Source organism: Psammomys obesus, unplaced genomic scaffold (genome assembly GCF_907164565.1).
Source record: "Psammomys obesus unplaced genomic scaffold, mPsaObe1.curated_primary_1811, whole genome shotgun sequence".
NCBI lineage: Eukaryota > Metazoa > Chordata > Mammalia > Rodentia > Muridae > Psammomys > Psammomys obesus.
In genome coordinates this window covers 54,599,340-54,715,636 of record NW_026585895.1, presented here as the reverse complement: position 1 = coordinate 54,715,636, position 116,297 = coordinate 54,599,340, and the positions used below count along the sequence as shown (strand labels likewise).

Sequence of the window (116,297 nt, the reverse complement as noted above, 5' to 3'; positions counted from 1 at the left end):
AAAAAAAAAAAAAAAAAAAAAAAAAAAAAAAAAAAAAAGGAAAGACTCAAGAAAAAAGTCCAGGAACATGAAAAGTATGACAATGAACCTGGACCAACAGACCAGAGATGAGGAGAATAGTAATTTCTAAGCTTTAGCTGTGATCCCCTTGAGCTAGAAGATTCTGGAAAGTTCTGTGCATAGCATCAGCAGCAGAAGCCTAACAAGATACCTAGGACATGATTTCACCTGCTATAAACCTTTTGCAGGTGAAGACAGAGAGGATAGTGTTGCAGAGTAGCAGTCCTGTGGTGCTTCACCTGGGTTGGGGAAGAGACCTCCAGAGGCAGCATACAGCTGCAGTGAAGCCTGGTGGCCTCCCAAGCCCCTTGAACAGAAGGAAAGGATGAAGGTGGCAGAAGCTCACAGATATGGAGGACAGGAGAGAAAACATAACCAGCAGAGGCCAGCAGCACTCAGCAAGTTCAGAAGGTACAGGAAGGCACACAAAGGCAGGCCAGGGCCACAGCTAAAGCCAAGAGCCCACAGGGGAGAACCTACCAAGAGCAAGACCATACCAATCTACCGAGGGCAGTGACATACTGGGGCCAGAGAGGGCAGGCCTAGGATCCAAGAGTCAGAATGGCACTTCTTCCTCCCAGCCTTGGCCAACAGCAGTTTGGTGAAACCTGAGAGCCTACAGTGGGAGGCTGCACGCCAGCGAGGGAAGGAGAAAAGGGAAAGGAGGAACCTTCCTGTACTCAGCTACTGTTTTGCTTCTTATTCACCCCAGCTACTCATAATCAGGAAGCCAACCAGAAAAGGTGAGACAGGAACAGGACAAGAAGGTCTCTGCCCCAGGGAGCTTAACAGTTAACACAAGCCACCTAGGCAAAAAGTACTAACAAGCCTCCAGGGCTCTCAGAGGCTAGAGGTATAAGGAACATTTCCAAGACCAAGAAGAGAAAAAATAAAAGTACTGAGGAGGAGGAAGAAGAGGAACAAGTAAGGGGGGTAGGCACCTCAGCATCAGCAACCCAAAGCCACACCCACCCAGCATGTGCATACCAGGGTGCCACTGGCCAGAGCCAAAGCAGCCACATAAAAGGGCTACAGAACGGCTAGAAGATATGGTCAAGGAAATCCACAGGATGGCCCACCAGGCCACCCAACAACAGCTGCAGAGAAAGAAAGCAAGAAGAAATGATCAAGAACATCAGAAAAAATACATAAGTAATACCAGTACTTGAAGGCTAGGGAAGGAAGATCTCTGATAGCTCAAAGCCAGCCTAATCTACATAGAAGTACAAACTAGCACAACAAGGCCCTATCTGAAAAACACAAGAATTACCAAGGATAACAGCTGAAAGAATTAGAGGTAGGCTGCGGTAGGTTTCAGTGGAATGCAAAAAAGCAGCCGGGATCTGTCCCCAACACTGATAAACAGTTATGAGTGACTTCCTTTAAGAAGCATGATTGTAGTGTGACTTTTTAATTAAATTTGTAGTACTCTTTGACTCTTAAGAACTACATCATTTTTATATAGAATTTTAAGTAATGCCATGACATTTCACTTTGCAGTTATGTACTGTATCAAAGCAGCTCTAGCAAGCTACTAGCTAGGTACCCTAAGTAAGTACCCTAAGCAAATATCCTAAACAAGCAGCAGTCCACACCATTTGTGGTCAGAACTATGTTCTTAATGGTTACAGTTAGAACTGTAATCTGAGTTCTGCCATCAGCTCAGGACAGCACTGGGAGGCCCAGGATCTGTCTAGTAAAGACGGATAAAGCAGCCTGCCCGTGTGCTGCCTGACTGTACCCACAGCCACACCCACACCACCACCATGGCCAGGTGGCCAAAGATAAAGTGGGTGTGAAGCCCAGGCACTCTCCTATATCCTTGGCCCCAGCAGACACCCCAAAATAGCTCAACTCTATCAGGCCATGGGTCCAGCCAAAGAGTTGGCCTGACCCTTCCTGAACCAACCTGGCTTGTCTTAGAAGGGACCCTAATGAGAGACCAACACTCTCTCTGGCATTTCAAAGCATGGGTAACAAACTCCAAAGCCCTGAGACAGGAAATGGTATTAAACAAAGGTAACTGCCCTTTAAAAGAGCACATCCTAAGACTGGAAAGACGGCTCAGCAGTTAGGAGTACTTGCTACTCTTTCACAGGACATAAATTCAGCTCCTAGCACCCACTTCAAGAGGCTCACAACCATCTATAACTCTGATCAGATTGTTTCTTCTGGCCTCTGCAGGCATGAACACACAGACTTACACAAATAAAAATAAAACAATTCATCTTTAAAATATCATTTCCCTCCACCAGGCACAGACATGTGATCTGGTGTTAGAATAGACAGGCTCCTCACAAGATGAATCTTGCATTGCATTAGAGAAACCTTGCTGAAGGGTGGGCTCTGGTACAGCCATTGCACAAGTGACAAAGTGGGTGGTTTTCCTAAAGACCCTGGATAAAGGGGAGGTGCAAGCCACAGAGAACCCTCTAACAGATTCCAAGACATCAAACTTGGCATAATTGCAAAACCTGCAGGAACACACACAAGCCACACTGGCACACAGCTGCTTGTCACCTCTCTGCATGGTGCTAGATGCAGGCCACTCTTTATGTACAGGGCTCTAGCTACAGCATTCTACAGGAGTCACACCAAATAGCAGCACAGGAAGAATCACCCACTAAGGATAATGTCCTCCTTCTCCCTTGCTTCCAGATGAACGGCAGCTCTTCTGTCATTGGACAACAGAGCAGACAGACACTCAGAGTAGACAGGCTGAGCCATGATGAAGACCCCTTATAATATATAATGTATAATGTATAATGTATAATGTATAATGTATAATGTATAATGTATAATGTATAATGTGGAGGGACTACACAGGCCAGGGGAATAGCTCAAGCACTTCTTTGAAGTCTGAAGCACAAGAGACACCTACCAGTGAAGAATGCTAGTTCCAAACTTTGAAACTTACCTTTTCTTCCGCTGAGACATCAGCCATCTTAGGAAGTGGGGAAGGAGCACGCTTTTTTATCAATAACAAGACATCTAGAAAAAAAAAATAACAGTTATATACATGAAGTCAGTTAACCATTCCATAGGCATAAATGACATAAAAGGTACCAGATGGAGGTTAGGGAGATGGTTCAGAGATTTAAGGATTTGCTATACAAAAGTAAGGATTGGAGTTCAGATCCACAGAATCACATAAATGACAAGTGGACATGGCAGCCTGCTCATAATTGTAGCAGTTGGAAGGCAAAGACTGGAAATCCCCAAAGTAAGCTGGCTAGTGGAGTGGCTATATGGACAAACTCTGGGTTCAGCAAGAGACTCTGCCTCAATGAATAAAGTGATATCAACCCCAGAATTTCACATGCATATTCACATATGTATACATATGTGCGCTCACACACTCACTCAGTCACACACACACACAAACATATGCACATGACACACAAGAATGGTGCTAGATGCTTGAAGTCAGAAAGCAGGACCCCTGGATCTGTCCTAAGCCAAGCCAGCACCCCCTCTTCAGCCTTGAAGTGGTCACTGGGTCACCCCAGATGACTTGTGGCTTCAGAGGTGGGCACAACATATCCCTGACAACCATACAGAGCACTGGTATGTTCTTGCATAATGTCCTTCTTTTCTTTTTTTTTTAATAATTTATTTTTATTTTATGTACATTGATATTTTGTCTGCATGTATGTCTGTGTGAGGGTATCAGATTTTGGAGTTATAGACAGTTGTGAGCTGCTATATGGGTGCTGGGTATTGAACCCGGGTCCTTTGGAAGAACAGTCAGTGCTCTTAACCACTGAGCCATCTCTCCAGTCCCTAATGTCCTTATTTTCAAAGGCTCAGTTCTAAAAATCTGTGAGGCTAGAGACTGATCTAAAGCATGAACAACCTGAACTGTAGCCAGTTCACCATGGTGGTGGGAGTGGGGAATGGGGGATTTCGCCTTCCACTTCATTTTAAGTTTGGTCATAGCTCATCATACAGGATTACAGCCTGAAGTCCTTATCTGAACGACATACAGAGAACAAGTTTTCTCCCAGAGCCAAGCGTAAATGAAGAAGTGGGTGTGCAGAACAGAAGTGTCTCACTCCGACCCTGAAGCAGCCACTGTGATGAGCACTTCCAACATAAAAATAAAACCACAGAAGCTCCAGAATCTGGCTGTGCTTTAAAACAAGACGAAACATAACACTCACGTTCAGCTTCTCAGATGTCTCCTTCTTGTTTGGTTCAGGTTTCTGCTATTTTTCATAAGTACACCAAAATACATACTTCTTTTAACAAAAGAAAAACCAAACCAAAGTCAATCTGGTTCCCCTGCTCTTGTCTAAATTCAGAAAAGCACCATGGGAGTGACAATGGAATGCAGGCTCCATGCTCTATGGACAGATACTGCCTCTCACAGCCTCCTTACCTTGGTCTTGGATGTTTTCTTCCAAGATAGTTTTGGTGTCACTCAGTACCCTCTGTGAAGCAGCATGTATTAACTTATGGTGGATCACACTCTTGGGGTCTTCTAAGTTCCCATGAGTACCCTGGGGGAAGAATCAAGCCACAGATATCTAAATAGAAAAGTAAATTATGACAGAAGTAACACAGAGCCTGCTACCTCCAGCCACACCTGGAATTATTAAGGCTTCTTTATCCCTCTCTCTCTCTCTCTCATGTACATGTGTATAGTGCACATCTTTTCATGTGGGTATGTATATGTGTGTTCATATACACATGACAGCCAGAGGTTAATTTTGAGGGTCTTCATCAACTACCCACTTTATTTTTTGAGACAATATCTCTCTCATTGAACCTGGCTTATCAATTCAACTATGTGGCCTGGGCAACAAGCTTTAGAGATCCTCTAGTCTTTGCCCCCATCCTCCTACCCCTACCCCTCCTACCCCCTACCTCTCCTCAGTGCTGGAACAACAGATGTGCTGGGGCTACTGGCTTTCACATGGGTGCTGGGCATCCAAACCCAAGTCCTCATGCTTGTATGGTGGATACTTTACCAACTTAGCCATCGCCCCAACCCAAATTATTGCATTTTCTTACTAGCCAAGACAGTAAAGCATAAATGACAGTGAAGAATCTCCACACATGATAAAAGCTGAGTGAAATGTCAGCAAGCAAAAAAAAAAAAAAAAAAAAAGAAAAGAAAAGAAAAAAGAAATGTCAGCAAGCATCAATTCCCCAAACTTTCAAACTTATCACCAGCCCAGCCCACAGGAGACTCTTGGGATGGCTCAGAGCTTGGGAACACAAGGTCCTATTGATAAGCACTTGCAACCCTAATCACTTTAGTTTGTAAAGATCTGGAAAATGCCTTTTAGATGAATATATGTCTGTGGTCTCCTGAGAATCTGAAGATCCAGTTGTTCTATGCATTTGCTTTTCCTTCTTCAGCAGACACAAAAGGCAGAGGAACTGCACAGAAAGAGGACTGACTGCTTTCCAGGAGCAAGGAAGCGACACCTGCCCACTGACCACCACAGAGTCCTCAGCGGAACACGGTATACACCTGGTCTCAGCTTAGCCTTGAGCCCAAGCAATAACCATATTACAGATGTACCCTACAGGAGATCATCAAGGGGCACACAGTCTCCAGGGCCCTAGAAACTCAGTAAGAGCTTCAGGCAGAGGAGGTAAAAAGGAACTAGGAAAGCAAACCATCAGTAGTACTAAGGAAGATAGCACCCCCAGAAGGACCCTACTGTGAACCCTGCAGGCACCCACCTCATGACAAGTGACTTCACATACTGAGTAGAAGATTATGCAATCCCTTCAGTCTTCCACCACACACTGTAAGCAGAGGCCTGGCAAATGTAGCTCATGATCTCCCTAGGCTCCAGCACTCACCCATACAAAATGCAAACAAACCACCTCCAACAAAATAGTCCTGCTTGCCTTTGGGCTGCACCTATCATCTATCTGATTGCCAAGCAGACAAAGACCAAGAACACATTGCCCATGCCACATGTCAAAGACGGGACTCACTGTGCGTGTGTGTTCACCACCAGGTATATTAACCTGAGTTTGTACAAGTTTCCACAAGTTCACCACTGCCCACCACTGTTCACACAGTTTTCCTGGGCCGGTACCACACATAATACCGAGTCAGCTGCAGTCCCTCCTCAAACTCAGAACAAGGCAAAGAGCTCCGTTTCTTGCTGCTATGGGACCCTGGTGCCAGATTAAGAAACGAAGAAGCCCAGGAAACCCAGTGAGATGGCTCACTAGCACTTTCTAAAACCTGAAAGGGACTGAGACACAGATTTGGAAGAGGAAGTTTTGGTCCATCCCAGAATGGGCCACCTAGCACATTTGGGACACAGGGTTCTTCCAGCCTTCCTGGATGTTCTGGAAGGCATCTTGGTACCACAATGCACACATTCAACAAAAGGCCTCTGTATATATGGCTGATAGCCAAAAGAGAAGAAAAGCTAAAGCATGTGTTTCCCTTTAGACCCTGGAATTTCAGAATACCAGAATCCTTCATCAGTCTCAGACTGAAAACAGTTTTGAAAAGTGGACGATTACACACAAACAAGGCTGTCAAGACTAAGGGGTATATAAGATGAAATCTACTTTACAGCAACCTACATACTCACCACTGTGAAAAAACCACAGACCCCAACTTTCCTTGAATCTAGAAATGGCCATTTGACAATGTCAATTTGTTTGAATTAAGAAAACACCTAGGGACCAGGCAATGGTGGTGCATGCTTTTAATCCCAGTACTTGGGAGGCAGAGGCAGGCATATCTCTGTAAGTTGGAGGCCAGACTGGTCTACAAAGTAAGTCCAGGACAGCCAAGGCTACCTTGTCTCAAAAAACAAACAAACAACTGTATCCCTTCAAACCATGAACCAAAATAAACATCCCTTAAGTTGCTTTTATGTAGTAGCTGGTCACAGCAACCAAAAGAATATAATACCCATTCATACTAAGTGGGCTGCTTTGAAATTCTAAAATCTGTAGCAATCGCAGCAGATTTGTCAAGTTCAGAATTCAGTCTGAAGCACAGTAATAATAACAACTGTATTCTGAAGCATGTCAACAGCTCACCAAAGAAGGAGACATGAGCGCAAGTTGTCTCATTCGCAGCACCACAACCTATGTCCACACATCCTGAGGTGTCTGGCATTAGTTTCTGCTCATGCTGACGACAGGGTTGAATCATCACAGGACTGGGACAGTTTAGCCTTTGGAGAAGTCCTGTGCTTCATGCAGATGCTTTACACCACAGGAAAGCTCCTCCACACCACAGCTCCATCACACCACTCCACAACTAACCCCTTCAGAAAAGATGGTTTACTGTGTCCTGTTCCCACACTTAGGTGATGGAAGCTGAGGGATACCACGGTGCAGTCACTTTGGATAAAACAAAAGGGATGGCAAAAAATAAATCCATTTCCTTAAGAATTATAATAACAAGTACCTCCTTGATACAGCAGTAGACTCCCAGGAATGCTGTGGGAGAAGCATTTTAAAAGACTATATCATACCCTTATGATATAGGTAGAGAGGAAAGAAGGAAAAATAATAGTAATAACAACCCCAGTACTAGTGTGCACAGAAGAGTAAGGAGAAAGAAAGTCAAGTAAGGGGGCCTGGAGAGATGGCTCAGTGGTTAAAAGTACCAACTGCTCTTTCAGAGGACCCGGGTTCAATTCCCAGCACCTACATGGCAGCTCACAACTGTCTGTAACTCCAAGATCTGACACCTGCACACAGACATACAGTCTGTACAGTCAAGTCAGTAATATGATGTGCACAACAGGTTTCCAGGAAGCCAGTCAGGTACAACTAGAAAATCCTCTTTCTTAATGAACTCACTGTAACTCCTAGAGACAATGGGACTTGGAGGTGGGTTAGTTCTGATGTCTCAGCTCCCTAGTCCTGTAATTTACAACAGCTCTTATGCTGTGAAATTTCCCTACTGCTTCAGTCCTCACACCTGGAGAATGCAGAGTAGAATAAAATATCAATTTAAAGAAGGATAATGACAAAAAACAAATTCAAAATTATACAACTGCAATACCAACTGGAATATTAAATATCACAAATAAATAGCATCATATCAAAACCAGCTGCTTAACCTACCCCACTGCTCCTGAAATTTATTAGTAAGCATCTGTGAATCATTTCCCATTCCCTTCATAAAATATTGCCATGCTGATTTTGTAAATCCACACCATTAGTGAGTTAAGGAAAATGCCATACCAATGAAGGTGACATCCCATGTTGGTGTGGCTTACTCCCTCAATCCTTATACTGGCTTTGGGGTTACTCCAAACTTAGTCCTGAGGAACCCACCCAGGTAGGGGATGACACAGCACAGTCCTAGACAAGTATACATGCTAGTGAACAGCCTAGATCTTCCCAAGGAGTCCCAACCTTTGTGCTGAGCCTGTGGGTTTTCTAGATAGCAAGACCATGGGGGCTTGTTCAGAAGAAAAACAAGAGAACAGTCTAAACACATTTTGCCCTTGAGCATATGAGCCTCCTTGAGGTGAACCACAGAAGCCAAGACCCACGGTTACCCAACATCTAGTGTGTTCAGAAGGAGCTTGAAACATCTCCTGGCGCCTGCCTGGCATTACAGACGGCATTACAGAGCCTGTCTGCTCTACACAGGAGGCACTCCTAAACCACCCTTTGCAAGCAGCTGCTATAATAACTTGAAGATTGCCTTTAGAGGCAACACAATGCTGCACTTTAATACAACCTACCGCTGTAGACCCCTCACTTTCCACGGAGTCCCCTCAAAAAAGGTGTGGCCACCTTTAACATAAATTCTGGCACTAATCATGCCTGGTATGATGCTTCCATAGGCCACCAGGCATCTATCTCACCTTTAGCTGAGAGCAGTTTAGAGACCGGAAGGCTTCAAGAACTAGTCCCAAGACTTTAACTACCTAAAACTAAAAAGTTCACTATAATACAAAGCTCACTGGATGTAAGTAAACTTAACAAATGTCACTTGCTGGCAAGGATACCCTTGTCCTGGACCTTCCACTCACATCAACTGTTGACCCAGCAGAAAGCAGAAGCCCAGGGACTTATCCCACAGTGGCACTATTTTAAGTGACTACAACTAAGAGCCAAGCCCAGGTCAGGGGCTCCTAACAGCTGGCTCTTCAGGCAAGGGGGGGCCCTCTTATTAAAACGATCTAGTTACTTCTCAGCTTCAGAGAAAAACTAATACCTCAAAAGCAGGCAAGTCTCACACTAGAAAACATGAGCTCTTGCTTTCGCCTCTCCCAGTCTCTGTTAATTGTCGCCTTCGCTTCCCCAGGATGTTGCAGAAATTAAATAAAGCACGCCCATCAGTCGGGCTGTACGCTCTTCTCTGAGCCGCTAGGGTTCTGGTTCACGAAGGTGTAGAGGAAAGCAGCGGAAGGCACTGCCTTGGCCCGGAGGAGCGACGGCTGGGAGCAGCGGGCTGCACGGTGGGACCCGGGATCTGGTCCCAGGCAGAAGCGACGAGATGGGAGTTTGGGAACGGATGGGAGTCTGGGGTTTGGGGAGGAGTCCGAGACAGAAGTCTAGGTTTCTGGTTTCCAGAAAGGAGGCAGAGGTGGAACTGGGTCATAAGAGGCTCGGCCTTACCTGCTTGAGGCAACGCTCCTTGAGCTTCTCCACCGACGTGTCCTCGGTCGCCTCCTCAAGCCATTCGGCGCCGTCGGCTGCGCAGATGTGCAGCCGAAGCACCTTGCCCGCGAAAATCTTCTCCTCCTGCACGAACATCGCACCGCCGTCCGGGCCTGCACCGGCCGCCCGAACCCGTGAAGGTCACTGGGGCTAGCGGGCGGACCAGGGGCGGGGCCGGGCCGCCGCGCGCTCTTTCGCTGGCCGCCGCCGCCCCGCCCCGGCTCCTGTCAGGTAGGCCGCTCGTCAATAAAGGAGCCGGAGCAGTACCCTCGCTGCTACTGCCGCCGTCGCCGTAGCTGCTGGGGGCGCGCTGTAGCAGCCGCGCCGGAAGTGCGTAATGGGCGCCGATGGGTATGCCGGGAGATGTGGTTTCTTTGATATGCATTCCGCTCCTGCCGTCGCTGCCACACAGGAAATATGTAAGTGCACCGAGGCACGCCGGGAGTTGTCGTTCCCGGGCAGGCGACCTGCCCCCTTAAAAGTGAGTGAAGTGGGTCAGGTGCATACCGGGAGTTGTAGTTCTCTATACACCTCTTTCCTTCAGCACCAACCAGCCTTGATACCTGTTGTGCTGGCCTATTGAAACTGATTGTGCTCTAGAGCCGGCCATAATCCCAGCACACAAGGAGGCAGAGGTAGGCAGATTGTGTGGTATGCACAAAGGCCTGGGTTTGATCCCCAGCACAGCATAAGCCTGGTACAGGTTTATAATCCTAGCACTTAGGTGGAACCAGAAGGATCAGACAGGTCATTCTTAACTCTATAGAGTTCAGGGCCACCCTGGAATACATAAAAGCCTACATAAAACACACACAAATGAGCACACCACTGGAGAAATGGCTCTGTGGTTAGGATCACTTGCTATTCTTGCAGAGGATTCTGGTTTGGTTTCCAGAACCCACATGTTGGCTCACAACCATCCTGCGCAGATGGTTGTGATTTCTGATTTCCAAAGGCATACCTGTAATGTTAATACATATATGTAAGCCACATATTCACAAAATAAATTATTCTAAATTAAGAAAACAAACAAACAATAAGCAACTATCATTGAGCCAGCAATGGTGGTGTAGAAGTAGGAATAAAAGGAAAATGAGGTTAAGTTATCTTTGAGTCATGAGATCCTGTCATGCCTCTGTTGACCTAAGATGGGCCCAGAAGGGTTCATGGGACCTATTTTTAACCAAGTACAATTAATGGTGTGTTGCACCAACCTGGGGTCTCGTGTCCAAAAGGCCATTGGGTAAAGTTTCCTGCCACAGATCTGAGTCTTGGCAGATGGTCCCAGAACTAAGTGATAAGGGTTATGAGGAGTGGGTCTGAGGCCCCTCCAGCTGGTCTTCAAGTCCTCCAGGCCTCTTCCCAACAAACCCCCTGCTCTTTGTCCAAAGACCAGGCAACTCAGCCCATTCTTTAGGCCTTAGGGCCTTTTTTTCCTGGAAGCCTGTCATGGCTGCCTCCCCCAGGCTACCAGTTTTCTCACTGGAGTATTTTCAAAGTATTTCCACATAGCCAAAAGTCAGAACTCTACCACTGGATACACTGGAGGGAGTGCCCAGAGGACATGGGACAAGTCTCTTCCAAGTCCTAGATCTATGTTCCTAGGGTGGGTCAGAGAAGGCTCTAAAGACTTTTTGGTTTTTTTGAGACAGGGTTTCTCTGTGCAGCCTTGGCTTGTACTGGAATCGCTTTGTAGACCAGGCTGGCCTTCAACTCACAGAGATCCACCTGCCTCTGCCTCCCCTAAGTCCTGGGATTACAGGTGTGTGCCGCCATACCTGGCTAGCTCCTAAGACTCTTAATTAAAGCAACTGAAATAAGCTTTAACCACTCCCAGAGAGAAAAGAAATCTACAGAGGGGTTCCTGGGGTTCTCTCAAAACCTCTATTGGCAGAGAGAACCAGGCTAAAGTGCCAAGGCCACACTGCATGGGGCCCTCTAGGCACACCCATTACTACCTTCACACTGGACCCCTCACCCAGACCCCAGACCACAAAGCTTGGTAAGTAAGGTCTAAGCAATCTGTAGCTTGCAACACTACTTACCCCATTAGGGACACTCTCCTCCCCATATGGTTTTCCCAGAGAGAACAAGCCATATGGGTGCTCCCAGAGCTAGTCCCACTTCCAGTTGGTCTAAGCATGGCAGGGCTCAGGGATCAGCCAGGAGCCAGAGAGGCCTGTGATCAGGAAAGAGCCAGCCCTGGCCAGAGACCTGTGGTGAGATGGTTGCCACAACCAGGTACTGGTTTCTGGCCGAGCACCAACAGTTCACTGGAAAAGGCTGGTATCACTGAATGGTGGCTGACCGGAACATGGCCATAGCCTCCTTGTCCCTTGCCCTGGCAAGAACCCCAAGGAAAGCTGCCCCAAGCCACTGAGCCCTGTGTGGTGTCAGTGTACATATTATGTTGCCAGTATTTATGCTGGGCAAACTGGGAAGGGTTTCCGTGCAAAAGGGCATCAAATCTGACCCAGATACTCCAGCAGGTCATGAACAGGGCAGAGTCCCCATGCTGCAAATTGTATGAAAGGAGGATATTGCAGTACCTGGAGAAGGCCACTAGACGGCGTGAGTAAGCTGCTGTCCAGCTCAAAGCAGGTATTTGTGAGTTGATGGGGTGTGTGGCCTGAGTGTGCATACTGTGCAAGCATGTGTATGGATGTATACATATGTATGTGTTTGCATTTCATAGGAATATGCCTGTGTGCGTTTGTGTCTGTTGGCATACCAGTCATGCACATAAATGCATGAGCAGGTGTGCAGGTGTGGGTGTGACCTGAGACTCCAAGGTTTGGCATGGCCACTTCCTAATCGACTGATTCTCTGCAGGGCCTAGAGCTGGAGCTGTCTGGAAACAAGGCCAGTCTGCAGGACAGGGTGAGCAGAGCACTGAGGAGCAGCACCACCAGAGGAGGGTGCTGGGAATAGGCTATGAAGGCTGACTGTGCTTTCTAGGCAACAACTGAAAGAAATAGAAGGGTGGACTATTTGGCTTCCAGTGCTCCTCTTGGGTGCACTGAGAGGATCCAGTCTGAGAAATGTATCTCTGGTCCAACACTTTACAATGGGCCTGGCTTTTGGTCACTTGTTCTGCTCACTTCAAAAGCCTGGTCCTCTGGTCCAGCTCCTAAAGAGCTCCCATTCTTCGAAAGGCCTCCCTGAGCTGCCTCAACACCAGCCACCATGGTCAACTGAAGTTCGAGTGTCCCAGAATAGGTACTGCTCAGTGAGGGAATCTGTGGCTCAAAACAATAGACATGCCACCTCACCTGTGCTGGAAGTCAGTGGTCAGCATCAAGTTCCCAGTGGGACTGGCCATCCCAGGCTCCTCCCAGCTCCCAGTGGCTCTCTCAGATGTGCACATCCTTAACCTTGGCTCAAATCACTGGCCTTTTCCCTCTGACCCTTCATGTTCTCTTCCTCTTGTAAGGACACCCACTGTTGGATTTAGTTAGAGGCTGGCCTCAAACTCAGAGAGGTCTCCCTGCCTTTGCTTTCTGAGTGCTTGAGTGCTGGGATCAAAGGCACACATGACCATGCCTGACACTAGTTAAACTCTAGACTAAACCCTCTGAGATCCTAAACCAACAGACCTTCAAAGAACTTCTCCAGCAAAGCCACAGCCTCAGGTTCCAAGTGGACATGAGTTCGGGAACCCTCAACTTGCAGCACTGATGGAGAGGCCATGGGCATTTACTAGTAGCCCAGGACTGTGTTACTGTACCCTGTCCTGCCTATGCCACACCATCCTGCACACACAAGTCCCTGTTTCAGTGGGATTTGGGCTCAGTTTTGACTCAGTTCTTCCGGAGGTCAGTCCCAAGGATCCAGTACCCAGGGTGGGCAGAAACAGGACATAAAGAGGCTGCCTTCACCCCTCCCCCCACCCAGCCCTGGAGCCACAGCGTCAGGAGCTGTGAAATGTGAGTGATCCCCAAGGTTAATTAATTATTACATTAAAATGCACCCGTTAAGGGGCCGCAAACAGGAAGTATTAATCACCATCTCCTCAGACTGACAGGCACATTTCCCTAAATTCTGCTGCTGCTGACTTAACCAAATAATAATCTCCCGGCGGCTGCCATTTCCCATGAAGTCACAGCTCATGAATATTCCAACATCGCAATTTGCTTTTTAAAAGGACAGACTTATTATTTCATTTTTAAGTTTACTGTCATGAATAGTAATTTCCCAGCTCCCAAAATAATGAGACAGCAGCCACCATTCCAGTCATCTGGGAGCTGGGCCCTCAACTGTGTAGCCCTCAAGGGACCAAGGGGACACCAGGTCATCTTGCTACTCTGTCAGCTTAGAGGAATATCACTTATGGAGCCCAGAGAAGACCACCCACCCCTGCCCTCAGCACAGGGGATACTGTCTACTCTTTGGTTCCTCGACCTTGGCAGCTATTCTGTCTTGTTTCTATGACTGGAGTGATAGGATGGGAAGCTTGACCCCAACCAGCTCAGACCCTGAAATCAAGTCCTAACTCTGGTGCAAGCTAGGGCTCTCTAACCTTAACTTCCACAGGCTTTTCTGTCTGATAGTATGAACCGGGACTAAACATCTAGGTGGACTTTCTGCATCACCTCTGAGTCTCTGGAATGAAAAGACAACAACGGAGGGTCTGGCCTGATATCAGTCTTCTGTTTTGTGCTGGTAGAAGTGGTGGTACCAAAACTGGATGAAGTAATAGAGCTTACTGCAGCCTTTCTGGAGCAGCTTCCCAGGGCTATTGCTACTGTTTAAGGCAATTATAGGTTGGCCCAAGTGCCCAATAAACCATAGCAATTCACTAAATTCACAGTAAGTGAAAAATCAGATTTCATCATGTCCTTCCCTGATAGTTCATGTGAGAAGGGATGCTTTCCAAGACGCCTTCTTTCAAAGCAGGTGACAGAACACAGGAGGGTAACCCAGACCTTGCCCGTCCTGGCACTATCTTCATGGCTGCTGCTTCTTCCCAGTATGTCGAAGAAAACCTCTTTTCTAACCGTTAGAGGTTCCGTTTGCTGTCATCTGTGTAGGGCTCCCTCACCCTCTGCAAGCAGACTGTTCTCCCTTGCCTTGCCCTGTGACTCACCCAGGGCAGTAACTCTAATAGAGCCCACAGGCTTAGAGTTAGGCCCCCTCACCTCCCCAGACTGCACCTCCACAGTCCTCTGGGATCCCATGGGGCCTGACCCCTGCAGGTCCATCCCCAGTATGCCTGTGTGCCAGTGGATGCTCACCACATTTGCCCTTGGCTGTTTAGAAAGAGTAGATGAGGAGCTGGAGATTTAGCACAGAGGTAAAAAGCTTGCTTAGCAAGCTCAAGACCCTGAGTTTAGTCCTCAACTAAAAAAAGAAAGAATATAAGAGTTCTAGGGAAGGGCAACTCAGCACATGAAGGGGCCCAAGAAAACAGCTCCCTGTGGAATGTGTCAGGACAATAGCCCAGAGGTTGTATAAAGAACAAAGTTCTTACCTAAGCATGCTGACAAGTCTGTAATCCCAACACTTGGGAGTAAGAAACAGGAAGACTACTGCAATTCCCAGGGAGTCAGAGACATGAGGATTACTGCAATTTCCAGGCCAGCCTGGACCATATAGTAAATTCCAGGCCAACCAGGCCTACGTAGCAAGACCCTGTCTCAAAAAGAAAGAAAGAAATAGAGGAGAAGAAAAAATGAAGAGAGAGGAAGGGAGCCCTATAGACCCACAGTGCCCCTTTGCTGGTAATCAGAGTTTGGTCCAACAGGCCTGAGATGCCAAGTATCTGGTCAGCCTTAGGACACCAAACAGTAGGCAGCTCTGTCTGTGCACACGAGTGGTCTGTACCCATGGAAATTATTGAATTGGGACTAAATTCAACCAGTGTCTTTAGCCATCCCTGGAACCATGCCCCTGGGCCTCAAGAAAGCTTGGGCCTGCAGAGGCTTGCTTTGCTGAAAGACTTCATGCTCTGAAATGGGCTTCGTGGGATGTGTGAGGGTGCGTCCAGCAGCACTGTGGGGAGAGGACCCTGGTCAGGTGAGGCTAGCACACATGTGGTGGGACACTGTCAGGAGTGGGCACTATCCTTCAGTAGACGTGGCCCCTTTGACAGGACGACACACTCTCCTCGGGGATATCCCACCGCTCCCATGGGAAGGCTTGGGCCAGGTATACATAATCAAAGGAACAGGAGCCAGAGTTTCCCCACTTCCAACCACAGCATCATCTCGACCTTCCTGCTCTGGCCATGTTCTGAAGGCCCAAGTCTCAGGAAACTACTGAGAGCATGGAGAGAGTCAAGAAGTCCGAAGATTAGAACAGCCTTCTCCAGGACATTGTGGTACACCAGAAGATGAGACTCAGGCTTCATGGGGCCACTGGGAAATACCTGTTCTGCAGGGCCACCCAGCAGATCCCTTCCTCTACTGGGCTGAGGTTCTTGCTGGTTATAGCTCCAAGAGACTATCCCCTTCATCAAGGGAACCTTGTGAGTACCCATTTGGAGGGACAAAATCCTAAGGAATCTGGGAAGTTTCACCAAACATCTGCCCTGCTTTTGCCACAGACAAGAACAGGCAGAGCACAGAAAGAACTTGACCTCCATTTCCCAGGCAGTTTCCACCCAATTCCTTCCAGATCCATCCCTACTCCCTCACACCTTCCTCCCTTCTTTTGTTGTTGTTATTGTTTGTTTGCTTGTTTTGAGACAGGATTTCTCTGTGTAGCCCTGGATGTGTAGCCCTGGAAGTCCTGGACTCCTTTTGTAGACCAGGCTGGCCTCAAACTCACAGAGGTCTGTCTGCCTCTGCCTCCCTAGTTCTAGGATTACAGGCATGTGCTATCACCTCTGGAAAGTTTTTTGAGACTGGGTTTCTTTGTGTACCCTGGAATTAGCTTTGTAGACCAAGCTGGCCTCCAACTCACAAAGACCAAGCTCTGCCTCCTGCCCCTCTGCCTCGGCCTCTGCCAGGATTAAAGGTGTGTGCCACCACCATCCAGCCTCATGCCCTCTTTTTAAAAGGCATATATTTTTCTGTGTTTGTGTGTGTGGTGTACACCTACTACGTAGGTCTGGTATGCTCCTACTATATATGCCCATGGAGGCCAGATGAGCGTGTTTATAAGCAGCCATGTGTATGCTGGGAACTGAACCCAAGGTCCTCTGAAAGAGCAGCAACTGCTATTAGTTGATATTCACCTCTCCAGCCCAGCAGCTGCCTTTCTTGACATTCTCATTATAGATGATTGTCAGCCACCATGCTGGGAATTGAACTCAGGGCCTCTGGAAGAGTAGCCAGTGCTCTTAAGTTCTGAGCCATCTCTCCAGCCCCTTTCCTGCCATTCTCAGGCAGGGCTGTGTGTTGATGGACTGATCCAGGGGCTTTCTGGTGAGATGATTGCTCCTTTTAGTGACACGTAAAGGAAAATTATTATCATGGCCCCCACAACATTTTCCCATCCCTGTTAGGTATGCCAGGGCACAGGGGCCACTGCCTGTGGTATGAGCATTGGCTTCCAGTTCAGCACTAATGCATAGGAAGATGTTCAGTAGCTGGTATTCCGCGCCCGGATGCAGGAAGAACTCAGCGCCACTTCTGGGAACACAAGACATTTAAGTGACTTCCTTGATGAATATTTCATGATTTACATTAATGGCTTTCTGGTGTTTTTCATAACAAAACTCTCCACATTATGATAGGTTAAATGTTATTTCAGCCTGCACCTCCTCTCCCTCTCTCTGAAGTCCTTTCCAGAGCAAGCAACAGTGCTCCTCAGCCCTCTGTCAGGTTCTCCCCCAGACTCCACTTCTATGGGGAATGGTACTATCAGTTTGTACATCACAGATGTGACATTAGATGGAGACAGCTGTAACAACTCTGTGCCCCATAGATGACCCAGGCCAGGGATATGCCTTGGGCCATCTTACAAAGTAGTCTAGGGGATGGGGCTGGAGGAACCCAGCAGGATCTGGTCTGCAGTCCCTGCTATGAAATGTGTTATTTACCCAAAGTCAAATTACACCTCAGAACTGTCTGGTATGGCAGTCCCAGGAATCTAATCTTTTTCAATAACTGAAGCTTCATCCAGGTTTGCTGTTGTCACTTGATGTCCCGTCCTGTCCCAGAACACCACCTATTGCATCCAGCGTTCCCTTGTGCTCCACTTGACTATAAGAGCATCTCACACATTCTTTCCTTTGGTGGCCTTGAGAGCTCCGAGGTCTATCTGGGCAGGAGTTTTGTCTCCCTTTGGCTGGGTTCTGCCTTCCATGACTATGGTGTTGACCTGTAGAGGCCGCCCTCATCCCACCTGCCAGTGCAGACTGTCATGTCACTGCTGTTGTCGGGCTTGATTGCCTGCTGGGAGCCTGTGCTAGGAAACTCGGTGATAAGCTCCCAGCCCCTTCCTGCCCCTAGGAGAACCAGTCACTGTGTCCCTCTCATGGGAGAAGTAGTCAATCAAGTGCCCAAGTGACTTGGAATTCTCTTCTGTATGAGAGATTTGTCTCTGATCTTCTGTTCACCTCCTCATTCACTCATTTAGCACAGACCCAAGGTGCTAATGCACTCCAGTCATAACCCAGGTCTTCAGTTACTCTGGCTCTACCCGCTTCCACTGTGGGCCTTTCCAATGGGCTCCTGTGCCCCTTTGAGACAGACATAACTGTTTCCCCCTGCGACTTTCCTAAATACATAATTTTGTAAGTTTTAACTACAGCTATACAGCTCGTGTGTGTGTGTGTGTGTGTGTGTGTGTGTGTGTGTGCGCACGCACACACACAAGGTATTTGTTCTGCAAATGTTCTTAGGCTGCAAAATGTCCTTAGGGTTCATCTATGTTGTAATAAACACCAGAACTCCTTCCTTTACAAGGCTCACAATCCCCCAAACTATAACAAGATAAGTGTATTTTGGCCTTTGTTCCTGGTTCCAGACACAAGTTCCTCAAATACTAGCAATAGCACAGAGGTAAGAATGACTTTGGGAAGCTTAAGGAGGTGGCAGGGATTCGGGGACCCTCCGTATCTTCAGAGTGAGTGTTCCAGGAGGAACAGCTGGTTAGCGTAGGATTGGTACTCTCATCTGCTTGACTTCAGGGGAAGACAGGGCAGGAGGCTGAACCAGAGGACTGTGCCTCTGTGGTGGAACCTCTGTGAAGCCTCTTATTGGGTTGGTTGATCTTTGTGAAGCGTGAGTGAGACGGTGCTGGAATTTTCTCCCCACTAAACGGAGCTCTCATTTCCCTCTGTCCTGAACATCGTACAGGATCTCACTGAGCTGGATCATAGAAAGTAATGAACTGTGACTAGTGAAGTGTTGCACTGACTCCCACAAATCATCTTAGCAAATTAGCCAAACTGAATAAGTGGTGTGGTGTGCAGCAAGTCAGACAAGAGTACAGGAGGGGACAACAAGATAGCTCAGCAGGTAAAGAAGTGTGCCCACAAACCTGAATACCTGAGTTCAATCCCCAGGACCCTTCTAGTGGAAGAAAATAAGCAATTCCCACAACTTGTCCACAACTCCACATGTGCGCCATGGCTTGGCATGAATGTACTATACATACATATCAGGGCACCTGGTGAGCAAAGCGCTGCAAACACAGTAGACATAGCCAAGGCCTTTCTTGATGACTCTACTTATAGCTGCCCAGGAATGGTTAGGGGTGGCTTATTGCCTAGGTGAGACTCTGACAAGCCTCCATCTTTGCCCCTGGACAGGGTTCTTTCCTTTCTTCCACCAAGAGGCTTGCAGAAGTTACAAGTGGTACAAGGACAGCACTCAGACACTGGAATGAGCACAAATGGCCACTGTGCATGACTTCAGGTTTGAATTGAGCTTCAGGGCTAGACAGAAGCTCAGATTCCTCATTAGTGAACCATGGAGGATGGCAGGGACCTGCCTCCAGAATAGGTGGCAGTAACCTATTCTAGCCAAGAGGCCACATGAACATACCTGCTGTCTCCCTGGGACACCAGAGGCTTAGCTTCTAGAAATGTTTCTGCTAGGACAGAGGTTGGGCCCTCGCACTGGAGCACTTGGGGATTCACCACCTTCCTGGGGTCCAGACTGCCCTGTCCTGGGCCAAAAATTCTGCTGGAGACAAGATGTCACCATATTACCATCCTAACAGTCTTTGTGCCAAGGTGGATATGACAGGAGGCATGGGGAGGGAAAGATTTATATCTTTTCGTGACTACACATGCCTCCTACACCCCAGGTGTTCTTAGAGAGCTCACAGGGCAACTGAAGTGAGTGTGTGGGCACTGCCAGTGCAGCCCAGCACCCAGGATCTTAGATCCCACAGTGGCCACAGCAGGCAACCTGGTCTCTGTGAGACAGGGTAGCAGAAGTGTGTTTGTCTCATAGGAATGGAAAAGGAAAGAGAAAGGGAGGTTTGCCTGGTAGTCCCAGATATTCATTCCTTTCCCGACCCCAGCTACCTTATCCTTCCAGCAAAACCAGAAGTTTTGTTCAGCTGACCCTGCCCAGTTGACCCTCCTGGCCTCAGACAGGATGGCCTAACCTCGAGGCCAAGCTGGCATCACCAGCTCCTTGGGCAGGCCGGGGCACATGAGCTGCATCCAGGCTCGCTGTTGAGGAAGTAGCAGGGAATTCAGTGTTCTCCTGGTGTTCAGCCAGACAACATTCCTGTCCCTCCCCAACTTGGGGGTCGAGTCCCAGGCACTGCTCATTCCCAAGATACACACAGCTTACAGCCCAAGCCCAGGTACACCCTTGACCTGAAAGCAGGGGACCTCCAAGCTTGAAGGAGATCAGGAACCCTATGTGGCAGAGCCAGGCCACCACTGACCCCTGACCTAGATAGTGGAAAATAGGGAGATGAGCACTCTCCAGGTTGTCATAGAGACACTCAGCACTGAACTCTTGACACTGAGCACAGATGCAAGGCTATAACCAAGGGTTCTCTGAAAGTGTCCTCTGGAAATCCTTTACTTCAGACCTACAGTCATGCACCTTCTTTCTGATGAGTCACCCTGGGTGATCCTGCCAGCTCCTCTTCCAGTATCTTCCATCGACTCTTCATTGCCCCATCCCCTCCCATTCTCCTACCCAACCCTGGCCTGGCCTGGCCTGACCTGGTGGTCTCCTTGATGGTCACGTCACTTAATGGGACAGAGGTCTAGCCTCCGCCATCACCTTGGGGGAAACTTGCTTAGGGTGTCCTTCTGGTTCAGATACACAGACAGAGGAAATGAGGCTAGAATATGGGTGTGGATGTTCTGCTTTTGAGTTGGAAACTGTGTTTTAGACATGGGGCAGGGCTTGGCTAGATCACCAGATCCAGGATGGCACAGTCAGAGCTGACACAAGTTTGGACAGCTATCCACTGTGGAGTCAGCAGCCATGCCTTCTGTTCAAGAAGAGAGAATAACATACCCCAAAGTGAGTAGATTTGTCATTCAAAAGGCAGGCTAGGACCGGACAGATGTCAAGGCCACAGGACCACATGACTAATGGGATTTCAGAGGTCACAAAGTCTTAGCACCAACACACACACACATCATTCTAGCTTTTGAAGATCATTTGGCTCCACATCATGCCCAACTGAAGCCAGGGGACCCTTGGAACTCTTCTTAATGCCCCAGCCATGTGCCTGGATACTGAGGATACCCTACCTCATATTTGTCAGATTCCCCCACCCAAGAATAGATACAATCAGACACCCTAGGCAGTAATGACCCCAACAGCCAGGAGGAGGTAACCCCAGTGATTCCTCTGTGGGCAGCCATCTCAGAGCTTAGTGGTACCAACCAGCTTCCCCAAGGAGCAAGACAGCCAGGGAAAAAGGAGAGAATAAATGCTAATGAAAGAGACCCCAAGCCTATAAACCGTGACAAGCTCTGGAATGGATCTATAGCAGAGGCTGCAAAGAGAATGTTCCAGCAAGAAACCGTGCCCTCTAACAATCCTAGCCCATTTCTCTCAATTCATGTCTCCACCATGAAAAGGAAAAACAAACAGGCAGGTGTGGGGGAGGAAGGCAGTCATCCAGGACTCATCATCATCCCTGCCCACTCTCAGCTGTCTCTGACCCTTCCCTGTCAAGACCAGGACCACCACTACAGTCTGTCCCTGGGCATAATCCCCACATGCACCTAGGCCCTGCCCAGTGGCTGTCTCTGGGGTACAGGAGGACCCCTCCTTACCTAGCCCTCCTTGGGCAGGGCATTTCCCAAGCTAGCACAGAGAGTGAAACCAACAGTAATTCCTAATTAAATAGAGCATGAACCAGAGGATTATAGAGTAATTTCCCAAACCAGTTGGATCTGAAGAACAAACATCCCATTACTGTCACTTCTACCAAGTATGCATGTCTGCGAAGCAGGGCAGACAAGGGCCAGTGATGAAGCTGGGCCTTTCCGGGCACTGTGCTTTGCCGAAGCCACTTTATGAGCTCCTACCAGCAAAGGGAAATGACTGCTGCCAGCCTGATTTATTTGTCCCGACGCTTTGCAGCACTTCAGATTAATAAAAATATTTAATAAAGAATCAAGGTGGTTTATCTGTAATGCAAAAAGAATCGCATTGCCTATATTTTTATTACTAAAAAATTGGAAGCAGGAAGAAATAAGCTACTGTGTAAATGACAAAAACACCCATTTTAGTGGTGTGCTTGGTGCAGCAGCCTTGCTCTGCCCTGTAAACATAATGTATGGGTCGTCTCTTTCCATGGATTCTGCAGTCTGCTCACTGTGGAGTTAATATTGCCCCGCTCTCCATGGCTCGGGGAAGTGATTAAATAAGAAATAAATTTGGCTGTCATTGCATTTAAAATCAAATCAAGGATCATTTGTTACCCCAAATGAAGCTGTTCTCCTTCCCTGCCCGTGAGTAGGCTGCTGTTTGCCGAACCATTTAGAAATGTGTGTACAGTAAACTGGCGCGTAATGGCTTCTACTATAACATGATCTTTATGGGGCTGCCATGCCAGGCTACAGCTGGAGCCCAGAACAGCACATGGCTTTTTTAATTTAAAGTTATAGGTGTGAGACCCAGCAGGCTCTTCACTGATACATCTGAGTCTTGTTGGCAGAAGTCCCAGGCAAGATAGAAAAGGGGCTACTGTCCCCATACCCCTGTCCTTCCCTCTTCATCAGCTCTGCTTCAGCTAACCCACCTGCTCTCAGATCCCCAGTGCTAACTGAGATCCTAACTGGCCCTACAAGGTGGGAGGAAGGTTCTCCTCCCAGGGAAAGAGCCAGGGTGGCAATAGAGGGGTAATAGAGTAGCAGAGGGGTCCCAGGATTCAAGTATCTACCTGGTGCCTGGGGATGAGTAAGTAGCCTAGCACTCCAGAGTTCGGAGGTTCTAATAGCCAGGCCTCTCCAGGCTCTCACACAGTGCGCAAGGTAGCTTCCATCCTTTTTTCCTCAGCTGAGTTCTTTTTAAGAGTTTCTAATGAGAAGAGTTGGACTGGCTTTAGCATATCAAAGGTCAAGCCTGAAGAACTGTGCTCAGCCTATCTATACCTTGGGCTTGCCTGTCTCCAGCTGATAGTGCTGGCTGAGAGCCAGTGGGAGCAGACTCCAACACAGGTCCAAGTCCTGACCCCCAGGTCCTCAGAAAGTGCTTTATCTGTGTTGGGTTGTTGGGAATGTAATCAATTAGTTGAGGTCTGGCCACACTGAGTATAAAGGACCTTAACTCTGCTGTGACCAATGTTCTCAGGATACAGCCACACAGAGGCAGGGAGGCCACTTCTGGGCAACAGCGGCAGGTAGGAGGATGAGAGCGCAGGGGTTCCCAACACCACAGGGAGCTGAATGAGGAGAAAGGATCTTTAGCACCTTCTGCAGCTGCAGGTCTGTTCACAAAGAGACTTGGAGCACCTGAATTTGAGGTGTTCTTGGCACTGAAGTTTGACCTGAGTAGCACAGACTCTCCATACAGGCCAGATACCCATGCTGCTAGCCAGGCCTGGCTCAAGCCTTGATAAACACCACCACTGAGGGAGCAAGTGACCAGTGTAAGTGAATGAAGGAGTGAATTAGTGAGTGAATGAATTAGTGAGTAAATCTTCTTTTTCCAGCCCTCTGCCCTCATCTTCTCTGTGAAGCCACCTACATTCCTGCCTAGCCATGAGATATGAAGCTACAGGTTTCTGCCTGGGTCAGGCAACAGGGACAATGGACAGGACTAAGCTGAACTGGAAGCCTTTTTGGCACTTAAGGTCTGCTGGGGAGTGCCCAGTGGGTGTCCTTGCTGTGGCCTCTGCTGCTTTCTTAAGAAGTAGGGAACACCTCTTGTGGCCCTGAGACCTCACGGTGGGCCCATCTTTGCTGTGCTCTGCCCACATACGTTCAGCCACACAGCTTTTGTCCCCACAGCCACACAAACTGGGAGGGGACGCTTTTGCCACAGTCCCATCCTGGATGCTCTTTCCATGTTCCTTTTCCCAATTGTCTAGCCTCCCAAGGAGGGCCTCTGCTAGTGTAGGGCCTGCAGAAGGCACACTGAGGGTAAGGAGTGGCCAATGGCAACAGCAGGGGCATACAGGGCCTGGAGGAAGGGTGGGCTCACTGGCTCTGAAATCAAAGCAGGCAGGATGCACCTTACCTGGAGCAGCACTGACCAAAACAGATCCTGCTGCACTGGACGCTTTCCTAGAAAGTGGGAGCTCCATGGTGCCCGCTCCGAGGAGCTCGTGGGAGGAAATTCTCAGGCCATGAAAAGACACATCTCTACCCTCTGACCCTAGCACCAGACTGAGCTCTGATCCCAACCCACAGAGCCTCACATCCCACTGGACCCTCATCAGCATCCATGGAGATGTTAGCCCCTTTAGTCTGAGATAGACCCTTTCTAACATGGCCTGGACCAGGATACTTTTACCTTCCCCCCTTGGGTGAACAGCATCCACCAGCCTGGAGAACTTGGATAGTGGCCTTTCTGCTGGCTGGGGACAGGGAGGGGGGAGGGGTTGAAGCCCCTCAGCCCTGGCCTGCTGGATAGCCTGTGTCTGGGCAGCTCAGGAGCCTGTCCAGCTTCTGTCCACAGCTGTCTCTGCCAAGTACATTAAGGTTAATGTTGCCATCTTGTTAATGGCCTGCTGCGTTATAATGTGTAACATAAACTTAAAAATTAATTGCCTCACCTTCTAAAGTGACTCTAACTGCTCCTGAAAGGAAATATGGCTAATAACTGTAATTTTAACATGGATTCTAATAGTGAGGTTATGTTTGACCAAATACCTTTGTTAATTCATGATTTCACATTTTCTCTTCCCTCCGGATGGGGGTGCAGTGAAGTCTTACTATCTATGTTTTAGCCCTAACTTGAAAAAAGTTCCAAGTGAAATAAATCAGTGGTTGTGTTCTCATTGTGAATTATGATTACGGGTATCACGTATGGTTACAGGGTACCTGAATCACCCTGAGACATGGCTGTTTCTAGTGTCCAGCCAAGTACTAACACTGCACTGTCCCCCACAAGCACAGCTAACTGTATGTTCCACCTGGGCGGGTGTTGTCCTTAATCACAGGGAGAGCATGAGATTCAGAACTGATCACCTGCTTGCATTGTTGGCACCTATCAGGTAGAGTCGAGTCTGTGGGGATGGAAAAGAGTGGCCACCAGGTGACCTCTGTGGACAGCGACCCCAACTCAGCTTGTTGAGCAGAGGCAGCTGCTCTTCTCTTGCCACCTTCCAGATGCAGGTGGACACAGAATCTTAAGTCAGGTGAGGCTCCTGGATCTGCAGGATCTGAGCCACTGGGGCTGCTCCCAGTGACCTGTCTCCTAAACACCTGCATGCTGTGACAGAGCGTGGCCCAGACAACTACCTCAGGGCCCACTGACTGGGGGAGGGGCACACACTGGAGACTTCCGGTGCTTTGCACCTTTCAGTACAGCCCCACTTCTCAGAAGTAGAGGAAGACAGGGATCTGCCCCATTTTATGATGGAGACAATGAAACAGGAGAGAGAAGAGGCCAAAGACCCAGTCCTGGAGAGAAGCAGGTGTATAGTGTGTGTGTGTGTGTGTGTGTGTGTGTGTGTGTGTGTGTGTGTACAAGTTGAGGACCCAGCACCTCTAGGGTCATCCCCTAGGTTGTCAAGTAGAGTATGCTAGACCACAAGCCCAGGACCAGGCCAGCTCTAGCTTCAGGCAGATCCTGAGCGTAGCAAGGAATCCAGGGTTAACTGTAAGTCACAACACATTTGGAAAGCTGAGACAGAGGAGCTCTGGTCCCAGAGGTGGGCATTCTATTCCTTCTTTCTGGCAGCCTCCTGCAGGTGAGGGTGCCAGCCTCCTTCAGTAGTTCTAGCAGAGCTGACTGCAGGCCCCTGCCTCAGCGAGTGGACTTTTATTACCCAGAGAACAACAAATCATTCTGATGATAATGGGGATGAACAAGCACTTAATTATGGGGCCATGACGCAGCACGATTATTAATCTTAAAAGATGCAGCCAAGTCCTAGGGCCAGGCTTGGTGTTTCCTGGCCTCAGGGAGCCCTGGGCCTGTGGCGCTGGTCTCAGTGAACCAGGCAAGACAGAGGTGGCTGAGCTCAGAGATGGAGTAGGGGGCACAGTGCACTGAAACTGGGGTTGCTGAGAGTGCCAGAACTGGGAAGTTGCTGGGGACTCTAACATCTTTATCCCTTTTAGGGTGACAGGAAGCCAGGGAGGCCAGAGTTCTGAGATCTCAAGAGGCAGCATGCAACAGAGCTGACTGGGGTGTGACCCTTGCAATTCCAAAAGGATGAACTTGGACCAAGGATTAAAGCAAACAGGAACTCATCGACTTCTTTCAGTGATGAGGGTCCACCAACCCATGCTAGGACATTCAGGCTGAGGAGAGTCTAGGTCTATGGCTCTCTTCTAGCTGCTGTGAGTGCTGGAATCCAGGGTCTGCAGGGTTAGGAAGGAGGTAACTCGGTGCTGCTGAATGAACTTGTTACTGATTGGCCATCAGAGTCTGATAAGGAGCCCTGAGGACAATCAGGTCCCCAGCCCCAGGTGACCCACAGAGCCAATTTAGAGAATACCACCTTTTGCCTGGACAGGAGGTACTATGTAGGTGACCATACCCAAGTCTCAGCGGTAGTGTATATCCCTTAGTAGGGTCCTGAGGGATTCCATGTAACCTCTCCAGAGTCACTCCTGAAGTGTCACTGAACCACTGAATCCCCCATTTCCTCCTGGGTCTAGGGGTGCCCAGGGGCTGCAGCAAAGGTGTCTGGAGAGAAGCTGCCCTTGGCAGATGAGGACACTAAGGGATGACACCGTGGCATGCTGCCAGCTCCTGGGGGAGGCCGGCTAACAGCCTGGTGCCAGGCTGGGCAGCTTGTGTAAACCGCCTGCGAAGCAAGCTGGCGGCTGGCGGCACTTGGCAGGCAGCGTCGGGGGCTGTTTGCAGACTGCCGCTGACAGCTTCGCGGCTGAAACCACCCTGGGAAAACACAGGAGTGCATCGTGCCCACAGAAACTAGGGGCAGGGAATCGGAGATGGAGAGGGCTGTTCCACGGTGGGTGGAGCCTTCTGGCCCCCCTCCCCTTGCCCCTTAGCATCTACTGGTCCTTTCTGAACCTGGCTTGGTCTCTGGGTCCTGGGTCTAAGACTGATACCCAGAAACCCAGTTTCCCATCTCAAAGTTGTGAGCCCAGGAAGGCTGCTGGGGCTAGGTGACCCATCATCGTCCCCTCTGCGTTTTAGAGGAATCACTCTCCTGTCCATCACACTTTGAAGGAGCCTTTGGCCTTGTCACAGGGACCAGAGGGAACCTATCACCCTGTCTCCCCAGGGGAGGGATCTGAGTGCTTTGGTACCCATATGTTTGAGCTGAGATGTATGCGTTCTTCTTGTTATCACCCACTGAATTAAGTGGTTCTGACATGCTCTGCCCCTAGAGCCCAGGAAGCCCATTTTGGGAGCTCTGCAAGAGAGAACATACAGAGGAGAGGAACAGAGAAAGCGAAAAGAAGAACCCTGAAGCAAGGGACAATCGTGAGGAGAGAATGGAGACATCGTGGCCTTCTGTACGAGCCTTGGGGTTCTGTTTGCCAACTACCCTCCTGGGCAGCCTCCTACCTAGAACCCTGCCTTTATTCCCATAGGGACTGCCTGCAGGGTCTCAGCTTCCCTGACCTGGCCCAACACCTCAGGCTGCCTATAAACTACTTTAAGACAATAGGTAGAAATCTTTGGAAGCAAGCTCCCAGAGGAGCCCTGGGCCTCCTGGGGTCATGTAAGTACAAGCAGGGCACATTACTGATGATGACAGTTATCATCATTGCAGCTATAATTTTCTTGCAGTGTTAGGAATCAAATCCAGGATGCCAGGCAAGTGTTCTACCATTGAGTATTTTCCTCTATTTAAATACAGCAGAAATGCAATGAAGAATCTGAGAACCACGCTTTGCACATGTGAGCCTTGGCCCTCACAGCCTCTCCAAGTGCTTAGGGTCATACTATCCTATCCCATCCTGCCCATCTGATGCCAGCAACTCAGGATGCTGCATTCAAATAGAGGCCTCACCTTAGCTGGTGGAGCTCCCATCTAGGCCAGAGATGTGTGTGGCTGCTTTGCCGGCCATGCTAAGAGAGACCACTAACTCTCAGGGCCACTAACCCCCAGTACCACAGATCTACAGGGCCCAGCCACCTGCCAACCCCTGGAGAGGCCTCTGAGTTCCCCAGAAAGAGGTGATAAATGTCAGCCAGATTTATTATTAATAGCACAGATGACTGTTACAGGAAGTATGGTGTGGTGGAAATATAGCTGCCCTGTGGGGAGAGCTGATGACTGTCCAGCCTAGAGACGGAGGCTCCTCCTTTTCCTGGAGGGACAGAATGATTAGATTTATTGCGGGCATAAGATCGCCCAAGCACTTAGCGGCCTCCTGGTCTGGTGTGAGGGGAAGTGGAGGGGAGGCTGAGGTGGGCCGGCCAGTGGGGCAGTGGAGGCAGCTTCAGGAATCATTCTTACCACACAGGGTGCATAGGTCTGCGGGGAGGAAGAGGACAGCACAAGAGCACAGGAAAGGTAGAGACCCAGAAGCACCCCTACACCAAATCAAAAACCAGGGAAGATTTTTGACCCTCCCCAAGTTCTAGTATCTAGGGGGTCCCTAGGCTCCTCCTCCTAGCCAGATGCTCCCTGTCAGCAGGTCTTCTTCTTCTAGTCAGAGCTACCCAGACGGGCCCCACCCTGAGCCCTACCTGGGAGTAAAGAGCAGCTTCAGGAGGATCCATGATGTGTTCCAGGCCAGCAGGACCCAACCATCTGGAGCTGCTGTGAATGGCCTCTGCCCCTGAGTATAGGAGAGGAGAAAGAAGAGGGGGAGGGGGAAAGAAGGAGGAAGAGGTGGCTTGAGAGCATGAAGCTGGCCTTGGGGGCTGGGAGAAGGCTCACTTGGTATGTGCAGCACCTCCAGCTGGGTGGTGCTGGATGCTGGGTACAGCAAGCACCAGTTTGGAACTGTCAGACACCAACATTCACAAATAGTGGACAAGTCTTTAATCTCCATATAATGTAAATTAAATCTAAATTTTCTGTTTATGTGGAATCCTGAGTTTGCAGTGTCTCTGCACACCTATCTGCCCAGTGGCTCTACTCTAAATGCAAATTCAATAAGCATGTCACTCGAGGTGGCTGTTCCCTCAGCACTTGGTACAGTTGCAGGATGGCTGGTTCTGTGGGCAGACATTGAAGGGTTTGACTGTGGAAATCACCAGGCTGGTGGACGGGGCCTGATATGATGTCTGAGTATCTCAGGGATCCTGGAGACATAAGGCTATGTCCCAGCAGCAAGAAGTGGTTAAGCCACCTTTGGGCCACCAGAGCTTTGGGCCTCCCTCCTTCTGTGTATGTGTGCGTGTACATGTGTGTGTGCGCGTGTGCGTGTGCGTGTGTGTGTGTGTTTGGAAGGTGTAGTTATAATCCCAGGGTGCTTGGGCCTCAACCCCTTCATGACTACCTGGCTAGCTTGGATTAGTGCTCCAAGTGGACTTGTTCATGGGGTGGCCACTGAGAATCCGTTTTTTCTTTGGTTGGTTGGTTGGTTTATTTGTTTTCTCTTTGGCTTTTCCAGACAGGGTTACTCTGTGTAACAGCCCTACCTGTCCTAGCTGTCCTGTGTAGACCAGGCTGGCCTCAAACTCAGAGAGATCTGCGTGCTTCTGTCTCCCAAGTGCTGGGATTAAAGGCATGTGCCACCACACCTGGTGAAAGCAGCCTTTTGTATTGGTACACTTGCCATTACCCAATACTAAAGTGCTGTACATTGTAGGACCCAATAAACACTGAATGGCCACAGTACTTCCAGCATCCATCGCACCCCAGTCAGGAGGCCACTGTGACCCTTTAACAACATCTGAGTTTACACAGCTCCAAAGGGCTCCCAGCCAGGTGGTGGGGCTGGGGCAGCTCTGGCCTCTGAGTGTGGGGCTGCCCTGCTCATGTGTGCAGGTGGCTCCCTGTACAAGGACACTTGGCTGAGGCAGCAACCTCGGAGTCTGTAGTTACTTCTCTGCTCTATCATGAGCTGGCTATGCTCAGAGACACCTCATTGTGATCCTTATAGAGTGAGGAATGAGCCGGGGACACCACCTCAGACTTTCAAGGATAGAGGACAAAGGACAAGAATAGGAACAGAGAGGGACCTGAAGCCCTGACCAAGGCTTATGAGAGAAGGCAGTGTAGAGTGGTGTTGGCTACGTTGTGGGACAGAGGGTCCCGAGGAAGTATATTCCAGTTCTCAACAAAAAGGAAGCAGAAAAAGAGACCTCGGGGGTCACTGTAATGGCGTCACTCCTTCCTTGACCACCCTGCAGGAGGTGTAACTACTCTGTTTTATTTACAGAGGAAAAAATTGAGAGTCAAGATGGCCAAAGTCATAAACCAAAGATTCTCCTTCTGTTACAGGCAGGTATTTGAGGCTCAACCCAGCTTACCCTAATCCTTGGTACAAAAGCATTCTGAAATTCTTTTTATAGTATTTGTTTGATTGCTTTCGTACTTGCTTGCTTTATGTGTGTAAGTTTTGCCTGCTTGTGTGCTACGTGCTTACCTGATACCCATGGAGGTTGGAAGAGGGCATCAGGTCCCTCTGGAACTGGAGTTACAGGTGACTGTGAGTTCCATGTGGATGCTGAGAATGGAACCCAGGTCCTCTGTAAGATCAACTGGGCTCTTAAATACTGAGCCATCTCTCCAATTCTTTAGGGCCAGGAGGGCTGCGGAGTCCTAAGGGGCCCAGATGTCAGGCAGGTGACCTTTGGTCCAGTCTTCCCTCCAGCACATTTACCAAGTACTTACTACTCACCAGGCACTGATGGGCACTTTGCAAAACTTACCGCTTAAGCCTAAAACTGACAGTGGGCATCTTATCTCATCTAACCGGAAAAGCCACAACCAAGAACTAAGCTGAAGCCAAGTCAGAGTGGAAGAGGAGTGGCTGGAATTCTTCCATATCTCTCAGCCTGTGCTAGAGCTGTGGACAGTCCCTGGGAGCTTTGAGTCTATCACCCCTCCCCCAGCCAGGCCATTCCTCTGAAAGTTTTACACGGTTTTTTCCAGAGCTGGTTCTCTGCCCGGATCGCAGCCGTGGTCTCCACAGTAATTGACTGCTCTCTAATCAAATTGATTTTCATTCCAGAGAGTCCTGCTGTCCGCCTCCGTTCCAGGAATGGTATTTTGAGCAGTTGGCGCTTGGTGCAGATGTGTAATCCAACAGCAAGAAGCAGAGGGCATCATGGGTCTCTGCCAACTGAATGAAACCTAAAAGGTCTGGGCTTTTAGGCCTAATAATTTATGTTTCCCACTTGGGAAGGGTCACTTGCCAGCCTCTTTGCTGTGGGATGAGAGGGTTCTGTATTACCTATAGGGCAACTCTGGACTCAATTACTTCCCATCCAGGCTGCAGGGCTCTTCCCACCCCATCTTGATCTCCAGGATGAGCCTTCCACTCCCCCCACCCGGTGCAAGCTTCCCTTTACAGTGGTCCAGCACAGATTTTGGTATGTCTTCTCTGTAGGTCTGGAACTCTCCTAGGCAAACCTAAGGCTGTACCAGCCCTGGATACATTTTGTCTTCTGGCCTCCCTGATCCAGAGGCTAATGACCTCCAAGTCCTGAAGCCTGAGCTTGGAGGACACAGGTTCTCTTCATAGGACCCAGGACCTCTTTAGTCAGAGTTAAGCCCAAGGCCCCCTCAGACACCCAGTTCTTCCAGTATACTCCTGTAGTGTTCTCCATCTGCCCTGCACCTAGTTCCTTGCCCATCAGAGCTAATGCCCATCACATTTCATTCTTTTCTCTAGGTAGAAATGAGAGGAGCAGCCAGTCCAAGGCCCTGTGGTCCCCCTGCCAACCTTCCCTGCACCCCTTGGCCCTGGATCCCTGTCCTGTGATGCTCATAGGCAGAGAGTCTAGACACCTGCTGATATCAAGCAGGGCTCCTCAAGGTTTTCTGGGAGCAGAGCAAGGGCCTCCTTCTTGCTCCCGTTGCTTCCTGGCTGAGACCTGACACTTTTTCCAGGCTTCAGCTGCAGCATTTATGTGCTTGGAGGTGTGACAACCGAAGAGATTTCATTGTGAGAGGTTGGCTTGAGGTGACTGGTGAAGTTAGGGAACCTCCTAGCACTGTCCAAGTCTTCTTGGGAGCTGCCCTTGGGAGCTGAGTGATAGACTTCAGCCCTCTCTCCCCTGAAACTTCAAGGGGTCTTTGGGTTCATGAAGCTTGACCCTTAAGGCTCCCACAGCCAGAGACTCCAGGGAGCCTTATCCTGCTCTCCTGGGAGCATGGAGCCTGGTACTCAGAGGAAATGAGAGAGTTGTCCAGGGCACCTGGGCCCACTCCCAGCTACACACAGGCCACTGGTTCCATACCCATCTTCTCTAGCTCCAGAATCTTGGCTTTACTAGGGCACAGTGGCCACTGGTTTGATGAGAAGAAGGGTGTCCAAGTTAGGGTTACCATTGCTCTGAGGAAACACCATGACCAACACAACTTGGGGAAGAAAGGGTTTATTTGACTTACAATTCCAAATCACTGTTCATCATCAAAGGAAGTCAAGGCAGGAACTCAAACGAGGCAGGAACTGAAGGCAGGAGCTGATGTACAGGGCATGGTGGAGTGCTGCTTACTGACTTGCTACCCTTGGCTTGCTCAGCCTGCTTTCTTACAGAACCTAGAACCAGCAGCCCGGGGATAGCACCACCCACGTTGGGCCTCCCCCCATTAATCACTACGAAAATGCCCTATAGCTAGATCTCATGGAGGCATTTTTTTCAGTTGAGGTTCCCTCCCTTCAGACAACCCCCGCTTGTGTTCAGGTTAACAAATACCTGGCCAGTACACTGGGCCTCCTGCCCTCATGTGCAGCGCACCTTGCGGCAGGCTATGTCGGGAAAGCAGCTCCCGTGTAAGATGAGACTCCAGCCAGCAGCCAGGTTCTCCCAGGTCATTCTTGTTGAGCCCAGCTGTGGCTTGCCAATGGTCGTGGCTTCAAGATCCTGGTTCCAGAAATCCAGGCTCAAGGCAGGTAGTGCTGTGGTTGTAACCAGTCTGTCATCCTTAGAGCAGATGGTTCATCATCCTGTCCTGGGGACTTAACCTCTGTGATATTCAAACAGCCCCAGGACAAGCTGGTCTGCCTCTTCCCCCTACTTTCTCACAGGCAGCTCCGGGTCTATTAGAAGTGGTTTTGGAAGACCATACATGGTGACACACACCTTTAATTCCAGCACCTTTGAGGCAGAGACTCATGGATCTTTATGAGTTTGAAGCCAGCCTGAGACTGAAGTTACATAGTGGCCAACCAGGGCTACATAGTAAGACTCTGTCTTGATTAATTAATTAAAATGTAAAAAGAACTGGTTTTTAAGGTACATAAGTAAGGTACAGAAGTGCAATAATACTTCCAGGGTCATTTTCATACTCAGCAGCAAACTACTCCATGGCCAGAATTGGGTAAGGGAGACCCAAACCCAGGCAAAGAGTGCCCACATCAGAAACTTGGAGAAAACTGCAGCCCATGCCCCCGAGATAGAAAAGGACAACAGTGGCCAGTGCCCACGTCAAATCAAAAGGCACAAAGACACAGGGACCCACAGGACACTCCCACAGCCCATTAACAAAGGGCTCTGTGGGTGTGTGAGGACATGGATGAGTAATCCATGAGAAACTAGAGGACACTCAGGATATTTAACAAATGTAGAGTGGCAAGTGGCCTGTGGGCCTGCTAGTGAATGGAGAGGTTTTAAGACAAGAAATTAGGGATAAAGACCTTGTCTAGAATGTCTGAGGCCCTGGGTTCCATCCCCAAAACCATAAAAAAAGAAAACATCAGAGAAAAAGAAAAAATCAGAGTGATGGGCTGCTGGTTCTGAAGTAACACCTATGTGCTCAGCTGTGATCTTGGCGGGGATTGGGGGTGGGGAGGGTGCATGCTTACAGAAAGGGGACAACTTTGGGGCATTAGTTCTCTCATCTGAATCTGGGGTATCCCACTCAGGTCAGCATTATTGGCAAGTGCCTTCACATGCTGACCCATCTCATTGGCTAGTGGCTTTGAGTTCTTCCCTGTCAATATAGATCAAGTGAAAGCACCGTACCTCCTAGTGTTGGTGAGAAAGCAGAACGGGAGGCAACAGAGGACTCCAGGGTCAGTGAGAACCTTCCTCCAAGGGCTCCTGTGAGTCCAGCAAAAGAACTAAGCAGATGGGAGCTATTGGTTCACATCTGGTCGGTTCCTGGGCTCTGCACACAGTGCTAAACCATGAAGAACGGCAGTGTGGGGTCACAGAGGTGAATGCAAAGGTGGCCACAACCCAGGGTTTTGCCTCCATTCCTGTTATCATCTGCACCCTCAGCACACCTACGGGGCACACGCAGGGAAAAGCCAATCCACCAGGAGCAGGGCCACCCTCTCTGTGCAAGAGGAATGATGCATACAGTCATATGCAGCATGCTTCCTACCCATCCTTCCCAACTCCAGAGCACCGCTGAGTGCTGAGTCCTTGTCTGGCCCACGCACACCCACAGAGACAAAACTGCATTTTAACAGCATGGGTAGAGAAAGTTACTTTGTCCATGCAAGCGATAAACCTGGTGAAACTGAGGCACAAAGACACATAACTAGTCTTCAGTTGGCATGCCTCTACTGGGGATGCCTGGTAAGCAAGGCTTAGAGGAAAGAAGGGCAGAAAAAAGACCCCATATGGGGAACGGACAGGTTCTAAGGACACTGGCCAAGCAGGGCAGGTGGAGGAAAATGACCAGGGTTTCCAGCACACGGGGCTCGCTGCTCTGGGGAAGAACAGGCATTATCTTTCCCCAGTTGCTCCTAAAACTTACAGGGTTCTAGAAAGGGAAACACCTGAGGTATCTGCAGCTACCCTGTGTCTCACCCAGCCTCGCGGACCTGCCCTGGCTGTCTCCCTGACTGGTGTTTGAAGCAGGAGGTCTTGCCATCCAGACAGACACTGCTCACGCCAGGGTGGGACTAACTCCCCTGCTGTTCTGTGGTGTCTTTGGGGCTGTCCCAAGGACACTGGGCTATGCAGCTTTCTCCTGCTTCTCCTCTTCCAAGTGACCTCAGCTGACAGGAAAGTGCCTCCCTCCATCTGCAGCCTAGGAACATTGTTTACCTTGAGAGCAAGCTGAAGGGCTAGAAACTGGGGTGATCACCTGGAGCACTGAGATGGCCAACAACTCTGTGCTCAGTATACCCTGACCCTTGTAGTCCTCCCAGCGATGAGAGGTTCCTTTCTCTTTCACTCTTGAAACACAAGTGTGCAGCCATGAGATGAGAACATCTTATCAAGGATGGGCCACATGTGTGACTCTGACTGGTGAGGTCATAATGCCACAGACAATGACACATTTTGTTCCCAATAAGACATTTCTCAGAATCTATTCCATCTTTAAGCAATACATAACTTACCATTTCAACCATGGTTTTTTTTTTTTTTTTGTGTGTGTGTGTGTGTGTGTGTGTGTGTGTGTGTGTGTGTGTGTGTCAGAGGACAGCCTCGGTGTCGGTCCTTGCTTTTTACTTTGTTTGAGACAGGATCTCTTGTTTGTCATTCACTATGCCAAACTAGCTGGTCTATAAGCTTCTGGGACATGTCATTAACATCTTGCCATAAAAGCACTGTGAATACAAATGTGTGCCACCATGTCCAACTTGTCATGGGTTCTAAAGATGCTAATGCTGGTCCTCAGGCTTATACCACAAGTGCTTTACTGGCTGAGCCATCTCCACAGGCCCCCTTCTACCCATTTTTTAAATTCAGTGCGTCATGCAGCTACATATCTGTGCGGCCACCACCATCATCCGTCCGAGAACTCTCACCATCTCAAACAGACCGTAAATCCTGACTAACACTGACTTCTCAACCAACTCAGTCCCTGACACCAACTTTCTGCCACCTGTCTCTCTGGCTTGGAGGACCTGACTTCAGTAAGATCTTAGAGGACGCCCTGGTATTTTCAGGGCCTCTCCCTGTGACGGCCTGTGGCAGACTTCCGAGGCAGTTTCTGTGTCATGGTCTGAGCACAGCGAATCCCTCGCCGTGGGTGGACACTGACCCTCCTTTGCTTTGGGAATGATGCTGGGAGAGTTCGTGCAGCAACAGTTCTTCAGGGCCTTCCTTGCCGCTCCCTGGGAACTCTGGTCCACCAAAGCTCCTTCCGCCTAGGTTTGTCTGACTGAGCCCCAGCAAGAACTCTCATTGCCAGCACCCAGCCTCCTACACGGAGGCATTGGGAAGGCTATAACGAGCCAGGCCGCCTGACTCGGATCTGCCAACCCCACAAAGGGGACTCTGAGCACCTTACTCTTCTGACAGGTGTCCAAGGCTCAACTGGTGATGTGCTGGTGCTCATCACTGTCCCCCTCTTTTGTCCCCTCCATCCAAGGAACAGGGTACAGAGCTTATTCTTTCCCTCCTTGGTGGAAGATTAGAGAAATTCCCTTGTAATGGGGAAGGGGGCTGCCCATGCTGGGCTGCCCAGCAAGGGGATGAAAAGGTGACCCCACAGAGACAGGCACCAGAGGAAGAGCCCAATCCCAGACTGGGAACCCAAGCCTCCAAGCCAACTACATAGAAAAGCCTGTATAGAAAGTCTGGACTCCAAATACCTCCCAGGCCCCACATCAGACCCTGAACCAGGTCCTCGAGTTTCTTTGTAAAAATCACAGGGGAGGCTCTGGCTTGGTAAGAGCTGACTAACAGTCAGGTACCAGGAACCCCACCTTCAGAGAGCTGAGGATGGCTAGTCACCCAGGTGGCCAAAGTTAAGCTCTCAATAAAAGTCCCTGCAACTGTCCTTTCTAGTTGGGCATCACAGCTGCTTCTTTGGGAGAGATCTATCCCCTATTTGCATCCTAGGGTAGGAGGCCAACAAGGCAAGGGTGAGGCCACAGCTGCCTTCTCCTCCACAGAGAGCCTAACTAACAGAGGAATGGCCTGTGTAAATGCCAGGGGCTAACCAGGACTTCTGTCAAGAGGGACAGAGCCTGTCCCATCAAGAAAGAGGTGACCAGATGGTCACAGTACTGAGAAAAAAAAAATAACAGTTGAATGCCCTAAATAGGCCATGTATATCATGCCCCACCCCCTACTCTGCAAGGCTCAGGGAACATCACAAAAGCAGAAAGACCCTAAGAGCTGAGTGAGGGATGGAGTATTGTGGAATGCTGTCTTCTGAGTACAGCATGGATGTTGTACTCTCTTGCTAATTCATAACAGCTATGACTACCACATAAGACCTGGATTGAAAGAAGGCCCCAAATCTATGAAAGTTAGCCCCAAGACCCTTGTGTGTGTGTGTATGTATGTGTGCACACATGTGTGCGTGCGTGCGCATGACTGTAAGGCCTGTCAAACTGTCATGGAAAAGAGAAGGTTCACAAGGCTCTGTCTCTCCCTTACACAGGTAGTTAATGGAGGCTGTTGGAAAGAGAGAGACGTTATCTTCAATGGTATAGCACTTGAAAGTTACCTAGGCTCCTTTAAATAGCCCTTCACCCATGTCTCCATTATTTTGTTTCATTTTTAACCTTTATTTTTGTTTTGCATGTATGAGTGTTTTTCTGCATGTATGTCTGTGTACCACATGTATGCAGTGTCTGAAGAAGCCAGAAAATGGAATTGGATCCTCTGGAAACTAAATGAATGTGAGGTGAAAATTGGGTGCTGGGAACCAAACCCAGGTCCTCTGGAAGAGCAGCCAGTGCTATTCACTGCTGAACCATCTCCCCAGCCACTTCACCCATGCCTCTGTAAGCAACCCAAGTGAAGGGTCATATACATAAAAAAAGTCATCAGAACAGATGGGGACTAGTTGGAGAGAGGAAGGGTATTAGTGGGAGTAGGACAGAGTAGAGGATGAATGTGAACAGAACACATCATCATAATGGAAATCATATCTATGTCCCCAAAGACCAGAGGGCCATGGCTGGCTGCTTCTGGGGTGACTTCTGCTCTTGGGAGTGACATATTTTTAAGTTCCATTTCTTTCTTCTTCTTTCTTTCCTTATTATTTTATTTTAAATATTTATTTATTTATTATGTATACAATGTTGTGCCTGCATGTACACCTGCATGCCAGAAGAGGGCACCAGATCTCATCATAGATGGTTGTGAGCCACCATGTGGTTGCTGGGAATTGAACTCAGGACCTCTGGAGGAGCAGTCAGTGCCCTTAAACTCTGAGCCATCTCTCCAGCCCACTTATTATTTTATAATAATAATAATAATAATAATAGTTTGGGTTTTCAAGATAGGGTTTCTCTGTGTAGACCAGGCTGGCCTTGCACTCAGAGATCCATCTGCCTCTGCCTTCTGAATGCTGGAACTAAAGGTGTGTGCCACCATGCCTGACTTAAATACATTGGGGGGGGGGGAGGATAAAGAGTATGTGTGGGTGTCAGAGGCTAACTTGCAGGAGTCCGTTCTCTACTTCCACTATGTGGATTCCAGGAACTGAATTGAGGTTATTAGGCAGCAAGCACCTTCACTCACTGGCCCTCCTGGGATAATCTCTGTTCCTGAGGCACCCCAGGATAGAATGTATGCCCCCCGCCAGCCACTCCACACAGACATCCCACCCCTCCCCCTACCCTGCCCAGACAGCTGCCATGCTCCCTGACGAAGCCGTCTGCTTTGAGAGAATTCCATCTTTCTCCTGTCCATCTGTCAGCTAAGAATCTGGGAAGACTGGCACCGGCTTCCTGGCTCAGGGATGGCTGAATCCAAAGGTGGGAGGGGGTCTGGCTCAGTGCCCCTGCTGGCTCTGACTGAATTACCCCAACCCCCAAGTCACCCAGTCATTGAGCTGCTCCCATTCAGCAAGGGGCCTGCTACACTTCCAGAGAACCTGGTCTCTTTAGTCTCTTAACTTCCCAGAGGAGGTTATAAATGTCGAAGAGCAATGTAGTAGTTTTGTCTTTCTGTAGGGGCAGAGTCATCTTCTCCAGGCCTCCCTGCTGTCAGCCCTAGGTGCTTGAATCCACTTTTTCTTCTTAGGCCTTCTACAGAAGCTCTCTGAGGGGATCCAGATGACCTTTTGGATTGGGAGTTGGAGCCTTAGCAAGCCTGCCCCTCCTACTGCTGTAAGGCTCTGACCTAGTTCTGAGGCTCCTACACCCTAACTGAATGAAAGAAAAAGTCCTCTGCCTTTAAACTGCTTCCCAGTCCTCCTTGCTTCTCTCTTCTTTTTGCATTTGTTTGTTTAGAGTTTTCAAGTTTACTCCATCTATAGACCAGGATGACCTCAAACAAAGAGATCTACTTGCCTCTGCCTCTTGAGTGCTGGGATTAAAGGCCTGCACCATCACAGCCCGATTTTTTGTTTGTTTGTTTTTGTTTTTCAAAACAAGTTTTCTCTGTGTAGCCCGGGCTGTCCTGCAGCTTACTCTGTAGACCAGGCTGGCCTCGAACTCATAAAGATCCACCTGCTCCTGCCTCCCAAGTGCTGGGATTAAAGGCATGGGTCACCCACCACTCAGTGATTCCCTTTCCTTTGTGAGGATTCCTTGACAAGTGGCCCATGACCTTTCACAGACAGAGCTGTGATAGCAGAAACAAAATACTTTCACCTTGGTGGGGCCAGCTCTGTCCAAAGCCACAGACTGGCCCTCCTGTGATCAGAAGTATGTGACTTGAGTCCTTCATGATCCACATGTCCCCCCCCCCCAGCAGGTCTTCCTGGGCCAGCAGTAACTTCCTGTTGGACCACAAAAGCCAGACAAAGCCAAAGGCCTGCTGAGGTAGCAGCACACATAAGGGCTGTGCTCAAACGCAAGAAGCTGATACAAAATTTCTGAACATAGCCAGATTTTGTTAGAAGCTTCAAGGCCACAGGGTCAGAGCAGGGGCAGGCTGCAGAGGACAGACCCTGGTGGCACTTTACAGCCTTCTCTTTTTCAGGAAGCCAGGATGACTGGCATTTGACATGAACACCTAAGTTCTTACTAAGATAAAACCTGCCTCACATCAATGCTCTTTGACCTCCATGAGGTCACCTGGCCCTTATTTATCTTTGCACCTGGGGGCCTTGGTATCCCTACTAAGTGGTGGTCTTAGGGCCTTCTGAGTACCCATCCGTTAGCTCCTTCCAGTTCCTTGACAGCCAGGGTGCAGCATGGCTAAGAACCCACCAGCCTGGGGCTGGAGAGATAACTCAGTGGTTAAGAACATTAACTGCTCTTCCAGAGGAGCTGGGTTCACATGCTAGCACCCACACGACAGCTCACATCTTTCCATAACATACATGCAGGCAGAACAACAATGTATATAAAATAAAAATAAATAAATTAAAAGTAAAAATAAAAAAAGAATCCTCCAGCCCAAGTGGATGAAGACTGGGCGGTAGTGGTTGTAGCAGGGTTGGGGATTTTGGAGCCAGAGGAGAATGTGTCTTGAGATGGTAATATGTCTCTAATGGTGCCTCCCCCCCCCCCCCCCGCCGAAGATGGGCATGGACCCACTAACTCTGGTCCAAGCTGCGCTTGGTGGTAGGATGTGAAAGGGGGGACAGTGTGTGGCAGCTTCCATAGGAGATGGCTCTGGATAACCCTAAACCAGTACACTACCTCAGACCGGGGACTATTGTTCAGGTTCTTCTATCCGAAAGGATAGAAAACAGAAAATGATTGAGCTGGGTGGGGGTGGTATATGCCTTTAATCCCAATGCTTGGGAGGCAGAGGCAGGTGGATCTCTGAGTTCAAGGCCAGCCTCACCTACAGAGTGAGTTCCAGAACAACGGAGGCCACACAGAGAAACCCTGTCTAAGAAAGAAGAGGAAGAAGAGGAGGCAGAGGAGGGGTGGAGAAGGAGGGAGTGGAGGAGGAGAAGAGTAACCATGCTGTGTTGGATAGGGCTCCAGGACACCTTTTTCTGAGACATGCACATGGCACAGTCCTACCAGCTCCTGACAAGACAAAAAGCCTGTTGAGCTAGGGAATCTATTCTAACCTCCATAGAGCAGGTGGTATAAAGCAATAAAAAGGGAATCAGAGACTGGGATGGGCTCCTATCAGGTAACCAAAAGTGGCCACAGGGAAACCCGCACAGGCTGCAATGAGCCATGGGGTTAGGGAGGTGGTTATCTTTCATAGCGGGATACACATAGCTAGGGTTCAAAGAAAGACCCTAGGGGCTGCTTCCAGGTCCCTCTTCAGAGGCTCACGTAAAAGCCAGATGCCTGCTCACCCCCTTCCCCAAGGGCCCAGGGTGAGCAAGTACTTGAAGGCAGTGAAAACAAGAACAATTACCAGGCCCCAAACCAGAACCCCAGCCCTGATAAGCTCTACCCACTTGCAGTTGTCCCTCTGCCCACTTGGGGGCAGGCCTGGCCAAGGGGAGAGAATAGAGGAAGCCACACATCCAGAAGCGGGCAGGTGGGCCAGGTGGAGAGGAAGAACCATTTTGCGGACAATAAATTGGATAAAACCATAAGTCCGTTTGGGCAGTGGCACACTCCTGTAATCTCTCAAACAGGAACAGGTAGCCCACGTTCTTCCACAGCCAAATCTATCCCTTCTCTCCAATACCTTCACCCAATCCCACTGGTCAAGCAAAGTTCAAGAGAGTTGGGTTTGAATTGACTTTATTATTCTGTAAATGTGAACTTTACAAAGCGCTTTATAATTAATGATGACATTCTTTCCTTTGTCATGGATTTCCACCTCTGAAACAGCCGTGAGCACAGGCTCATAGCTCTTGGGTTGCCCTGGTCAGCTTGCGGACATTGCTGTGGTTTTAGTTATTGATACAATGTTGTCAGCCATGGCTACAAAGTAACAGTCTTGTCACTACGGGGTCACAGCACAGAGAGAGAGGAGGATGCTGGAGGGACAAAATAAAGGCCTCCTCCTCCCCAAACAAAAGAAAGCCAGGATGTGGCGTCTGCTCTAGCTCAGTGGTTCTGTGAAGGCCTCCTTAAAGGTGGGGAACTGACTTTATTAACTTATTTTCTAACAGTCATGAGTTATGATAGTACTTTAACCCCTAGACAGTGCCTTCAAAACAATCCTCTTTTTAGGGTCCTTTTCTGCAAACATCCCACAGAAGGGATGACTTCTCCTTGCACCCAGTGCCACCCAAAATGTTCAAGTCAAAAATATTTATACATTTTATACTGAGTTCTCTTTTTGTCTGCTAAAAATAGTATTGCAAATTTTGGCTTCTTTTGACATAAAAATCACAATCGTGTGCAAAACACTTGCAATGAGGCGACAGATGGGGACACACGCAGAGGCTAGTCAATCAGAATGCTTTAGATCCTGCATCCTTGTCCTTTTTTAGGAAAACAAAACAAAAGCAAACACCTTTGCCATTTTTGAAACACTTCGTATCAAGCCCTTCTTCCAGCAGCCCAGGCTGGGCAGGATGACATCATGCTGAACCACACAGCAGCAGCACCATTCCAAGCAGTGGGTAAAGCTGAGATGTCACGTGCTCACCAGTCCAATTTGGGATCCACAGCAGATTCTAACAGGGTCTTTCAAGTTGTCAGCTGGTTGGTGGGCCATGTGCCCTTCGCACTGAAGCTAAGAGTCACCATCTTTGGGGAACCTGAGCAGGGCACAACGGGCAGAGCAAGACAGGGGTAGCACTGGGCTCAGAAGTTCCTGCTTTTGAACCAGGTAGCACTAGGCACCCCACAGTCCCATGGAGGGGATAGGCCCTGCCAGCTGACCAGCCCTCACAGGCCCATTCTTCCGCCTTCCTCCCAGCTCTAAAACCACCACACAGCTAAATTGTCCTCGAGGCTAGCCCTGCAGTCACACCATGGAGGACTCTGAGCCTCGCCTTGATCGCCTTTCACACACCGCTGCATCCACATTCAAGGGCAACGTAAGACACCAAATCAGACATTAGCTGGAGCAACTGGTACAGAAAACAAGACAGAATTCAAGTACTGAGCCAGCCAGCCAGGCAGGCAGTCCCTCCAAGCTCACAGTATCAGCCCTGTCTCTGGTCCCTTGCCCTGGACCTGCTCTACTCATCCCAGCTGCCAGCTTGTCCCAGGGACTGTTGTCTGCTCTGGGAGGACAAAAGAATGGTGGCTGGACCCAGCCCCACCCCAGCAGATCCAACGTGATCCAGTCCCAACTGTCCTCATGGCAAAGATGCTGATGTAGCAATAGTTTCTACAATAGACTCTACATAGTATATGCATATTGCTAGTAGTCAAGCTAGGAACAGAGGTGCAGACATCTGACGAATACTGAGAGGCTCTCATCTATAGGGTCTGGACGAGTCAGGGTCACGTGGCAGGACAAGACAGCCCCGATTCTGGAATTAATCATTTTGTAAACAAAGGAGGGGAGTCTGGTTTTTTAAATTGGTTTTTCTTGGAAGAAAAATAATCAAAAGATGCTAAGGCACTCTGGAAGGCCCCTCGGAGCCCAGGCCTGCCACCCACCTGCCTCGCAGTACATTCAGGATGCAGAGGGAGTGCCCTCCCCCCAAGCAGGTACAGTCATTGGCCATGTATGTCTGCAAACGCTCCCCACCATGTCCACCATGGGACACATTAGTGCAAAACGCTCTGCCTGGCCCACCCGGGGCACAGGGAGAGCTCAGAATCCATTCACATTTAATTAATATTATTGAAGTTTTACCTATAGCTCTTGCCTTCCTTACCCAGAACAAAACAGATGGCAATTATAAACACTAAGGGACAGAGGTTGAGGACATTGTGCTAGCCCGAGCAGTGGTCAGGCATTCTGTGCGGCCACAGTCTCCTCTAATGGCCGGCGGCACCCTCCCTATGCTGACCCAAGGTGGGGACCAAGACCATCTTGGAGTGGAGGGATGAGAAAGAGCCCTTCTGACACCAACCAAAACAGGTGGGTCTGTCTCCCAAAGGTCCCTAAGGATGGTCAAATTAAAGTGCAAATTTGGGCGGGGGAAGCAGATCAAGGACTATTGCAGAGGGGAAGGGCACAGCCCCACCCCCCATCCTGCCATACCCTCCACAGTTCTATGGTCTTCTCCCAGCACCAGGAGGGTTTGGTCCAAGTCACTACCTAGGACTAAGATGGGAATGGAGGGGTGAGAGGTCCCTCTCTGGGCAGCCAGTTCCAGAGCTGGATAGTAGCAAGCTCTGTAGTCCTGGCCCTGGGAATGCAGGCCCTGGGTTACCAAGGAGCAGGGAGAGGGGCTCAGTTCAGCTCCCACAGTCATGATGCCCCTTTCCCTTTCTCAAACCACAGGTCTTTCAAAGGGGGCTGGGGAAGTAGTCAGCACAGTATGGGGGCTACCTAGGAAGCCCAGGGAAGTGCCAGCAAAAAGAGGGGACACAGAGGGAGTCTAAACTCAGGCTCTCCTACCACGGCCCTCCGAACGGGGAGAGACTGCCCAGCCTATGGGCACACAGGAAGGTTCTCGGGCAGCAAATTCAAGATGCATAGAGGGATAGGGAACATTAGACCTTTCACAGGTGGGCAGGCAGTCCATGGACAAGAGTCCAAGAAGAGACACCTGGGTAAGTGGCCTCAGGAGCATATTCCACACTTTAAGATGATGAAACACCAGTGTCAAGCCAGCCGGCTGTCCTCAAAGCCCCTTCTGCAGGTGCCCCCTCATAACTTTCTAACTTTCTGGTTCCCCAATGAGATCTACACCTGCTAACTACTCCAGCCCAGGCCTGTACCTGCCGCCAACCACACAGGTACCCACAGTGAGCAATAGGCCCACCCTGGTGGCCTGCTGGCCAGGCCCACAGGTGCCTAGCCTAGCTGCACACAGCCAGCTGCACTTTCCTGGGACCCCTCTGCCTCCAATGGGAGGCCAGGATGGGGGCTTATGGGCGTGTATTCACCCAAATCTGTGGTAGGCTAGGGCCAGGGACACTCCTCTCTCACTTTTTTTCTTTTTTTTTTTCTTTTTTTTTTTCTTTTTTGCTCTGTTGGGTCTGAAAGTTTCCAAACCACAAACGAAATAGATCTGAACCAAACAAAAACAGCAAACAAGTAAAATCCCAGAGTGGCTGGGGAGGCAGAGGGTGGTGAGGGCAGCCATGGCCAGGGGCAGAGAGACCCCAGGGAGTCAGCAGGCCAGCCGCTGGGGACGTGGGGTTAGCAGAGTGAGGACATAGGTATGGGGGGGGGGGGTTGCCTCATCCTTCCCCTCCCCCAGGTGACCAGCCACAGCCACTGCTGCAGGGCCATCACTTGTCTCTGTGTACACACATAATCATTCTCTCTCTCACACACACACACACATACACACACACACACACACACACACACACACACATGCGCGCACGCACACGCACACACAGGTGGCTTCTTGGGAGGAATGAAAAGGAGAAGTCTGGAGGCCCAGCACTCCTCTACTGCCCCAGTGGGGTCCTTATGGGTAAGAATGGAGTGTCGTGTCTACCCTTCCAGCCATAGGCCACGACTGCCCCAGCTTCTGCTTTCAGAGCAGGAGGAATAGGAAGGGTGGATGAGGCAGGGTCAGTGCCGTATATCAGGGACCTGGTGGCCTCTTCTACCTCCCCAAGAAGGGGGAGGGAGTACTACGGTGGGAGACTGAGCTGGGGAATATCAAAAAGTTGCCCTGGGACCTTTCTCCCAGGGTATGGCCGGCGGCCTAAATGTTTACAGTATAATGAATGCGTTTGTTTCCTTCATCCATTTTAAATACAGGCAGAATAAAAATCACATTTTTGTCAGGCAGCAGTAGCAGTTCAGTAGGTAAGTGGCTTGATCACATTTGTTTGTATTAGTAACGCATGCAAGCAGCTTTAGTACTCGGTGCCTTGTGAGTCGGCCTTGCTGGCCACTTACAAGGTCCCTGCATAGGTGCCCTCTGGCCTTCTTGTTGCTGTGGCCACTGGTGTCTGAGGCCTGCTGGAGCTGGCGTTGCCCTGCTCGAAGGCCTGAGGAGGGCTCTGGCCATCAGCAGGCAGCGGCTCAGGTGCAGCCACCTCCTGGATAACTGAGCCAGCCCCATCTACCTCCTCACTACCCTCAAAGGCAGTGTTGGCCGAGGTGCTCAGATCCACATTCACAGCATCAGTTCTCAGAGCCACGATGGTGGCTGCGTCACTTCGCCGCTCAGCATAGATGCGCTGCTCAAACACCTGCGAAGCAGCAGGTGGGAACTCGGGGTCCAGGGGCAGGCTGGCGGCGGAGGCACCCATGACGCTACGGTACATCTCCACACCCTCTGGCAGCATGGACTTGATCTTGGGCAGCCAGCGCTTGCGGACACGGCGGGCGTTGGTACACATGTCTGCAGCGATCACGTTCATCTCACTCTCCTTGAAGCTGGGGGCAAAGTTCTGACAGTACACTGCGGTGAGAGGTAGAAGTTGGAAGCGTAAGAATAAGCCTCTCCCCTCATTGCTTGGCCCCCGCTGCCCGGGCGCCCACAGAAACCAGGCGCAGAGGGCTGGGCTGTCTATAGTCTTTGCTGCTGCTGAGACCCCTTGATCTGAGATATGGCCCAGAAGTCGCTTTCTCCTTCCTCAGGCCAGGAGGCCCATGTGACTCTTTGGGATGGGGTCTATCACTGTAAGTTTAGTCAGACTGGGCACCCACCAGGTCTGGACCTGTGCCTAACCTCTCTGGCCTCACCTCCACCTAAGAAATGACACAGGTCAGAGGGTCCCCACATGATGAGAGTTGGCTTGCCAACACCCTCCCTGGTTTCAGACACAGCAAACAAAAAGGAGTGTGGGTATCCTAGCAACTTAACAAAACAAAACCCTCTTCTGTTTCCTACCAGGGGCTGGAAACCAAGGTCAGGCCCAGGTCCCCACAGAGCATCAACCCCGGAACAGGTTCCTACAAGCCCCACTTCGCTACCCTCCAGCATCTCTGGGTCCTCCTGTCCCTTCATTCCTCAGAACTGTAACTGCCCACTGCTAAGACCCCTCTTCTATAAAACAGAATTAATCTCACAAAGGGAATTTCTAAGATAAAAAAGATAGTTCTTGGGCTGGTGGCCGCCAGCAGCTGTGCTCTGGGCCAGTCTGTGTGTGTTGGGTGGCACAGCTTCCTCTGCATCTGAGGGTACAGGGCTGGGCGGTGGCTTGCCACAGAGATGGACTGGGCTCCGCCCCACCACGCAGGAGCGGGAGGCAGAAGCGGCCGAACAGATGGCAAAGGCTCAAAATAACCTCAACATGTAAATAAGGGGTTTTGTTCAAAAAGGAAAATTAGATCTATTTCACATATTAAAATAGTTTCGCAGCTGAATTCATCACACTTGGAAACCTACCAAGGACGTTAACACCTCGAGATGAGTTCTGCTTGCTGCTCTTTTCTCTCTCCTGGTCCCAGTGCTGCAGGTCAAAGCAAGCACTCAAAACAGGAGCCCATGGCCCAGAATGACCCTGGGGCTCAACTAAGCCTGCCTGGGGCTGGGATCTCAATTCCAGATGGGATTTCTAGAATTTCCCAGACCCACCCTACCCAGGTGACCCTGCGTCTACTCACGTTTCACAGCATTCAGTACTCGGCTGTCCAGTGGCTTTCGGCTTGGGTCACTGGTAGACGAGCGTATGCCAGTGCCACAGCTATTGGCCAGGGTGTTCCTGGAGGAGGGATGAGGAAAGGAGGCAGGGTTAGTCCAGAAGTGACCCAAGAAATAGGGCTCCCCATACACAAACCCAAATTCTCATGCCCACCAGTGTCTCCCCATGTCTTCTGAGTCTTGCCCAGTGTGGGTGGAAGGCCGAGTCTTCCTCTAAGAGATAGAATGCCCAGCTGAGTGGGCAACCTGAGTGACTGGGCCAGGAGGCTGACTAGCCCAGGCGTTATCCATGGGAAATCCTGAGCCATCTGAGTGAGCTGCTTTTCCTTGGAGAACGGGCCCTGTTGACCCATGCATGCACATGGTAATATACACATAGCTTTTCCCTTTCTTTGGGGGAGGGGTAAACAGCCAGTCTTTCTCTAGACTGGGCCCTAGCGTAAAAGTATATGCTCTTTCTGGAGGATCTCCAGGACACCAGATGTCCACATTAACATAAGGAAAAAGCGAAAGGCTATACAAGCTCAAGCCTTTGATGACCAGACAGCTAGCAGTTAGAGGTCACTCTGGAAGCTTCTGCAGTACCCTACACACCTACCTGTCAAAGAAGGTGGCCAGGAGCCTCCGTAGCAGGACCTTGTGCTTCACTCCTGCACACAGGTGGCAGTTCATGAGCTGCCCACGTGTGATGTAGACCCCAGAGCCTAAAGCCAGCAAACATCAATGTATGAGGTCTTTAGCCTTGTAAACCAAGCCAGGGATCATGCCTGCTAAGGGGATGGTAGGGCCAGAAAAGTCTGTAAGGGAGCGTAAGGAGAGGAAGCAAATGAAAAGGGCTGCAGGGGAGCCTATGCAGGGGTGGGGGTGAAGAGGGACCACTAGGACAGTCCCAGTTCTCACTTGCTGGAAGGTACTAAGATCAAGCCCTTCCCCACCATACTCCCATTCTCAACTGAAACCCAGCAGGGTTGGGGAAAGGCATGGCAAACCCCATACCTTCAATGTCTCCTAAACCCTCAGCTTCCTTTTTTGTTGTGAGGTCTGTTTGTACAGGATGAGACTACCTCAGCCCTTGCCGCCTCCTGGGGAACTTTCTGGAGCTAGCTCTGGCTTTGACTTTCCATCTTGTCCCTTCCCAGATACCAGAGGCCTTGGGCAGATGGAAGAGATAAACAGCGGTTTGCAGAGTCCTGCTGAGGCTTTCACTGTCCCAGCCAGCACTGGCCTCTCTACCCCATGTGTCCAAGGAAGATGTAGTGCAGGGAGGCCATTCTCAGCCATAGACCCCAAAGAAAGCTGGCAATATCCCCGGAGTCCCTGTACAGTGTGGGTGAGGAGAGGACAGAACCTATGAAGACTAGAGCAGCAAGACATCAGGGAGGCCCCTGTCTACACTTGCGTTGCTACAGCAAAGAGCCCATCACTTGACTCTGGAGGAAAGCACAGGCAGAAACAGTGAGCTGCACCTAAACTGTGGCTCTGGCTGTGCACTCCCACTTAAGTGGGTCTCCCTCATCTGATGTTTCGTTTAGTTTTTCAAGACAGCTTTTCCTCTGTGTAGCCCTGGCCACCCTGGGCTAGCTCTGTAGACCAGGCTAGCCTTTAACTCAGAGATCTGCCTGCCTTTGTCTGGGATTAAAGTGCTGGGATTAAAGGTGTGTGCCATTACCTTATTTCGTCTTATTTCTGGCAGAGCATGGACTAAATTTTGTTTCAAGACAAGCTCTCGCTATATAGTCTAGTCCAATTCTCAATTCCCCTGCCTCAACCTCCCAACCACTTGGTTATAAAGCGTGAACACCACACCTAGTTCTTAGAACTTCCCATGAGTCCTGTCTATTAAGTCTTAGCAACGGAAGAGACTAGGTGAGGACAGGAGCCTGCCCTTGCCTAAGGAACAATTCTACATCCTTGAAGGGCACCACAGCAGTAGGAGAGACTATCTCCAGCTCCTAGAGATTCCATTTTGCCCCAGGGCTTAGATGGAGTAGCCCCACCCCATACTACCCGGAAAGCTACACTCCTGCTACCTACCAAAGTTAGTGCGCAGTGGTTTCCAGGACAGGGGGACAATGGACAGAATCTGTACAGTTCCTGTTCTGCTGAGAGTGGACTCAAGGTGCTACCCAGGATGTCAGTAGAGGGTGTCAGATGGAACAGGAGAGGGTGGCTCAGGGAGGCTAAGATGCAGGGCTGAGGAACCTGTCCAGCTCACAGGGGCCTTCTCAAGCAAACAAAAGAAGCAATGAAAGACCAGGCATGGTGGCCCACACCTTTAAACCCATCACCCAGGAAACAGAGGCAAGAGGATCTCTGCGAGTTAGGGGTCTACATATCAAGTTCTAGGACAACCAGGGCTATAGAGAGAGACTTGTCTCAACCAAACAAGCAATTAAAGGAAACAATGTGAAAGCCAATGGGTGCCACTCACTTGGATCTTGCTGAATACTGCCTTACAAAATGCAAGGACCCAACACTAAAAGGATGATGTCCCTGAAAAGGTGCTGGCCCTGAGGGTTTCTGGACTCCACCCTAGACTGTGAGCTACAGTCCAGACACTACAACTGGACACTGGGGCGGGAAGGACACTGGTAAACTATGTGACTTGGTTCTATCTGTGACCTAAATTAGAATGCATCGTGGATATAGCCCTTGCCAATCAGAAGCCTGGCCAGCTCAGGGGACTCAATTAAAATGCTAAATTAATTCAATTGAATAACTCCCCTTAATGACACATTCTTCTAAGAGGAAATTTAAGATGTCCTTCTTTCTTTCTTTTTGACTGACTGGTGATGAGTGCACTGTTTATAGCTCTGAAAAATAACAAATAGGACATTTGCATACAGTTATGGGTGGGGCTGCCTCACCTGCTACAAGCTCCAGTTTCTCTCCGGGATCTCCCTCCGAGTAGAGCTTTGGGTGGCAGCGGTACCCAATCTGGCTGATGAGGCTGGCAGGGAGCGCCACCAGGTCTCGACGGATGAGGACGCAGGAGCGGCTCTCCAGGGGCACTGGCTCTGGCTTCTCTTGCACTGAGGCAAAAAGACTAACCCAATTAGACTGGAGTCTGTGGGTGAACCTGGGCCTCTCTGTGCCTGTCCACTACATTCCCCGAGGCCCAGGTTAGAAGCATTCCACATCACCCTGGGACTACGCTGGACTCATGGCAGCCAGCCCTTCACTCCACACATGCACTCCGTCCAGCTCATACCCAGTGCTGTCCCGCAGAGATGCCGGATAGCATGAATGAGAAGCCAGCCAGTGAGGAATGCCCGCCTAGGTCTGAGAAAAGGCTTCTCAGGGTGAGTGGTGTTTCGACCCGATGGGTTATGGGAAGGAGCACTGAAGGAGAGGCCAGAGAGCATGTGCTGAAGCAGGACACAGGACAGCCTGGCTAGAGACCTTAAAGCTGCAGATGAAGCTTGAACTCAGCAGCCTGCACCTTTTCAGAGTGTGAAGCTGCCAGCTCTGCTGTTAGGAAAACTCATGGATGGAAACAGATCAGGGTCCCAACTGGGGACCCAGGCTCTCCTCAAAGTGGTTTTATTCATGCAAGAGGTTACCAGATACGAGGGAATGAGCACGCTCGGGGAGGTGGCCCCTTGGACTGGTCTGGCCTGACACAGGAAGTCCTCCTAAATATCTGTCGGGAATAAAGCCAGGCATCTTTGCCTGGGAATGTTCTGGCAAAACACCGCTGGAACAGGCAGGTAGGTCTAAGAGTGCCTCAGTACCTGTAGCTCTGAGGCTGCTCCCATGACACCGGCCCTCAGTGGCAACCCACGGACATGAGTGTGTTGCACAGCTAGGCAGCATCAGCATCCAACAGGCAGGATGAACAGTTTCCTACAAGTCACAGAGGGCCTGGGCCAACACTCCTTAATAAGGACTACTTGCTAGGCATCTTATACACTACAGGACCAAGGAGGCCCTGCGGTCCTAAGCCCAATCCTGCACAGCCTTGTCTTGGTCCCTCCATTCTCCCACTGACTCTCCAGTCCCTTTTCCCAGGAGGTCTTGTAGTTGAGCTAGCCTTTCGGCTAATCCCATAGACAAGAGATTGGCAGTAACACATACAGCACTCCTCTCAGAGCCCACAAGTGTCACATCACTCCTTCCTGTGTTCCCAGCACACAGGTTAGGTCCCGAGAGGGCCAGAGCTTCCAGCCAACTGTCCCCAGCTGTGTGTGTTCCCATATATCTGTGTTTCTGTGTGCTTATGAATGTGTGTGTGTGTGTCTGTGTGTGTTTATGACTTATGTTTATCAGTAGGTATGAATGTGTCTGTGTGGTGCAGGTAGGACTTGGCCCTGGCAAAGTAGAATGTGTTGGCCCCACAGGTTTGGAGCCTGGGAGGCTTAATGCAGGTGGCTCAGACTGAGAGATAGTGCCCCAAGGCAGCTCCAAGATCAGATACAGGTGCACCTGATTGCTCCAGGTGGTCTAGTTTCCTGTCCCTTCCCACAGTCTGACTGCACAGTAGGGACCCCAAAACCCAACATCTGGTTCTGAAGTGACCACACACATGCTGAGGAACGGTGGATCACTGCAGGAGAATGCAAGAGAAATTTCAGTCCAGAAGATGGGGTAGAGAGCCTGTCTGCAGCTCCACCCTGTCCCATCATATGGGGCCACAGAGCAGGGTCTTCGGGGTACCTCAGACCCACTACTTTTTTGCTACAGCCCAGAATAAACACAACTGTCCCTGTGTATGAGGAAGACCTAGAATTGTTAGACATTCAACGAGGACAGAAGGCAGAAAAAAACAGAAGCCACCGAGATGTAGACCCTTGCCTGGTGCCAACCAACTGGTGGTCAGGCTGGCCAGGTGGCATTTCCCATCCAAGAAGGCAATGAAGAATCTTTACAGCCCGGAATTACCCAGAGACTGAGGGAACACATCAAACAATCCGGATGGTATTTTAAAACATAATTATCCGCCCCCCCTGCCCCGCCTGCTGTGATTACACATGCAAACGAGCATCGCCAACGCTGTGCGCCGTGCGTGGCATTTACATAAAGAGTGTTCACCAACAGAAATAATTCTCCATCTGAAGCCAGAGCTCTCTCGAGATGTTTTTCCCAACAGCAGAAGTTGTTTGCGTTCCACATGCACGCCCTCCCCAGCCTGGCTCCCCGAGAGAGAGCCGCAGACTGTCAGCCTAGAGCCCCAAAAAACCTCTTCTATTTCTGCCCTGCGAAGCACTGGATGCTGCCACCACTAAAAATACCCCGCATTGAGTGTTAGCTCATCTGCAAAGGTGCTCTAAGCTCCTTTGTGTGCCCCACCCCTTTCCCAGGTCCCTGTATCACAGGCCTGAGTAGCTAGCTTCAGTCACCACCCAGGCTACAGGGTTAAGGGAACTCCAGAGGGGGTTCCCTCCCAGATTCACTCCCAGAGGGGGCATTCCCCTCCGGTGGACCTCAGTGGGCCTTGCTGATATCAGGGCCTGTGCTTGTTCCAGGTGGGCCAGGAGTCCATTATCCCTATGCTCCACTCCCACCCCAACCCCAAGAGGACTTTGAGCTGAGGAGAGATCCTGTGATCACAAGACGTTCCCTGCCTCCTGGTCTCAGGTACCGGGAGACTTAAGTCTCCTATCATCCAGGACTGGTCCCAGTGGTATCAATGTCACTCTCACATTCCGAAGGCCAGGTGACAAGGCTCTGGTTTCCAGGACTGAGCATCCTGGGGAGAGAGCATGTGAGGCACAGTTAGCTGAGTCTATGGAGAGCTGACTAGCCACGGGCTGAAGTGGAGTCACTTCCCAGTCATGGTAGAAAGCCCTAGTATAGCAGCACCCCAGACACTCAGGCACGGATCGCCTCTCTCCAGGATCCCCTTTGGGTTACACCATGAAAGCAAACTGAATACTGTGGTCACATGATATGTGGGTTGCATTCCAGGGCTCTTAACATGGTCACCCAGGGAGCCAGCTAAGCTTTCTGAGGCCCAGTGGTGCCAAGTCTGGATGGTACACACACAGGGACCCAATTCTCTAAGAAGAGCTCAGTGCTGAGTGAGAGCCAAACACAGAAAGTTGAATTTCAGTTGTGTGAGGTTCCCAGGACAAACCACAGGGAACCAAGAAACAAAATATGGATATTGTGAGTGGGGAATCTGTCAGTTTGAGAAGATCTCAGAAAGTTTATGGATGGGAGGATAGTGACGGCTGAACAATGTGAATGTGCATAATGTCACTAAACTGCACACTGAAAATGACTGCAAAATATTACCTTATACTGTAAGTAAAAGCACATTTTAAAGGAGGAAGAGGTGGCTGGACGTGGTGGTTTATGCCCATAATCCTAGAACTTGGCACAGAAAGATCAGGAATTCAAGGTCATCCTCAGCTACACAGCAAGTATAAGGTCAGCTTCAAAAGACCATTAAAAAAAAAAAGCACTTTGGATGTAGCATGTTTAGCTGGGATAAAGGCCCTGGATGCCCTTGCCAGCACCAAAAGAAGGCAAGGGAGAATAGGAGAGAAGGAAGGGTGGATCCCACAGCATGCAGAAGGAAGGGTGGATCCCCCCCCACTTACCCATGGGATCGGCCCTCAGGAAGCTACTCAGCAGAGGCTCCCCTCTCCCTAGCCTCTCCTACCCTGTTCCACAAGTCCTTGGGACACACTCTCAGATGCAGCATGACAAGCCCACTGCTGGGAACCCAATCAAGAAACCTAGGCTGATGCAAACAGCTGCCAGTGGGAGTGGCCACTCAGCTCAGAGCTGCAGAGGCCAAACGTACATGCCACCCACCCAAAGTTCAGAATCAGAAAGCAAACCCTAGTTCTTAGTTATGAGTAGAAAAAAGGGGCCTGTGATGAGAGGAAAATGCCAACTCACACAGTGGAAGACTCCCTGTAATGCTGCAGTCAGCAAGACCACATGGGACAGACAGACAAGCAGCTGAAAACAGAGTTCCACAGGGCTCCACAGTGCATTGACGGCTTCTGACACTGTTGTGAGCCAGTTGGTACTCTCAGCCTTTTACAGTCACCCCAAACCTAAGCCAGGGCCACTCTCAACCGGCCCCTCATCCCTCCTGCAGAAGGGACCCAGGAGTCTTTTGGAAAAAAATAGTAGGGAAACTCTGCTCTTGGGTTAGGCTAAGAGTTTTGACATGATCCTTAAAACAAGCAGAAATGTGAGTTCTCCAAAATGAATACAAAACAAACACAGGGAAGCTACAGACTGGAAGAAAACACTCTCAAAACTCAACATTAAAAACAAACAAACAAAAGAAAAAAACACCAGCCAGGCATTGCAGCAAATGCTTTTAATTCCAGACCGAGGCAGCGGATCTCTGAGTTCGAGGCCAGCTTGGTCTACAGAGCAAGTAGAGAACAGCCAAAGCTGCACAGAGAAATTCTGTCTTGAAAAAAAAGGGGGGGGAGGATTGCTGGAGAGATGGCTCAGTGATTAAGAGGCAATGGTTGCTCTTCCAGAGATTCTAATACCCTGCTCACAACCATCTGTAATGTGATCTTCTGGTATTCAGGTATACATGCAGATAGAGCACTGTCTGTCTATCTGTCTATCTATCTGCCTGCCTATCTATCTATCTATCTATCTATCTATCTATCTATCTATCTATCTATCTATGCATATACATACATACAGACTGGACAGGGGGCCAGAGACAGGTGAATCTCTGTGAGTTTGAGGCCAGCCTGATCTACAGAATGAGCTCCAGGACAGCCAGGGCTATACAGAGAATGTCTGTCTCAAACAAACAAACAAAAAAAGCAAAACAAAACCTTGAGTGCTGGAGAGATGGCTCAGTAATGAACACACTTGCTGCTCTTCAAGAGGTCCTGAGTTCAATTCCCAGCACACACATGGAGGCTTACAAACAGCCGTAACTGTAGTCCCATGAATTCCAGTGCCTTTTCTGGTGTGCAGATGTGCACGAGACAAGAGTACCCATATACATAAATAAATAAATCTTTAAAAACAAAACAACCGAGCCCCAGTTTTAAAAAACGGGCAGATATGTAGAAGAATTTACAGATGAAAATCTGTACTGGAAAGGTGCTTGCTCAACATTCACTCAAAAAATATAAACTGAAATCACAAATACCACCTTGCTCTTTAAAGTCAGGACCTAGAGCCAGCCATGAGGCCAAGTACTGGTGAAGGTGGAAGATGGCACCCTTCTATCAGTGAAAGTGCAAAAGGAGAGCCGCTTCAAAAGCAGCTCCGTGGATTCTCGAGGTAGGAGACAGGAAAAACACTGCCCACCCCTGCAGGCCCCAGCTTGGCACTAACCTGAGTCATTGTCATAAAGGACACCCACCTGAACACAGTGATCCCGGGGCTTAGGAATAGTTTACAGGCATGACGAGCAGCCAGCCCGGAGGATTGGCCTTACAGACGGGGAGGCGAGCAGCTATAACCACACCAGGCCTTGCTAACTGGTGGCTGGAAGGCAGGGTGTCAGAGCGACTACCGTGCACCCAGGCAAGGGGATCCCCACACATGCCCTGATCTCCCCCAAGAGGCCTGGGCCCCCCACTCCTATCCTCAGCAAACACAGACTTCCTGCCCAACACCAGCCAAGCCTGGGTCATTAGCAGTTCCTGGCTCAGGCGCCTGCCTGACGGCCAGGGTCTGGGCCAGCTGAATGTTAGTTTGTCAGGTCAAGGACACCCAGTGTAGTTCTGTTTCCGCTGAGTACCACTTCTTCACCCATCGCTGAGGGTGGGCTCTATGGCTCTGCTGGCTCTTGTTGGCTGGGACAGCCAGCTGTATGCTCAGCACAGCCTGCTACTCAGTGGCCTGTTACCTGTAAGGGCCTAATTCATGTGGGCCTTAACAGTGCAGGCACTTCCTGAAGCAGTCTCTTCTCACGGCTTCCTGAGCCCTTCAAAAGGGGAGACAAGCCAGGCATAGTGGCACAAGATTGTAATTCCAGCACTCAGGGGGGCAGAGGCAGGTGGATCTCTGTGAGTTGGAGGACAGTCTGGTCTACAAAGTGAGTCCAGGACAGCCAAGGCTACATAGAGAACCCTGTCTTGAAAAACTAAAATAAATAAATAAATAAATAGATGGGAAGCCAAGATGCTCTAATTGCCAGGAGGGAAAGCAACAGAAGTCAGACATGTCACTAATGTTGCCTGGACATACCCATTTCATAGATGCTAAAATGTGGGACAAACCCATCACAGATTCAAAAAAACATGGCAAACTGGATACAGAAGAAGATAAGCTGGCTCGGGATATCCAGAGAGTACCGTGGATGTGGGGCTGGGGATGCACATATTCACAGCTGATGTGGGCTCCCAGCTATAGCACAGGGGGACCGGTTAAAGACCACACTCACCATGTTCAGCTTCCAGGAGGCTCAGGCAGTGAGGGTAAACTTCAGAAGTACCTATAAGGGGTCCATGTCAGACCGAGTAACCAAGCCTCTGGATCTGAGTGGCCCCCTGGGTTCCCAGGAATGGTCCTCCAGGTTTCTTGGCTGGTCATCCTAACATGGCTGGTACAGCCTTCACACCTATGGTCCTGGCCAGTGTCCCTCCCTGGAGCCAAGCTTACCTAATCCTAACAGGTGAGGTGGTTTTATCCCCAAGAGTCGCTGGCACCCAAACACAGAGGGATGCTCCCACCACTCCCAGGTTCTCCCTCTCTCTATGGGCTACCCTAGTAGCTGACATCATCACCACTCTGGCCAAGCCTCTTTCTTGCCCTCCATCCTTCCATTAATTTTTCCACTTTGTCCAATGACAGCCAAGAGGACAGGATGTGGCTTTCTTGACCAGTGGAGAAAATAAGCCTTGGCTACACAAATGGCATAGGTCAAAGTAAAGATCTGTATGTGCAGCAGTTACCCCAGGACATTTAAGGAGCCAGGTCCAGGGCTAAGCTAGTACCTCACACTTATGTATGCATACACACATGCACCTTGGGCTTGGAAAAGCACCTAGAATATGATACCTATGGCTGCCCAGGGAACAGACCAGCAATCAAGCACAGTGTTCACTGCACACCCTTTTCATAATCTCTAAATTAAGTCAGTGCTTGGCTGTTAATAAATAAACACATATAACTGGTTACCTACCCTGAGACTCTGCTTCAGTGCTTCAGCTATGGAGTCTCAGGGCAATGAGCTTCTATGTGGAGAACAACTGTTAAGACCTGTGCTTTGTTTAAAAAAAGATAGGGAAGGGTTTGGGCTGGAGAGATGGCTCAGAGGTTAAGAGCACTGGCTGTTCTTCCAGAGGACCTGAGTTCAATTCCCGGCAATCACAGGGTGGCTCACAACCATCTATAATGAGATCTGGTGCCCTCTTATGGCCTGCAGGCACACATGCAGGCAGAATGCTGTATTAATAAATAAATCTTTAAAAAAAAAAAAAAAAAAGGAAGGAGGGGTCCTCAGTGGCCAGGATTAGAAGCAGAGATCCCAAAGAGAAGAAAGACAGAGCAGAGCAGGGGGCATTAGGATCTAGGCAACAGAGAGACCTGAGGGAGGCTCAGGACTCAGAGATGGCATTCTGAGCACCATTCTGGACTATCCCTGGCTGTCTCTGTAGAATACTAAATAGCAAGAATGCAGGACAAGGCTCAGAATAACAATAGCCAGTACACAGCTTGGTGGTTCCTGTCCTGGGAAGCAGACTAGATCTCAGAGCCTGCCAGAGTAGTTCTGGCTTCTAGCTGTGATCCCAAACAGCCATGGCTGAGCCTGGGACTCAACAGCCTACAGTGACCACCCAGAGGCTCTCACCACACCTGGAGGACCAGCAACCAGGCCCTCCTTGGAACAGCTGCTCAGGCTTCTAAAATGTTTTTGCCCTGCAATCAAGAGAATAATGCCAGGAAGACTAGAAAACAGTAGCAAAGATTTAAGAAACAAACCAAATAATAATTAAAAAAACAATTTACAGAAAGACATTAGATTTGATAATTAGCGGAGATATACTTTATATCTGCTATGAATGTAGAAGGGAGGGGGAAATATAACTTGGAATCCCAAAGAAAACCAAAATCAATAAGGAAATAAAACATGGCAGTAACTAAAATCATGAATTCAGAAAGATGATTTGGGGAAGAATTACACAGAGCAGGTATGATTTGTGAACTAGAAAATAATTTAATACAAAATACTCAGATGTAGGCAGGAAAAGATATAAGAAAACAAAATTGACAGAAGGCAGGGGCTAAAGAGATGGCTCAGTTGTCAAGAGCACTGGCTGTTCGTACAGAGGGCATTGGTTCAATTCCCACACCCGTGTGGCAGCGCACAACCCTCTGAGAGTCCAGTTCCAGGGACATCTAACGCCTTCTTCTGGACTCCATGGGCACGGTATACACAGTGGTGCATAGTGGTGCACAGACAAACACGGAGGCAAAACTCATACACACAAAAGAATCTTTTGTCTTGGAAAAAAAAAAAAGACAGAAAACAGATAGGAGATGTGTGGAGAGCCTGGGCCTGGCACTCTGGAGGGAGGAAGGCTGCTGTGCTCAAAACCAGTGCCGGGAACCCAACAGTGGTTGGAACATGAGCCCCTTGGAAAAAAAAGTAGCACGGGCAGGTTGAAGAGGCAATGCAGGGGCACTGGGGGTACCATAAAGGTAAATGCACAGGGAGACACAGGAAAACAACTTCTAAAACAAGCCAGTGGAGCTTAAGCCGCTCACAAAATTAAGATACACCAGGGCAGCAGCAGTGCAACAGGTGAAGACAGCATGAGAGAGGAGGCGTTAGGCTCCTAGGCAGCAGAAGGGCTTCATGGTGCATGGCAGTAGGTAAATGCCCCAAAGTCTGTAAAAGCCTAATGCAAGGATGCTGAAATCATTTGCCTTTAGAGCACTGTTCTGTTCTCAACCTTCCTAATGCTGTGATTCTTTAATGTAGTTCCTCGTGTTGTAGTGACGCACAACCATAAAATTATTTTCCTTGCTACTTCCTCACTGTAATTTTGCTACTGTTTTGAATATTAATGTCTGATATGCAGTAATAGCTGATATGCAAGGTGGTCTTGGGCAACCCCTGTGAAAGGGTCATTCAACCCGTCCAAAAGGGTTGCGACCCACAGGTTGAGAACCACTGACAAAGAAGGCCAGCATAAAAACTTACAAGCCTTATTCACAGAAAGAGAAGACTCGATTAACACAAAAGAGGAGGGGAAAAGGAAGGCACAGCAGTGGTCGGGGGACAGTATGAAGTAAACCTTAAGAAGTGGGTTGTGACAGAAAATGAGAGTGGGCCATGGATTCCAATAACTCAAACCTAGAGTCTGGGGTAGTGACTGGCACTGTGGGTTCCAGCTGCCTAGGAGATGGAGGGGATGGCAATTCCAGGCCTGCCCTTGAAACACAGTAAGCCCCTGTCACAAGACAAAAAGTTAAAAGATAAGATAAAGCAAGAGGCAGAAAAGACAATCCAGGTATACAGTTCACAGAAGAGAGCTGGGTGTTATACAAACATCAGACCAGGAGAAATTAATGTAAGGAAACACTGCCAATCTCAATGTGGTGTATGTTACAACATGAAAACAAGCCTGAGATGAGCACGCACCCAGTTCAGCCAGCAAGACAGCAGCAGGAACACAATAGCCACACACTTGTGCCCACCCAGGACCAGGCCGACCTGGAAGAACTCCCAGCTCTCCCTGTGTGCAGCTTATACGGTGGCCCATGCAACCTCCTCTCAGCACATTTGGAACTAAGCAGGAGAGCAAGCAAGTCTCTACAGATTCCAGAGAGGAGGAGTCTGAGCACACTCCAGGACCACACAGGATTCAGTTTGCTCAGATGAGCCCAGTTCCGACTGTGCTTGGAAATCAAGCAGATGCCATAAACCCAAGGCCATAAAAAGGGGGGTGTCGTACATCAGAAAAGATATTTATGGGGATGATAGTAAAGACAACAGGGTACAGCAAAATATGTTATGTAAGGACCTGGCAACATATAAAACTCCACCTGGCACCTAGGGTAGGGTGGGACCACCAGGCTCCATCCTAAAGAAGCAGCATCAGGTCTAACAGTAAGGAGTTAATTTATTATTATTATTATTACTGTGTGTTGTAGGGTTTAATTCTGTAAGTTGTTTTGTGTGGGGTGTTTTGCCTGCATCTGCGTCACTGTGCCTGGATCCCCGGAACTGGGATTATTGGTGGCTGTGAGATGCCACGTGGGTGCAGAATAAGCCTCGGTCCTCTAGAAGGGCGGCAGTGCACTTCCCCATCAAGCCATCTCTCTAGCCCCTAATTTTTGGTTTCGTAAAGTGAAATTAAAACATATGTAATGTAGCAAGCCAGACATAGAGGTACCTGCCTTTAATCCTAGTAGGCAGATGGATTTTGAGAGTTCCAAGCCATCCTGAACTACACAGCAAGTTCCAAGTTCCACACTGGCCAAAGCTATACAGTGAGAACCTAGCTTAAAAGCAAATAAACAGCCAGGTGTGGTGGCCCACCCCAGCACTCCAGAGGCAGAGGCAGGCACACCTTTCTGAGTCTGAGGCCAGCCTGATCTACAAAGTGACGTTCAGGATAGCCAAGGCTACACAGCGAAACCCGTCTCAAACAAACAAATAAACAAAAAACCGAAAGTTCCAGGACAGTAAGGGCTACAGAGCTACACAGAGAAGCCCTATCTCAAAAGAACCATTAAAGAAAAAAAAAAAAAAAAGATAAAGATAAAATCGGAGCTAATGGGCACCACGGTCTTTGCCTAGTATTGTGTGGACAGGCCAGGGACAGACACAGCACCAGGCCTGCCACAGACTTAGCTCTTGAGAGCATGTGGAGCTTCGCTGCGGTAAAAGTGAACATAGATGCAGCTGGAAAAGTCTATCAAAAGATGCAATTTGCCAAGACTGACAACACAATAAGTAGAAACTGAACTGTCCTCTTCCAACAAAACAACAAAACATGAATGCCCCACCCTTTGAAGAGTGGCTTTACACAGGCTCTTCTAGATTTTTAAATAAAAACATTAGAAAAAAAATCTTTATTTTCTTTATGAGGCCAGATGACCTTGATAACAAAGCCAGTGGTGCCTTCCAGGAGAGCCAGGGGCAGTCTTGCTCCTGCAAAATTCACAAAGGTTTTTGAGAAAGTATTAGCGGGGGTAATGACTCACCTGTAATCTTAGCACTTGAGAGGCTGAAACAAGAGGTCTGCCTCAAACTCAAGGCCAGCTGGAGCTAGAGTGAGACGCTTGCTCTGAGACAAAACAGGGGGCAGGAAGATGACTCAGCAGTTTAGCGCACTTTTTGCCCTTGCAGAGGACCCAGGTTTGGTTCCAAGCACACAAACAGTGGTAGGAAATGAACTGTGACTCTGGTTCCAGGGGACCCAACACCCTCTGCCATCAGTTGTGAGCATAGTGCACATACATACATGCAAGCAAGCACTCATACACTTTTTTTTTTTTTTTTTAGTTTTTTGAGACAGGATTTCTCTGCATAGCATTGACTAACCTGGACTCACTTTGTTGGCCTTAAACTCACAGAGATCCCGTCTGCCTCTGCCTACCAAAGTGCTGGGATTAAAAGCATGCACCACCATGCCTGGCGGCACACATAATTTTTTAAACCTAAAAACAAACCCTAAATATACACATACACATATATACATATATATGTATGTAAAGATGATAAACTAGGTGTGGTGGTTTACACCTAATCCCATCATCTGGGAGAAAGAAGCTGCTGGATCTCTGTGAGTTTAAGGCCAGCCTGGTTTACATAGTAAGTTCAGGCCAGCTAGAGCGAAGCAATGAAAACTATCTCAAAAAACAAACAAACAAAACACAAAAAAAACAAAGAGGGAAACAACAACAAAAGAGTATTAATAAAAAGATGGCACTTTGTCCACACAGATCACTGTGTGTTAGTTACATTTAAATAGTAACAAAATAATTGATGTGACTTTTAAAGGGAGGAATCCACTATTTTAGCTCACATCAGTCCATCATGGAGGGAAGGGACATTTCACACCACGATACACAAGAAGCATTGAGAAAGGAAGAAACTGGGCATCCTTTTTAAAAATCATTTTATGTGTACCAGTGTTTAGTACACATGGATATCTACATGCCATGTGTATGCAGTATCGATGAAGGAGAGAAGAAGGCATCAGGTCCCTTTGAACTGAACCATTGTGAATTACTAGGGAGTTGATGAGAACTGACCCTAGGTCCTCTGGAAAGACAGCCAGTGCTTTTTAACTGCTGAGCTATCTCTCCAGCTCCATGAGACTTAGTCCTGCCCACAACTTCTTTCAAACATTGAAAACATCAAATATGGAAAATGTGGCCTGGAGAACATTTCACATTCAAACCATGAATGATCCAAGGCTGCTGGACTCAACCCACCCACTGTGGCACATACCCAGGTCTTGCTTTTGGACCTCTACATTCTGGGATCCTGGGAGCCATCAACTGTGGGCATGTCTCATCCAGGCCCAGAGCTGGAGACAACTGATGGGAGAGCCATCTTTAACACACTTTGGGGCCTCTGGGCTCAGATATGGCTAGAGAGCTTGGCTTCTTTGTTCCAGCAAATGTTGGCCAGTAGCATCCCACTGAACTCTCATGCCTAAGGACCCTTCTGAAAGATGAACCTACCAAGTCAGGGCCTGCGTGTTGGAGGAAGGTCCCCTGCACTGTTTTCAGATGCTGACTTCAGTGCCCTGAGATCTGGTTACCACCCTGCCATGTGCATTGCTATGAATGTTAAACCATCTCCTGTCTCCATGTGATATAAGGAATATTCCCCAATTATCCCTGACTGGTTAATAAAGATGCTGAAGCCTTTGACGGGGCAGAAGAGAAGAGGCGGCGCTTAGGTTCCCAGGCTTGGGGTCTCTGGGGAACCATGAGGGAGGGAAGATGTAGCAGGAGAGAAGGAGGAAGGAGTTCCGTGGCTAGACAGCTGGACTAGGAGCACAAGGTCAAGAGAAATGCACCATGAGGTCAGATTGATGCAGAAGCCATCCCTGAGTCATCAAGATTGGCAAGTGATTGGCTTTTATGTGGGTATTAAGGGAAATAGGATTAGAATAGCTCAGAATCTGCCCAGCATAATTCCTACAGCTTAATAATAAATCATAGTCTCTCTGTGTCAATTACTGGGGAACTAGCTGGTTAAAGAAAACTGCTGCCATATTAATTTCCAGTATTAATTAATAGTTACAGAATTAATTCATGTACAGATGCTACCTCACAGCTAGGGTGACTTCATTCCAGGAACACATAGTTCTTCTAAAATCAACAGCACAAGGCCAGGTATGGTGGCACACACCTATTATCTCAGCATTTGGGGGACAGAAGCAGGCAGACACTTGAATTCAAGGCCAGCCCGGTTTACATAGCAAGCCCTCCAGGATATCCAGGGACCACACAGTAAGACCCTGCCACAAAAATCAAAGAACAACCAAACACAAAATAAATAAAATTAACAAACCACAATAGGAAGCTCACACACTGCTGGGTCCCATGTAGACATGCTTCGTCCATGGAAGCTGCATGGCTCCTCAGGATCACACTGCTCAGTGACATGGTCCCAGCTTTCACTTTGCAATGTGGAGCTAGGATGCTCACACATGATGAGGTTGCTCAGAGCATCCCAGCATTAAGGGGTATGATTTGAATGAGAACATTCCCCATAGGCTCAGGGCTGGAGGAAGTGCATCACCTGGAGTAGGCCTTAAGGGTTTATGGCCCTGTCCGACTTCCAGTTTGCTCTTTCAGCTTCTTCACCCTTGTGGCTGAAGACCTGAACTCTGTTTACTGTCCCTGAGGCTGCCTGCTGCCATGCCCCACACCCCAAACTCTGCTATTACAGGAGTCTTCCTCTGGAACTCTAAGTCCAAACACACTCTTTCATCTGTAAGCTGCCACGGGCAAGAAATGTTTATCACAGCAACAGAAAAATAATACATGTGGGAAAAAAGAGAGAAATATCCTTAATTTGATAAAAACAAAGAAACAAACAAAACAACATCACAGCAGGCCGAGAGTGACACTGCACTGTGAGAATGAGGAATCAAAAGCTTTTCCTGAATTGGGGATAAGGATACAAGAAAGCCCAGCTAATGCCATAAGGTAAGAAAAGGAACACAAAGGCTAACAGGAGAAATGGAATCGGGGCTGGAGCTGGGATTCTGTTGGTAGAGAGCTGAGTCAGCATGCACAAAGCCCTGAGCTCAGTCTCTATCACCATATGAATCAGGCATGATGGTGCATGCCTCAAATACCAGCACTTAGGTGCAGGCAGGAGGATGAGAAATTCAAGGTCAACCTCAGTTACCTTGTGAGTTCAAGGGCAAACTGGAAGTGGGAGAAGGCCATAATCCCAAAAAAAAAAAAAAAAAAAAAAAAAGGGGAAGGAACAAAGAGTGAAAGAACATGTAATTACCATATTTGGAAGAAGACTGAGGCAGATGGATCAAAAATTCAAGGCTAGCCTGGGAAACAAATGAATACTTGTAAAAGAAGCCCACAGTGTTGGCCTTTAAATCCAGCACTTCACAGGAAGAAGCAGGCAGATCTCTGAATTCCAGGCCAGCTAGAGTTCCAGGACAGCCAGGGCTATTACACAGAGAAACCCTGTTTCAAACAAACAAATAAGTAAATATAAAAAGAAAAGTAAATAAATATAAAACAAATAAATTTGTGTGTAGTTCAGTGATAGAGTACTTGCCTAACATGTCTGAGGCTCTGGGTTGGAAAAAAGAAGGAAGAAGGAAGGAGGGAATGAGTCACTGTTAGCAGAAGACCAGATTACATATATAGACAACCCAAAAGAAACTGCAGGTAAACCATTAGGTTAAACAGAAACTGTGTCATCTAATTTGTTTCTATATAGTATCAAGAACAACACACCAACTACAGAAAAAAAAACTTAAACACATAATTAAAACAAGAAATGGATTTCCAGGAATAAATGTGATGAAGGATTTTAGAGCACTATGAGAAAAACTGGGACATCAAACGGCCATGGCTGGATCTAAAGAACCCATGCAACCTTGGAGTCCACCTTGCTCTTGTAAGAGGCAGCACTCGTAAGAATTGACTCTCAATTCTTGAAAATGAGGCCAAGGTCAGGTCAAGGTCAAGGATGAGGGGGACAAAAAAATCTGAACAATTTACAAGGAAAAGAAATAAAGCTGTACATGTAGGCCTCAGGATAAACAAGTCAACTGGGCAGCAAAGCTTGAACTAAGTTCTTACAGTTTACAGATACCTGGCACCCAACAAGAGGGTACTAGCATGGGGTGGTGTGTAAGATGGCCCTCCCAATAATAAGTGGCAAAGTGACAGGGAAAGTATAAAGCCAGGGCTAATACCTTTAATACCAGCACCCAGGAGCAGAGGCCAGCCTGGTCTACACTGTGAGTGCCAGGATAGCCAGGACTACACAGAGACAGCCTGTCTCAAAGAAAAATGAAAAGAGGTAACTTGGAGGCCAGGCTTGGTGGCCTTTAAATCCCAGCACTCAGGAGGCAGAGGCAGGTGTTTGAGGCCAGCCTGATTTAAAGAGCAGGTTCTAGAAGAAAAAGCAAATTCCACATCAGAGAAGGACACAATAGACGGCAGGCAGGCAACTTTGGAGATAACAACTCCAATTCATAATTTGGTTGTTCATCTCCCACCCCTCCCCCAGGGTCTCACTATATTACCAGGCTGGTGTGATTGCTAAAAGGAAACGAAAAAACAAACACCCGATAGAGACAGAACACTATTGAGTGAGCTTAACAGTATTGAACAAACTCAGGGTTCTTAATTCCTAAACAGGGCTCAGTGGCACACCACTTAGCATTATAAGAAGAAAAGAAGGAAGAAAGGAGACAGGGGAGGGAGGAAGAAAGGAAGGGAAGAGGGGAGGAAAAGGGAAACTAAAAGATAGTTCCCCAATGAAAGTTAAAAACAACTTATTCTGGGGTAGCCATCAGGAAGGTTAAAAGGAACCTGGAATGGAATGTTTGCTGAATAAAGCTACTGCTTTTATTATTTTTTTTTCCAGTTTTTCAAGAAATGTTTCTCTGTGTAGCCCTGGCTGTTCTGAAACTCATTATGTTTACCAGGCTGGCCTTGAACTCCAGAAATCCACCTGACTCTGCCTCCCGAGTGCTGGGATTAAAGGCCTGTGCCAACACTGCCCTGCTAAGGCTACTGTTTTTGTTGTTGTTTTAAATATGGTAAATAAATGACAGCCACAGAAGAAGGAAGAGAATAAATAAGTCAGCAGAGTGTCAGTATAGACAGCTAGCTGTAAGTGAAGCAGCTGAGATGATGCAGTCACTCCTTCAACACTGAATAGCTGTCCCTCCCCAGCACCACTGCAAAAGGGAGGGAGGCTGCCTATACACAGCGCTGCTGCTGTGCCCTCAAGGGGGATCAGGAGCCTCACCAGGCAGAGCTGCTTCTCAAAACTACCTTAGGCAGTGTAACTAGCACTGTGCCAAATTGGTGCTCAGATCCCCTACTCACCACGATGATGATGATGATGATGATGATGATGATGATGATGGTGATGATGATGATGATGATGATAGGTGTGAAGGCACAGCACAGCAGGGCTCCATGGAACTGCAGAGAAGCCCCAACCCCATCCTGGAGGATGGTCCACCAGAGGAACTAAGCCTCCTCTCCAAGGCTATCAGAGCCTGCTAGACAGACTGTAAAGCCAGCCTGGCCTGAAGCATCCAACGTGAATAACCTGATGACAATGATGGCTGAGGGCTGCAAACACAGACCCTGGACCAGATCCCAGAGCTGGAGCACAGCAAACTTGATGAACACAGTGACTGTATAAGAAATATACAGTTTGAGGCATGCTTCCTCAAAATATTTAGGAAAAGCTACAAGTATAGCTAAAAGAATGATGGCACACATATGGAAAACTGTGCAAAAAAAAAATGCAGCTTTGAATTTGTCTTAACAATTAGTTTAAAATGACTTCAAATTAAAGTGGTTTTGTTCCTTACAAACATGAAAAGACATCATATTAACCTTAATATGGGGAAGAGTTCTTCCGGGCTAGAGAGATGGCTCAGTGGTTAAGCCCTTCCAGAGGACCTGGGTTCAATTCCCAGCACCCACATGATAGTTCACAACCATCTGTATCTATAGTTCCAGAGGATCTGACACTGTCACACAGACATGCATGGCTGGCAAAACACTAATGCACATAAAATAAAATGAATAAATGAATATTGATTGATTTTTAAATTTTAAATAACTTTTTGTCAAAATTACATTTTGTGGGTGCAACTCAATTGGAAAGTGCTTGCTTAGCATGTATGAGATTCTGAGTTCTTAACACTGAAAACAAAGAAGAGAAAAAGGGAGAAAAAAGATAGGGAGAGAGGGAAGACGTTGAAGAGCAGAAGTTTCTAACATGCATGTCTGAAAAGCCGGGAATGCACATGTCTGCAATCCCAAGCACTAAGAGGTAAAAGCAGGAGGATCAGGAGTTCAAGGGCATCCTTAACTGAATAGGAAGTTGAGGTTAGCCTGAGCTACAAGAGACCCCAAGACAAAACAACCAATCAATGAACATATAAACAAGGAATGTATGATAAAAGATGCTGGGTCAGCAAACATGGTGGCACATGCCTTTCAGCCCAGTAGAAAAAGCAAACAGATTTCTGTGAGTTAAAGGCTGGCCCAGTGAGAACAGGGAGTACCAGGTTAGTCATGGCTACATGGTAAGACCCTGTCAAGAGAGGACAGAGAGAGACAGAAAGAAAGAGAGAGAGAGAGAGAGAGAGAGAGAGAGAGAGAGAGAGAAAATGCTGACTCAGAGATGAAAACCAAGTGACTGGCCACAAGTTCAAAGCCAGTATGAGCTACATAGCAAGTTCCAGGCAACCTGGGATGAGACTATCTCAACAACAAAGACTGAGATAAATATTTAAATATCCACTTCACAAGGAGGATGTCTGAATGTATGTTTGACTGTTGAAAATGTGACACCGCTGAAGAGACTCCACATCCACATGTCCAGCATCCACTTAGAAATTAAAAGATGTGGAGAACCCCAGAAAGAAGAAAAATCAGCCAATGAGAGCTGACCCCAGAGTGGCAAAATGCTGATTGAACAGAGCACTAGAAACAAGAGAGAGGTGTGCCAGAGGGAAAGATGGAGCTGCAGAAAGAGCCATACACACACAGGTACACTGGAGTGCAGGGGAGATGCAGAAAGCAGCCTAGAGAGCCAAACCGGCAACACAGATAAGAATCAAGAGGACAAGAGCACATCGCTACAGCACCAAAGCCAGGTATGAGCAGCCTAGGACACCGTCTCTGGAGCAGCCTTCACAAACCAAAGCAGCAAACTGCAGAAATACACACAATATGTACTTGGAGACTGTGTATAAATTATACCTCAGTAAGGTACAATTTTTCTTTCTTTCTTTTTTTTTTTTTTTTCATTTCTTTATTTAGAGACAGGGTCTCTCTACATATCCCTGGCAATTCTGGAACTCACTATGTAGACCAGGCTGGCCTCAAACTCACAGAGATCCTCCTACTTTTGCCCACCAAGTGCTAGGATTAAAGATGTATGCCACCATGCTCAGAAAGGTACAAGTTTTAAAGAGGCAATCTAAAGATAATTTTCTAATTTTTCAGAATTCAGCACTAGCTAAACTAGGAGAGCAATTCTCCAGCAGAAGGAAAGTGATGCCAGATGGAAACGCTGTTCTTTCCCAGGGATGCGGATAGGAAAGAAACCTGGGAAAAATCAAGCCAGTGTCCACTCACCCAAAATCCTAATGCCATTTACTGGGCAGTGTGCAAACTAAGGACTTACTGCAGTGGGAGGAGACTGGTTTAGGAACCTCTAACATACACCATGTGACTGAAATATGTGCGGTTCCAAAGGCACAAGCTGAACCATGAATACACAGCACTCAGTGAACTGGACTGTGAGGTTCTAAAGGTGCAGGCTGCTTAGGAGTCCATCTATATGACACAAAACAGACCCATGGTTGCCAAGAGACAAAAGGAAAGCAATGCCTTTGAGGGGGCCAAGAGAACTGGGCCTGCACTTCCACTGTGAGTCTCCCCTGTAGACAGGCTTCTTCGATGCCTGGCATCTTCTTAGCTCAGAGAACTATATTCCAGAGAATAGTTTTTACTCTTGTAAATGCCAAAAGTTCCTAAAGATGAGCAGAATAAATAATGCCAGCCATTTAAGGTAAAAATAGTCACCTATTTCAAGATGCGTTGCTCAGAGAAAGGAAAGGCTATGAGACCACAGCTGCACAAACGGGAGGACAAGGACGGAGGGAGGCGGTGAGTTGTGCAGGAGGGCAGAGTACACAGCAAGACACAGGTGCCAGCGCAGAGCTGCAGGGACAGTCAGAACCAACAGCAACAAGAAAGGAGTGCTAGGGAAGGTCCAGAAAGAGAAGGGCCAGGATTACAAGAAACAAGAGCCAACCAACAGCAGCAGCATGATGCTGGGCTGAACCCAACACCTTCAACTACACAAGGCAGGGTGTCAGACAGGATTAAACTGAATATGTACACCCAGCCATCCACCATCTACAAGAAGTGTGCTTCAACTGGGAGAGTTAAAGGTAGGAGATGAAGCCAGGCATGGTGGTACACACTGTTAATTCTAGCACTTGGGAGGCAGAGGCAAGCAGAGATCTGTGTTTGAGGTCAGCCTGGTCTACAAGCAAGTTCCAGGACAGCCAGGGTTGTTGCATAGAGAAACGCTGACTCCAAACAGCCCCCCCACAAAAAAGGAGGAGATGAGCCAGCAGTTTGCCACTAACACAGTATGTAGTCTAGTGGTGGAGCATGTGCTTAGTATGGATGAGGCTGTGGGTTCCATTCCTGGGGAAATAGAGCAAGGGAGGGAGAAGAAATGAGGGAGGGAGGGGGGATAAATTCCATAAAATATACAAATTACTATGACAGGAACAAAATGAAAGGGAAGATCTGAATGGTTCTAGTTCTAAGGTAATGTTAGTAATTAAAGGAAATTGTAATTGGTAATAATACTGGCAATTAAAATAAACTGGGAATGTAAAGCCTTCCCACAATTAAGAGCAACAAACAGCAGACTCGAGTGGGCACACCAGCGACATAATCCTACCCACACTTTAAGCAGGAACTGCTATCAAACTTATATGAACTCTCTCAAAACCACAGGGAAGGAGGCTGGAGTCACCCAGCAGTCAAGACTGCTCATCCTCTAAGTACCTGAGCCTAGTTCCCCGGCATCCACATCACTTACAGGATCACAGCCACCTGTAATTCCAACTCCAGGGGACACAACTCCTTTGCCCACTCAAGTACATGCTTGCAGGCATGCGTGCACAGGTGCAAACACACTTAAAAATAAGATAAAAAACAGCGTTCATTCCAGCACTCAGGAAGCAGATGCAGGGGGAGCTCTGTGAGTTCAAAACCTGCCTGGTTTACTTAGGGAGTTCTAGGATAGCCAGAGCTACCTTAGCTCAAAATAAAAATACATACAGAAACAAAATTTAAAAACAATGGAGGAAAAACACATAAGGACAGCATTTCCCTGAATCAGGCCTGGTGACACACAGTCTAGTCTCAGCACTAGGATCTTTGTGAGCCAGCCTGGTCAATGGAGTTGAAGGCTAGGCAGGGCTACAAAATGAGACCCTGTCTGAGACACTCAGAAAAACAAACAGATGAAAACACAAAAGAAACACAAATTGGCAGCTTTCATGAACATGAGAACTTTCTCCAGAAAAATTAGCAAACTGAACCCAGGAATGTGTAGTCACAAGAATGTAAGGATAGTTCAAAGTGAGAGCAGCCACTGATGAAGAACTGGTGAAGGTTTTGCTCTCAATACCTACATTCTCACCACCCCATCTAGTCAGGTGTCACAACCATATGACAGGCAGGGAGGGGTATGTGACATTCCAGGGAGCCTCTGGACAGTCTGGGACTTGAAGAACATGAGCCTACTTGGGCAGCTAAACACACTTCCTGCTCATCAAACATCCATGAGCTCTGACTGTCAGAAAGGTTGACGGATCCTTAGAGTGGAATATTACTCAGCAAGAAAAAAAAAATGAAGTGTCTACCTGTTCTTCAGTACTGATGACTCTTAATGTCAAATGTGGGAAGCTGGTCACTGAAGTCTGGACACTAGAACATTGTGTGTCTGAAATGCCCAGATAACCCTGAATACATGGGCTGGACAGGAGCTGCCAGCTCTGGGGGAGTGTGGAGTAGTAAGGTGACTGTACGGAGTTTTCTAGAAAATGAGAACCATGTTCTAGAATTGACTGATGATGGTGAAGGCTACATGACTGTGAATGACCCAAAATCACTGAGCTGCAATACTGTAGGAATCAATGGTCACGGCCCACAGATTCTACCTCAGCAAAACTGCTATGCATATGAATGACCAGTAGTGGGGAGGAGTGACAGGGTGCAGGAAGTTTGGGGACCAGAAGATCCATGTTGCTCAGAGGTTGGTCCTGCAGCTAGGCCCTACAGACACTAACAAAGGCTAGGGTAGCAAAATAATTTTCAATAGGAAAACAGAAAGGGCTTTACAGCCCTGAAGGGGGGACTTATTTAAAGTTCTGGTTACTGAGCCATTGGAGAATTTGGCAGAAACTGAACTCCAGAACAGGCCCTCTCAAAGGTGTGAATTTGGTACAATTCCAAACATCCATACAGAAAAGACAAGCTCCCCGCTTACCCCACACCTCACACAGAGGGAACCAGCATTGTGAATGTGAAGAGTGAAGACAGACCAAGCTCTGGGCTAGGCAGACAGGATTTCAACAAGCCAGACTCAGGCTTGAAATCCTGGCACGTAAAAAGATGAAGCAGAACCGCAGCAAATCCAAGGCCAACCTTGGATACACCAAGAGACCCTGTCTCAAAAAAAAAAAAAAAAAAAAAAAAAAAATGAAATAAAATAAAACACAGCAAAATAAAATCTGAGGAACTTAATGAGGACCCAGGAGATGAAGGCAGGCAGATCTCAGTGAGTTCAAGGCCAGCCTTATCTTCATGGTGAGTGAGTTCCAGGCTGGCCAGGGACCTTGTCTCAATAGAATAAAATAAAATAAAATCTTTAGTTAGCAATTGAAATATAAATACACTGGTCTTGTTGGACACGATAGTTCACACTTTTAATTTCAATACTCAGGAGGCAAGGGCAGGCAGGACTCTGTGAGTTTGAGGCTTCGGCCTACACATGAGACTCTGTCTTAAAAATAAATAAACACTGGTCTCCAAAAAAGCTTTACATGCCAATACTACAATACGTACACTGCAACACGCATTACGATAATACACACTGAGCTACAGAAAACTATATATATGTTTGACAACTTGTTCATAAATCTGAGCAGGAACTAGTATATTTTTGAGCCTAGCCTAGAGACAGCTGAACCATCTTTCTATCCCTAGGAACTCTTAAGCACCATTTATAAAAACACAAAACAAAACCCTGGACGAAAGGCTGAAGAGATGCTCTCACAGAAGACCCAAGTTCAACTCCCAGCACCCACATGGTGGCTCACAACCATCCTTAACTCCACTTCCAGGAGATCCACTGCCCTCTTCTGATTTCTGTGGGCACCAGGCATGCACGTGCTATACATACATACATGCAAGCAAAACACTCACACACACAAAATAGATCTAAAACTTAAAGAGGAGGAGGAAGGAACCAACTTAAAGAGGAGGAGCCTAGACAATAACTGGCACCACACTGATGGAAGTGCAGTGTGGCGCAGACCACTCACATGTCGAACAGTAACTCAAAAGCCAAGCGTTTACCCTTGTGGGGACCCCTGCAGGGAAACTGAGATCCCAGGAGATAGCACTATGTTTCAAAGGAGCAGTGGTGTCACCAGTGAATTCAAATGGCACAAGCCTTTAATCCCAGCATTCAGGAGGCAGAGGCAGGTGGATTTCTATGAGTTTGAGGACAGCCTGGTCTACAGAGTGAGTTCCAGGACAGCCAGGGCTACACAGAGAACCCTGTCTCAAAAAGACAAAAACAAACAAAAAACAATCAAACGGCACTGGAAAGCCATGCCTCAAAACTGGCTTAACTGTCCAGAAGAGAAGCTCAGAGGTTAAGAGTGTTGTTCTTGCTGAAGACTCAAATTCAGATCCCAACACCCATCTCAGGCCATTCACAGCTGCCTGTAACTCCAGCTCCACACTGACGGAATATCTCTGGCCTCTGGGCTAATGTGCACATACCCACACACACAGAGACAAACAGATACACATAATTAAAAAAATAAAAATAAATCTTTAAAAAATAATAAAAACTGGTTTAAGAAGATAAACATGGTGGCTCATATCTATATTCTCAATACTTGGGAGACTGAGGCAGAAGGCCTAGGCCAGCCAGGGACACATAGTGTCTCAACAAAACAAAACAACTGAAGTAGAAATCTCAGGATTCTAGGGCAGAGGGAACCATGGGGACAAGACCTTCCAAGATCAGGGACAACTTAGGAGGCCACCACAGTAGGTATCCAAGGGGTCAGGGCAGCCATTTTACTGAGATAGTCAAATAGGCAAGCACTGTCTTTTCACTTAGCCACAAACGTAAGGTATTGCACGTTAGATGGGAAGGAGATTCTCCATTAGCAGCCAGCGGCACCCCTACCAACGCCGACTTTTCTTCTTGGGCCCCACATTATCTAAACCAGGGATAAACGCACCCCTGACAGTTGACTCTATGGGCCAAGCTGAGCTCTGACTATATGTCCCTGCCCAGCCCAAGAGTGACAGTGGGGGTCTGCAGAGTCAACACTCTAACCCAGCCCCTCTCTCCACTCTTGGGGAGGTGTGGCAGGAACACCTGTGAGAGGCACCATGCCAGCTAGCCATGCAGGAGAGTCTTACTGACTGCATCATGCTAGGAAACCTGGGAGACTGTAAGCAGGACTATCCAGGCAGGGGCTCTCCTGGCCACACTGGCTCTGTGCAGGCCTGGACAGCCTTGCCAGCTAAGGCATGAGATGGCTGAAGCACAAATGACCACACAGGTCTCACTGTGTTCCATACAGGTCTATGGTAATAATCTGCCACTGCTCCCCTTTCAGACACCAAGGACTACCTTGGGGAATCTCATTTAGAGGGCAGAGTCAAGACGATCATGCCACTATGTGCTGGGACAACTCCCAAATGGTGTTTATCCCTGTCAGGTGGAGATAGTGTGTAAGGGCTCTGTGAGTGGCCCCAATTTCCCCTAAATTTGGGCAGCTCTCACATGGCAACCCACGGGGATGGACAGAATTCCCCTGGCTTAAAGAGCAGAATCAGGGAGAATGGGCAGACCCAATAGTGTGTATCCTCAAAGGAAAGATGGCATAAACACCAGGCAGAGTTTGTCTCAGACTTCTAGTGAGCAGCAGCTGGCAGCACAACTAAACATCTTCTAGGGCAGAGAGGAGCTGGGCTTGCCATCAATGCCTGCTGGAGGCTTGGGGGAAGGCAGGGTATGGGGAGCTCCATGGCCTGGGTCAGGGTTCCCATTGGAAAGAACAGGTAGGCCTGCTGGTGATGTCATGCCCTCTTGGGCTTACTACCTTAACTCCCAGCCTGCCCTACTACAGGAACCCCTTTAAACTGGCATGACCTTGACCCCAACCACAGCTCAGTAACTACTCATGGTGCCCAGAAAGTGAAGCAGCAGCATGCCTGCTGCTGCCACTAAGAGACTGAGGGGTCAGATTTGCCTCCTGGAAGCTATGGACAGAAAGCCTTGAGAGCAGAACTTGAGCACAACCAAGGCCCTTGGTCTTCCTAGCCCAGATCCCACGCAGCAAAGGGCCTGATGCGGTGACTGAGAAAGCCCTGGGTTTACTGTTTGTGTATGGACAACATGACCCAGCCTGGAGCTCTGAGAGCTCAGATAAGCTTCCTGTGCTAGGAAAGGATGGGGTGGGGTGGGGGAGGAGAGGGGAAGTGGCTTGAGCTGTGGCTGTGTCTGTATCCTTGGCTATATGGGATCCAGGATTGGGACATCCTCCTCCCGCTCTTGGGGTACTAACCATAGTCACACTCGAGGCAGACAACTGCCATCACTGTGGCTTGGGGAGCAGTGGCTCCATAGTATGTAGATGTATATTCTTCACTCCTGGAGAGACGATGGACACCTGCCCGTGCTCTCTCAGTGCTCTCCCTCTAATCCGGCATGCAGCTCCCGAGTGCCTGTTGGCAGCATGGCAGGGCCAGAAGCAAGTTGCTCTGCCCTTTGCCCTGCTACAGTATTGGGCACTAGAAGGGCTATCCCATGCTGGTTGAGATAAATGGGATGGGCAGGAAGCAGAGATGGGCATCCTGTTGGGTAAACTGAAACAGTCAAGCCTCTAGAGCATAGGGCTCTGGCCCACCACAGAGCTTCTCAGTGGCCTTGCTTCTCACATCAATACCCGACATCTAAGATCAGAACAGGAGGCAGAGGGAGGGGACTAAAATGGCTCAAGACACAGCAGGGCTGAGTTAGCAGGGTGCCGCATTATTTAGGGAGGAGGTTTAGATAGGGTCTAATGTGGCCCAGGCTGGCCTAAAACTCCCTGTGTAGTCATGACCTTGAAGTCCCAAATCTCCTGCTCCGGACCATCATGCCTAGTTTCAGAGTGTTACAGCGAGGCATACTGGGAACAGCTCCTAAAGAGCAGAGTGGCAAGTGAGTCCTAGCCACCATTATACCTCAGGACATATAGTGGACATTAGGTCCCTGAGTGGCATGGGCTAACCCCTCACTTGGGGTAGGAAAATGAAGCCAGAAAAACTCTTTGTAGGGCACCTGAGAATAATCTGGAGTCCAGTAGCTCAGATTCAAGCATCTTGTCTGAACAAGGGGCAATGGGCCACCCCAGATAGTGGGTATGAAGCTATTCTCAGATAGAGCCAGACACAGGGGGCCTATAGCTCCACAGTAGGGGCCAGGCCTTCCCTCTACCTGTGCATCCCATGGTTCCCTTCTCAAGCATATCCCGGGTAGGAACATCACCACCAATAACCTAGATTTTTAACTAAGAAATTGCACACCCCCTTCTCTGCCCCACTTACAGACCTGCTGAAGAGAAAGACACAAGGAAACCTAGACTGTGCACAGGGGCCAAAGGAGCAGGGCCAGACACATGGCCTGTCTGTGTTCAAGTACACCCCATCACCACAAAATGGGTCAAGCAGGATCCCCTTCTGACACCCCAGGCCCTACTGAACACCCTTGGTGAGGTCCCTGCCCCACAGCCTCTGAGACTCAGAACTATCTATGAACCAAGAGAGCTGAAGTGTTCAACTGGCCTGACCAAGAGTAGCTGAGAGCTTCCCGTCCTTCTGTTCCCACCCTACAAATGCCAGCTCTGTAAAACCTTCAAAGGCCACTATCCAACTGGCTCCTCAGAAAACTTGTTGAAGCAACCAGGCTGTCCCTGTGCAGGCAAGGTTAAGGAGTCTGCTGGCCAAGCATTGAAAAGCAGGTTCAACACACAGGATACTGGACACACTTTGCCCTGTTCCCACTCTCCCAGTGTGCCACAGCCGAGGTCACCCTGGAGAGGTAGGGGCTGTGCAAGGATGGTACTGATGGATGAGGAGAGATCAGATCTTTTCTTGGTTCTGTGGAATACCGGTGAGCATCCTCTGCCCTCGGCACACACTGATTCTGCCCCAACCTCACGGCTGTGTTCAGCCATCAACATGGTGTGAAAGGACTCTAGTAATAGCCTCTGTACTACAGCCTTGGGGTCCCAGAAACAAAGGGTCTTGGGTCCTTCTCTGACCTCCTAACTGATGATAAGCAGGAATGGAAGACCCTATACATTGGTGGATTCCCTAGGGTGGATGTGCTCACTCTGAGCAATGCAGTGGCTAGCATGTACCTTGCTATCAGGAGAAAACCAGCTCCAGTTCTTCCCATGAAAAGGAAACAGAAGCTATCTATGCAGACCTAAGAGGGCCAGAGCCCCATTCTGAAATACTTATACAAGCATGCAAGAGTCATGAAATCCTAAGGGGATTCCCGAGCCACTGACACCCTCAGCTCCTTCATTTGTTCAGTACAGTCAGAAACTCTACACACTACACTGGAACTCTGACAGACTGTTGACCATTACCACATGCACAGGGCCTGAGCTCCTACCCAACTCCTCCAGCCCAAACACCTTGCAAAGTGACCGTGCACACCAGCCGCAATCACCATACACTCCCACCATGCAACATGCCCTCTGTTTGCAAGGATGGCATAGCTCCAGACCCTGCTGTGTATTACCTGCATAGTTTCCTGTCGCCTTAATGTACATCTGGCCATACTGCTCCTCCACCATGGTATCATAGGCTTCGTCATCCTCCTCATCCTCCTCGTTGTGGTAGGAGGTGGGGCTGTCAGTGGTGGGCAGACTGCTGGCCCCAGGACTGGTCCGCTCCCCCTGGGGATAGGGTACCTGCTGGATGCTGGGGATGAGAGTGGCCAAGCTAGGCACACCGTAGTAGGAGACGCGAGGCAGCTTCAGAGGGGCTGCACCAGGTGTCCCTGCCACACCATCTCGAGGGCCCGTCTCCAGGGGGCGTTTAGAAGCCAAGCCTGGGCCAGTGGCAGGCGGCATCTCCATGGCTTCATGCTTTACGCGGGTCAGAAGTGGGATGGGCACAGAAGGGGATGCGACATAGGCCGCGGTGGCCGGTTGCAGCTGGTTGCAGGGACTTTGGGGCTCCGAGCTGGCATCCTCAATCATGGCGGTCTGCGAGTCACAGTGGGGTGAGCTCACCTTGAACATGAGGTCTGTGCCCCGCTCCACGATGTGCTGGATCTGCAGGAAGCCCGCTGTGTACATGACCACCAGCTGCTCGCTGGCCGCCATGGTAAGCTTGCCTGTGTAGCAGAAGGACAGAATCTGCTGGAAGCAGGCAGGCGGCACCGTGCCGGGCAGCTCAAAAGCACTCTTGCTATTACCACTGAAGAGGTCTCGGAAGTAGAGGCTGCTGGCAGCCAGAACTGCACGGTGGGCCTTGAAGGCCTGGCCTTTGACCACGATGGACACATCACAGTAGAGGCCCAAGAGGCGCTGCTCATTGAGACAGCCAAGCACTGTGTTCCCAAAGTTGGGGATCTCGATGTGCAGCATCTGAGACATGGCGGGTGCTGTGGTGGGCGGGTCTGAAACTCAGCGTGGGACAGCCTGGATGAGGCACATCTGTAGAGGGGACACTGTGGTCAGTTAACTGCCAGATGCCCCCCACCCCATCTAGCGACCTGCCCCCAGCCTCTGACAAGGGAAGGGAAGAACACTGCCCTGCTTAAGTGGTCTCCTTAGCTAGAACATTCCTCCCAGAAGGACTGGGGGGGGGGGTGAGGGTGGTCCTCAAAAATCCAGACCCTGGCTTGGAGGCAGGACAGAATGATCCTGACCCCTATGCAGGCATTAGAACCTACCCCATCCACAGCACCCATGGACTGCTCCCAACAATCCTGAGGGCAAGGCTCCATTCTCCCATCTCTGAACCCTCTGAGAATAAGACAGGAGTGAGCTGAACAGACAAGTTACCACTGATTGGGATGGGAGGGCTAAGGGCAGAGCCCAAGAGTGATCTCAGGGACTCCGGTCTAGAGGGAAAAAGTTCCCTGAGCCAAGAAGCCCCTCGCTGTGTAGCCTTCCCTGAAAAGGACATCCCAGAGCAGGGAGGGCTTTAGTTTCAGGTTTGTTTTTCCTCTTTGCCCGCTAAGCAGCTTGCGGAGGGCACGCTGAGGCACTGCAGAGCTGTCCCCCTGCCATAGCCCTTGCTCAGCTTCAAGCTTCCGCTGACAGATAAGGAGGGACAAGGAACGTCAGGAAGGTGGGCTGAGGCCGGGAGAACTCAGTGGGCTCCTTCCTCTACTCTTTCCTTGCAGACAGACCTCGATCCGCCCGGTGGAAGGGCTCTGGATGCACTCTGTGCTTCCTGGCAGCTCCGGGCTCCCCAAACCAGAACCCAGGTCCTGAGCACCCTCAGGCATGCCAAAGGACTTGGTGCTTGTCGCAGAGCAGCCTCCTGCCTGTGCGCCCTCCCTCCGCCCCGCTTCCAAAACTGGCCAATCCCTGCTGGCTTGGTCCCAGCCCAGGTAACTAGAAGGGTCTCTGGACTAAGCCCGCCAGGGGGCCAGGGTGGGGGCAGGCCGCCACTGTTTATCAGCACAGGACTCTGCCGATGGCGGGTGGGGGGTGGCGGGAGAAGGCGCAGGCCCTCGCCTAACTCTGCAGAGCTGCACAAAGGGCCGCTGTGTCCCACGGGAGGAAAGTGCGGACGGCCGCAGAGGCGCCGGGTGGCTGGAAAGGAGGGCGGAGCAACCCTGCGCCAGGAGTTGGGCAGGTGGGCGCAGCGCCGGGGTGTCCTGCAGTGCCCCCGCTGCAGAGAAGTTGCTGGGCTGGCCCGCAGGCACGACCAGGAGAGGAAAGACCTACCTTTAGCGACTGTGGCCGGCGGCAGACACTGCCCACTCAGCCTGGCAGCAGGCTCCGGCACACCGGCCCGCCAGCTGCTCGGGGAATGCAGCAAGGAACCCTGAGGTGGGGAGGGCGTAAGGAGCCCTGCAGGAGGGTGGGGGTGGCAGAGAGCTGGGCGCTGGACTCAGCGGCCACAGCTCAGCTGCACCCAGGCCGGCTCTCCCGGGCAGCGCGCAGCATCTCAATGAAGCAGCCGGATGCAGACGAACATCCAGGCAGCTCTCGGGAATGAATAGCCGCCTTTGATTTGGGAGCTGAAGTAAATGCCAGCTCCCAGCCCCAGCTTTAAAAACAGTGGCGCGTTGGTGCCAGAGGAATGCACGGCTCCGGGTGTTGGTGCAAGACAGACTTTTGATGACTCACTGCAATGCAAACAAAGATGGCAGAAATACTGTACTGTACGTGGAGAAATGCTTCGTGGTGCCACGGCAACTGAGACAGCTTGGAAATTTATAGTGCAGTTTTGCATATGAATTACCCAGTAAACTGCCTCCCTGCCATCCTGTACAGACCCAGTGTCAAAGCATTTAAACTATTCCAAACAGTCTGCAGAGCTGGCAGCGCGTCTAACTTAACTCTTCCTGGGTAGCAAGAGGCTGAGCTGGAGGGCTAGGGAATGGGGAAGGATGACAGCACCAGGGTAGGGAAGGGGTGCAAGCACAGCCAGGAGATGAGGGAAAAGGAAGGAGAATGCCAAAGGGGTCCTAAAAGAGGCACAGACTGGGAAGAGATTAGGACCCTAGAGCTATCTCCCCTACTTCTCAGGGCCTTAGAGCCACATACTCTACAGGGCCACAGGCTCCATAACAGTAGGCCTGTAGGTCCAGAACCCTGGCCCCACCCAAGCCCATCTTCTGATCCCTGAATGGCTCTTTAAGAAAGGTGCAACTTTGTGGCTAGGCAGACCCCTGGAGACGTGCCTGCTCCTCCCTTCACCTGAAACACTTCTTGGAAATAAAGACCAGCAAGCTATCTGAGTAAGGTGTCTCCCGTGTCCTTTAGAAGGTCTTTTTCTGGCAAAGGGTAAGCATCTCCTTCCATAGCATTTGCTTAATTGCAAGGGCCCTGGGGAGAGCTACTGGACAGCCTGCCTCAGTTTCTCCCACTGTTACGAACTGTGTTTCCAGAAAGAATATAGTCTACTTGCAAGAAGGGAAAGGGTCAAGGCTGGCCATGGTACTGTCTGCTGAGAAGCAGTACTATCAAGGTGACACAGCCTATGAGGAGGTGGTAGCAGTAACGGTCTTTCATTCCCCAGTGTACCCTCCAAGGCACCAATAGAACAACAACAAAAACAAAAAAGAAAAAAGAGCCATCTGGCACCTCCTTATTTACACACTGTGGGCTCCAGACAAAAAGCCACTGAACAGGGATGGGAGAAAATCCAGGTGTGAAGCTGCCAGCAAGCCTAGCCTGCAGCCCCCTCCAAGCCTTTGTCCTCAGGGTGGCCGTGAGGCTCCCTAGGACTTGGGGGCTGCACACTAGTGCTCAGTCCTGCTGATGAACTACTCTCCACAAGACCAAGAAACCTAGGGCTTGGCAGGATCACCTCTGGGCCATACCTTACTCAGAACAGTCCTTCCATCTTCCTTTTTAGTGGCTGCTTTCTTCTAGAAATCTAACAGGCAAGTCCTGGGCAGGACTAGGTGTGCTCAGGTCTATATGGGTCACTGGCTGACTGCTGGGCCTGGCTAGAAAGGGACTATGCTACTCACAGACACACAGCACACATAGCACATAAGAGACAAAAATTCCCAGATCTACAACACCCACCAGAGAGAAGCTTTCCCCTCAGAGCCGCAGCTTCTGCCACAGGCAACCCCAACCAAACAGAAGCTCTCCCAAAGCCTGGCCAGGGGGCAGAAGCCTGCAAAGCTGCAGTATGACCCAGCTCTGGTCCCAACACAGAAGGGTAAACTGATCAGTAATCAGGTACAAAGAATCAGAGGATAGAGTGAAGCTCCCTGGAACAGCCCCTTCCAACAGAGTAGGCCCTGGCTTGTGGGCCAAGTTAAGTGCTATGTCCCACCAGCGTCAGCCATTTCCTATGACCTGCATGCTCTGGTATCAGCTGTGTACTGGGGTCAAGGTGGACTCTGGGGAAGTTACTAAGCACAGACAGAACCATAAAGCTTAAAGGCCTGCTACTGCGTAGACTGATGATGTCTATGATTTGTTTTGACCTGAGCAGGTGAGACATTTGTGTCCATACCTCAAGGACTGGCGCCTAGGACTTGGGCAGTCCAGCTCATACAGAGAAGGGACCATTATTCTCCCAGAAGATGATGAGGCCAACTTGGTCCCCAGGGACCCAGGACAACTGGCTCATTTGCTACCTTGTCCTCAGGCCACCTGTGCTGGCAACGCTGATGCCTGCACCCAGCCTGCGAGAACCGGACAGGAGCTGGTTTTAGGTTGCTTTCTTAGAAGCCTTGGCTGGGGCAAAAACAAAGCTGAACTTTAGGAGAAAAGAATCAAATAAAGGCTTGGCTTACACTCCAAGAGCATGAAAATAAGACTAGCCAGGGCTGCGGCTGGGGCATGAGGGGGCCTTGCACCTAAGTGGGCCAGAGTGTGGCTGCCGGCTCCATGGGAAGGGCAGAGCTGATTCCAGCCATAGGGCTTCCTCAGGACTCTCCACACCAACCCTGTGTAGTGATGTCCAACTGTGCTCTCTAACTTCTACTCTTCTGTAACTCGATTCCCTTGCCCCCTGAGCCCCGTCCAGCAAGGCTCCACTCCATGGTGAGCTATGCTACATTCATTTGCTTATGGAAATTTCTACAGTCAAGTAGTAAATAGCACCCTGTCTCTACTTACCCCATCTATCCTCACAGTGTCTGCACTAATAAACTGTTTCTTCATGACAGTCTTCAGGATGGCCCCAAAGCCAAGTACAAGCCCTGCTGCTACACTTACCTTGGGACCCTTTCCCCAGTTAGTGGAGGCTCCTGAGAGTTCTCCAGAATAGGAGATAGATGAGGTCTTTATAAACAATTCTTCAAGGGAGGGTAGGGTGCTAACACTTCCTTGAAAGCACCAAAGCCAATAGGTAGATGTGGACACTGATGAGGCCACACTTGGGACAGAGGTGAACCAGAACTATAACCAGACATATTGCATACAGAGGCCAGGCAGTGCTTTGCCAGAGTCCTTTCCCCAAGCAAAAGGGGTATCCTGCCAGAGTCAACTTCACAGGAAGGATTTTAATGAATGCACAGATTTCAGCTACACAGCACCCCAAGGTTTACCTGGGCCTTAGAACCACACCCCTGGGAAGCAAAGGCACAAAACCACTCCAAAGATATATCCAGAGACAGGACAGGCTCACCAATAAGCAGAAGCCACCCTCCCTAGCACCCTCAAACCAGTCTCAGCTCCAGAGCCTGTAGGTCCTGTCTGGAATCTGGCAGAAACCCCTCCATTCCACAAGGACTCTGGGAACTTGCTAGACAGCGCCACAGCACTGTGAAGGGTGGTGGTTGGTGTCTGCATGATGACTACCAGCAAGGAAAGAAAGAAGAGAGAAATTCAATTATTTTGCAGGATTTAATTTTGTCAATTTAATAAGAAGCCCTGAACCTTAGCAAACACACAGGTACTGCCACGCAGCTGCCAAGGGAGGAGGAAGGCACAGTTTAAGGGAGCCCCTCCCCAGGCAGTCTCACACACCCCAGTCAGGCCAGAAGAACCAGGAGGTTTGTGCAAGGCACCTACCCCAGGAAGGACTGCAGCTGCCAGAGGACACAGGCAGGAGCATGTGCAGATCCAGAAACACAGCCTGGTGGGAGTTCAGTGAAGACAGCAGAGAAACCCCTTTCTATCACAGTGTAGGATAGGGAAGGAGGTAGGAGGTCTGCTTCCTTATGGATTCCTTCCCAACAGCTGACTAGACACATCATCACCAGGGAACTGTGGGGACTGTGGATTAGGGTCCTGGCTTGGGTGTGCTCAGGTCTCCAAGAGCTGGGTGAGGCACCAGGTTGGTCCTGAGGTTTGCATTAAACTTTTAAAATACCATCAGGCAGAGCTGAGCTGCCTGAAGCCTTGCTGCTAATGGAATCTCTACCATCTTGCAAAAGGACCCAGGCAAGTAGAAGCAGAGGCTGCAGGATGTGATCTTGCCTGTCAGTGCCCCTTCCCACAGTGCTCATGCTAACTGCATATGCTGCCTGCCCACCTGAACCCCTCTAAATGCTACAAAGGAGAAGACTGGAATCCCAGACCTGGAAGCTGCAGGCCCAGAGCCTGAGTCATAGACACCTGATTATCAAATTCCCTGGCTTCCTAATTTTGACATCCAGTGTCATGGGAGTCTTTGTTCATCAAATAACAAGAGCAAGAAGGTGAAGTCTGGCTCTGTTCAACTGATTGGACCAGAGCTAGCACTGCATAAGGTCCCCAGGGCAAAGAGAGGAGGCACAGGGACCTTCCCAGCTCTGGGTCACAAAGGAGGCAGTTCTCCAACATGACAGGTCCCCTTGGAGAAGCAGGGAGGGACCACATAAACTCCTTTAAATGAGGCTCTCTCCTGCCAGACCACATGCCTGGACCAGCATCAATCATAAAAGCCTGTTTTAACTACACAACACAAGGTTTACCTGGAAACTTCTTCCTTCCTTCCTTCCTTCCTTCCTTCCTTCCTTCCTTCCTTCCTTCCTTCCTTCCTTCCTCCTTCCCTCCCTCCCTCCCTCTCTTCCTTCCTTTTCTCAGAAGGAAAAGGAAAGAAAGCCAATTCAAAAATTGGCTTGTCAATCTTTTCTCCCTTGCTCTTTTTACTCTTCCCGCCCCCTCGTGTGTGTGTGACATGAGCTGTGACCACCCAGCATGAGGACTCCATGGAACACAACCACCCATGCCAAAGGATCACAATGACAGATTGTGCTACCCCTCCTCATGATGGTCAGTCTTGTATCTGACAGCTTGTGGGTTGGTATGGCCTAGTAGAACCTTATAGCTACAGGAAAGAGCAAAAGCAGGTAACACTTCTAACATCTACAGTGCACCTGAGGCATAGACACCTACCCCAACTGGTCTGTGTGGTCTTGTAAGCCAGTGGTTCTCAACCTCTGGGCCCTATATCAGATATCCTGCATATCAGGTATTTACATTACAATTCATAACAATAGCATAATTACAGTTATGAAGAAGCAACTAAATAATTTTATGGTTGGGGGTCACCACAACATGAGGAACTGTATTAAAGGAACTGCATTAGGAAGCCTGAGAAACATGGGGTCTAAGCACTAAGGCTTTTAAATGACAGGTGCTAGGGCAATCAAAACACTGCATGTATTGTAGAATCAGTAAATCACTCAGAGATGAGGTGCAGCGTACTAGGATTGCCCCACCACTGGCCTACCACCCTCCTGCTGTACCTGACCCTTGGCTTCCCAGCCTTGCAGACCCACTGTGCAAAACTCTCGTGAGCCACAGGCTGCTTCCAGAAGGTTTCCAAAGAATTAAGCAATGTTTTGAGAAGAGATGACAATCTTCCCTACTCATATTTGTAATTTAAATAACATAAGCTTGAAGAGTGTCTCCTTTGGGCATAGTTTAATAACTTAAAAAGCCAGAGCAGCTCAGCATGCACATGCCCTCTTGGCCCTCCCTGAGAAGCAGAAGCCGATCTGCTCCTGGCCCACCAGGGCTACTCCACAGCCACCAGCAGGAGCAGCTGTCTCTGCTTACCCCTTTCACTTGTGGACCTGCCAGAGGTCCCATAGCAGCCTGTGACTTTGACCCTCCCCACCAGAGCACCAGGGAGGGTTACCTGGATCCCAGGCGCTGTGAGGAGGTGGGGCAGGGGATAGCATAGATGCATGCTGGGCTATGGGTCACCCAACTCAGTACAGAACACCACTTTCCAGAACACCCCATTTTTAATATTCATAGAACTCCTCATCTGCATATCGTGCCATAAATAGTCAAAGGCGAGGTAAGACACAAAGATTCCCTGCATTTCTAATTATGCTTAAAAAGCTAATGTAAATTAGAGACACAGAGAAGCACTAAATCAGCTGGGAGGACTCAACCCAAGAGCTCCCCCACCTCCATGCCCTAGTAAGGCAGTTGCTAGTGACAGAGGTCCAAAGGATCCAAGTATGACTTTGGGGAAATCAACCTCACCTGGGTGTGTCCCTGAAAAACAGAACCATAGGCAACTTTCCATTCCCTACCCAAAACAGCAGTCCCCCACTTCTAAAGAGCAACAGGCACTGAGCAGAGGAAAAGCTCTTAAAGACTTCAGTGGTCCCTGAACACCCACATTTAACTGGCTGGACACACCCATCAGAGCTCCCTACAGCTCTACCTGGGAGCTGATTTCTGGGGAGAACCAAATGCTTCCCTTCCTGGGGCCATTCCTGGCTGTAGGACCAGGAAGCTTGACAGCCTTGCTAGCAGAGCACAAAGCCAATGAAGGGTCCCAGGGCTTGAACCCACCCCAACCCCCAAACGACAGCACTGTCCCTTGAAGGGTCCAGCCCTGCACAGGTAGATGAGGCACAACTCCTCTACCTTCAGGGAGAAGAGCGTAGAGACAGGATGGAAAGTTCTGGACCAGAGGTGGGGGCAGATACTAGCGATTGTGGGCCAACCTAGGAATCCATACTACTGCATGTGGCACTAACCTGAGGGTGACGTTTAAACAGACCACAGAACTCTAAGAGCACAGAAGTTGCTGGGACCCCGTCAAAGACACCCCAATGAGCCCTGGACCAAGATACTGGACTAAAGATAGTTCTCAGTGCTCAGCCATTCCCAGGGTCAGGTAGGACCAGGGTCCCAGTCAAGGGCCAGCTCTATGTGCTGAGAACAGAAGACATGCTCAGGGCACTCCTGGTCACCAGACTAGAGCAATACAAGGGCCAGAAATGCTGAGTGAAAGGCCAGGGGCCAAATGAGGAGCAACAGCCACTCCCAGTCTTTAGACACCAGTCCAGACAGACCTGTCTTGAACTGGACATATCAAGTCAGTACCACAGAAGACTAGGGGACATGGGCCTGAGCAAGAGCCTGATGAAATTAAGAAGAGTAGAGAGGAGGGGCCTATAGATATCAGGCTCAAGAGCAAGCCAGACCCAAGCACAGGGGTCACGTGCTGTATGCCCTTACCATTTGTAGCTCAGAGACACTAACACAGAAGTTTGCTTTCACATGCCTGTGTGTGAGCGTTTCACACTCTCCCAGCCTGAGTTAGTGCCCTCGGCCTAGGCCCAGCCTGACTTCCTACCCAAGAACAGTATGCTGCATCCTTCCCCTCTAGGAGTGTGCTGGGAGTGCTGACTTGGAGGACCTGCCTGAGGCACAGGCCCAAAAGACACAAGGGTTACTCTGATCGCTGTTGGTGAAATGACTGCCACCCGCATCTGCCCTGGCAGTAGGCCCAGAACTATTTTTAAGCCCATTTACTAGAAATCCCACAAATTAAAGGAAATATGGATAATGCAGCGGGGATCCTGGGGGCCAAATTAAGGCTGTACAGAACCGGTTTCATGTTCCACACCAGAGTCTTCACTGGGAAACCCGTCTGCAGAACTCCTGCATAGCACACACTGAATTCGGGGAGGAGGGCTGGGAACTTGCACTGGGTTCAGGGAGTACGGAAAACACCCAAGCACCCAGGCTGCTGGACAGCAGGCCTAAGTGCCCAGCTCACAGGGGTTCTCTCCACAGGGAGTTGTAGCAGCAGCCACTCTTTCCAGAAAATGAGGTGTCTCTCACGGCTCCAAGAAGCTCAGGCCCCCAAGACTCACCACCTATCCATCCCTGCTAATGTGGTTCAGGGACCTCCCTAGCCCCATCCTCCTCCAGGAAATAATGAAAGCCCTTTGGGAAGGCTGTGGGTGATGCCCCTATCAGCCACTCCATGTGGCTCTCACAAGCCAGGGAACCAAGCTGTCACCTCCAGACTCTATGCCCAACCTGAGTGGGTAGGAGCTGACAGTAGGAATGGCCAGTTGTGAAAAGACCTAGGCTGTGTGGACCCTTAAGAATCAGGCCTAGGCTGGGTATGGTGGGACTCCAGAGGCAGCGGCAGATTGATATTTGTGAGTTCTAGGCCAGCCTGGTCTATCTAGTGAGTTTCAGGACAGCCAGGGAGAGATAGAGAGATACTGTCTCAAACAAACAAAACAAGAATCAGGCCCACGTCTGATAGCCTCCAGGGACAGAGGACTCAGTGACCAAGGCCGGATACCTGCCAGGAACCCTGTTCTGCCACTAAATGCTCAGCCCTACCACACCTAAAAGGTGCAAATTAGAGCAAGACAGAAAGGACAACACAAGCAACATACCCTCAACCACACAAGAGGTAAGGCTAGCCTCCAGCTCACTCACTGTAGTCATAAAGGGGTAAACTTACTAGCTTGAGGCTGGACTGAAGAAAGGCAGGATGGGACAAGTATGGGCTGGTGAGTGCTGATCACAGGAGGCCATACAGCATGTGCATCCTGGGTCCAGGCAGGCTCCACTGATGATAAAATGGGTCTGCTGGGCTTAGGACAAGCAAGAACACAAAGGAGATGGACCCTAAACCGTGTAAAATCAATCCCATGTGTTAACAGACTGAGAAAAAAGATCAAAGCAGTGGGGCAAACCAGGTGGACTGGCACATACCCATAATCTCAGATTACCAGGAGGGACAAAGAAGATTATAAATTCAAATTGAACCTGGGCTACTTAATGACACCCTGTCACAAAATAAAAAACCTAGGGACAAGTGTAAGTGGAGGGACCATCCAGAAATAAGCCTTGTCCAGAAGAAGTCCCTCTGGCTTGCTGTTTACCTGGGCAGCTATTTCCAGAATCCCCTCTTTGGAGAGATATAACCACCTACCCCATCACCACCCCATGAGGCCCCAAACTCCACTGTAAACCTGTGGCTTTCTCAGACCCTAGCTCCTCCAGACAGCTGCCACGATTATACTTGTAGGCCTCTGTTGTTTTTGTCTCAAATAAAGTTGTCCTCCAACTTCCTTCTAAGTCCATCTTAAAATTGTTTTTTTATTATCAAGACTAAGAATATAAAAAAAAAAAAAAAAAAGGCACAGGGATGCACACCCTTAATCCTAGTGCTTGGGAGGCAGAGGCAGTGTCAGAGTTCACAGTCATCTCGGCCACCTGGCACAGAATGGGCTGCAGGAGTCTGTTGTCCCAAAACAACAGATAAGACAGAGCTGGGCCCTACTGGCTCACAGATTGTACAAATTGTTCTTAACATCTACCATTTTATGCCTGGGTGTGGTAGTGCACCCCTTTAATCCCAGCACTTGGAAAGCAGAGATAGGTGTGTTCAAGGTCAGCCTGCTTTACCTAGTGAGTTCCAGAGCAACCAAAGATATACAGTGAGACTCTGTCTCAAAACAAGCAACAACATACACTCCTAGTCGAAGCAATAGTCATTCAGACTGTGTGGTACTGATAAAAAACAGGTGCAGATCGCTCAACTAGAAGAGTCTTTAAATGAATTCGTATGTGCATAGGAACTGATTCAGTAAAGATGCCAAGCCTTTCAATGGGGAAAGGACTTTCTCTTCAAAATGTGGCTCTAGAACACAGGGAGAAGCACACACGAGAGGATAGAAGCAGACCCTTGCCTCACACCAAAACCAAACATGAACTCAAATGCATCAGAGATCTCCATAAGGGCTGGGGAGATGGCTCAGAGGTTACCAATGCTGCACAGGCAGGAAGACCAATTTGAATCATAAAAAGCCAGGCCACGGTGGCATGTGCCTGTAACCTAACACTTGGAGGGATGGAGACAGGTAGAGTCCAGGGGCTTTCTAGCCAGTGATTCTAGCCAAAACAGAGAGCCCTAAGTTCAATGAGAGATGCTATGTGATGGAGAATGATTAGGGAAAATACTGGCTACACACACACACACACACACACACACACACACACACACATACACATGCACACTCTCCCAACCTTACCCACAAACACACAATAGGAAAATTTATGAAGGAATACCTGCTAGTCATATTTCTGATGTGGCTTATACCCAAAATACAGACAATGTGCAAAGCATCTAAAGAAACTTTCCATCAAAAAATTGGTACAAAGGTCTACTATGCACATAAAACACTCAATATTGTTAGCCAGCAAGAACATGGAAGTAAAAACCACAGTGAGGAGCTGCAGAAGTGGCTGGGGGTAGGACGGGACATGTGCTTAACATGTAACCAGGTCCCTGGCTTCCATCGTCAGCACCAAAAGCGAAATACAGAGAGCACCAGAGACAGAAAGAGGACACTGCGAGCAACACAGAGAAACCCTGTCTTGAAAAACCAAAAAAGAAAAAAGAATCGGGGGCTAGCCGGGGGGGGGGGGGGGGTGCTGGGGTGTGAAATGCTGCAGCCCCTCCAAAAGTTAAACAGCATTTCTGCATGACCTAGAAATTCCACTTCTAGGAGTGTAGGCCAGAGAAAGGAAAATACATTATCTACACAAAAGTTTGCAAAGCACGGATTCCTAGAAGCATTGGTTACAACAGCCAAGAGGTAGAAATAGCCCAAGTACCTATCACCCAATAAGGGACAAATTAAATCTGGAAAATCAGACGGTAGATGACTTGCAAAAAAGGGGAAGGAGCCTGATATCATGTCATGGGTGAATCTTACATATCACTAAGGGAGAAAACCAGTTACTCAAGGCCACAGTCCACAAACTGTCTAAACAGGTAACTGATTGGGCATTAGAGGTCGCTCAGGGCTGGGGATGGCAGGGTGGGGGTGCCTGCTAAAGAGGTTTTTTTGTTTTTTGGGTGTTGTTGGTTTTGGCTTTTTTTTTTTTTTCCTAGTTTTGTTTTGTTTTTGTTTTTCAAGGCAGGGTTTCTTCTGTGTAACAGCCCTGGCTACTCTGGAACTCCTTTTTGTAAACCAGGCTAGTCTCAAACTCAGAGATCTACCTGCCTCTGCCTCCCAAACACTAGGATTAAGAATGTGTGCCACTAAGCTCGGCCTGGTTGTGTGTTTTTTGAGTGATGAAAATATTATAAATTGATTGTGATGAAGGTTACACAGCTCGTACTGTTACCTGGTTCATGAATTATGACCATATGGGCAAGATGTTTCAAGAGGAAAAAAGACTGACTATGGCGGTGCATGCCTTTAGCCCCAGTATCTGGGAGGCTGGCCTGGTCTATACAGCAAGTTCCACGCCAGTCAGGGCTTCATACTGAAACTCTGTATGTGTTGGGGGGAAGGGCGCATAAAGAAAGTGAAAAAAGATACTGAGAGGTTGAGGTGTGAAGATCAAAAGTTCAAGGCAAGCTTGAGTTACATCGTGAGTTCAAGGCTCTGGCGTGATAGGATTGCTAAGTAAAGGCATTTGCTACCAAACCTGATGACCTTCATTTCATCCCTAGGACCCAAATGAGAGAAAGAGAATCTGACTCCCACAAACTGTTTTCTAACCTCCATAAGAGCACTGTGGCACGTGCGCCCTCAACCCAACAAGCACACAAGTAAATAAATGCAAATAATTCATTTTTTAAAGTGTATGAACCACATCTATGTCATGTATAAGAAATCCTCAAGCCAGGCCGTGGTGGCATAAGCCTTTAATCCCAGCACTCAGGAGGTAGAAGCAAAAGCAGGAGGATCTGTGAGTGCCAGTCAGCCTGGTCTGCAGATTGAAGTCTAGAACAGCCAAAGCTACACAGAGAAACCCTGTCTCGAAAAAACAAAAAAGGAAAAGAAGAGAAGAAAAATCCTCAAATATGGTGTTAAAGAGATGGCTCAGCAGTTAAGCACAAATATTGCTCTTGCAGAGGACCTGAGTCAGGTTCCCAGCACCACACAAAGCAGCTCACAACTGCTTGTAACTTCAGTTCCACGGGATCTGATGTCTCTGGCCTCCATGGGCCCTTACTCATGGGCACACACGCACCCCACAGACACTCACATACATATAATTAAATCTTCAAGTATAATAATATAGGCAGGCTAAAAAGAAATTGATAGAAAAAGATAAAGCATATGAACACAATCAAGAAGGCAGGCGTTACTTCATAATTAAAACATGTAAAGCAAATGAGAAGACACAGGCTCTTACTATGTAACTCTAACTGACCTGGTACTTGCTCTATAGACCAGTATGGCCCCAAATTTACAGAGCTCTATCTGTCTCTTGAGTGCCTGGCCTCATACTCTTTCATTCTAATACCAGGGTTGAACCTGGGCTCCCATCCTGAGCACCACAAAACCAGGAAGTGAATGCCAGGCATCCACCGTGGCACTTGCCTCCATGGCCCAGAAGCTGCCCCATCTTACAGTATGTCTTGTGCCCAGCCCTGTCACCTGACATTCCTGAGACTCCAGAACTCCAAATGCCATGCTCTTCAAACCTAGCACCCAGAGCCCATGAAGAGGACAGTGCATGTGGGCAGAGACTGAATGACTCTGTCCCATCCAGGTGTTATAAAGGCCAAAGCTCCTGCACAACTTAGAGATGCTCAAGTGACCCTCTCTCTCCAAGGGAGATCTGAGACTGGGCCATGCTCTTGGCCTTGGACATGACCCAGGGGGAAAGAGCTTGTGGACTAGAGTGAGCTGACGCCGTCAGAGTGCAAGACACACAGACTCATGGGAAGGGTGAGGAGATGGGAACTTAGCTACTTTTCAGTTGCTTTGCTAAACACTATGACCAAGACAACTTATAAAACCAAGCCTTTAATTTGTGGGCTGACAGTTTCAGGGTGTGAGTCCATTACCATCACGGAAGGAAACATGGTAGCAGGTGGGTGGGCATGGCACTGGGGCAGTACCTGAGGGCTTACATCCTCCACTTGTAGGAGGCAGAGAGGGCTAACTGGGAGTGGCATGGGTTTTTTGAAACCTCAAAGCCCAGCCCTAGTGATACACCTCTCCTAACAAGGCCACACCTCCTTAATTCTCCTTAACAGCTCTACCAACTGGGACCAAACATTCAAACATATGAGCCTATGGGAGCCATTCTCATTCAAACCACCACACTGAGTCAGGCCCTGGTGGGACAGTCACACAAGGCTGAACAGGCCAAGCCAAGTGGCCCTCAAGAGGCACTACCACAGTATGTTGGTGGGTAGGAGCCAGCCAGCAGTCTCACCAGTCACCTCATAGCCCAAGCCAGGACCACATGTGCACAGGAGACAGTCTCTCACCTCATCCTGGCAACCCTGCAAGCAGCCAGGAAGCCATGGGGAGGCTCAGGCACCTGTCCCCTGGGAGCTGACATCCACGTCACTGTCACCAGTGCAATGCAGCCGCCGCACCCCTCAGATTTTCTAACGGTTCCCACGGGAGCACTGAAGGTAAATATGTTAATTTGACTTCAATCATGGCTTTAAAAAAAGAAAGAAAGAAACACATGCTATATCAGCTTAGGGCACAGATCCTAAAACCACTCCGGCATGCATGTGCACTGCACATCCTTAGCAAGTGGAAGTCTGTGCTCCTGTTTTGGGGTCCAGGAGCCAGGATGTCCCCAGGGCAAGCACAAGGCCTTCTGGGTGGATGTGGAGACCATGGAAAAGCAGGGTGCTTACCCAGAGTGCCATGGTATGGCAGGGTAAGGTGGGTTCTTACCCTGGCACACAACCACCCTGCTAGTCAGAGCAGTGGGTGCCATCCTTTTTAGCATAAGCAAGCGACACCTTCTCTAAGCCCAAGTCTTTAACTACTGAGTCTGCTGTGCCAGTTCTAGGGAGTCATCCTGGAAGTCCTCTGCAGGGGCTGGGGGATGGTCAGACACCAAGCTCTCAATTTGATCACAGGGACACTGTCAGAGTACAGCCTAAAGGCAGGAGTCCTGGCAGACACTCCTTACTTCCAGCTGAGGGGACCATATAGCCAAACAGAAAGGACATGGTGGTGTAGATCCACTCAGGAGTGGAAAAGCCACCTAGCCCTTGAGGTGGGAAAGTGGGGCCAGGCCTGAAGGCACCTGGAGCTGGAGACTGTCTATCTCCTTCCATGGGTCTCAGGAGCCCCAATCCCATTTCATGGTGGATGTCAGTGTGTTCACTAAAACCTGGAAATCAGCAAAGAAGAGGGGGCTGTACCTAGGAACAGGAGGTTTCTGAAATGTGGAAGCTTTATAAAATCCAGGGAAGTCTTGAAAACTCAGCGAAATCCCTAAAATGCACACTGTGGCCTGAGGAGCCAGTCCCATGTGCCCTCACTGCCCTGGGAATGACCTGCAAGCTACTGGTAGCTGGTTGTGGTGGAAATGGGAGCTCTGTCAGATGGCTGCAAACAAGCATCCCCTGCTATGGGGACTCCCAAGCTAAGGAGGCTCTCTGAACTGATCCTGGAACACAGGTTGCCAAGATCAGCAATGGCACAGAACCACATACAGCCCAGGAAGGACCACTCTACTCCATAGAGACCCAAAAACTGGACCATGCCCCGCCCCCACTTCCCCTGCCTAGTACAGCCTCTCATACCGCCTCTCTCTCTGGGCCTAGGCACCCCCCTGCTGCTTCTACCTGTGTGCTCTCCTCTAGAGACATCCAGAATCCAATCTAGGCTCTCTGAACCACAAAAGGAAGTGTACTGCCAAGTCTTAGGAAGTTTATCTGCATCCCAGACCACCAATCTGCCCCTTCCTGCAGGCAGCCAGATTTAGCACACAGTGGATCAGGTAGGGGCCTGGGTCCCAAAAGAGTCACCACAGAAGGGTCAGGGGGAAGAAACAAAAGCATCTCAGAGCTGGCCAACAGGTCCTGGCAAAACCACTTGTGTGCAGAAGGAAGATGTCCAGGACATCTGTCCCTCCTGTACGCAATACCCCAAGTGCATAGGAAACTTTCTCACGCGCACCTGGGCCTGTGACCAAGGAGGCAAACAGCCCTAGGGAAAAGAAACAGGGTGCTCCTATATCCCAGAACCAAAGACGACAAAGGAAATGATTCCTAGAGGAGGGCTCCCTGGCCAAACAGGGCCCTTGAGGCCAGTTCAAGACTCTCCACCCCTTAGGCTGCTGGAAACCCAAGCAACCACTGGCTCTCTAGGGTGGGGAGACAGTGGTGTTGGGGCTGCTTGCCCACATTTGGTTGGCAAAGTTAATATGCCATCTTATTCACTCCACTCCCCAAGGACAGCCAAGGCAGACTTAGGAACAAGCTGTGTTTCTATTGTACTGCACACCTCACATAGGAGCCTGGGGGCTCAGGACACTTAGTACCACTCAGTCTGAAGCCTTAGGGAAACCCTAAGACCCACAGAAGGGTAAGGGCACCCGGCTCAGGCATCAGCAGAGCATGGAACAGGCAGGAGGACCCAGAAGGTGCTCATCAGCCAGACTGATAATTCATGGGCTCCTGATATCTTTGTATCACCTGATCCAGCTAGGGTCCACAGCAACTAGACTCCAAGACACCTGCAAAAACCTAAGAAAATGTCAGGACACAGCCATTGCTGGACTCAGTTCTTCCATGACAGCTCTACTGTCTAACCACAGGGTCGCTTCGCTTCTCGGTGCTTTTATGTTCTCCTCTATGAGATAGGACAGGGGTAGCAGCTTCTCCCTAAATATACTCCATCCTGAAGTATTCAAGCACCTCATCCCTAAATCAGAACAATGACCTAGAACTCTAGTGTGGGGACAGGCCTTAAGTAGGAGCCTCTGCCCTGGTGCAGAGTGGGGGACCTTGGACCCAAGCCCAGCTCTACCCATCTGCTTGGTTTCTTTGAGCCAGTGGCTTGGCCCTGGAGGCTCAGGCTTACCTGTGTCCTGCCTGCAAGAGAGGGGCCAGCGTGGGTATTTACTGGGCAGGCCAATTGGCACGCTAGGAGGTTTATAGCCCATAGCACTGGACCAGCTCAACCTACCAAACACAAGGGAGAAGAGCCAGGCCCTCACTCACTGCCCTCCTATCAGAACCTCTCCCCAAATCACTGCTGTGGGCCCTGACTGCATGGATCCCTGTCGGGGCATTATTCTGATATTTGAGCATCAGGGACACCTTTCCCAAAGCAGCCTAGGCACCGCCATACCACACTGCTCAATTGTCAACACTCTTGGGTCCACTTTCTTCTCCCCTCAGGAAAAATCAGACACTGTCTTCTGTGGGAAACTAAATTTTTTACTCATTTCCCATTACACACAACCTCCCTCAAACCAAGCTTACCCACTGACCTCCTCAGGCCATCTAATTATGGAGCTCAAGGAAACCCACAGGTGCCTCACAGCTTGCCCGCCAGAGGAGACACGTGCTAAGGACACAATCCGTTTCTCCTAGAAGTTCGGAAAGAACCTTTATGACCCTGCGCTGATCTTCAATTCCAGAAATATCACTGCCTTGGGACTGAAAGCCAATGTGTCCTACCCAAACCACCTCAGGTCCCAGGGAGGAGCAAGTGGCCAAGCATATGGGGCAGAAGGGGGCAGAAACTGCTAGGAACTGTTCTTCGAGGGTCAGGATCAGGTTTCTGTTGTTGATGATTTTTGTTTTTAAAGGCAGGATCTCCTTCTGTAGCCCCAGCTCACCTGCAACTCACTCTGTAACTCAGGTTGGCCTAGAAAATTGGCAAACATCCTTCCTTAGCCTTTCAAGTACTAGGATTACAAGCATGAGCTACCATGCCCCATTTCATTTGTTTTATTTGTATTTTTTAAGATGAAGTTACATCATATTATCCTGGCTGGTCTCTCACTCTTAGACCAAAGTACTCTCCTGCCTCAGTCTCCCAAGCAGCTGGTACCACAGGTATGTACCACCTCACCTATTTGGTAAAGAATTCAGGGCCAATTGGGCATGGTAGCTTAATCCCTGCATTTGTGAGGCAATGGCAAATAGACCCTTGGGTTTGAAACCAGCCTGATCTTCATAGAGAGTTCCAGGTCAGCCAGAGCTACACAGCGGAAGTCTAGAGAGAGGGAAGGAGAGAGAGAATTAATTAACTCAGGATCCCCTCACCATTCTTTCCAAAACTGGGGAAGCTACTTGTCAGACTCAGCAGAGCTGACACCAGGGCTTGGAGGAAGCACTCAGAGAGAAAAGGAAGTAACAGGTAGTGGGAGATTTGGCCTTTGATCCTGCACCAATGGAACATTGTATTTCCAAAATCCACATACACGCAGAAGCTCAGAATGTGATCTATCAAAAACCAGGGCCTCTGAGGATATAATGAACCAAGTTAAGATGAGATCCGGGATGCCAGACAGTGGTAGCACACACCTATGATGCCAGCACTTGGGAGGCAGAGGCAGGTAAATCTCTTAGTTCAAGGCCAACTTGATCTACAGAGTGAGTCTCAGGATGGCCAAGGCTACAAAGGGAAACTCTGTCTCAAGGTAAAAAAAAGAAAGATGAGATCCAAAATGGAACCTAATGCACAGGACAGTGCAGTGAGGTGGGACCATGGGAAGGTGCTTGAGTCGTAGGGGAAGAGCTTCAAGAATGGATTTCCCATGGCTGGAGAAATGGCTCAGCAGTTAAAAGAACACTTACTACTTTTGAAAAGAACGAAATGGCAGTTCACAAATGTATCTAACTCCAATTCCAGGGATTATGATGCCTTCTTTTGACATCCTTGGAAACTGCACTCATGCAGTGCACATACATACACAGGCCACTCATACACACAAAATAAAAATAAACCACAGCACTCAGGAGGCAGAGGCAGGCTATCTCTATGAGTTCGAAGCCATTCTGGTCTACAAAGAGTTCCAGGAGAGCTAGGGCTGTTACACAGGGAAACCCCATCTCAAAAAACAGAAAAATTAAATTTTTAAAAAAAGAGTGGCTTCCCATTCCATTATGTGAGTTCTCGCTATGGGACAGGCTAGCTATGGGAGGAGGTCACAAAGTAACAGGAGGTGCAGGCCCACTTATCCCTAACCTTCCATGTGAGCTGGGGTGACATTAGCCCCACACACAGACCCAGAAGCTATAAAGAGCAGGTACCAGTACCAGGCTCTTGAACTTGCCAACATCCAGACCTGTGAACCCAAATGAACCTCTGTTCTTCATAAGCAATCACCCAGTCACAGGTATCCTATTCCAACAACAGGATGCAGACTGAGACAAGGCTGAGAGAGGATGGAGGCCCAAATGGGACTGATGTGAACTCGAGCCAAGAAAACACCAAGGGCTGCTGGTTCTCATGCAGGCTGACCCGGGCAAGAGAAACTCTTCCCACAGCCTGTGCAGAAAGAGTGCCACTTGCAAAACCTCAAGTATACATTCTGGCCTTCAGAAGTGTTGGGTTTCCAGCTTCTCATCCTTTATGATGGCAGTCCCACTCACTAGCCTGTCCTGACCACACTGTTCATCACAGCTCTGAAAGGACCCTGCTAATGTCAATCAAAAGCCAAGCATTTCTAGGTCAGGAGAAAAACAGGACTTGCGGCTTGCTGTGGCATCAGTATGGGGATGCCAGGCTTGGGCACACCACCCCTTTTTCCCCAGAAGTAGTACCTTCCCTGCCGCAGGTGTCACCACCCCACCAGCCCTCCCCCCCCCAAAACCGCTGCCATCACTACCATGTTCCCTGACTGCCACTCACTGGACCAGAAGGCCACCGCCTCCACCCAGGCAAGGTAAGACAGACCCAGGACAGAAGGAGCTGCATTTCAGCCTCTTTCTAGGGTGCCTAGGTCTCACCCTTGGAGTTGGGCAGACTCCTAGGGGGCTCATTAGTTCCCGGGAGGTTGCCTTTGCTCCACGTTCTGGGGTGAGGAGCATGGCTCCTCTCCTCAGTGCACAGCCGGCTCCACTGGTCTCCTGCCCAGCCTAAGGGGTCCACTGTTAGAGACCTGGGGTCACACCCGGTGGAATTCCTCTGCTAGGGAAGTTCTTAGCCATGATGGTTGTGACCCACTGTCTTGTCCTCACAATCTAAGGAAAAACAGAAGGCACAGGCTGCAGTGTCGGCCTAGCACCAGCTCCAAGCCTTCTGTGTGGGCACATCACCCACCCATAGGCTCCAAGGATCCTGACGGACCTGCCTCTCAGTAGAGCTCTGTGAGCTCAAGGCCAGACTGTTCTACACATGGAGTTCCATGCTTGACGTGGTTACATAGTGAGACTGTGTCTCAAAAAGAATGAAGGGGTTGGGGAAACCCACCTCTCCAGACACAGTTGTTAGCCATGACATGCTCCTAACATCTCTTACCACTTGGGAGCTCTAAGCTTCCTGTTTCTACCAAAGACTCAAGTCTTTCACACACCCCAGATCCTGTGCCCGACCCTTCCCCCACCATAGCCACACATTCCTCAACCATGGCCAGCCTTAGAGACCCTGGCAACAATATAATCCCAGAACCCAGGAGACTGAAGCAGGGGGATTGCCACAAATTCAAGGCCAGTCTGGGCTACATTGTGAGTTTTTGGACATTTTAGGCTGCAGTGAGAGACTGTCTCAAAACCAGAGAGTGGAAACTCAAACAACAGATAGACATGTCCCTCAAGTGACCAGAAGCACAGCCTAGAGCATGCCACCACCTCCAGCTGTAGAGGTGACACCAGAGGACACAATGGTGCATGTGTGATGTTCCTGCGCAAGACATAAGTATGAGTCCGGGAGACCCAAACTAGGGCATTCTTCCAACTGGCCAGTCTCCGGGTCAAGACCACAAGAACTGAGAAGAGACGATGGACCATTTCAGGTTCTCTGGGACAAATGCTTGTTAACAGCAGCATCAGATTCACCAGCACAGCAGCTGTCAGTCCTCCAGATGTCAGTGGGATGTCCACCCACAAGGTGAAACTCAGAACGTCCCAGCACCTCCCATAAGGCAGATGAACTTAGAAGATGTCAGAGAAATCAGCCATCTACAGAAGAACAGTCCCAGGCTGGGATCCCCTCATCTGAAAACTCAAAGCTTTCTGAATGTCATTCTGTCACCAGGAGCAGAAAATCCCACAGCTGACCTCAAGAGATGGGTCAAGATCATAGCACAGGGGAACCAGGCTTGGTGACACACACCTGTGATCCTAGGACTTGAGAAGTTGAAGAGGGGGTTTCAAGACTTGGAGGCTAGCCTGGGTTACATATTGGGGCCTGTTCTCAAGAAAACAGAAACAAACAAAACCCTCCAATACAAACAGGGCTAGTGAGATAGCTCAGTGGGGTGAAGGAATTTGCCACTAAACCTGGCCACTTAAGCTTGATGCCTGGAAGCCACATGGAGGACCTAGGTTGGGGAGGGTGGACACACTCTTCTACAAGTTGTCCTTTGACCTCTATACTTCATTACTCCATAGCATACACACACACACACACACACACACACACACACACACACACACGAGATACAGAGAGAGCTTATGAGTACGTTTTGCAGTGAACAGGGCCACCAAGGTCACAGCCTGTGTTGGCACAGGTAGGTGGCAGGTGGCCCTTGGCTCTAGTCTGAACAAGATACACTGAGGTATGCAGGGTAACTTATTCCTAAGAGGTCTAGAAAAAGTTCTTTAAACGGCACAGTGTCACCCACCAATGCCCAGATAGCAGTGTGTCAATGAAGGCAGGGGACAGTAGGGGCAAGGATGGAAGCCAGTCTCTCTCTCTGGAGCACTTAGAAGGGCAGGGTTACCTAACACAATTCTTGGCCTCAGACTGTAGAAGACTATGTCTAGGTCATGGGCCACGGGTTCTGTCACCCCTCAGAAGCAGCACACAGAAGACAGACAGCCTTCCCAGAGGTCCCTGCCAATTGGCAGGGGTGGGGCAGAGGTGTATCTCCAAACCCTAAGGTGTCCCATACAGTGTTTGGGGGGGGGGGGGGGGGGGTCTCAAGGATGTCATGACATAACTTCCTGTGTTATGAAGAACCTGGTGAGTGATCCAGAGCTAAACCCCAGGGCAGCCTCCAGTGACCTCCGAGACCACAGATTCTAAGCTCTACACACCTGGTTACCTGAAAAGGAGGAGATAGCTGGGAGCCTGTTGTGTGCCAGGAGAGAAGCCAAGGTTGTCACTTCGCACTAGCCCATCCCATTGACACCAGTGCCAGACTGACAAGGCTGCTGGCCTGGAACTCAGGTCCCAGGTGCAAATGTTGCTGAGGTGAGCTCATCCAGAGTCAGAGGGGAGAGACTGGGACAAGGAGGCAGCAGCATTGGTACAGACTAGGTCAAGTGTTCCCAGAACTGTGGAGCAATATTTGAACCCCATGGATACCTCATCCTTTCAGCCACCCCTACAGCTGCAGCTGGTGTGTACCCGACACTGTCTGTTCCTGTGTCAGCCATGTCACCCCAGGGCTTCACTGTGACCCACGCGCTTCAGTTTCCAGGCCACTTCATGTGACACAGACTCACCGCTAAACTGGGTTACAATAATTAACACAATGCCTGTCTCTCCTATCCCAAAGCTTACGTAAGCCTCGGCCCCATTTCCCTCCTTCGGCCCCCTGTGCTCTGCTCTTTCAAACATCTCTAGCTGGACTGCCACTCACACATCCTCCACCCAGCTCTGAGAAGCAGCAGCTGCTGTATCTAAAGCCCACCCTACTGGCAAGTACTGCAGGAGCCACTGGGCACAAAGATTTTCTGTCCTGGGCCAAAACTTCACACACACACACACACACACACACACACACACACACACACACTAAACCCTCCAACAGGGCCTTATTCACACCCAGGGCACTGATTGTTAAGGAGCTGAGGTGAGCTTATGCAGACTTACAGGAAAGAGGCTGGAAAAGGGGGACAACAGCTAGTACGGTACAGGCAAGGTCAAGTGGGCCTGCAGAGCCATGGGAAGGCAAGAGGGAGGAGCTCAGCGTGCAGATAACCTGTATTCCCAAGTTCAACCTGGAAATCTGCTGTTGTTACTGTTTTCATGCAGGGGCTGGCGAGATGGAGTGGTAGCTAAGTGTGCTTGCTGCTCTCCTGAGGACCCAGGTTCCACTCCCAGCACCCACATGGCAGTTCACAACCATCTGTGACTCCAAGTCCCAGGAGATCCAATGCCCTCTTCTGACCTTCATAGACACCAGGCACATACATGGTGTACAGATATGCATTCAGGCAAAACACCTATACATATAAGATAAATTTATTAATTTCAAAAAGCTTCAAAATAATTATTTTATATGTGTGAGTGTTCTGCCTATATTTATGTATGGGCACGACATGTGTGAGAGCTCACAGAGGCCAAAAGAAGGTGCTGAGCCACCTGGAACTGGAGTTACAGATGGTTGGAACCACTATCTAGGTGCTGGGTACCGAACCCAAGTCCTCTGCAAGGGACTTGCTGACCCATCTCTCTAGCCCCCAATTTCTGCAGGTGTTTTGTTTTGTTTTGTTTTTACACCCATCTACTTACAGCACTTCTTAGGTCAGCACAGAGCTATCATCCTTTAACATACCCAAGGGTGCTCTCAATGCCCTCTGCAGACCATATATACACACAGATACTCTCCAGTGAACAGATGCTCCACACCCCTACAGCAGCCATCTTAAGTGGGAAGAGGAGCAGCACAAGAGGTAGCTGGCTATGTTACAAAGTAGACAACTGAGTGGGACAACCTAGGATATGATACTTTAGGGAGACTGTGGATCAGCCCTGGCCAGCGACCCTGATGACTAAAGTGCTCTACTGTACACTATTCAGAGTTCATGATCAGCTTCCCTCATTTCACACACAGAGAAACTGAGGCCCTGGATCAGGACCCAAGTGCAATGGCGGGCAGAGCACACATCCCAAGAGGATCTTAGGTATAAAAACTTGGCATTTGGGGCTGGAGAAATGGCTCAGCAGTTAAGAGCACTGACTGCTCTTCCAGAGGACCCAGGTTCAAATCCCAGCACCCACATGGCAGCTTATAACTGTCTGTAACTCCAAGATCTGACACCCTCACACACACACACACACACACACACACACACACACACACACACACATATATATATATATACATGCATGTAAAACACCAATGCACATAAAAATGAAAATAAATAATTTTTAAAAACCTGGTGTTTGATCTCTGAGTTCAAGGCCAGCCTAGTCTACAGAGTGAGTTCCAGGACAGCCAAAGCTACACAGAGAAACCCTGTCACAAAAAAGATTAAAAAAAAAAAAAAAAAGACCTGGCATTGTGGGCACCAGCCACTGGGAATAAACATCAATATGATCCTTGTGAGAATGCCCCCATCTATCTCTGGCCTTTGCAAAAGCCCTGCCTGTTCCAGGGAGGGCATACCTCTCTACCAGATGCAAGAGGCAGCACCCCACCCTGGCCCCTGGCCTAGAAAAGTTAAGGACCTCCCCAGGTAGGTCCCTACTTCCCAGTCCTTGGCTCTGCATCAGGAAATTTGGGGTATAGTAAGAAGATTCAGTGACACCCAGTGGGCACCAGTTTCATTGCTCTGGGGCATCTTTGTAGGACCAACTACTGGGCTTTCACTAGCACTGGGTAGACAATGTTTCTAGAACCCCAAAATGGGCCTTTCAACTGTTTAGGATCAGAAAATCCTCTATGAGACTGTTACAGTGAAAGAAATATTCTCCTAGCCAAACTGCATCACTCCCATTAGGGTGAACTGGGAGGGTAAACACAGGAGAACACTTCCTAACAGTGTAGCTGCCATCAGACCCCTAAAGCCCAGCACAGCAGGATACACCCTTTCCCAGGTGCCATCCCTGTACCCCTGGAAGCAGCCCAAACCCAGTGGTCACTCAACCAACCAGTGGGACAACTGCCTCCCCCAGCCATGTCTAATCCTCAGGGGTTGCTGAGGTGCAGAAGGTCAAGTGCCCATGTCAAGGCCCAGCCACAATCATATTCACAGCACTGTCACCCCAGATAGCTGCCAAGAGCCTCCCAGTTTTCTATTACTGTAGCAAAGTGAGATGAAAGAAGTAGGTGGGGCTCACAGACCTAAGGCTCAGGGCTGCTGCTAGGATGTGGGGACCATAAGGGCAGAGCCCTGGGTATGCAGGGTGAGAAGAAAGGCAGAAAAAGCCTCAGCCTCAAGGACAGGGCCCAAGCTCCAGGGAAGACAGACCAGCCCCCACCTGCCAGGATTCCCAAGCTGCAGGCAATTTGCATAATATTCTTTGCAAGTTAATATCAGACTGATAATGATCTCTCTCACAGCAGAGCGGCTGAGGCGCTGTTACAACACTAAGTAATCATATTTTAAATTATGTTTCCCTTTATAGAAAGGTGTTGCAGAAACACAGACATGAAATCTGTCTGTTGCAGCCCACTGCCAACCACCTGACCAACTTCAGCACTGCCAGGTGCCCACAGAGCTGTCCAAGGAAAGCCGGTCCTGGGGACAGAGAGGAGCTGCTGGCCATGGGCCACATGAGCACACAAGTGCATATATACATACACAAACATAAGCACACCTGTGCACACCTGACCTGACTTCCCAGAAGTCACACACTCCTGCCCTGACCTCTCAGCTATCCTGAGAAGAAGACTTGGGGACCCCATTTCCATAGCCTAAAACCCTAGCCAGAAACAAAACAGTCCCAGGCAAAGGGGAATAATGGGATGGGGAGGGGGAAAGAGGAAGGGGAGATCCTATCACACTCCCACCCCCACCCACCTGCCAGCACCTTGGCTTTCCTCTGGGGGATGAGAGTACTCCCTACTCCAACCTGGCCCTCAGGCCACATCCTCATCCCTCTGGGCTCTCCCTCTTGCAAAGCAACACCCCAAAAACACATCTAAAGCCAAGGAGGGGGTGAGCCCTGGGCCTGCCCAGTGAGGGAGCCAAGATCTCCCATTTTCTACTCTCTTCATTTCGGTACCAGGACAGGCCACTCAACCTCTATTTTCTTAAAAGCTTTCCCCCACTTTTTTTTTTTTTTTAATTTAAAAAAAAAAAATCCAATTATAGCACAAATCTCTCAGCAGGGGTCAGTGTGGAATAAGAATAGCCAAAGTTAATGGACATGACACAGGAAAGATAAATGCCTGAAGGGTTTCAAAAGTTGTATGATGCAGATTTCATTAACATTTTAATTGTAATGTATCTTTTTAATCTTCTCTCACCCTAATGGCTTTACTTCCAAAAAAAAAAAAAAAAAAAGAAAGAAAAAAAAAAAACTGCTGACAACAACAAAAAGTATCAATATACAAAATTTAACAAAGGCGCTTAGCAGCGCAATAGTAACTAGATTAAATGAGCAAAAACTGTGTTAACATTGTGATTTTTAAGAGCAGAGTCAAGAGTGCAGCAAGAGTGGAGAGGGCAGAGAAGAGGAGGGAGGCCAAGGACAAAGCCCCAGGGCCCCAGTAGGGAGGGGAATGTGCCAATACACTGGTGCCCCAGAAGTCAGCAACAGGACAGGACAGCAAACCACATCCCCCAAAGCCACCCTCCCCCAAAACTCCCCACCCATCAGCAACATAGGAGATGGAAGGGAGAGATTCCAGAAACACCAGAGGATCAGGCAAGCATGCCCCTCTTTCCCAAATAGGGCTGTGGGTGAGAAGACACTCCCGATGGCCCCCATAAAAAGTTTCAGCATTTCATGTTGAAAAGACTACCCCACCAAAAGGCACCAGATCCTACCATCCAGTCAGGGACCCCAGACCACTCTTGACTACTGCTTCTGACTTTTAAAAATGGAGGTTTTCAAAGTGTTCCTGGCTCTGACTACAGAGGAATCAGGACATTTTTATTTTCAATCAACACAACATTCCTTGGGGGCTGATTTTGCTGGACCCAAAGTACTCTACCCCAGATCCTCCTGCCTTTCAGACTGCCATCCCTCCCCACTGGAATGCCAGGGGACATTGGCCACCCCAGGACCAGACAGCTCAAAGGCGTGACTCCCTGCTCACCCCCAGTGACTATATATGGGCACTTTCAGGCCCCATTGTTCCCACCCCACCCCTGCTTGCTTCCCAGACACCAGTGAGGGGCGGGCCTGGAGCTGGAGCCCATCTGCGGCCGGCCGGATGCCCTCCTGGATGCCAGGCCTGATGCAGGGAGGAGGGGCAAGATTCCTAAGAGCCCCAGCCAGCCCTTCCCCAGGGACCTGGAAACAACTCCAGAGAAAAAGCCTCCTTCTCCCTGGGACTGAACCAGCCTCCCCTTAAAGGGCCAGCAACATTCCCACCAAGGGACTCACCGGTCCCAATGGCAGCAGGCCAGGCAGAGCCATCTTGGAGACCTGGGGTGGGTTCCAGACAGGGAGGGTCCCACAGCCTGGGGAGAGGGCAAAATCTCCAGTAATCTGGCCTCAGGTTCCTAATCCAGCACTTTCCCAGAACCCAGGCCCAGCACTGCACAGTCCAGGGCAGGCAGGGACGTGGGTCAGAGTCCATTCTCTGTTCTGCTCAGAGGACAACTCTCTGGGCCAGAGACACTGTGAGCGCCAAAGTGAGGACGCAGAGACTCCTCAATGTTCATGGGCCTATAGTCTGGCCTATAGCAGACACAGGTCTCTGCTTCTAAACCCAAACTTCCAATGTCAAAGACAAGTCTGGCTCTAGCAAAGTGGGAATTGCAGGTGATGCCAACAGGAGGCAGGCCTGGGAAAGAGTGAGAATTTGCTAAAACAGCAACAGAGGTTGCCAGGAGCTCTGCACTGGAGAGCAGGCCAGAACAGCCACCTTAGGCCAGATCACAAGCTGCTTCTCCAGTAGTGGGGGCCCAGCCAGGGGTGGGGGTGGGGATGGCATAAGGCTGAAAGGAAAAACAAAAAAAACAAAAAACAAAAACAAAACAGAAGGAGGTGGTGGCAGGAGAGGCTATGAGCAGAGCTACATACATCTGAGAAACCAGGCAGAGACCACGCTAGACACTAGCTAAGCCTCCCCCACCACCTCGTGGTTACTCAGGGCCAGGCTGCTCATACTGCCTTGGTGATGAAGGATGAAGTACAGGTAGCCTAGGGGACAGCCCTGACTCTTCAGGAGGAGCTTTGGGGGTGGGTGGAGCAGTCTTAGCAAGCCAGTTCTGAGCAGGCTCTAGCACCCCTTCAGCACCTGATCACACACCCAGGCAAAGCAGACTTTACCCACCACCCAACAGGGCCACACAGAGGTATAGCCTACACCTGCCAGGAGCAGCTTTGGGCTGGTGGTACCTGTCCCCTGCATTGAGGAAGTGGCTCCTGCATCACCACAGGGCTCTGCTCCCTTCTCCAACGGCCAGACAGACCTGGAGGATCAGGGGTTCAAGGTCATCCTCACCTACACATTTAAGTTCAAGGCCAGCCTTAACTACTTAAGATTCTGTCTCAAAAAAAAAAAAAAAAAAAATCAAAGCAAAAACAGGTCTCAAAGTCCACACAGATTTCTTCAGCCCAGAGTGACCCCTAGGGACAGAGTCATGGGTGCCAGCATCCAACCCCCTTCTAACCAGCCACTACTCCTCAGAACTCGAAGGCAGCCTACTTCATCCTGAGAACCCAAGCCCAGAAGGAGGCCAGTGTGGACCAGACACACATAACCATCTATCAAGACAAGGGTGGGTTCCAGCAGGAAAACCAGCACACACTGGGGGAGCGGGTGCAATCAAAGTCACTTTCTAAGATGCCCCTTACACTGGAGGTTTGTGGCTTCGTGGAGAAGGTAAGGGACTGAGATATGACAGCGGTTCATGGTCACTGAACCAACACACCCTCAGCAGCTTGGGAAGCCTGGTGGTTTATCCCACCCCCACGTCCAAGGTGACTTCAACCCACTGTAAGCTCTCCAGAGAATTCCCTGGAAGCCACCAGGCAGGAGGAGCAGAGCTCAGAAGACAGGAGATGGAGTGACTTCACAGGCTATGATATTCAGGGAATAGGTCTGGGGCAGGGAGCGGAGAGAACATGGACAGCCAGGGCTGGCACCCACTGGGTGCCATGCATTCTAGGATCCACGATGTCAGAGGCAGACACTCACATTCTGTTAAGGCTACAGCTCTCAGCTTCTGCCCCATCAGTGCTGGACCCCCTATGCCAAGACCAGACAAGATCCTGGAGCTCACATTGCCCACCATGCAAAATCAGGACCTCTGTGGCAAACAGGCCTCTTTGGCATACCAGCTCACCACCTAAAACCACAATGCAGGCGCAAGAACAAGTCTGCAAAAAGAGGTTTGTCGAGGCTGTCAATGTCGTGCACAAACCCTCTCCCAGGAAGAGATCTCTGGGCACCCCACACACAACACCAGCAGTCCATAATGCAGACTGATGGTGGACGGCGACCAGCCCAGGAGCAATCTGGCGCTCAACTCTTGCAGCACAAGCGTTTCTCTCTGATAGTGTTTCCCAGCACTCTAAATGGCTCCGAGCTCCCGGAATCAGCAAAGTTCAGATGCCAGGGTGCACTGCCTTCACCTCGCACCATCCTGCCATGGGCATGACCATTAAGGAAAGCTCCCTGGCCGCTGTGAAGTGACAAGTGATACATCGTTCTACTTGGGCTAATTCCAACCAGATGGTCCAAAGAACAGGGTCAACTGCCCTGGGTCTTACCTCTTTTCTTTCCTCTATTTGGGCTCCTGCTAAGGTGCCACCCAGCGAGGAAGTGCCACAGAGCATCCTTGAAGGAATAAAGAGTAAAGGACACTGGTGGACAGAGTAGTTGGCTCCGTGGGCCTGGAGAAGCCCGTGGGAGGGTGGGACAGGAGTGCTGGCTGTCCAGCCCCTGGCTGAACAAGCTTTGTCCCCTCAACTGTGAAATGACTAGTCACAGCAACCCTTCCAGGACATCATGTTTAAAGACCACACAGAGCGAGCACAGGGCCCCACGGGGACATCCTGCCCCCATCCTTCATCAAAACAAAAACAGAAGGGAATAGCAGTCAAGAGTTTGTAGAAGGAAGAGAACAGAAAAGGGAACCAGAGGCAGAAGAGAAAAGCCAGAGGGCTATCCTGGGGAGGATCGGTACATGAATATGCACATGAATTTCTCAGAAGGGAGGGTTTTACTGGACCAAGAACCCAGCCAGGCTATCAAGGACCCCGTCCCAGCCCACTCCACCCCGCTATGCTCAGCTGCAGCGCTCCCCATAACTACACCTGAAGGCTATTACATAGGGCCCAAAAAACACCTTCATCCTGAAGCGCCAAGGAGAGGGAGTAGGGTACAGTGGGTGTTGCCGATGAGGTCAGCTCCAGGGAGCAGAATGGGGGAGCCCACAAACCCTAGGGCTCAGGCAGCACCAGAAGGAGGGTATCAGCAGTCAGCAGCGCAGAACGGATCTGCCTACCAAAGGAACCCAGAAAAGCTGAGGTGACCCACAGCCTCGCAGAACATATGCTCAGGAGAAGCAGGCACCAGGTCCCAGCCTCGGGTGAGAAGCCACGGAGCCAGCCAACCTCACCTCCTTCAGCCCACACACCTCTGAGTTTTCTTGGAGAAGAGTCTGGAGACCTTAACAACTTTGCGGAGATGCAGAAACAGGGACAAGCCAAACGCCCCCTCCCACCGCAGCGAAACCCAGTGTCTCCCGAAGTTGGAGTTGGCGCAGGAGAAAAAGGGAGGCAGTGACGACCCCTGCCCACCCCACCTACCCGCCCACCTAGTCAGGGAGGGCAGGCACGGGCCGAATCTGATGCGCAGACACCCTGCCTCTGACCTGGCCCGCCAGGAGGGGTGTGTCCCCTGCGCCCTGGCCAGGGGCCAGTGTCATCGGGGCTTCCCCTCCCGACCGGGACGACCCGCGGTCTCCCGGGGCCACAGGACCCCGGCGGGAAAGGAAGGTGCCTGGAACCCCGGCTTTGGCCGGGCCGGGCTCTGGCCGGGCCACCTCGGTGAGCCGGCCTCTCCGCTCCGGGGCCAGCACGCAGCTCCAGCGCGGCCCGCGCCCCACTCGGCCGCGCCCCAGGCGCGCGGCGGGCACTGCGGCAGGCGTCGGGTGCGCAAGTTGGGCGGCCGCGCCGCGGAGTTTGCGGGAAGTGCGGGTGGGACGACTGGCCCGCGGCGGAAACGGCGCGACGCGCGCCAAGTTGGCCGTACCTGCGGGCACCCGGCCCAGTCCGGCCTGGGCAGCTGCGGCGCCGCCCGCGGCAGGAAGTGCTCCGGCGTCCCCGAGCTCCGGCGCCCGCGGACTTTCTCCGACCTCGCCCAGCACCGGCGGCCGCACCGCGGCGGGGGCGGGGCACGGGGGAGGCGCCCGCGGGCTGTTTAAAGGGACAGAGCGCCGACCGCGCGCGCGCGCGCACTCGTTGCCAGGTGGGCGAGGGAGAGGGAAGCCCAGAGGGGTCTGAGGAGATCCCGACTCCTCAGAGTTGCTGCGCCGGCCCTCGTGAGTGCTCAGCGTCAGGCACAGAAGGGGCTGGGATCAGCGGCGGAACAGGGTTAGGACTTGGGGCACCCGGCCCCAACCTCTTAATTCCCCGCGGCTGCGCTTGCTCCCACCAGCCTGGGACGGGAAATCGCGTGACCGAGCAACCTTGGAGCAAGTACCACCCGGCCCTCCTGCCCACTGACTTACAGGCACTTACAGGCGTGTGGAGGAGGCTCTTACTGTATCAGGCCCGGTGGGATCCAGACATGTGACAGGCTCTCCAGTCACTGTCAGCACGGCTTTCTGCCCAAGGCCATGATATCATGGACAGAGAGCTGGTTTTAAGTGCTTAGAAATAAAACCGGCCACACACCTGAAAGTACCCAGGAGTCTCTGATTGCCCTTCCAACCTGAGTCCTATTATGTGCTCAGACATCAGTGCCCTTTCAGGGTCACGGCCATCTTTGACCCCATGCTCACGCAAGGGTCCATGAAGAAAAATAAGAATGGCACCAGGAAAGAGGTCATGAGCAAGGTCACCAGGAGGAACGGCTTTAAGTGAACAACTGGCCCATCTTTCCCCAAGACCTTTGCTGCTGGCTAAGGTCTTTGCTAGGCACTAGCTTGGCAGAGCCTCCCAGTCCCTGGCTTCCGTCTTTGTCCTTGCTTTGGTTATAACTGACCCTTGGTCTGAACTTGCCTTCAGCTCTGCTTCTAAAAAAACTCCCTCACTCCCACCCCAATACACACACACTAGCACTTTCCCCTGCCTGCCCATCGGGAAGATGGATAGGAACCTCAATCCTGGACTTTCCCCAGAACTCCACTTAGATCTAAATTTGGTCCTAGGTCCAAAAGCCCACCCCTACCCACACTGTCAGTCTAGTGAAGGCAGTCTGATGTGCTCAGGGAAGCTGAGGAGAGCAGGCAAGAGAAGGCATGCTGGAAACTCTCAGCCACACCTGGTTGAGCTGGAGGTAGCTGGAGCATGGAGATGGGGCCCATGAGCCACGTCTCCACATACCTGCTCCACACAGGTGAGTGGAAGGCTTGGGCTCCCACAGTGGGACCAAGGCTCCGAGCAAGCCCGAAGCCCAGGCAGGAAATGGCAATTACAGAGGATTCCTTCAGGCTCCTAACTTTAAATACCAGCTCCAGTGCCTTGAATCCCAACCCTCTGGAAGCAGAGGCAGGAGGATCTTTGAGTTTGAGGCCAACATGGTCTACACAGTGAGTTTCAGGACAGCCAGAACTACATAAGAGAGACCCTGTTTCAAAAAACAAAAACAAAACTCAGCTGCATGACACCAGATGTAGTCCACTAGGCACTGAAGTCCTCTAGTGACCAGAGCTATATCACTGTGTACAGAAAGGACCCATAGGTGAAGATGATGCCAGGCACCCTTCCACACCCTCCCAGTGAAAGCCATTCAGCTAGCACCTTGCAGTGTGCATTTTTTAATTTGTAAATGTTACTATTATTAACATTACTATTTGGCAAAGCTAGAGATGAAATCTAAAACCCAGGGTTTTGCTCCCAGACCAAAACCTAAAGTTTTCAAGACAGGGTTTCTCTATGTAGCCCTAGCCGTCCTGGAACTCATTCTATAGACAAGGCTGGCCTCAGAGAACCACCTGCCTCTGCCTCTAAGTGCTAGGATTAAAGGCATGCACCACCACCACCTGGTTCAAAAATACTTTCTTTAATGAGTGTGGCTGAGGAGCCTCTTTAATTGATCAAAGCAAACCTGGCCTCCATGTTCTCCCTGTATCCCCTCAGTTCCTACCTACTAAAGGGCCCTCCTGGCTAGCACACCCCACCTGCACTCCCCAGAAGATGGGCCGCTTCTCCCTATATAACCCAGCCATTTTGGCTGCCCACTTTTTGTATCTTTGAGTCTCCTGGCTGAGGCACCTGGCTCCTCTCTTCTCTCTCCCTTTCCCCTCTCCCCACACGACCCAGCTCAAGGCCATGTACACTCTGGACTCTTCCAGAGGTCCCTGCCTCTGACAATGCTCTCCCACATGTGTATAATAAACCTTCTCCTCCACCATACCTAAGAGCAATACTTTCCTTTCTTTCTTTCTTTCTTTTTTTTTTATTTATTCAATGATGTATTAGGAAAACACTAGATATTTCAGTGGACAAAGCCCTTGCTATGCAAACTTGAGGACCAAGGTTCAGATCCCTGGATTCACATAAAAGCCACTAAGGCATGACTGGTGAGCTCTGGGATCAGGAAGAAAGCCCACCTCAGGAAACTGAGTGGAGCACAATCCAGGAGGACACCTAACATCATCTTCTAGCGTCCACACACATGTGCACACACGTGTACATGCAGTCCCCACATGTGGGCCCACACACATGCAGACACGTGTGCAGAAAAAGGCAACAGGTAGCAGTTGTTTCTCACACAGATATGGGCATTGGTTTGCTTCTTTGCATGTTTTTGGTGCAAGCATGGAATATTTAAAATCCTGGCTTGGCTTGTGCCTGTGCTCAGAACATGAGCACATTGCCTAACTCAACATTGACAACATGAGATCAGCTCTCCTAATTCCTGTTTTATACATGAGAAGAATTCAGTTTAGGAGGAAGATGCATGCCAGCTCAAGGCTCACTTATTTGATGTTCTGCAGAATGAGGATTCAGCAGTGTGTGGCCTCTGTGGTCCTTTCCTTGCACTTGGTCATTGTAGAGTAAGAGGAGCATGAGGTACTGACTGGGATACAGCTTGGCAGCACAGTGCCTGCCTGTCCTGCCTGAGGCTTTGCAAACAACCACTGTGAAGGGCAAGTTTACCTCTAGCTGAGCCCTTAGGGTCTTCCCTCTTTTATCTAGAAAACAACAGCCTGGGGTTAGAACACAAACATCTCCAAACAAACCCTGAAGCCACAGAGATAGGGCCCTAAGCAGTCACACGCTGGAAACATTAGCACACCGAACTCTTGTTTCCTCGGGAACCCTGAGAGTATAGGAGTTCTGCCCTGAGGCCTGAAATTCCCAGAGGCCTGTGGATAGGCTCCAAAGTGTAGGGCAGGTATGAGACTGAATGCCCAGGACTAGGAAGAGATCTGCTTCCTTCAATCCAAGACTCCTGCTTCTTCCACCCATGATGTTACTTGATGACCCACATTCCAACCCTTCTCACTATAGCAAGTGGTGGCTTCATTGGCTGGGCTTCCTGTCACCCTTCTCACACCCCAAATGCAAGCTGCCCTCGCAGATGCTCTGTGTCACATGAGTCTGGTCATCTCACACTACTCTACCTCTTTCTTTGGGTCCAGCATACCCCAGTCTCCTCCAGAGAAGAGCAGGCCTCCTCCCAGACACTCTCTCCAAATCCCATCTCTCAAGGTCCTTATGGCTGTGAGCAAACAGCTGACAAGAACATCTTAGGGAACTGGGTATAGTGGCACACATCTTTAATCCCAGCACTGGGGAGACAGAGGCAGGAGGATCTCTGTGAGTTTGAAGCTAGCCTGGTCTACATAGTGAGTTCCAGGATAGCCAGAGCTACATAGGGAGATCATCTCTCTCTCTCTCTCTTTCTCTCAAAAAACAAACAAACAAAAAACAGCTCAAGGGAGGAAGAATTTATTTTCACTTACAGTTCAGGGCATACTATCCATCAATGCAGGGAAGGCATAGTGGCAAAAGCCACTTGCTGGCATCTCTGTAGGTCAGGCAGCAGACTGGAATATTGCCTCCCCACCTCACAGCGCATTCCAACTCCATGCTTGCCTAGTACCAGCACTACCCTCCTCAGAAGCTCTGGTCACACTGGTTTTACATGGAAAGTTTTCCACCAGTTCTGAGACTACTCCTTCCCCGGTGCCTTTGTTCCTGCTGTCAAAGGAATTGGCTATGCCTGCCTACCCATTTCCCAATACAATAAAGAAACAAGTAGCTGGATATGGTTACAAAGAAGCCCAGAACCTTATCACTCAGCAAGGGGAAGCAAGAGAATCAGAAATTCAAGGTCAGCTTCAGCTGCATAGTAAATTCAAAGCAAGCCTGGACTGCCTTGGCGCACACCTTTAATCCCAGCATTTGGGAGGCAGAGGCAAGTGAATCTCTGAGTTCAAGGTCAGCCTGATCTACATAGTGAGTTCCAGGTCAGCTGGGCCAATATAATGAGGTCCTGTCACAGAACAGACACACACATACACTTCACACACAATTAACACAAGAAAAGCGAAGGGAACTTACCCAGTTTGTCTACATGAGGAAGAGGGGCAAACAAAGGGGTCCAGTGAGTCTCAAGAATATCTTGAAGGTGCTGACAGGTTCAGGATTAAAGAGAGGGCTAAAGATATGCAGAGTTCAGCATTCCTAACCAACCTGTGCTCCTGCTCATCCCAAGTCCGTCTGATAAGCTGTTAAACTGTTAATGTGTTCATTGCCTTTTGAACCTAGAGTTTCACACATGCTAGGCAAACAATCAACCACTGAACTGTGTTCCAGGCCCTAATGTGTTAAATTTGAAGGTCATTGTTTTTACTAGGAGGTTAGTCGGTCCTGTGAGCTTTGGAAGCCAAGAGGAATCCATAGGGAAAGATTAAGGACAACAACTTATATCTGTGCCTTCAGGCAAATAAAGAAGACAGAGTCATCTGAAGAGAGATATGTCAAGCCTTCAGCCTGCTTTTGGTTACTTTGTGGACCCACGTGAGGTTTTTAGCAGAAGTTCATCTCCTCTTTTTTTGTTGTTGTTGTTTTAAAGTGTCTCCAGTACTGCAGCCTGGCCTTGAACTCACTATGTAGTCAAAGATAACCTTGAACTTCTGGCCCTGCTACTTCTCCCTTCAAGTGTTAGAACCACAGGTCAGGCGTGCACTACCAAACCAGGGTTATTTTTGTGCTGGAGGTCAGACTCAGTCTTTGTATATGCCAGGTATGCACTCTATTAACTGAGCCAAATCCTTAGCCCCCAATATGACATATAAATGCCTGTCTCCCCTCTGCATGGCTACCTGGCACTCCCTGTCCCTGCTTGACCTACATATACAGGTACAGGTCCCCATCTGTCCACTGTCTCATCTCTGGCTGCAACAGCCCACAGATGTCTGCAACATGAGAGCCTAAGGCTGTCTGTCTCCCTGTCCTGAGAACTGCCTGGGGACACGGGGTTAGGTTCACAGGCTGGAGAGGAGCTGCCTGTTTTCTGGTACCTCTATGTTCTCCATAAGAAGGCTGTGTTCCCTAGTAGTAAGCCCAGCAAAGTTCCCTCAAACTGGCTGCACACCAGATCTCTTTATAGATGGTTATGAGCCACCATGTGGTTGCTGGGAATCGAACTCAGGACCTTTGGAAGAACAGCGAGTGTTCTTCCTCTGAGCCATTTCTCCAGCCCCCAAGCCACTCTCTTGCCAGAGCACAATCCTATTGGTCAGCTTTGGACACCAGCCCACCAGTTTCTTAACTCTGGGCCCAGAGCCTGGATATCCAGCTCACCTGGCACAGTATATGCAGACTTGAGCCACCTGGCAGCCAAAGGACGATGCCCTGTGGTGTGTGGGTGGAGCACCTCCTGCAGAGCCTCCCACAATTGCTCTTGTCCTTGTATCCCTTTCCTGGTGGTGATGGCAGTGTCTTGGCAGTTATCTATCCAGTGAATGGGTATAGACCCAGCTTGGGGCCCCAGGCTGTGTCTCAAGCCCCAGAACAGGGTTCACCTCACACCAGGAGTCCCCTGAGCCTCGGGGGGCTTCACTGGCTGAGATTCGGGGGCTTCTAGTATCTCTGAATATCATTCATGGAATCACTGATGGGTCCAGCAAGTCAGCTCTGGCCCTGAGACCAGCTACCTGTCACTTCTAGGAGGCCTATGTCCACACCAGATATTCATCCCTATGGGGAACTGCAATGGGCTGGCTCAAGAGGCAGGAACCTGTTGACAGGAGGCAGAGTTCCAGCCCCTGTACTCACAGGCCCTATGAGGGAGGCAGGACCCATGTGGGAAGGACTTTAGGCTTTTGTGTTTCTGACTGTCCTACACACATCATCTATGGGTCTGAGGATGACATATGACTGAGGTGTGTGTGTGTGTGTGTGTGTGTGTGTGTGTGTGTGTGTGTGTGTGTGT

The 116,297-nt window shown here is 49.6% G+C and overlaps 2 protein-coding genes across 5 annotated transcripts in view; both read right to left on the bottom strand.

The window, feature by feature from the left end:
- The window catches only part of Ubac1 (UBA domain containing 1), a 21,745-nt gene extending 11,788 nt beyond the window's left edge, over positions 1 to 9,957 (bottom strand). Inside the window, exons 1-3 of the mRNA XM_055600607.1 lie at positions 9,637 to 9,957; positions 4,442 to 4,562; positions 2,978 to 3,051 (exon numbers count right to left, since the gene is read on the bottom strand). Of these exons, the coding sequence (XP_055456582.1) occupies positions 2,978 to 3,051; positions 4,442 to 4,562; positions 9,637 to 9,774 (333 nt within the window). The 5' untranslated portion in view covers positions 9,775 to 9,957. The remainder of the gene's footprint in view (positions 1 to 2,977; positions 3,052 to 4,441; positions 4,563 to 9,636) is intronic.
- A 31,772-nt stretch (positions 9,958 to 41,729) lies between these two features.
- Positions 41,730 to 110,030, bottom strand: Nacc2 (NACC family member 2). 4 transcript variants are annotated; one of them, XM_055600138.1, is made up of 7 exons: positions 109,501 to 109,539; positions 80,034 to 80,437; positions 77,867 to 78,788; positions 50,502 to 50,666; positions 48,233 to 48,338; positions 47,598 to 47,695; positions 41,730 to 46,449 (listed from the first exon to the last, which is right to left on the bottom strand). In XM_055600138.1, exons 3-7 carry the CDS (start codon positions 78,726 to 78,728, stop codon positions 45,938 to 45,940), a joined length of 1,743 nt encoding a protein of 580 aa, XP_055456113.1. In that variant the 5' UTR covers positions 78,729 to 78,788; positions 80,034 to 80,437; positions 109,501 to 109,539; the 3' UTR covers positions 41,730 to 45,937. The 4 variants fall into 4 exon arrangements, with proteins under 4 accessions (XP_055456113.1, XP_055456115.1, XP_055456117.1 ...); XM_055600140.1 differs by lacking the exons at positions 80,034 to 80,437; positions 109,501 to 109,539 and adding an exon at positions 109,938 to 110,030; XM_055600142.1 differs by lacking the exon at positions 80,034 to 80,437 and having other exon boundaries at positions 109,501 to 109,549.
- Positions 110,031 to 116,297: the final 6,267 nt, after the last annotated feature.

What these genes read in the sequence shown, in the direction of transcription:
- Nacc2 (XM_055600140.1), bottom strand. Translation starts at nt 78,728, where the DNA reads ATGTCTCAGATGCTGCACATCGAGATCCCCAACTTTGGGAACACAGTG. An exon ending in GAAACTGGAGCTTGTAGCAG is followed by an intron (nt 48,339 to 50,501) that starts GTGAGGCAGCCC and finishes TGCTGGCTTTAG; the next exon opens with GCTCTGGGGTCTACATCACA. An exon ending in CTGGCCACCTTCTTTGACAG is followed by an intron (nt 47,696 to 48,232) that starts GTAGGTGTGTAG and finishes TCCCTCCTCCAG; the next exon opens with GAACACCCTGGCCAATAGCT.